We start from the raw sequence: 144,179 nt of genomic DNA, 5'->3' as shown, positions 1-144,179 counted from the left end.
TACCTGGCCAGCTCAGACTCTGTCCGTGAGTATGTCTTTGAAGATTAACTTGAAATAGCTGGAAAGTCATTGTTCTTGTTCCCAGCAAGTGAAGGAGAAACATAGCTTCTCAGAGACAGTTAAAGGTTCTGTGGCTTTCTCGAAAATGGTGGCAAATGAGAAACAAGAGGGGAGATCCAGGAGCCTGCAACGTGAAGGACGCCAGGGCCACCGGATGGATTTGCAGGCTAAAGCTCCAGATGAAAGGCCAGTAGGTGTTACCTGACTTTCTGGGGCCACTACCCTCATGCTAGTGAACCCAGCCAGGGGTGGATTCAGGGTGGGTCCATAGTCCAAGGACACACTAAGCCAAAGTATGATTTTAATCACCTAACATAAGGCCCGGAAAAGACAGGGACAGGTGACTATAGGTATTGATTCATGGAGTCCAGAGCCCAGTGAGAAGAGATTCTAGGGATGAATTCTAGATTCCATCCTACTGCATCCTCATTCATTCATTCGTTCATTCATCAAAGCAATTTTTAAACAGCTGATGCTCATATCGAATGCCCTGTACTAAGTAGTAAGTGTAGTATATAAACACACAAGTCCTAGGGTCACGTTCTCTAGTTTCAAAGCCCGATTAGTTGTGTTCCAAGGGCAAGTTGCTGTGACTCAGTTGTCTCCCTTTGTAAAACAGGGCTTGGAATCTCCTAGGTTTTTTTGTGAGGAGAAAATGAGGCGATCAATGTTCAGCATAACGTTTGGCATCTCCTAAATACTCTGTAAATGAGCTGATACCGTTATTTCAACAGAAGACACAGAGAACTTAAAGTCTTGGTCCTTGACCTTGAGATGTTCGTGTGAATGTGCACAGCTGGCAGCCTGGCATGGACCATGAGCCTGGTTGTCTTGTTCTGGAATAACTGAGCTTTCCCTGCAACTTTGGCTCTAAACTCCCAGCGATGGCCATCAGTAATGATGAATACCCACCATGTACTTCGACGTGGATGGAACTGGAGGGGATTATGCTAAGTGAAGTAAGTCAATCCGAGAAGGACAATCACTATATGTCACTCATACGGGGAATATAAAAAATAGTGAAAGGGAATAAAGGGGAAAGGAGAGAAAAGGAGTGGGAAATATCAGAGAGGGAGACAGAACATGAGAGACTCCTAACTCTGGGGAATGAATAACGGGTGGTGGAAGGGGAGGTGTGTGGGGGACGGGGTGACTGGGTGACGGGCACTGAGGGGGGCACTTGATAGGATGAGCCCTGGGTGTTATGCTATATGTTGGCAAATCCAACTCCAATAAAAAATATACAAAAAAATAAATAAATAAACTCCCAGGGATGGTAGGTGGGCCACGAGCTAGATCTGGTGGTTTGCCTCAGTCCCAGTGGCGCTCCCTGCCCGCACCCCCTTCATGTTTGCTCTCTGCCACTTCCTGTGCTACTTTCTAGCACTTCCTTCTCTGTCAGCCTGAGACAAAATAACGCATCACCTGAAGCTGCCGTTGAAAAACTGCCCATTCTGTCGTTGGAAAACAGATTCCCCTGGTGAATGATTCCCTACACTGTGGGGCCTTCCTAGAGCAGAGACGAATGAGCCAATTTGGCTTCCAGAGTTCATCTTCTGTCTGGGCCAAATTACTGCAGGAAATCCAGAATTATAATTTGTTTGTGTGATCATTAATTCATCTAATGGCAAATTCCCCACAAACCACGGCATTGGAGAGAAATTTTTAACAAAGCTATTATGTTTAATGTGCATCTCTTGGAAAAAGGACAGCTAATAATCCATCTGAGGTGCCCGAGCAAGTGCTCAAAGTACTAATTGCTGACTTTTATTGAGCACCGTCTCCGTGCCAGTCACCATTCTCAACATTATACATACGTGGACTCATTTCACCCTCACATCCATTCTAGGAGACAAGTGCTATTATCCTTTCTTAAAGATGAAGAAATTGAGACACAGAGAAGTTAGGAAACTTGCCCAAGGTCACATAGTCAATACATAGTAGGATCAAGATTCAAATCCAGGCAGCTTGATTCCAGAGTTGAGGCTCTTAGCTTCCTAGTTACTCAGTCACTAGGTGTTTATTGAGGATCCCCCCTGTGCCAGGCACTGTGCTCGCTACAGGGGATTCAAAGAAGAATGGAATGTAGTCAGTTCCTTCTAAGGGCTTGGAGTTCGGCTGGGGAGTCAGACACATAAAGAAAATGGAGCTTAGGTTTGAACTGGACCACTCTGGCTCCAGGGGGGAATGCTGAATGACAGTAGGAGTTCGCCTATCAGAAAAAGGGAACAGAAGCAAAGAGTGTTTCAGAAAAACTCTGAGAGAAGCCAAGCCATGCAGGGGTGCCTCCAGGTTAATTAGCACGGGTCTCCTTTCCCCGACAAAATACTACCAAGGCTGCCCATTCCTACACATTCAACCCACTCAGTGTTAAGTCCACGAACCACCCAGAAAAGAAATATCAAACCAATTTTTTTGAGCGGATCCTTTCCCCAAACTGAGAAAAACGGTTTCCTTGAGTCTCAAATGTTGTTCGATCCCCTTAACATCCTCTTCCCTTTAGAGGGATTTGGGGTTTAATCTGTTTGGTTTCTCCTTTTCCCATAAGATTAAAATCCTCTCCCTCTTGTTCTTGAAATCTCAGTTTACTCAGAGATGTGCTCAGGGCACATCTTACAACTTACAACATTTCAACCGCAGAAGGGGAGAAGGTAGGGTGTTGCCTGGTGTCTGAAGGCATCTGGACAGCACTTCCCTCTTGCATAAGAGGGAATGACATGAGATCAAGGCACAGTCACGGACATCCATCTTATTTTGGGTCTTCTCAGGAAGTTGGCTTTGCCCTGCCTTCATTTACTGGGCCACATAGGTAGACTGCATCAAGAAGAATCCCCTTTTTAATGCTGGGAGGCCCAAAAGAAGCATCTCCCTCTGCCAGGGCTTCTCCCTTAAGCAAGCATGTTGATCCTAAGTAACACACACCCAACTTCTCCAAATGGCTTTCAAGGTCCATCCGTGTGGCCCCCTGATGTCTGCTCTGGGCTTGAGAAGAGTGGATTCACCAGACTGCCTCCCAGTCATTACTTCCCCAAGGAGTGCCTTGTTGCCGAGATATTCAGGGCTGATTACTTTCAGAAAATGAAGTGGATAAGCTGGAAAATCCCTGGAGACAGCAGGAAGGGCATGCAGGGCACTGCTGTTCTTCGGGGCCTGTCTCCTCACCTTGCCTGTTCAGATTACTCCCAGGCAGTGTGTTGCAAATGGAGCTGAAACCCTATCCCGTTTATCCTTGTTCATATTAGCACAATGTTTGGTGAGTTCTTTATCAAGGACTGACAGGTTGGTTCTGACCAAAGGAGGCTGAGCTTATTCATCACAGCTGCGGGGATGTGCCCCAGCCTGGAAAGACTGGGCCTACCACTTGTCATTTCCTGGTGGCCCCAACCTTGCAGTTGGCCTGCTCATAATTGAAAACCTCCCACTTCTGTGACCTTCAAGAGTTGGATGAAAAGCAATTGACTGGCCAAGTCCAGGTTCACATGGCAACCGAGTTTTGAACTGTGTTGTCAGAGCCAGGCTGTGATGGCTGAGCCAGAAGAGGTCTGGGGCAGAGCTGAAATCAGAGTCCCGAGGCATCATCACGGTGCTGACTCTCGAAGCCAGTAGAGTGAGGCTGGAGGTGGTAGGGAAGGCACCAGATCTAGAACTTCTATGGAGGAGCTAAGGGTGACACTTTGATTGGAAGAAGGGGCTAGCAGACTGTTTTAATGACGAAACTGCACAGAAAGAATTTTTTAAAAAATTAGATTGTTCATCAGGATGGCTTGTTGGGGCTGGTGGAGATTATGAGGTGGACAAGCAACTCCCCTGTACTAGTTGTTGAGACTTGTCTTTCAAGGCCCTTCCCCTGCTCTGCTCTGTCGAACAGGGGCTAACCCCTGAAAATGACATCTCCCAGGCTTTCTCATCCTCCGGCTTCTGAATGAATGAGAGGCACTGGCAGGAGACTGGAGGCCAAGAGAATCTGGAAGGCCAAGAGCTTCTCCCTGGTTGCCGTTCTGAGCAGCACCTCAAGAAGACTGTGTATCTCTTCTGTGACCCCAGCCTCCAACGGCAGCTCCTGCCTTAGTTCCTGCCCCTGTGAGAGGTGACATCATGGCTTTTCTCTGTCTCCAGCCTTGGGTTGAAAAGAACTTCCTGTAGTTGCTAACTGGGGCTGCTACACGATCCTGTTTGCTCTTTTAACTCTCCTACAACCTGTTAATACTGACTCACTTTTTAATGTTCCTTCTATAGAACTTTGGGGCATGGATGCACTTTCCTGACTAGACCTTTCCTCCGAAACTAGATGTGCCTTGGCACATCACTAAGCAGAGACAGACTTGAAGGCAGCCATCCAGTAAGGGTGTGGCTTAGAACCACTGCCCTGTTTTCCACCCTGCTATAGAGCCTTCTGGAAGAGAGGCATGTGGGTCAGGAATAGGAGGGGCTCCTGTTACCCCGAGGATCCTGTTAATTAAGTACCATGTTAAATAGCACAGGCTTCCCACCTCTCCCCCACCCCAAACAATGCATGGCTTATTAATGTGCTGCCTGGGTGTTGGTGAGGGACTGAGAGGAAGGAGGAGAAAGAGATGCTGCTCATTTGGGGAACTCCCATTCAGAAGAGGGACCTGAAATCAGACAAAGGATGAAGGGCATGTAGAACTGATGTTCCCCCCAACCCCCGTCCCTGGCTCCCATGCCCCGCCTCACAACCCAGTCCCACGCCTCTGTGGCCTCTGCCAACTGAGCTGATGAGAAAGTAGTCAGGAAGTGGACACTTACCCAAACATCAGCCTCAGAAAAACAAGAGGGAAGCTCCCAGACACCCCTCCCACCCCAACACAGCCATGCCTCAACCACAGCCTTCTTTTGACTACATGAATACCTGGTGTATGCCCTGAGTTCCTGGTGTATGCCCTGACAGGGATTGTGAAGACCACCATGAATTGTGGCCCCTACCTTCAAAAGGTCTCTGTTCCAGCTGCAGAGATGAGGCGGACTCTAGTGAAACATCTTAAAATCCACATGGACAGACTGTCCTCAGTCAGGAGAACCTGGGGAGCACAGGTAACTGGAAGGGCTTACACTGTGTGGCTTAAGAAGCACTGTGCACTAAATACTTTACATATATTAGGTAACCCAATCATTCCCCCAATCTTGGGATTATATATCATAATTCCCATTTACCAGACAATTTAGACTCCAAGACGTTAAGTACAGTTGACTCTTTTTTTATTTTTAAGATTTTATTTATTTATTCATGAGACACACACACACACACACACACAGAGAGAGAGAGAGAGAGAGAGAGAGAGAGACACAGGCAGAGGGAGAAGCATGCTCCAAGCAGGGAGCCTGACGTGGGACTCGATCCCGGGTCTCCAGGATCACTCCTCCGGCTGAAGGCGGTGCTAAACTGCTGAGCCACCCGGGCTGCCAGTACAGTTGCCTCTTGAATAACATGGGGGTGAGGGGCACTGACCCCGCCCCGACCCCCCCCCCCCCCCGTGCGATAGAGAATCCATGTATAACTTTTGAGTCCAACACATAACATTCATAGCCTACTGTTGACCCAAAGCCTTACTAGTAACACAGCCAATTAACACATATGTTGTATGTTATATGTATTCTGTACTGTATTCTTAAAATAAAGCAAGCTAGAGAAAAGAAAATATTCATAAGAAAATTATAAGGAAGAGAAAATACATTCATAGTACTGTGCTGTATCTGAAAAAATCCATATCAATCCAAAGTTGAGCCATGCAGTTTAAACCCCTGTTGTTCAAGGGTCAACTGTATAAACTTCATTTTATTGATTAAATGTGTCAAAATGGATTGAGCTACGTACTGGGATGTGTATTGTGACTTGAGATTTGCTCCCACTGTTGGGTGGTGGTTTTTATTCTGAATTGCTGAATGAGTGAAAACTTGCCCAAGACCCAAGATAAAAGGTTGCTGTCTTAGATCCTTAGAATGGGGCTTGAGGCTGAGGCTTTGGGAGGGAGTCAGCCTAGAAGATGCAGGTTTAGGGGTTGCCAGCTAGGGACTGAAGAGGGTGGGGATTAAGAAAGTAGGCAAGGGGCATGCGGGTGGCTCATCAGTTGAGTGTCTGCCTTTGGCTCACAGGTCATGGTCCCAGGGTCCTGGAATTGAGTCCCACATTGGGCTCCCTGCGGGGAGCCTGCTTCTCTCTCTGCCTATGTCTCTGCCTCTCTCTCTCTCTCTCTGTCTCTCATTATTAAATAAATAAAATCCTAAAAAAAAATGAAAAGAAAGAAAGTGGGCAAGAACTGATGGTTAAGGCCTGAGTCTTGAGGGAAACCTATAGCCAGGAGCAAAAGAGAGAAGACACACTACAAAAATGCATTTACAGAAAGGGGAGAACAAGAAGAGGTCAGTGCAATGGAAGTCAAAGGAGAGGATTTTGCAATATAACCTTTAAAAGTGAAGTTTTAATAAAGTGACAGGGATGGAAAGACAATCAAACAGGGTGTGTAGGTGTGTTCTCCTGAATACTGAACACTCATGTCTGAATTCTTCCGTCCTCACTAGGAAGTGATGGTGCTGAGGTGAGGGGGAGGTTGGCACAGCCGACAGGTCCTGTTGGACAGAGGTGGAAGGAGGGCTCTTCTTCTCTGACACTGAAGGAAATACTTAAAGCTGGAACCAGGAGTCAAGCAGGGAACTGGCTCCCCAGGAAGGGATGTTAGACTGAGCCCCAAACCTGAATGGCCAGAAAAAACGGCTGAAAACTGAAGGTGAAGAGCCAGAGACTGAGAACCAGGATATGCTCAAGGAAGAGGGAAGGCCCAGGAACAAGGAAGGCACGGTCTGGGACAGATGGACTCAGGTAGTTGTCCAGGGCTGGCTTTGTGTATCTGCCACAGCATGACCACTGGGAGCGGGCTGGCTTCATGGGCTCACAGCCTGCCCGGTCACATAGGGCTGTGGTCAGAGGGCCTGTGCTTGGTAGAATGCTCTGTTGCCATCTTGAAATTCTTAATAATCCTATCTTCCAACTTGTGGTTTGTATATAAAGGCTGATGGACAACGGGGCATGTGTGAGAGCTGATATGTGTGCAACAGGAGTGTGTCTGCCTCTTCTCATCTACCCATTCATGTTTATCATTTGTGGTGTCCCACAAGCACAGAATTCCCATGGAACCACAATATGTGGGAGCTCCAAGGGACTCACAGAGAGTAGAAGTGAGCATGTGGCATATGTGACTGAGTAATTGAGCCAGAACTTGCTTCCAATGCAGAAAGACAGAAGCAGTGTTCTAAGAAATGCAAATGGCCAAGGAAGCCTATCCTATCTTTTCTTACTCATGCTGCTTCCCTGTATTAGCCAACCACTGGAAATGACGATGTAGGAGATGTAAGGACAGGACAACCCATAGTTTCTTATTCCCTTTTTGCTCCTCCGTGAGCTGAAGGCAGAGCACTGAGAGTAAGTGCAAGTTATCAAGAAGTAAAATGAAACCATTAACTTGCATTTTGTGCAGTTTTCCTACTGTTCTGGTAGTAACATGTATAGTAACATATGTATAATGAAATACATATGCATGAAGAGCTAGGAGAGACAAATGGTATCATTTCAAGATTCCACATATGAATTAAACGCTTTTACAGTTTCATTTGAAACTGACATTATACAATACAAAGAATGGAAAATCCATACTAAGAGTTAAGAATATAAAATTTTCTTAGAATGATGTTAAATGTCAAATAGAGAATACCATGACAAGTCCAAAGCGGGAAAATGGAAGAAAGGAAAAAATTGTAGTGACCTTGATTTAAAAAAAATTTTTTTAAAGATTTTATTTGTTTATTTGACAGAGAGAGAGCGCAAGAGAGCACAAGCACAGGGACCAGCAGAAGGAGAGGGAGAAGCAAGCTCCCCACTGAGCAGGGAGCCTGACACAGGATGTGATCCCAGGACCCCGGTATCATGACCTGAGCTGAAGGTAGACACTTAACTGACTGAGCCACCCAGGTTCCCCTGTAGTGACCTTTAATAGCACTTTTTGTCCCCTGGGTATTGAATAAGGGGCCCACATTGTCATTGTGTGCAGGGGCCTGCATAGTATGGAGCTGGCCCCAGGTGGGAGGGCTGGCTGTGTTTGTATGGCCAGTGACCAAAGATAGTGTTGCAGCCACAAAGAGTGGAGAGGAGTCACCAATAGTTTGACAAACATGAATCTTAGTCACCAGTCCCCACACACTCACCAACCCTTCCACGACACTGATGACGATGATCATAGGTGGAGTTAAGAAAATAACTCTCATGAAACTTTGGTTTTTCTTCTCACAGCTCTTAAAGCACCCCACTACATCCAATGTTTCTGCTTCTGTTAACAAACCATAAACTGTTCCATATTTTAATACATTTTCCTCATGCTCTTCCTTCTGGCTGGAATGTTCTTTATGTCACGTGCCAGGCTCCGAGTCCTGTCCCTTAAGAGGCCAGGCCCTCAGGAAGTGCAGACCTTCTGCACGGACCCCACACAGCCGCTTGCTGCCTGTACCCACGCTGCTTCCTGCTCGTCCTGCCCATTCTCTATCAGTAGTCAGCAACGGACACCCAGAGTGTCTTCTCTCTGACACTGGTTCCTGTGTTCCCTCCTCAGCCCAGGAACCCCTAGTTCCCAGTCAGCGTGCTACACCACTCTGCTTGCACCTACATGCAACTGGCTCAGGAGGTCTACCCACTGCCTTGGCCCAGGGCCCTATCCAGGCTGTGGCTGCCCTTTGGTTTCACTTTTTTTTTTTTTTAATATTCATGAGAGACAGAGAGAGAGAGACAGACAGATAGACAGAAACACAGACAGAGGGAGAAGCAGGCTCCCTGTGGGGAGCCTGATAGGGGACTTGATCCCAGGACCCTGGGATCACACCTTGATCCGAAGGTAGATGCTCAACCACTGAGCCACCCAAGTGCCCCCTTTGGCTTCACTCCTATGCTGTCCACATAATATTTGCAAAGGACTTTGCCTCTCCTTGAGGCTTACATTATGGTTCTTCTCCCATCTTCACACTTCTTCAAGGCTGGCCCACATGGGACTTTCTGCTCTGCTTTAGAAGCCCTATTGTGCTCATGCCTGCCTCATGAAGTACTTATCAAAGTCAATTTTATATAGCATAAAGAGGACAGAGTGAGACATTTGGGTTTAAATTCTGTTTTATTGACGGTGGTTTGGAGCCAGTCAATAAAAAAACAAAAACAAACATACACCTCTGCATGTCTCAGTTTCCCCATCTGCAAACACAGAATTAAGATGCCTACCTGTTAGGGCAGTTGTGAAGATTATAGGAAGTAGCACTGGCAAAGCAGCCAGCATGCTGCCTGGCGTGTCCTAGCACTTGATAAAAGCTTCCCCACAATATCTTTCTCCTGCTGCTGGGGTTGGACCCCCTGCCTCGTTCCCACTTTTATTTCCATGGGCACCAACAGCAGTATCTTGTGCTTGGCAGGTGATCCATGCCTGTGGATTGCATTAAACTGGAATTTCCCTGTGTCATTGTTCTGTTCCTGTTGCTAACCATATAGGAAAAATGGGGTCTTTACCTGCTTATTATGTATGACAATGATCTCTCCTCAGCATACCATAGGTTCTTTATTTGAGCGAGTGTTTTATGAAGGGCCTCTTCTGTGCCAGACATCAGACCAGGTGCTGGTGACAAGAGCACAGTCATGTCCTCACTGGGTTTTCAGTGCTGGGGACACACAGAGATAAGTGGCGGCAATGCCACGTGACAAATACCACGAGGAGGGAGCCATGGGGATGCTGAGGAGCATTCAAGAGGGACTCAGACCCAACTGTGGATTCCCGAAAAGATTGAATCTATCTATGCTGCCTGTAGAAGGACAGGAAGTAGTTTCCCAGACCTAGAAATAAGGGTGAGAGGGAAAAAATCACTCCTGGAAGAGAGAAGAACACGTGCAGGGCCTGGGAGGAGAGAGAGTGAGAGAGAGAGAGAGCGTGAGAGAGAGAGAGAGAGTGCCCATGTGCCCATGTGCAGCATACTTGGGGCACAGCAAGAGCACTGACCCCAGGGGTGAAGTGCAGGAAGGAGAATAGGAAGCGCCTCCAGGACTTTATCCTGCTGGCTTTGAAGGGTCATTGAATTATTTGAAGAAAGGGAGTGTGCTGATTAGATTTGCAATTTAGAAAGATGGTTCTGGAAGCACTGTGGAGAACAGATTGTGAGATGGTAAAGTGGAGGCAGGGGCTGATAAATTTGGGCAGATAAATGGGAGGAGCGGCCTTCAGCGGGGCTGGATCACAGGAAAGAAGGGGAGAGAGGGGAGGAAGCCTGCGGGCCCTGATGCGGGTCAGGCCCAGGGAGTGTGTAACCCCGCCCAGACCTCTGGCTGGGGAAGGGGCTCGTGGTTCTGTTCTCTGGAGTCAGAACAGGAAAGCAAAAGGGGGAGTGGGAGAAAATGATGCTGAGTTTGAGGGACCTGAGAGGCTTCCAGGGAGCACCTGGGTCCCGGAGACAGAAGTGAGCTGGAGCATAGAGCAGAGATACAGAGGTGATCCTCGGAGAAATCGACGTGAGGACAAGCCAGGAAACACAGCCACATACCAGGCACCGAAGAAGAAGCTGCCGGGAGGGCCGGTGGAGACATGGGGGGAAAGCCCAGGCACCTGATGTTCCCATGACAGGGAAAGAGAGCTAAGTACTCCAGGAAGGAATCACCAGCTGAAAGGAAAAAAAAAAGGCCAAATCAGATAATAACTAATGTATTAAAGTCTTAATCCAATTAAAATGTATTCACTGGATTTAGCAACAGAGTCAGTGGTGGTCCTAGTGAGAACAGTCTTAGGGGAGTGATGCTCGGAAGCCAGATAGTCGGGTGCTAAGGGGGTGCGGGTGGGAGGTGAGGAAACCAAGCTAGATTTAGACAACAATTTCATCACATTTGACTTCAAAGGGGAGGAAAACAAATAGTTGGTAGCTAAAGTGGGGCCTGTGGTTAGAGGAGGACTTTGTTTAAATGAAAGTTGCTTAAGGAGGTTTAAATGCTGATGGAAAAGAGACAGTATACAGAAGATAATTCTCCAAAATGCTTTCAGATTTGTTCATTTGCTTAGCCTAGCCATTTCTCGGAGGCTATTAGTCTTTTTAAATTTTTCTTCTTCTCCATTTCTAGGTGGAGAAACAACATGAAACCCAGAAAGGTAAAGTGAATTCCCTAAGCTTCTATGTCAGGAAAATGAGAGAGACAAACTAGCCTAGACTCTGGGGCTGCACCAGACAGTAAAGCTTTAGGAAGAAACATGCATTTCCATGCACAGAGTCCCTTGAGCTCAGAGCAGATCTGAGGAACTGCAATTATCGTGCCCCCCACTCTCCACCCTCAACTGGCAGAAGACCCAATCTCATAGCTCTTATCAGACTCTATTGAGCGGGAGCTTTAATGAGCAGCAGCAATCTGTTATTTCCCTCCTGTTTGCCTGGCAAGTTGCTCTTTTAATTCACATCAAGAGAGGGAGAAGGAGATGAATATTAAAAGCCTGTATCAAGGGACCCAGGGAAGCAGGGAGACCAGCTCCTCAGTACGCAGGGACAGAGCAGGGTTTGACATGAGGCAGGATCCACTGCCTGAGTTGGCTGTGGTCTCCGACAAGCCTGCCCTTGGGGAATGTTGCTCACTAGACTGCTCTGCTGTCCGGAGATCGGGTGTTTTGTAAATTGTCTGATTTGTGGGTTTGGCTCACTCTAAAATAACAGTAGAAAGAAAACCATATTACGGAGACCCTGAAAGAATAATATGGTCTCAATTAAAGGAGTGTGTGTGGGGGGGTTGGGGGATGGGGACAGTTTTTGTAATGGGACATAGCTCATTAAAAAAAAACATTAAGTCCCACTGGTCTGGGATCATTTGGGGTAAAGGGAAGATGGATGGACAAGATCATAATATCCAACATACCAACATGGTGCTTGCTTTGGCAGTACATATACCAAAGTACCAACATTTTCTTTTGTGTCTATCCAGTAGTGAGGTTCAGATTCACCAAGTTAACTTCCTAAACTGGTGAAAATCTGGGACAGAGGCCAGAAAATGTTTGGGACTTGTTTGTCACAGCTGGTCCAGATGACCCAGTCCAGATGGGACTTTTCTGTTCTGTGAGTCTGAGAACTGGGAAGAAGAGTTTAATGGGGGAGCATAGAAGGTTAGCTTTATCCCCCAGGTGCTACAAAGGATGTTCACCATTAGAGACACACAGAGCTTGTATTTGCTGATTCAGCCAAGGTCAGTGCTTCTGGAAGACCTGAGTATTGTTGGCTGATTGTAATGCATGAAGGCCATTCATGTAATGCATGAAGGATCGGTTGGTTGATTGCTAAGGGTAATAATTCTGCACCAAGCTCAGAATGCCACGAGGCTGCCATCTTCAAGGTCTAGCACAGTACATGGAATGTGGTAAATGCTTCATAAATTGTTGTTTAGTAACTAGGTGAACGCTCTTGGTTCTTTATCCCTTTATACAAATGACTTGAGCTAATTCAATCCAACAAACATTTATTAAGCACCTACTATGAAATAGGAACCTGGAAAGCCCTAGGAAGAAAGAGGTGTCTTCCCAGTTGCAGCAAAGACTATCAGTGCCTATGTCCACATCCCCTTGAGATGCCCACTTCTTGACCAAGCCACTGGCTCTTTACTGGCAGCACATGTGACTCTCTGGCTTCGGGCTTTCTCTGGTCTCAAGAGCAGACTCAGCCTGTGCTCAAGGCAGGCTTGAAGTGTGGTGAGCCAGTGCTTCTGGGGGAGTATTCCTCAACTACTGCCGGATGGAAGTCAGGGCATAGATACCTCAACTCCCTCACCCCTTAGGTGGGACAATTCTGTGATTCCAGAGGAAGTGAGTCCCAGTTGCCCACAGCTTCCTGATTAATAGCAAGCTCTGTGTTGACTTCCTGTCCTTCCTGTTCCCCATTCCCATACAGCTACTTCCTGGGATGGCTTTCCAAATAAACTACTCGTAGTCAAATCTTTGTTTCAGGGTCTGCTTTTGGAGGAACGTAACTTCCAAGATGCAATCTGTAGTAAGTATATTTGTGTAAGACCTGCAAGAATGTGGAGGAAGTTTCTACCACTGAGCAGTTGGAGGCAAAGGTGGTGGAGAGAAGGTGAATGAGTGAGGACAGTCTAAGGATCACAGCCGAATACCTGCTTAAAAGGGGATAATTAAAGACAAGTTCTCTGGGAGTAGTACCATAATGTAATGTTGTAGAGTCCCCCCAAAATATTTGTCCATCTAGAACTTCAGAATGTGACCTTATTTGGAAATAGGGTCTTTGTAGATGTAACTGGTTAAGATGAGGTCCTACCAGATTGGGGCAGGCCCTAAATCCAACAGCTGGTGATTTTATAAGAAAAAAAACAGAGAGATACACCTGGGGGAGAAGGCCATGTGATGACAGAGTGCGAGACAGAAGCAGTGAAGCTGAGGAATGCCAAGGGCTGCCAGCAGCCATCAGAAACCAGGAGCAAGCAATGAAGGGTTCTACCCAGAGACTCAGAGGGAGCCTGGCCCTGCTGACACCTCCATCTCACATTTCTAGCCTTCAGAACTGAGAGAGAAATGCATTTCTGCTGTATCAAGCCACCCAGTTTGTGGTGCTTTGTTATGGCAGTCCTCACAAACAGGAAAGCAAACTAGGTAAGAAATGTGCAGAATAGGAAAATGCTATTTAAATACAAGACAGTGATTTTTTTTCCTGTTGTTATTCTTCTTTCAACACCCCACAGGTCTCCAGCCTATACACAGTGTTCATCAATTAGGTAGGAAACCCTAAAAGGAACCTAGCAGGCTCCTCCTTCTCTGCCTTGCCGCCCTGCAGGCCTGAGTTTGCAGAAGGCCAGGTCTGTGTTGGCTGCAGGCAGATGCTTATTTTCTGAGCTCAGGCATGAGGGGATGGATGAGAGCACTGAACGCACAGAGAAATGTCAGCATGATGCTCCCTTGGTAGGCAGAGAGAAGGATTTACTGCCTAATGAGAGTTGAAAAATATTTACAAAGTAACTTCAAAGCCACTGGTTAGAAAAGATAAGAAATACAGGAAAGGGGGATATACCAGAGTAAGAGAGGAAAAGTTAAGTGCGAATATGAGGAGGGAGTCAGCCTTATTTCCCCAATCCTCCTCCAGGGTCGTCTCACTATTCCTCACTTCCTCACCTTTATAACCTTTAATGAGGCCATAGAGGTGCTGCTCCTGATTTGGGGTATCTGGGTCTACCTTCTTTTGGTCTCAGGTCCTATAAACCCTATGGCCTGCAGCGTGTGATTCAGTGAGGGAATGCTCCTTGCCTTCAAATACTTCCCCACTTATTCTTCCCAGCTTACAATTTCCCTACTTTATGTTTCTTTAACAATTGACCGACTCTTGGGGCACCTGGGTGGCTCAGTGGTAGAGCGTCTGACTTTGGCTCAGGTCCTAGGATGGAGTCCTGCATCGGGCTCCCCGAAGGGAGCCTGCTTCTCCCTCTGCCTGTATCTCTGCCTCTCTCTTTGTGTCTCTCATGAATAAATCAATCAATCAATCAATCAATCAATCAATAAAATCTTTATAAAAAAAATTTGACCGATGCTTTATTTCAAATCAATCAATCAATCAATCAATCACCAAGGAGGTTCACATGCAAGGGGCTCTGGGGGGCATAACACACTAGCTTCAGTTTTGACTTACATGTAAATAACTGTCATTGAAGCCGGTTTTACTGGGGATTGGGAAAGCAAGCAAGGTCTCAGACCTCTCTTGAGTTTTATCAGTGTGACAGTTCAGAGCACTGCCTCCCCCAGGGGCGAAGACCTCAAGACTAGCTCCTCCTGTCTTCCCAGCAAACCTCCCAGTGCCCTCCAGTGCAGGGCTCTCTACCTCACTGCCCTGTCTACATACTGTATATGGTATCAGATCTAGAACAGGCTTAATGTCTCCGGTAAAAACACCAAATACTCGCTGCAAGCACTATTTTAAGTATACTATCTCAGCTAACCCTCAAGGCATTCTGTAAGATAGCTCCGCCATTTCACAGATGCAGAATGGGAAGCTTGCTTCATCCAATTCCTGGGTGGCACGGCTAGGATTTGACCCCACATCTCTCTAACTTCAGAGCCCGAATCACTAACAAGACTGTACTTCACAGAGTTCTTCCAATTTTTCCTCCAGGCATTCTCTTGGCACCTCCTGCCTCTTTCTCCTCTTTCCAGACTGACCCATAAATGCAGGGTGGGAGCTATCGTTCCTTCATCTTCCCAGGATTTTGAAATAACTTGCTGAAGGTTGAAGGGACAGGTTGGGGTAGGGAGAGATGGTTAATTTTACTTCGGTCTCCATGCTCACCTCAAGCAGTTCTTCCCAAATGTTTTATCTGCTGCATCGCCCCCTACAGTGAGACCCTTCATAGTATCTCCGGCCTTTTGGGGTAGCTTCAACTTCTGTGCTGAAAACAGCCTCTCTTTGAAAGGAAATGAAGACAAAGCCTCAAAATAGTTCTCTGTGGATCTTTATATAAATGTGCTTGAGGGCTTTCAAATGAAGAGTTATGACTCCCAGCAAGAATTTTAGCCCTTCCCTTCCATTTTCCTCCCAAGGCAGATACATCCCAGTTAGCTTAGCTGAGGCTCAGAAGCTCCTCTGGGGCCAGAAAGACTGTTCAGAAGTGCGAAATCTACCCTCCATGCCCTGCTCCTGCTCCCTTTGCTTGCCTTGTGCTCCCCTTTTGGGAGCATCACTGCTAGGCATGGGTGGTTGGATGGGGAGGAACAGGAACAGGACTGGTCATTGGTCCCTGGATCTCCCGGGTTCGGTATCAGTCTGTCCAATCCCAGAGTCCCAGGGAGAATCAGGGACATTGAGAGAGGACTGGCTCAGGCTTAAAGGGCTGCCAGGGAGGGGCTGGGATTGGTAGAGCAGTAGCCTTGAGGGATGTTCCTATGGGAGGCCACCACCCTGCAGGCCAAGGGTCAGTCAGTTCTGAAATCAAGGCTAGGATCCTACCACATTCCCTTTCTCGAACTGTGCTTACCTCATTTCCCTAAGCCCCTCTCTTATTTCTCCATCTTAGGATGCATCAAAATATAATAAAAAGATAGTGGGCTTTGGAGTGAAGCTGTATTCAAATTTAAGATCAGCTGTGGGATTTGGGGCAAGTTCCTTACTTTGCAGAGCTTCAGCATCCTTGGTGTTTTAACTGTTGGGGTTGCTGTGAGGATTAGTAATAGCCCTAAGTGAATGACTGCCCTTACTATTATTTATTTTTTAAGGTTTTATTTATTTATTCATGAGATACACAGCGAGAAAGGCAGAGACACAGGCAGAGGGAAAAGTAGGCTCCCTGTGGGGGGCTCAATGTAAGACTTGATCCCAGGACCCTGGGATCACAATCTTAGCCCAAGGCAGACACTCAACTACTGAGCCACCCAGGTGTCCCTGTTCTTACTAGTATTTACCTATCAACCACTTGTGGCTCTGCAAACACTCCTTGCTTCCCACCTTTTGAATGAGTCAAGGGTCAAGCTGGCAAGAGAGGGTGAGGCTCCTGGAATAAATACATTCAACCATCCTATTCTTTGAGGGAGATTAAATGCCAAAGAAACCACTGGGGAAAAGCAAAGATGGAACCCCAGGACTAAAGAAGTGTCTCTTTCTTAAGGATTTGCTGTAGGCTGGGTACTGAGATATGTTTTCTGTGCCTCCTTGTTTAACTCAGAACAATACTACAGAGTAGTTGTTATTCTTCCCATTGTTCAGATAAAATCCCTGGAGAGGGTAATTAACATTCCCAGAATCAAATAGAGAATGCATGCACGGGCGCCTGGGTGGCTCAGTTGGTTGAGTGTTTGGCTCCAGTCATGATCTCAGGGTCCTGGGATCAAGCCCTGCATCTGGGGCACTGGGCGGGAGAGTCTGTTTGCAGTTCTCTCTCCCTCTCCCTCTGTCCCTCCCCTTGCTCATGCTCTCTGTCTAAAATAAAGAAAGAAATCTTAAAAAAAAAAAAAAAAAGAATAAGTGCAAAGTCAGCTCTTTAACTCAGTACCCCCCTGACTCCCCCCCACCCCCCGTCTGCAAATCAGGGGCAAGAGATGCTTGGAGTTGAGAAGAGAGGTGCTCCACTCTCCCCTACAGCCCTCATTGTGGCTGGCTTTTACCTCCTGTTCCATTGGGATCTCAGCGGCCTGTCGGGTTCCTCAGAAACTGTGGCATCCCCAAAGCCAGGCCCCAGGCCCCACCCAAGGCTCTTAACAGAAAGGTCTAAAGGGTGTAGAGAGGAAAGGAGGGCCTGTGGGAATAGTCAGTGAAAGAATATGGGACATAAAAAGGCCAAATGGCAAATATTTTCAGGCACACCACATAGTCTCTGTTGTAACTATTCAACCCAGCTATGATACTTACTGCAAAACCAGCCCTAGTCATCATTAACCAATGGGTGTGATTGTGTCCCAATAAAACTTTATTGACTAAAATGGGTAGTTAATGACAAAAATGGCAGGATTTTATCCACTCCCTGTGTTAGGTGATGTGGCCCATGGACTGTGCTTTGGGTGGTGAGGCCCTGAGAATGTACAGGCAGGCTGAAGGCTTTTTGGCTTCTGTAAAAGGATGCTGGAAGAGCCATTTCCCTGAAAAGGACACTACAGGCATTTGCAGAGAAGTGGGCTCCTCTGGATGAGGGGGAACTAGTTTTACTTATTTTTACCACAAAGGGTCTAAGGGGGACACAATGCAGATGGAAAGTTTAACTTACAAATTTTCAGTAACAGGACACCTAGGTGGCTCAGTGGTTGAGCATCTGCCTTTGGCTCAGGTCATGATCTTGGGGTCTTGGGATCAAGTCCCACATTGGGCTCCCTGCGAGGAGCCTGCTTCTCCTTCTGCCTGTCTTCTCCCTCTATGTCTGCCTCTCTCTCTCTGTGTGTCTCATGAATAAATAAATAAAATTAAAAAAATTTTAGTCACATTTGTATTTTCTCTTCAGTTGGGGAAAGCTCTTCCTTGAAGTTGATGTGTTATATTAAATGACCCAAAGGACCCTGACCTGCTTTCATTAAATTTTTTTCTTGGGTCTTGGCTTGGGAGAATAGGAGAGAAGCAAGGATCACAGTGAGTCTCTAGAATCTGGATCATGAGCATCCCCTGAACTCAGACACCTGCCCACATTTTCAGCCGACTTCCAGACTGCTCTGTCCCCAAACCTGCTTGCCCTAAATTGATCAGAGTGGAGAGGAACTAGCCCTTAATTTCTTGTTCTTTTCAAGAGGAAGTTGACTCAACTCACACAAATGGTGCATATTTAATGCTGTTTATCAGTTTAACAACATGATTTTCAGAGTTCAAGATTTAGAGACAGTGAAACCAGCTTCCCTAAGTTTCAGTATGCCACTTAATAGCTGGGTGGGCAACTTATTTAAGCTGATTTTTTTTTCTGACTACGAAACAACACCCATTTAAAAAGGTAGCACCTATAAAACGAAAAAAAAAAAAAACCCAGAAATATTTAACACATAAAGTAAAAAATTCACTACCTAAAAGTTCTATCACCCCTGAATAACCACAAGTGAAGCCTTGATATATATTCCTCCAGAATTTTTAAAAAGATTTTATTTATTTATTCATGAGAGACACAGGGAGGCAGAGACAAACAAAGGCAGAGGGTGAAGCAGGCCCCTCGCAGGGAGCCCAATGTGGGACTCAATCCCAGACCCCAGGATCACGCCTTGAGCCTAAGGCAGACGCTCAACCACTGAGCCACCCAGGCATCCCTCTCCAGTATTTTTTAATGAGTATTATAATATACAAAAATTTTTCTCAAATGGCTTATCTTTTGCTATAACTACTATTCAGCTTATTTTTCCTGTTACTATTTCCTGCATGTCTTTCTATGTCAGTACATAAAAATATTTATTTCTTTTAACTGGTGCACACTGTACTGATATACCAGAATTTAATCAACTGAGGCCATTTGTTTAACCTCATTAAGTCTCAATTTCTTGTAATTTCAATGAGGATAATAAGAGTGCCTACCTCATAGAGATGTTGTGAGGATTAAATGAGTTTTTATTTGGAAAGGATTATGTTCAGTGGCCATGTTTTTTTAATTCAAATAACAATAATAGCAATTTATTTATATTTCATATCTACATCCCAAGGGCCTGCAAGTTGCACATAATACCAACAACTCATGGATACACGTGGAACACAAGCATAGAAGGAGTAGATGAACAGAAATGCTCCTATTACTGCAAGGTGGGCTAGCATCTTGAGTTTCCAGATGTATATACTATTTATCTAATATAGCCAATAGAGAAGATTAATTGGAAAAATTCAAAATCACTTTGGACCTGAATTATCTACCATGGCGCAAATCCAACAATTGTTTGCTTACATTTCTTACTTCGGCATTTGGGACACAGCCAAGGATCTGAAAGGGCTAGATTCTCATTTTGTACAGTGCCCAACTCAGTGCCACTATACGCTGGGGTTTATAAATAGGAATTTTGATGTGGTCACACAATATCAAAGTGTACTTGGCATGTGTTGAGCAAGTGACATCTGTTGCCTATTATCAGGAGTAGAGGTCTGAGCACTTTTCCCCACCGTGTGTTGGCATCAGAGTTGCCAAGAAAAACATAAACACAGTCAAGTACTGGATGGAACAATGTTTACTTACGTAGAGAAGCAAAACAGCAAGATCAGCTCCTGTAGTGAGAGTTGCTCTCCTGAGGTCAGTAAGGCCCCCCAGGACAACTGGCTTACATTCCCCCTCTTGTGTTACAGACCCTTTCCCTTTCTTGCAGAAGACAGATATAGTAGTGGGGTTAGCGAGGTGCCTTATGACACATGCTTCAGCAGAATAAGAGTGTACTGAACATTGAGTCCTGAAACAGAGAAAGAGCTTCCTACATTAGATGACAAGTCCAGCACACATTGTGAGGACTGTTTCTTTGGTAAGAAAGTGTCTCAGGCCCAGGTCCCATTCTCATAGGGCCAAAAAGAGGTTGAAGGCAGTGTAGATAAGACTGCCCTATCTAATAGCTTAAATACAAAAGATACTCATGAACCAGAGCTCTGTCCCCAGCAGACTTGTGACAAACAATATCCTTGATTCTCTCATCTGTGAAGTAGGATGAAAAACTACTATACCATCCAGACTATCTGTGAGGATTAGGTAAGCTAATAAAAGCACCTAAAAAAAGGCTTTATTGAGATGAGTAAATGTTGAATACATGAATTGGTCATGATGTATAATTGATCACATGTACTCTTAAACAGAAAGTGAACGCACCTGTGAAAAAGAGAAGTTGGGGTTAGAGACATGTCTGCTGTGACAGTTAACATGATTTCATCTCACATTCATAGAACTGTGATAGGATGCAACTGTTCCATGCTATTTTGTACAGATCATAGCTCTGGGCTTGTGTACAGTCTGGGTGGAGGAAATTGAGGGTCTTTGGGTTTGGGATAGAGAGCAGATGGAACATGTGTCTACCTTCACACCCTTGAAATATCTGAAGGCCTTCTGTTGTAGCTCATGACTCCTTGGGGCAGAATTTGGGAGATTTCAGTTCAACAACCGGCAGAGCTTCTTCACAGGCAGAATTGGTCATAGCAGGAAGAGACTCCAACATGTCCCCTGACATGTGGGTATGTGAGCAGAGCCTAGTGGCCATGCGTCTTGGATGTTATGTGGGAGATTTAAGCCATAAGTCCCAAGTTTTGGGTTGAATTGGGTCTTGCCATATAAGATATGCTGGAGTTCTAGCCCCCAGAAGCTCAAAATGCAATCTTATTTGGAAATAGGGTCTTTATAGAGGTAAACAAGTTAACATGAGGTGATGGTGGTGAATCCAAATTCAATACAACTGGTGTTCTTATAAAGAGGGAAAATTTGAACACAGAAACAGAAATGCACAAAGGGAAGATGATGTAAAGGTACAGGGAGGAGGCCATGTGCAGATGGAGGGTTGCAGCAATGTATCTACAAGCAAAGGAACACCTGAGGCTACTAGAAGCTAGTATAGAGGCCTGGAACTCATCCTTCCCTAGCACTGTCATAGGGAACACAGCCCTGCCAATAACTTGATTTGAGACTGCTGGCCTCTATAACAGAAAGACAATAAATTTCTGTTGGCATGAACCATCTAGTTTGTGGTACATTTTTCTGGCATCCCTAGGAAACTAATATGATGTAGTCATAACTAAGCATTTTTGTGCTGGGTGTTGTGGCTAAGAGAAAAGAAACATATTTATGATGTACATGTGGAAAAAAAAGACTAAACCAACTCTTGGCAGCATGGAATTGGTAGGACAGTCTGAGGAAGACAAGGCAATTTGAAATACGGTGCACACTTGATGATAATAGAGTGACCAAATACACAGATGGATAAGCTTATGCATAATGAAGAAATAAAACCAAACCACCACAAATAAACACATTGAGAGTTTTCTCCCAGAGGACATTTGAAAGTTCTTTAGCCTTAAATTAGCTTATAGTTATAATTCTGAATTTCTCTTTGGAAGGCAGATCTGGTTTTAAGATAAGAAATAGGAGGTCATGGTTGTTGTTGTCAAAATGTTCCCGTAGGTGATGTACTTGGTTGGAGATGGAGCCCTGCCCTGTTTCTGTCTGGGTTTGGGGGCAGAGACAGGATGTGGGTTGGGCCCCAGCCTCACCCACTTTGTTCTCAAGTTCATGTGCCCTTTGGGCAGCACCAAAATAGCTCTGCAGAAGTTCAAGCTCCTTTCACACCTCCCACAGTCAGGGAGGGTGTTGCAATGCTAGGCTGCTACACGGCATAGGTATAAAGCAAGGAGTATTTTGGAAGAGGAAGAAACAACTATCCTCTCCTCTCACTTGGTCCCAAGGCTTATTATCTCTTATGCAATTATAATTCTTGAATCCTAGCGTAGGAAGAAGCCCTGGGTATCAAGGAGAACTCTTACCTTTGGAAAGAGAAACTGAGGCCTGTTAGAGGTAGGAATGGGGTTTTGATGGTGTTGTGGGCAGGGGTTCAGGACTTGATGAATTCTTCAATCATCTTTCCTCTTAACAGTGTGGAGGGAGAAACACTCAAGAAATAGTAGCCATGTGGAATACAGAGTGTCACAAGATAGCGAGACTCACTGTAAATCTTTCCCACAAATTTAAACTGGGGAATGTGGCTTTTGCCTCAAATGAACCTCCAATATCCTGTTAAAGTCTAAATGTAAAGCCTTAGGATATTCTAACCCTCTGGCCAACTCTTTAAAGAAAAGAGCCTTAGAGGAAGGGAAGAAGAGGCCGGGGTGGGGGGGTGGAGAGGAGAACCTGGCTTGCCCAAAAGTGCCAAATCTGGCTGCAAAATATTGTCCCAGATGCATAGAAGAGAGGCAAGTAATAGATGAGTGAGTGATGCCTTTAAGCATAGAGTGATTCTGCCTATGGGGAAATGTGTTCCAATCAACATTTTAGACTCTCATCTTCAATCACATAGCTTTCCCTCCTTTTAGGTAAAAACACAGAGTAGGGGTGAGCTGAAAGGAGGATAGATTGACGATGAATGGGTAAAGAAGATGTCACACACACACACGCACGCACACAGTGGAGTAGGATCTTTCTATTTGCAAAAACATGAATGGATCTTGACAGCATTATGCTAAGTGAAATAAATCAGATAGAAAAAGACAAATAACATGATCTATTTTATATGTGGAATATAAAAACAAAAACAAACAAAAACAAAAAAGCCAAGCTCTTAGATGCAGAAAAGAAATTGGTGTTTGCCAGAGGTGGGGTGCGAGAAAGAGGGTGCCAGAGGGTGGAGAAGAAATGTGCAAAGGGGGTCAAAAGGTACAGACTTACAGTTTTAAAGTAATTAAGTCCTGGAGATATAATATACAGCATGGTGACTATAGTTAACAATACTGTTTTACATATTTGAAAGTTGCTAAGAGAGGAGTGCCTGGGTAGCTCAGTTGGTTAAGTGTCCAACTCTTGATTTTGGCTCAGGTCATAATCAGGGTTGTGAGATTGAGCCCCATGTTCTGCTCCCCAGTCAGTGGAGTCTCCTTGAGATTCGCCCCCTCTGCTCGTCCCCCTGTTCATGCTCTTTCTCTTTCTCTAAAATAAATAAATAAATCTTAATTAAAAAAAGAGAAAGTTGCCAGGAGAATAAATCTTAAAGTTCTAATAACAAGAAAAAAATTTTTGTGACTATCTGTGATGGGTGATGGGTATTAACTAGTCTTATTGTGATGATCACTTAGCAATACATACAAATATCGAATCATTATGTTGTACACCTGAAAATAATACAATGTATATGTCAATTATACCTTAATTTATTTTTTAAATATTTTATTTATTTATTAAGGAGAGACACAGAGAGAGAGAGAGGCAGAGACAGAGGCAGAGGGAGAAGCAGGCTCCATGCCGGGAGCCCGATGCAGGATTCGATTCTGGGTCTCCAGGATCACACCCTGGGCTGAAGGCAGATGCTGAACTGCTGAGACACTCAGGAGTCCCTCAATTGTCCCTCAATTTTTTTTTAAAAAAAGGGTTAAATAGAAAGAACAAATCACTGCCTTTAAAGAGATCTGGAAGACTTGCTAATTATCTGACAAACCAGTAAGTATAATACCAATTATGACCATGGGCTTTAAAGAAAAGAAAACAAAACATATTTGTCTCTAACGAAGTGTAAAAAATGTACTCCAGACTTAGAGACTTAAAACAATCATACCATAAGCATGTATTATCTTGAAAAAATAAAGAAAAGAAAGGAAGGCAGAGAGATGTGTGTGAGGGGGTGAAGGCCAAGACTTCTCGTCATAAGGACAGAAAAAGGGAAATGGCATAATAAATGTATTTGGTCATATCCCAGTTTCTGGCACAGAGCTCCTAAAACCCTCATAATTTTCTAAGTGATAGGAATATCTGTTGTTATTCATAACAAGCCCTTTCAACCACACTTAAGTTTATGCTATTGAGGTGACTTAGGATGAGTCCCTACATAGTCTTAGAGTAGGGCTGATCACTAGAGAGATACATTATCAGAGGACTGAAACTTTCAGCCTTACCCACTGAACTGCAGGCAGGGAAAGGGGTGGGGGGTGCAGGTTAAAGCCCTATAAATACTCTGTAACAACAAGATTTGAGGAACTTCCACTTTGGGAAACATGCCAGGAGGGTGCTGTACTCCAGTTCAACAGGGACAGAAGTGCCTGTACTTGAGGTTCTTTCAGATCTTACCCTATGTACCTTTTCATCTGGCTGTTTATCTGTGTCCTTGATAATATCCTTTATAATAAACCAGTAAACCTAAGTGTTTCTCTGGGTCCTGTGAGTCTCTACAGCAAAGTAACTGAACCCAAGGAGGAGGCCTGATTTATAGCCAGTTGGCCAGAAGCACAGGTGACAACCTGGACTTGTGCTTGGCTTCTGAAGTCAGGACAGTCTTGTGGAGCTGAGCCCCAAACCTGTGGGACCTGACGTGATCTCCAAGAAGATAGTGTCAGAACTGAGTTAAGTTTATGGGACACTAAATCAGTGCCCGCTGAGAATTGGAGAATAGCTTGGTGGTGTTAGAAAACATATCAGGGAAAGTGATTTATCCATGTCTATAGCTGGTTAGTTGCACAGTGCTTAATTGTTTAAATTTCAATGGTGATCAATTCAACCCAGTATAATTCAATTCAACAATTGAGTACTCTGGTTAAGGCATTGTACTAAAATGAGAAAATGAGTGGACAGTCTCTGCCATCACTAACTTATGATTTAGTGTCGAAACTATAGGAGAATCAAAGCTGTAGGGGCAGCAATGTCTTCAACTCTTGCTGCATATTAGAATCACCTAGGAAGCTTTAGTACTATACTGACTCTACCACCAGAGATGCAGGTTTAATTGCTTTGGGGTGAGGTCTAGGCTTTGGTGCTTTTATAATATCCCCATGTGGTTTTAATGGGCAGTCAGAGTTGAGAATCACTATGTATGGAGAGCAGAGAAAAGCAGAGAGTTAAGGATCATGGTGAGAGCAAGGAATGTTCAAGGCTTTATTCAATGAGCTTAGAAGAATGCTTTGGGTTCCCATAGGTGGAACTTGGGATGGGGAAGCCTTCCATAGCTTTGGGGAACCACATGAGCAAAACATAAAAGCAAGAAAACATGAGACATGATCAGGGAACACCTGGCTGGTTTGTGTGGTTCTCAGAGCACTTAGGCAGTAATGGGAGATAAAGAGGAAATACGGAGTGAAGACTGCTTCATCCAAGGACACACAGAAAGCACTGGCAAAGGCGGAACGAGAATGTAAATCTCTTGGCTCCTAGATCACATCAGGGAGCAGGGTCAAGGAACAAGGCCCCTGATATGAGAGTAGCAGTTCTGGGACAGGATGAGGAAACCAAGCCACAGACTCTTCTCTGTCTGGTCAAGTCCCAGTGACCCAGGGCAGGAATAGACTGAAAACCAGAGAAAACTCTCCAGTTGTATTAGTTTGGAGGAAATGAAGCTCTCTGATTCCTCTGGGAATACAGTGAATCAGGAATGATTTGCCTTCTGTGACCCACCATCTTATATCTAATAAATATAAGTTGTAAGATCTTATATATATATATATATATATATATATATATATATATGATATAAGATAGTTATAAGATATAAGATACAAGATTATACATATATATATATATATATATATATATATATATATATATATATAAGTTATAACTTCTGGTGGAGACCAGAAGTTAATTAACTGTTTCCACGTCATGCTGGCTTATTAGACTGTGAGCTCCTTGGACATAGGGTCACATCTTATTCAAGTGAAATACAAATTATATGGGTCTCTTAGATACATATTACAACTATTTATTTTTACAATCACTTAATAAATGATTACCATGTGCCAGGTACTTGAAAAATGAGTAGTAAAAGTGTTTGGTCCCTGTCCTCAAGAACCTCATGGTCTTTTAAAGAAACCTCTCATGAAGAATGGTCACTGAGCCTGTGTCCTCTCTCATCTTACTCTGCTGACCTTACTGGTTAATCCTCACCTAGTCAGTCCACCTATAATCCAGGTATTTAATCTCTTTTTTGGCCTCAGGGTAAATTAAATTCTACTGTGTTGATAGGATTCATCTGGATTAGCCCCCAGGAAATGTGATTTGTAAAGTAGAACAGGAAAAATAAACCATGGCATGGAAAGGCAATTTTTGAGACAGGCAGATGGATTTTAAATAGTAGGCATAGGGCCAGGCATCTAGGCTGTAGGAGAACAAGAATGTCAATCCTAACATTGGCAATGGTCACTAGCACATAGTTCTTACATTTCAGGGTCCAGGTCAGTAAGCCACACAATATTAAAGTTATTCAGTGCTTTGGGTACATGACTATTGAGCTTAGTGACATAAGAACACCAATACAACAAATTTTAGATTAAACCGACCCATGCAATCTTTTATTTTTTTAATAAAATTTATTTTTTATTGGTGTTCAATTTGCCAACATACAGAATAACACCCAGTGCTCATCCCGTCAAGTGCCCCCCCTCAGTGCCGGTCACCCATTCACCCCCACTCCCCGCCCTCCTCCCCTTCCACCACCTCTAGTTTGTTTTCCAGAGTTAGGAGTCTTCATGTTCTGTCTCCCTTTCTGATATTTCCTACCCATTTCTTCTCCCTTCCCTTCTATTCCCTTTCACTATTATTTATCCATGCTATCTTTTAAATTCAGTCCCCAAATCACCATCGACTCGTGAAGCTGGAGAAGCCTGTGCACTGTGCTTCTGTCCTTGGTGCTGAAACAAACCCATAAATTGAGAGCCTTGTCCTTGAAGTGCTGGTTGTCCCTAAGACATGCTGGTGGATGAGGGAAGTAGGAAGGTGAGGGGAGAGTGACACATGGCTCTCCACACCACTTCCATTGCGAATAGGATGGTGTGGTCAATACTAAAATGTCACAGATATATGACTGGTTGACAGAGGTGTTGAGAATGCCTTGGAAAGTCAGACTTCTGCTCCTCCAGATTCCCTGATGCCTCTGACAAGGTATGTGCATATCTCAAGATTATCTCTTATTACATATACCGAAATTACAAAACTCAGGTCTGACTCTAAAGCCATCTGTTTTTCCTCTTCCTTGCACCTTGCAGCTGCCATTATGTTTTTGGCTGTAATTTACACTCAGAGGAATCAGTTTGACATGTTTATGGATCTTTCCTGTCATATAAGGAATCTTATTTGGGCTAATTCATCTTATCTCAATACTTGGTACATTATTGGCACTAGTGGATACCCAGTAAATTCCTTTAGAAATAAAAATGAACAGTTAACACTTGATTATCTCTGGAAAAGCTCTAGAGAGGACTATTACCTGGGGAGGATTCCATTTTCCTCTACATTGTCTCCTCAGTAAGAAATAATTTACAATGTTATATCCAATTAAAACTTTACCAAATACTCAACCCCATCACTGCTTTATTGCCTAATTGAGGGCTGTGGGTGAGGGGTTGAGTAACCAAAGCCCAAGAAAGTTTAGCCAATGAGTCTGAAATAATGATGTTAATATTTCACATTTGTGTTTTTCTTTAAACTCTTCTTAAGTGCCATTACAACCAACTCCTGTTGATCATCACAATATGCATACAGGGTAGATGGCCTAAGCATCATAATTCCTATAAATATGTGAGACTGAGGTTCATGAACATTAAATGTCTTGGTCAGCGAAACAATGTAAGTTATAGCTGATCTTGAAAAGAAGTATGAAGTATCTTGACCTGTAACCAGAGTTCTTTCCATTGCTTGATAGAGGGACAAGGCAAAATTAAGACAAATGCCTCAGAATCCCAGGTGTTTCACTCCACACCCCCCATAGGGTCAGTGGAGATTTTGGGACATTTGCGGGAGTTCTCCTGATTGGAATCAACCCCTTTCAGTTGCAAAGATACTCCTCCTCTCATGGGTGATAACAGAAAGAGCAGAATTATTTTGTGTGCCTTTATTCTATCTGGCTTACTTAACTTCTTCTAGATAAATCTTGTCTCCTGCCTTATAGCCAGGCCATTTTATAATTTTTGAAGTACTAGTTATCTGCCTTGGTCATTCTTAAATTCAAGCCAACTGCTTGCTTTCAGTACTGGCCAAAAAATAAACAGATCTGATCTGTACTGATTACCTAACACTCATCTATTTGTTCAACATTTAATGATATCTTTCCCTGTTAAGTGCACTTGATTTCTTGTAGACAAGCTGTAAGGGGACCCAAAAATGATTAAGTCTTAAAGGGACCTATAGAATTGTTGGGAGACATGCTATAAAGCTGTGAAATGCTGAGTAATAATAAGAACAATTTAAGACCAGAATAGAAGAACTATCACAAGACAACACTTGATTGATTGCCAAATAAGTGGTGCAGACAAGAATGCTATGGTTTTGAGATGTTATACATTGATTTTAGGAGATTGAATTGGACTCGGTGTAGCTCAAGGGGTAAAATGTTATAGAGAAGGCACTAACAAAAATTTTCCACCAAAATGCAATAAAGGAGACTCCTTTGATAACCAGGCTTTGGAGAAAAGAGGGAAGAGAGAGGAAAAGATGCTAGTTTATCCTGAACCCACTGAAGTAACAGGAAAAATTTTATGATTATGGGACAGAAGTAAGCTATATTTGTAGTCTCTGCAGCTTTAAGTGTGAAAAGTTAAGATATACAGACATTTATTTATTTAAAAATGTTTGTTGAGTCTATTTTGTTCTCTTCTCCGGGGCCAGGGATACAATGGTAACCCTAATAGCCATGGTCCCTACTCTCCTGGAGCTCACAGAATAGAAGCAAGGATCCATAAAGTGCTATGGGAGCACAAAGGAGAGACTGCCCAGCTGGCTTGAATGCTGGCTTCCTAGAGGAAATGACATTTTAGTTAAGACCTAAAGTTCAGGCATCGAATAGCTAATTGAGGGAGCTTAGGAGCATAGGAAAGATTGTTACAAGCAGAGAAAGCAGCATGCATGATGACCCCAAAGTGAAAGAGCATATGGTCTATTTTGCAAGAAAAGAAACATGGTTTGCTGGGGCCCAGGGTTGAGGCAAGAAGTCCTAAGAACTGAGGCTGGAGAAATAAGTAAAAGCCAGTCTGTGAAGGATCTTGGGCTTTGAAGATAAAAGCCAGGCCTAGGGAAGAGAAGAGAAAAATGCATTCTTGAAGGCTTCTATCTGGAGAATGGCATGAGATTTGCACTTATGAAAGGTCTCTCCGGATTCGGTGAAGAGTATATTGTAAAGGAAAAGGAGCCCAATTAGGTGGCTGTGAGACAGTAATTCAGGCAAGAGATGATAGTGCTGCACTTGGAGCAGTAGCCATGGGAATGAAGAGAAGTGGTGGGCCTGATGGATATTTAGGAGTCAGACTGCAAGATGGATGACAGGTTGAATGTAGAGGGTAACAGGGAGGTACCAATGATGTCCTAGGAGTCTGGCTCTTACTGTGTTTTGCAATTGCCTTCTGCCTGTCACCGATCCGTTGAATGAACGAAGCTGGGCATGGACCCCCGATGGCTTTGTGTGGCAGGCTGGTCTCATCTCGGGGTGTTGTATCTCATTTCACTCATGAGATCCTACTTAGATCCCAGGAAAATTCAACCTGGGTGTGTCAGGTGGTAGAGGGAGAAGAATAACGGGAGGTATGAAGATGGTCATTTTCTTCAACTCGTGTTTTTGGCTTGTTTCCAAAGGACACATTTCTTTTTCCCTGGCTTTGGTCTGATCCACAGGATGAATTCCCTTTTCTAGATGTGTTTGCTGCTCGCAGTGACAAACCAGTGCTACTTGGAGAAATAAACAAGTAATCCTCTGCTTTGTGGATGAGGATGTGGCAGGGTGGAGCTGACCTTCATTCAACAGCTAATAAAACACTGTCTCTCCCCTTTCTAGGTGCATCCAGGATCATTTTCCAAACAGACTGGAGGAGGGAGCCATGGAACACTAGGGCTGGCTCCGGGCGGGGGAATCCCATCCTTGCTACTTAGCTGAAAAACCTGTCAGAGGCAAAGCAAATATCACAGCAACAGCGTCAGTCCCCAAGCTAATAGTGTTGTGTACGTGAGAGGGAAGCCAGGGGAAGCTGGAGAGAGGTATCTGACAGATGGATCGGCTTCCAAGGGGCAGAGAGGGCGCCTGGATCCCAGCACGGGGGCCAGGGGAATTATGGAGGTAATTAGACAGTGCTCAGCTCCGGCTCAGGTGGGTACGGTGGGAGGAGCTCTGACAGTGGGTTTCTGCATTAGAAACCAGAGGATACAGCTTGAAGTGGGCAGTGAAGACAGCAGTGCTACTAGAGACATCAGTTTTGTGTGTCTCTGAGACCGACTAACATCCATTCCAAGCGAGCTTTCCCCGCTCACTGCGGTGAGGTGTGTGTGACAGAAGCGTGACACACCCTGGTTTCCATCAGCTTTTCCACATCTTCCTGAGAAGTCTGACCCCACTTGGCAGGAGCTCCTTGCCAGCTGTGGTGGTGGAAATAAGGAGGATTCCCCATTCGTGAGCGGCTTTTCATCTTGGTGGCACCATTTGAAGCATGACATTATCAGCCAGGTTGGAAATGGTTTGCAAGGAGTCCTTGGCTTGAGCAGGTGATGCACAGAAGCTGCCGTAGGTGAACAGAGGACAGCCCTTGGAGGCTTTGTGGCTTATGGGAAGGGTTGGACCATCCTCTCGTGGCTGCAGGGTTCCCAGAATTGCCAAGGGGTGGGGGCAGAGGCCTTCAGTATCTCCCAGGTCACTTAGTATGTCACAAAAGTCATGGGGCCAGGGCATGTTACAGCCTAGACGCTGGGGTTCCAGAGGGCAGCAAAGCTTCAGGAAGAATAACAAAGATCATTCTGTCTTTCACTTTGGAGGCCTGTTGTGGGCCAGGAACTTGATAATGTTTAAGATTTTACCTTTTTTTGAAGCTCACATCAGAGTTACGGAGCCCGGGTCCATGTGAGGGGAAACCCGCTAAGTGGCTAGAGAGAGTCTAGAGGCTCTTGTTACAAAAATTTCCAAACCTTAACTCCAATATTCTCGAAGCTTTGGTTTAGACTCCAGTCATCTGGAACATTTGTTTTTATTTATTTATTTATTTTTAATCAATAATTAATTAAAAAATTAAATCCAATTAGCCAACACATAGTACATCATTAGTTTCAGATGTAGTTTTTGATAATTCATCAGTTGCTTTTTTTTTTTAAGATTTTATTTATTTATTCATGAGAGACACACAGAGAGGCAGAGACACAGGCAGAGTGAGAAGCAGGCTCCACACAGGGAGACCTACGTGGGACTCGATCCCGGACCACTCGATCCCAGGACCACGCCCTGGGCCAAAGGCAGGTGTTCAACTGCTGAGCCACCCCAACGTCCCTCATCAGTTGCTTATAACACCAGTGCTCGAACACCTACCATTTACATCAACGTGGATGGAACCCGAGGGCATTATGCTATGTGAAATAAGTCAGAGAAAGATAATTATCATATGGTTTCACTCACATGCAAAATATAAGAAATAGTGCAGAGGACCATAAGGAAAACTGAATGGAACATTTGTTTTTAAAAGGTAAATTTTCAGGGTTGGCTTCAGCATCTCTGAATCTGAATCTCCAGGTCGGAAACAGATCACCTGTACCTTGAACAAGCCCTTTGGGGGCCTGAAACACACAGAGACATTGGAGAACCATTGTCTTCAACAGCTGTTCTTGGGAATTCTGAATTCCTCCCGCATGGCCGAGGCCTCCAGGGCAGGTGAGCCAGCACAGAGGCGTCTGAGGGCTCCCGCAGAGGCCGGCGCTCCCAGGTCTGTGCTGGGGATGCACACAGGGCATTGTCGGGCCATTTCAGCCAGCCAGGAGTGCAGGCTCTGTTTCTGAAATGTCAGAGCTGCTCAGGAAGCCTCTCTGGAGAACTGCTTGCTCCCAAAGAATGAGATAATAGTTGCATTGAAAATTCCAGGGAAGCAGAGCCTTGTAGAACACACTGGAAATTTTAATCACCTTCTCAGAATGGCTTTGATTACCATTCTCTCTAGCCCTTCCTAGCTGCGTCCCTCATTCCCGCTGATAGGTAATTAGTGCCCTGGCGAGAGGTGGAGGCACGGGCTGCTCAGATCAATGAGCAAGGGAAGACACCACCAAGACTGCAAACAGAAGGGGCTGCTCCTATTCCCCACGCGGTTCATATTCTTGGTACCCAGGACCATGCAGAGGCCTGAGCATGCCACAGCACTCACACCCATGCTCCTGCTCTCCTCCCCCTGCCCAGAATGTCCTTCTGTGCCTTCCCCACCTGTGAAGCTCCCACCCTCTTTCCCCAAGGCTGAGTGCAAATGAAACTGCTCTGGTCTCTCTGTTCCCCGTGGCAGAACTGAGTGCCTTGGGCCCATCTCTATCAAGGCCATTTGAACAAGGCTGCCTCATCCCCAGCAGGTGGTAGCTGCTTGATAACTATTCTCTCTGTCTTTATCTCATTAATAAAAAAAAGATACTATTTATTTATTCATGAGAGACACAGAGAGAGAGAGAGAGACGCAGAGACACAGGCCGAGGGAGAAGCAGGCTCCATGCACGGAGCCCCACATGGGACTTGATCCCTGGTCTCCAGGATCAGGCCCTGGGCCAAAGGCGGCGCTAAACCACTGAGCCACCCAAGCATCCCTCTTTATCTCATTTTTTAAAAGATTTATTTATTTATTTGTGATAGACATAGAGAGAGAGAGAGAGAGAGAGAGAGAGAGAGAGAGAGAGGCAGAGACACAGGAGGAGGGAGAAGCAGGCTCCATCTCGGGAGCCGGACATGGGACTCGATCCCTGGTCTCCAGGATCGCGCCCTGGGCCAAAGGCAGGTGCTAAACGGCTGAGCCACCCAGGGATCCCCTTTATCTCATTTTTTAATGTGTGTGTCTGTCTCCACTTCAGAATAAGGAATGAGCTTGTTCTTCTTGGTATTTTCAATAACTGGGCAAAGCCTGGATCAGCAGGTGCTTCATAAATGCTTGTGAACTGAAAACAGTAAGTATCAGTCAGAGACTAGAAGATATGAAGTGGAAAGATATGACTTGCCATGTCATCCAGAACATTCCTAGATGGCTCGATTTATCTCAGATTTAATCTAAGAACCATCTGGAAGGAGCTGTTCCAATTTCAACACATAAACCACTATGAAAATCCTAGCCACCATACCTAGTTCTAACGTCTTGTGATCTTAGTGGTGAATGGTAGTGCTTCAGATGGTACTAGTTCATAGCTCAGATGATTTGCCTCTTCAAGCCTCAGTTTTTCCATCTGCAATGTGGGACAGATCATGACTATAATGAGTAAGCTGCCTCCCCTCCTTCTCTGCTACATCTTTAGAAGGAGACAGCTGTCTCTGGGGGCGGGTGTGTATAACTCTTAGAAAACAGAGCCATTTGTTACATGTAGCAAGATGCATGAAGAGCAGGTTTTGAGATGCAGGAAATGAGAGCTAGAGAGAATCAGAATCCCTTTTTTCTCTCTCATCCTTCTCTGACACCACTCTCTGCATTAACTTACCCTACCCTGCAAATAGGAGAGAACAGGATCCATTGCACTGCTTATGGACAGCCTTCTACTTAAAACAGGATCCTCAGAAAAACGCACCCGCACCACCTGGGATTTTCTTAAAAATGCAGACTCTCAGGCAGCCCCGGTGGCTCAGAGTTTTAGCGCCGCCTTCAGCCCAGGGCACAATCCTGGAGTCCCAGGACCAAGTCCCATGTCAGGCTCCCTGCATGGGGCCTGCTTCTCCCTCTGCCTCTCTCTCTCTGTGTCTCTCATGAATAAATAAATAAAATCTTTTTAAAAATGCAGACTCTCTTAAATTCCACATATTAATGAAATCATATGGGTGGGTGAGGGTATGGGGGAACTGGGTGATGGGCACTAAGGAGGGCACTTGATGAAATGAGCACTGGGTGCTATATGTAACTGATCACTAAATTCTACCCCTGAAACGAATAATACACTATGTGTCAATTAAATGAAATTTAAACAAAAATAAAAATATAAAATAACACCCCCACAATGCAGACTCTGGGGCCCCACCCAGATCTACTGACTCAGAATTGGAATTTTAATAAGATCCATAGGTGACTCATATGCATTTCAATTTGAGAAGCACAGGAGTAGAATAGGTTTAAAAAACATCTGTGAACGTGAAAAATGAGAAGCAGGGGAGAACAGATGCAGAGGACATTTAAAAAGATACTTTTCCTGTCAAGATACAGTGAAATGGAATAAATTTTCTCATGAAATTAACTAGAAGACCACAGTGATGATGAGAGAAAAGGAGGAAGGCTTTTATTTGGCTGCAGCATCACTCAGGGAGTTGACAGAGAAGAGGAACATACCAGTGTGTGAGCCCAGACCAAAGCAGTGCACCTGGCCTAGACCACAGGGGAGGAGCCCTAACAGACCCTGGAGGGTTGCTGACAGCTCTGCTAGTCCTGCCCTGTCAGGGCTCCTGCTCAGTCACTCACCCGCCAGAGTGAGACCCCCGTGAGCCAGGAGTGATGGCAGGGGCGGGTGTGGGGTGGGGTGGTGGATCGGGGCAGTGTAGCTCTGTTTGACAATGAATTCTCTTGTTTTCATTTAGCTAAAGTATTAGATTGAATCCTCTTCCCCAGCTCCGAGGGTTGAAACTGGGTTGGGGAATCCCTCTGGGATACGAAGTGCGTGCCTGTGTGTATGTGTGTGTGTTTCCGTGTGCTCTTGTGTGTCCGGCACAGCACTATTTGCATATAACCCAATGCACAGATCTTAAGTGTTCAGTTTGATGAGTTCCGACAACTGTTTACACACACCTATGTATCTACCAAACCAGATACATGTTTCCATTACTCCAGAGAGTCACCACAGGCCCCCTTCCCCTCAGTCCCCATTCTCTCCATTCATCAGGGGCAGTTTTTGATCATTATGCCCACAGATAAGTTGTGCCTGTTCTTGAACTTCATAAATGAAATCATACACTATAATCATGAAGTATTACTCTCTTGTGCCTCAGTTCTTTCACGTAGCGTGTCTTTGAGAGCTGCCCATGCTACTGCACTCACCAGGACTACATTCCTTTTTACTGTTAAATAGTAGTCCATTGGATGAAGATAATTCAATTTGCTTATCCATTCCCCTGTCACATTATGACTGCTTATAATTTTTGGCTCTTATAAGTCAGACTGCTCTGAACATTCTTGTAGAAGCCATTTGTGGGCATTTTTTGTTTTTTTTTTTTTTTGAAGGGGGCATAAATTCCTAGGAGTGGAATATTTGGGTCACAGATAGATGCTTAAATTTATAAGGACAGCCAGTTATCCAAAGTGGTTGTAATATTTTAGCTTCTCTTATAAACAATGCATGACAATTCTAACTGCTTCATGTCTTATCTCTTCGGCTGGTGTTATTCATCTTTTTGATTTTTAGCTATTCTAGTAGATGTGAAATGGTACTTCATTGTGGTTTTAATTTCTATTTCTCTGATGATTCATTAAGAACTTTTTCATGTGCTTTTTGGACTTTTACATATCTCTTGTGAAGTGTCTGCTCAAATCTGTTGCTTGTTTAAAAAAAACTGTTATCTTTTATTGTCGATTTGTAGGAATTCTTTACATATTTTGGATATTAGGCATTTGTCACATGTATGTATTGCAAATATTTTTTTCCAGTCTGTGGACTGTGTGTTCATTTTCTTAGTAGTGATTTTGATGAGTAAAAATTTTAATATTTATTAAGAACAATGGTTTTTTAATATTAATGAAATATTTTTTCTTATACTCCTAGTGTATTTTGGGTCCACAGTAATCTATGCCTTCCTTAAGGTATGGAAAAATACAAAGGTATTCTCCTATGATTTCTTCTTGAAGTTTTATGGTTTAGATTTTATGTTTAGGACTATGATCTATCCCAAATTATGTTTGTATCCAGTGTGAAACAGAGATTCAGCTTTGTTTTATTCCATGTAGACATCATTGTTCCACTATTTGCTGAAAATAATTATCTTGCCCATAGAATCAACTTTGGGCTTTGGTCAAAAGTCAATTGACTGTTTGTGTGGAACTATTTTTGGACTCTCTATTCTGTTCCTTTGGGTCTATTTGTCTATCCTTACTCCAGCATCACATAACTTGCTTACTACATTTTTATTGTAGTTCTCAAAATCAAGTAGCATGAGTTTTCCAAGTTTCCTCCACTTTTTAAAAAAGATTTTATTTATTTATTCATTTGAGAGAAAGAGAGACCAAGAGCACGAGCAGGAGGGAGGGGCAAAAAGAAAGGGAGAAGCTGACTCCCTGGCTGAGCAGGGAGCCCAATGTGGGGCTCGATTACAAAACACTGAAATCATGACTGGAGCCAAAGGCTGTAACTGAACCACCCAGGCTCCCCTTCTCCACTTTTTAAAGATTGTTTTAACTATTCTAGATACTACATATTTCCATAAAACTCTTAGAATCAGCCCAGTACGTTGCTTTTAAAAAGCCTGAAAATAAATTTTTAAAAAGTCTGTGACATTTTGATTGGTATTTCATTGCATCCATAGATTAATTTGTAAGAAAGTCTATGTTAATACTGAGTCTTGCAGTCATGGATATGGCAAATATCTCCATTCATTTGAGTCTTTTTCAGTTTCTCTTGACAATGTTTTGCAGTATTCATGGAATACATCCTGCACATTTCTCATGAGATTTATTCCTAGTTTATCTTTTTGATATTATTGTGAATGGTATCTATATCAGTTGATATAGGAATAGCTACTATATGCATTGGTTTTTATCTATTGAACTTAATTTATATTTGATTATTGAACCAAGTTTGTGTTTCTAGGATAAACTCACTTAAGTAGTGTGCTTTTTTCATAGATGGGTGAATATTGTTTGCTAACATTTTGTTCATAATATTTGCATCTAGACTGATGAAGGACTGATGTCTGAAGTTTGGGTTTTTTTTTTATAACATCTTTGTCTTTGAAATCAAGACTATGCTGGCCTCCTAAGGTGAGTTAGAATGTATTCCCATTTAGCTTCTGTATTTTCGGAGTTATGTAAATATTAGTATTATTTCTTCCTTAAATATTTAATTGAATTTATTGTTGAACTGTGGGACTGGAGTTGTCTTTATGGGGAGACTTTTGTTTCTTTTTTTTAAATAATAAATTTATTTTTTATTGGTGTTCAATTTGCCAACATACAAAATAACACCCAGTGCTCATCCCGTCAAGTGCCCCCATCAGTGCCCGTCACCCATTCACCCCCACCCCCACCCTCCTCCCCTTCCACCACCCAAAGTTTGTTAGACAGAGTTAGGAGTCTTTATATGGGGAGACTTTTGAATATGCATTTAATTTCTTTCAATTATCATATAGACATGTGGCTTTAGATTTCTGTCTTGTATCAGTTTTGGTAATCTGTGTCATTCAAGAAATACGTATTCATATAATCTAAATTGCCAAATATATTGGCATGGAGTTTTTCATAATGTTGCTATAATTTCCTTTTAATGTGTGTAATATCTTTAGTGCTGTCCTCTCCATAATTCCTGATATTGGAAATTTATATTTTCTCTTTTTGGTTCTTAATCTGTATGTGGTTTACTACTGCTGCATAACAACTTGTCCCTAACATTAGCAGCTTAAAAACACCACTTTAATGTTGTGGGTCAGAAATTCAAGAAGACCTCAGCCGAACAGTTCTTGATGGTGTCTTCAATGTAGTTGAATTGAGTTGTTAGCTGGGTCTTCAGTCATTGAGACTCCAATAGGCTGGATGTCCAAGATCCTCCAGGCTGGCATTCGGTGCTGGCTATTGGCTGGGGTGCAGCTGTTGATGGAGTGCTTCCATGTGGTCCTTCCAGCCTAGCAGCCTTCCTTCAGAGTAATCACATCAAGAGAATCAGGTGGAAGTTGTTCAACATCTTTTTGACATACCTTAGAAGTAAAGCAATGCTATTTCTATCAACTTCTACTGGTTACAATCAAAGTCACCAAGGCCAACTCAGATGAAGGGGAGGAAACAGAAATTATAACTCTTGATGGGAAGGGTATAAAATTTCAACCATATTTTATAACCTTCAACAATCAGTGTAGGTGGATGCACAGTGTTGTCTACATCCTGCAGCTTTTAATATGTTGTGAAATTATCATCATCAGTTAGAAATATTTTATCTCCCTTGTGATTACTTCATTGGCCCTTGGTTATAATTGCTTAATTTCTAAATATTTGCAGCTTTTCTAGATTGTCCATGATTAAATTAAATTTAGCCATGGATAAAGAACATACTCTATATAATTTTGATCCTTTGAAATTTATTTTTAAAAAATATGGTCTATATTAATAAATATTCCAGGTACACTTCAAAATGATGTATATTATGTAGTTTTTGGATATAGTATAACATTCTATAAATGTCAGATTCAGTTGATTGGATAGTGATCAAGCCTCGTATCTTTATTAATTTTGTCTACTTGCTTCTATCAATTACTGTGTGATGAATATTAAGATATCCAACTTGGATTGTGGATTTGTCTATTTTTCCCTTTAAGTCTCTCAATTTTTGCTTCATTTATTTTGAGGTTTTGATATTGGGAGCACTTATGTGTTTTTCAAGGAATTGGAAGGTGTCAGCAGGATGATGGAGGATTGCTTGTAATAAGATATGTTTGCCTACGATCCTAAATAGCCTTTGTCATCACTTCAGCAAGGAAAAGAAAGAATGCTATGTGCAAAAGCTAGCTGCACTTCAGTGAAGGGACTGGTTGATTTTTGTATCTGTTTGCTTTTTTTTTTTAAGATTTTATTTATTTATTCATGAGAACACAGAGAGAGGCAGAGACACAGGCAGAGGGAGAAGCAGGCTCCATGCAGGGAGCCCGACGTGGGACTCGATCCCGGGTCTCCAGGATCACGCCCTGGGCTGAAGGCGGCGCTAAACCACTGAGCCACCCAGGATGCCCTGTATCTGTTTGCTTTAATTAGGCCTTTGTCTTCCAAAGATATAAACTCTAAAGCCTCAACAAGGAACTAAGACAATATCCAGACCATGAACATGCTTCTAGGAAGCTAATGGACAGCAACTAATTCTTTCCCACTGCATGTTAATTATACTTGAAATAAATAAATTAATTGGTTAAATAAAGTTTACTATAGACTTCAGTGTCCTATACTGCTCTTAACTACTCTGAGTAGTAGGTAGTACAGGTATTGTTACTCCAGGTGTGCAAAAAAGGCTTAAGGTGAGAACATGGCCCCACCCTGGCTCCATCAGGAGCGTTACAAATCTGTACTCTGTTGTCCGTTATATAGCCTCTACCCTATAGCCAAGGAGAGAGCCATTTCTAAGTCCTCTGCACCAACCAGCTGTGGGATCTTGGCAAATTACTTAGGTTTTCTGTGCTTCCATTACCTTTCAAATAACAGATTAATCGGTTAGTGACAGACTGAAATCAAATCTATGGAATTATCCATGATGATGATCTTTATCTCAAAGATTTTTCTGAGGGTGAGTACAGGTTTGTAAAGTGCTTAGAATAGAATTTTAAAAATACATTTTCCAATATCCTTGTTATATTAAAATACAAAGGCAAATGGGAAGCACATGCAGTCTTTCAAATGATTATTTATTTTGTGAGTTTTTTTGAGTCAGGTAACCGTATCAGGCATTGGTTTTTACTGTCTAAAGCTCTAGCATCACTTGCTTTAAAAATTGTAGTAGTACCTTGTGTGTTCTACAAAATTTATAGTTACCTCCTTAGTTCCTGCAACTATGTATTAAATGCTTACTATGTCTCAAAGACGGACAAAGTCCCTGACATACAGGGTATTATTTAACCTTCACAACATATCTTCAAAGACTCCAACTTTGATGGAGTCTAAGAGTGACCTAACCACCACTATCCCTGTTTCTGGGTCCCCTCAAAACAAGGACTGCTCCCTCTACTCCCAATCTAGCTTCTTGGCCAGACTAACTTAGTCAGCTTGCCAATTGGTGCCTGTGGAAACATTGGATTCTCTGATCTTGCAAGTGTCTGGATTGAAAAGGAAGGTTCGGGATCGCTGGGTGGCTCAGGGGTTTGGTGCTTCCCTTCAGTCCAGGGCATGGTCCTGCAGTCCCGGGATTGAGTCCTGCATCGGGCTTCCTGCATGGAGCCTGCTTCTCCCTCTGTCTGTGTCTCTGCCTCTCTCTCTCTCTCTCTCTCTCTGTGTGTGTGTGTGTTTCTCATGAATAAATAAATAAAATCTAAAAAAAAAAAGAAAAGAAAAGGAAGTTTCAAGCCATGTGTGGATAATAGGGTATAGGAAATAGAGATTTGCAATCAAACAGACCTGAGTTGAAGTCCTGACTCTACCTTTACCATCTATGTGACATTGAGAAAATTCTTTACCATTTAGTCATCCATCCTTTCATTCATTCAATAAGTATTTATGAACATCTGTGCAATTCCAGGCTCTGTTCTAGGTGCTGGGGACACAGGGATAAAACAAACAAACACACAAACACAAACCACATATGCCTACATGGGCCTCACACTCTGGTGGCTTTGTGACTCTTTTTTTTTTTCATTTAAAATGAAGAAAGACAGGACTCCTGGGTGGCTCAGCAGTTTGGTACCTTCTTTTGGCCCAGGGCATGATCCTGGAGTCCCAGGATCGAGTCCCACATCAGGGTCCCTCATGGAGCCTGCTTCTCCTCTGCCTGTATCTCTGCCTCTCTCTGTGTGTCTCTCATGAATAAATAAATAAAATATTTTTAAAAAATGGATAAAAGACAGTGAAGCTTTCTTTATAGCATTGTTGTGAGATTAACTGGGATAATGTAGGGAAAGTGCTTAGCATAGCATCCTGGAATGTATATAGAAAATAGCTATGTTAGGAAAAATGTGAAAACCCTCCTGAATTTTATATTTTTCAGATGTCTCAGATGTCTCTTGGTTGACCTGACAGTGTAGGAGAGGTGTCTGTCAGAATAGTAGTGATTTCTAGAATATCTGGCCTGAAGCTTCCTCTTCCTTGGTCTCTCTCTCTCTCTCTCTCTCTCTCTCTCTTTTTTTTTTTTTTTTGGTCTCTTTTCCAAAGACAACTACCTGGCCAAAAGATGAAAATACAGCTAAGAGCATTTTTTTTCTAGCCAAGACCTTTTATCATAGCAATTTAAAAATATTTATGATAGTGTACAGAATAAATTGAGAAGAAATTTCATTTACATATTTAATCAATGAAGCAGCATAATTGGCTGTTTGTCTTTCATTCTTGTCTTAATTCTTCAGATAGATAGTCTAGACATTCTAGACTGAAGGCCAACATTTCTCCTTTAAGCTTATTCTAAACCTAAATATTATTGCCCTGAATCTGATCCTACACATAGTAGTAGTAGAGGGATTAAGTGGATAAAGAAGATTAAGATGGAATGAAACTCTCATCAATTCAGAATAGAAACTATATTAAAAAGAGAATAGAAATGATCTATATTTGTAAATGTGTGCTCTGCCTTCCCTCCTGATACAGTAGGTAGACAATGCCTCCATCCTATTACGGAAAAGCCCTCAGATCCGGTTCCATTGCTTCTCTCTGACTGGAACCATTTCCTTAGTCATCTGTCTCTCCCCATTAGACTATACACTTCTTAGAAGCAGGGACTTCATTTTACAATTTTCTTTTTTTATGTCATGAAGCCTGGCACACAGTTGGTTTTCATTATGTGTTTGTTGAATTGAATTGAAAGAGCATTGGTTTCCTCTCAAATCATAGGTAACAGATTATTAACAGGCTAAAATACATTTTGTCTAGTTCTGTCCTCTTGTGGTTTTTTTTTTTTTTTTAAATTTAATTCTTTTTTTAAATTTTTTTAAATTTTATTTATTTATGATAGGCACACAGTGAGAGAGAGAGAAGCAGAGACATAGGCAGAGGGAGAAGCAGGCTCCATGCACCGGGAGCCCGACGTGGGATTCGATCCCGGGTCTCCAGGATCGCGCCCCGGGCCAAAGCAGGCGCCAAACCGCTGCACCACCCAGGGATTCCTCTCTTGTGGTTTTATAAAGAGTTTTAAAACATCAAATAATGATGATAAAGCCATTTAAAAACACTATTTTTAAAAATATTTTATTTATTTATTTCTTCATGAGAGACACAGAGAGAAAGAGAGGCAGAGACACAGGCAGAGGGAGAAGCAGGCTCCCTGCAAGGAGCCCAATGCAGGACTCGATCCCAGGACTCTGGGATCATACCCTGAGCTGAAGGCAGATGCTCAACTGCTGAGCCACCCAGGCATCCCTAAAAGCACTTTGAATGGAATTCAGCTAAAGCCATTTGAAGACTTAGGTTTAAATCTTTTTACAAACTACATTCCATCTCAAAACAATAAATTTATCATAGCTTCCAGTGAAGAAAAATTACTACTAAACTCAGAAGTAGGGACTGCCTAACATACCCTCTTATTACCTCAACGTCTTTTTAGCTTACTTATTTAAATAACTTGGCATATATGTTAGATAAAATGGTTGCACATTTTCTGGTAAACAAATAAGACAAATATTATCTTCTATTTGAGGATGTGACTTTGTCATTTTCAATTGAGAGTGAATGTATAATGAGGCTGTAGAAGCTGCTTAAATTTTTTGGTTAATAATGTCACGGATATGAGTGAACAGAGTTAATAAAAAAAGGAAGAGTAAAAGTTTAGTCTGGGGGTGCCTGGGTGGCTCAATCTGTTAAGCATCCAACTCTTGATTTTGGCTCAGATCATGATCTTAGGGCCATGGGATTGAGCCCTGTATCAAGCCTTGCACTAGGCATGGAGCCTGCTTAAGATTCTCTCTCTTTCTACAGCCCCCTCAAAAAGAAAAAGTTTAGTTTGGAAAACTTGGAAGTGGGGGTATGGGGTAAAGAACTGAGGTAAGAGTCATTCAATAATTTTTATTGAGCACCTACTAGTGCCAGCCACCATTTAGGTTCTGTGGACATAGAGTGAACCTTGCTCTTGTGAAACTAACATTTAAGTTAGGGGAGCATTCATTCAAAGAAGTTCTAGTGCTGAACCTCAAAAAGAAGGGGCTTTATCCCTTAGCTTCCTGGATGTTCACAGTCCCTTTCTACCTATAAGCTCCACAAATTTGGAGAGACTAGGAGGGAAAAACAGAGTTAATCGCAAAACCAGTGCTGTTATATAACCTTCCCTGGGACATGGAATGCCTACTTTTCCTTATATTTACACAAGCAAGAGAGACTACTCAAGTAACCCTTCCATAGATAGAGAGATATGTCCAGGGATCCCTGGGTGGCTCAGCGGTTTAGTGCCGCCTTCAACCCAGGACATGCTCCTGGAGTCCTGGGATTGAGTCCCACATCGGGCTCCCTGCATGGGGCCTGCTTCTTCCTCTGCCGGTGTCTCTGCCTCTCTCTCTCTCTGTGTTTCTCTCATGAATAAATAAATAAAATCTTTTTTTTTAAAATAAAGATATGTCCTAAGGTGACCGTGTCTACTTATACTAAGAATTGGCTGGCAGTTTCCCTGCTACAACTGTAAAAGAATAATCAAAATAATAATAGAAGAAAATAAATACTTCTTCCTGTGTCACTAGATATCACCATAACACATCTATCTCAAAAGGATTAGAGTGAAAATTTAAGAAGATAATGGGTTTAGCATGGTGCCTGACATGAAGTCAGTATTACACACACACACACACACACACACACACACACACACTTCCATCCTCAGCCACTAAGAGAAGTATACTGCCTCTGCCTCTGAGAGAGAATATAAATCAGGCTCCTAATCATTCAGCACAGGCCATTGGCTGCACCTCCTGCACATCTGGTATATACAGCATGAGAATCCCTCTTTAATCAACAGCTCAGAATAATGGCATTTCCGACCCTCATCAGAGAATTCAACCAGGAATTGATTGCAATGCAGCTCTTGCCAAAGGCTTCCAGAGAGCAGCAGATATTTGAGAGAAACTGGGTAACAGATACATTTTCTACATGCATTGTCCTAAGCTTTTTCTTTGAATTAGGAAATCATCAGAACACTTATCTGGATGAAATTATTGCAGTTCTTCACAAAACCCTTTGAATTAAAATGTGCTGCTCCTTTTTGAATCCACTTTTTATTTATTTTTGTTAAAACACTTATTTGAGAGAGAGAGAGAGAAAGACAGAAGAGAGAGAAAGAGAGCACAAGAAGGGGAGGGACAGAGACAAATGGAGAGAGCAAGGCAGACTCCCGACCAAACAAGGAGCCCAATGCGGGGCTTGATCCCAGGATCTCAGGACCACAATCTGAGCTGAAGACAGATGCCTAACCAGCTGAGCCACCCGGGCGCCCCATTGAATCCACTTTTTAGATAATTTATATTAAAAATATCTGCCTAGCATGGGACTTGGACCACAGTAGGTCCTTCACAAGCATTTGAATACCAAAAGGATGAATCTGAACAAGAACTATGGTCCCCCCCTACCCTTCACTAGAGCCCAAAGTGAAAGTAACATCAGTTAAGATTTCCTCTTTATGCTTTTTCTTTCTAGGGACCTGTTCTCCATCCTTCACATCTTGGCTGGAGATAACCTTCTTTCTGGTGCCTGCCCCCTTCCCAGGCAGGGCTCTAAGTTCTTTCTGTCCTGCTCCGCCTCTCTTATAGCTCTGTCTTATGTTTTGCAATTGTTTGCAAGACTGTCTCCTCACTGGACTGTGAGCCTATTCAGGACACAGCTGTGCCTTTTTCATCTCTGTTACCACACTGTACGGCACAGGGCTTGGTCCACAGCAGGTTAATGCGTGTTTGGATGTCAAAAGAATAAATCAAGCAATTCAGTGTCCCTATATAAATGTCACTGAACATTTCTTCTTTGAATTCAGTAACAGAAAAACTTGATGTTTTCAAAACATTTTTACTGAGTTCCTGCTTTATGCAAAACACTTTCCTAACGTAACAGAGATCTCTGTTGTCCCTACTAAGGAGTTCTACATCAGGTGAGGGACACAGGACACATCTACAGGCATATCTGGATTCAGTGTTCCAGTTGCAGTACAGAGGAAATGCACAGGGGAGCCTGGGGGTAGAAGAGATTAATTCCAAAATGAAGATAAAGGAAGTTTGTTGCTTGAGGTAGACTTTGAATGGGCAGAATTTTAATAGATATAGGGATGGGAAACAGCCTTTACTTGTCTGTGACTCTGATGTTTCTGAGTGCACGAATTGTATTTATATCTTTGTATCCACAAATGCCTAGTATGGACCTGGCATATGGTAACTTTTCAATAGATGCTTTTTGGAAAATAAAGTTTATGAGTCTAGGGGTAAATGAAAGACTAGAAAGGATGATTGAAACCTAACTGGGAAGGACACAGTTCTGTCTGTTGTGAGTAGCCATAAAATGTTCTTGAGTTGGGGAGGGATGCGATCAGATCAGATTATCTGTGAAGGATGAATTAGGGGGGAAAGAAACTGGAGACCAGGAAAGCAGCTAGAGGATATTTATTTATTTATTTTAATTTTTTATTTATTTATGATAGTCACAGAGAGAGAGAGAGAGGCAGAGACACAGGCAGAGGGAGAAGCAGGCTCCATGCACCGGGAGCCTGACGTGGGATTCGATCCCGGGTCTCCAGGATCGCGCCCTGGGCCAAAGGCAGGCGCCAAACCGCTGCGCCACCCAGGGATCCCAGCTAGAGGATATTTAAAAGGTACAGGTGAGAATCCATGAGGATGTGAATTAAGCAGTGGAAGTGGAAGGGGCAAGGAAGGGATGAAGATCTTTTTTTTTTTTTTTGTAAAATTTGTCTATTTAATGTTTTTTTGGGGGGGTTTGTTTTGTTTTGCTTTTTCAAATAGAATAAATAGTTCTCTCAATGATTGCAGACACGTAAAACTGCTGGGTAGTATTCAGAAACATCACAATAATGGCAGTTTTCCTGATTGGTGTGTAGTCTCCAATAATCATACAATTTCATACAAAGTTTCCTTTTCTGTCAAACAGTAAGACTTCATTTTTCAGGACTGTTGGTGACCTGGGCATATTTTCCCTAAGTAATCTTGCCTCCTTGTGTCACATCACCCAGCTCACTCACATTCACTCAGATAACCAGATCTTTAGTAATAACACCCAAAACGGTACATAGTGTAATGGGAATGAAGAATTCTTCTTTACACCAACTATTGGCAGGCAAAGGTGGCTTCCAGTTCCGGATGTGTTGTAGGCCTTTTTTGACACCAAGTCCACTGGCCTAATGAATCTTTTGTATTTAGGTAGTTTTTTAGTTAAGCCATTTCCAATAAAGCCGACTTAGTAACCTCCCTCTTCCATGCTTTCTTCTTTGTCTTTCTGTTCAAATAACTTTTCACATTTCTGTGTCTCCCTGGGCATGAACTCTTGACAGGAGGAATTCCCATTTTCCCACTATCTCTTTTCATTTTTGTTAATCATGTTGGAAATCACGTTAGCGTGGACTATCCCTCTCTCTCCAGCAGATAGGCAGGTACTGCTCCTTGTGGAATCTTTTCATCATTCTTTTGTTTGAGGTGCCTCTCTTCATGCATCTTGATCATCTTTTTTTCATTTGTGTTTTCTCAGCATGGTGCTGTTTATGGTAGAGCTTAGCTTTTTGACCATTTTATTGGCCTTCTTTGAACATTCATGAGCCTCTCTGACCTTCTTTCTTTACCTTTTTCTCATAGTAATCCAAACATCATCCATAGCATTTATGGTATAGTTCACAATATTCATTTTGTGGCATGGTGATGGCTGCCAGGTACAGCTGCCAGGACATGAAGAAGCTTTCAATTTTGGGGTGTCATAGGCCCAGGAGCTAACTCCATGCAACCTGACACAGGAAATGGCAGGATCTTCTGGTTTCAAATAGACATTTCTGTTTACTTTCTTTAGAAAAACCACTGAAGTACCAAGAAGGACTAGAATAAAATATGCATTCCATCACTGGTGAAACTAGGAAAACATATATAATCCCAAACCACAATATATAAATTAGACAAAGACTATGTGGGATGTTGGGAATTGATTTAGCAGAACAGAGAAAGCTTAAAACAAATAAACCTAAGTGTCTGGGATAGGTACATTAGTGAGAAGCAATTCTATTCTCTCTGAAGAACCCAGAAGAGATGAAAATCCCAGGGGTACCAGGTGCAAGGAAGGTGGAAGTGTGCTACAATTGAACAGGGGAATATGTAGAAAGTCTGTAAAAGGATCAATTAGATTTCTATAACCCAACCCTGCCTAGCCAGGTGACTACCCCTCTCTAACTTCGGTGGGAGAGAAGAGATTTGTTGTTGAGAGCAATTGAACCAGAGGGCTTTTGAATTCAGAGACACCCAGGCTTGTCTTGGGTGAGGTGGCCTCTGAGAAGACAAGAAATACAGGAAAGGCGGCATCCTGAATAGTAAGGTGCTCAGTCCCCTCCCCTTAACCCAGAACACTAGCTGCCACACTTATACCCTTATGGATTGTCCTTCTCTAGAAAATCTCAATGGCCCAATCAGAGGAGACAGGGAAACAAACGTACACACACATATATTTCCCCAAGGTAAAAAACATCCAGTTCATATATTGAACTCCAGTAGTCATCACGTTGCCCAATCACAGACTTCCAATCAGTCTTCCAAATATTTCAGTCTTAAAAGTGAACAGAATGAGAGAGCCTTGGTGATTCAATGGGTTAAGCGTTTGCCCCAGGGTCCTGGGATCAAGCCTTGCATTTGGCTATCTGCTCAGCAGGGAGTCTGCTTCTCCCTCTCCCTCCCTGTGCACATGCGATCTCTCTCCCTCTCCCACTCTCTCTTAAGTAAATAAATATAATCCTAAAAAAAAAATGAACGGAAGATAAGGGTGCCTGGGTGGCTCAGTCTATTAAGTGTCCAACTCATGATTTTGGCTCAGGTCATGATCTCAAGGTTGTGAGATTGAGCCCCACTTTGGACTCTGTGCCCAGAGGGGAGTCTACTTGAGATTCATCCTCTCCCTCTGCCCCTCCCCCTGCTCTCTCTCTCTCAAATAAATAAATAAATCTTTTTAAAAAATGAACAGAAGGAAAACGGTCTAGAATTTTGAGAAAGGCCTACAACACAAAAAGCAGAGAGAAAAGAAAAAACTAGAAGAAGAAAACTAATTTTAAAGAAAGCAATAATTAGCATACTCAGAGAAACAAGGATGCTATAAAAAAGGAGCAATAAGAAAATAAGAAAAAGCTCTTGTAAATTAGCAATATAACTAAAATTGAAAATTCAAAAGAATTGGAAAATTAAGTTGGAGAAATCCCATTGAAAGTAGAACACAGACAAAGATATGAGTAATAATATGGAAAAGATAAAGAAATGGGAGGATTCTACCCCTGATAGCAAACTAATAGAGGCTGTAGAGATATGGAACAGAGAAAACAAATAAAACAGAGAAATAATTTGATGATATTTTGGAAAATCAAAGTACAAATGTATCTAAATTAAGTCCAAAAATTGTTTCTCCCAAAACAACCCCAAAAGGTTGCACCAAGACGCATCCTTATGAAATTTCAGTGCCCCAAGGATGAAGAGTTGATAGAAAAATATTCCACACACAAAAAACAGGTTACATACAAAAGTTTAGTAATTAGCAGCTAGCTACCCTGGAAGCTAGAAGAGAGGGAGAACTATATTCAGTATTATGAAGAAAAATTATTTCCATTCGAGGAATATACAGTTAGTTAAGCTATCATGATGTGTGATGATAGAATAAAGATATTCTAGAATTACAAAAATTTCAGCAAACCTAATTCCACTGTGTTCTGTCTAAAGAAGCTACTAGGCAATATGTTCTACCAAACAAGAAAATAAGAAGCATGGGGTCCAGGAAAGGAAAGAAGCAAAGGGAATGCCCAGGTTAGTGGTAAATGGAAGTCTCAGCATAAGAGCTGTGTAGCTGACCTAGACAGTAAACAGTTCATAGAACAGGAAGACTTAAGGCTCTAGGAGAGAACTCTCTGGAGGGTGGGGGAGGCAGGGAAGAGAGGTAGGGGACTATAAATGATAGCAAACTGCATTTAAGAAGTTGTTGGAGGAAACAGGGAGATTGAGCCAGTCATTGATACATAGAATACTAAGAAACTGGGGGGGGGGGGGGGGAGGGGAGAAGGAGGCAGCTATTGACCACATGAGAACTAAAGTTGAACAAAGAAATGGAAAAAAGAAGGCAACTATTAACCATGTGTAAAAACAAAGTTGAACAAGGAAGGAGCCATAGTAATAGTACACTACCTGACACAGCAGTAAACAGCTTTTATATGGTTTTAATAAGGTAGATACTGAATACTGACTGAAATGAAATTGTGATATTAACTATAGATAAGAAGATAAAAGAGGAGAAGTCACATAGAAAGATTGGAGGAGTCTGAGAGAGCTAAGTAATCATTCATTATCAGAGGACATCAATGCATAATAACTGATATTGGAGAATCAAGAAAAAACAATACAATCTTATTATTTAGAATCACAGGTTCTCACAACCCTGTACAAGAAATGGCTGAGAGAACTGACTGGTTACAACTTAACTAGGCTAGTATATATGGTCGTTGTGCATTTCACACCCCACAGAGTGTTTAAGTCGTAACCCCAAAGTTAAGTTTTGCACAACCTGCACAGCCTTATGCAGTAGTTCTGCCTCTGGGAAGCAGGACCGGCACTGGGGCAGGGGACTACTACTCTATCCAGTGACAAACATTTTAGCCCTATTTGCTTTTAAAATTCTGTGTTTAAATTTTAAAAACCTAAAATAAAAAAAAAAAGAGGACAGTACAGATTGGAGACATACTTTTGAAAATGCTCATTGGGACTGAGCAGCTTCTGAGGGATAAGCAGATGAACAGGAGACAGTAAAGACAGTGGAGAATAATCAGTTAAATAGGGAGAAATAAAAAGAAAGTAACTTGGTATCTAGACATCAAAGGAGCGTTACCAGTGGAAGTAGTGGCCAACAGCGCCACATGCTGGTGAGGGGGGATTTCAAGGGCTCTGGCATCAGAAGCCCTGGCCCTGAGTCTAACCCAGCTCTGACGCTTTCCACCTGGCTATCTCCTCACCTAAAAAAAGGTGAGAACAATATAAAGCTCACAGCACTCTTCTGCTGCTGCTTTTGTGAAATACAGTGATAAGCTTGCTGGAGAAGAAATCCTTCCCAGGACCCAGTTTTACATCTTGGTGATACCCTCCTCAAACTAACCAAAGTATTACCTGGGGGAAAGGGCTATGCTCTTGAAAATTAATTTTACTTTTAAAGATATATTATTTCCAAGGCCCCCAGGAATATGTTTTTCTTCCAAAGTTGACAGGTCAGACTTCACTTTCTTGAAGTTGGACTTCTGAGCTATGGAAGTGGAAACTTTCCAGCCCTGAGGACTAGCTATAGGGGACCAGGTAGGCAAAACAGTCTGCTTCCTGCTGCAGGACTCCAGCTACAAAATGAACTTCTGCTCCCCTGGAACTAGACACAGAACAGGGGCATGCAAGTGGTACTGTCTCAACTTGATTCAACTTGGCTTTCAGGGAAGACAGATTGAATCTTGATCCTGGGGGCATTGAGTTGAGAGCCTGAAACCAGGAAGGAGCAAGAAATATCTGAGAGTAGGAAAAAGGTGCAGTGGAGTGCTATTACAAAATCACCAAAATCTCTTTTTCTAGCTTCACAGAGGAGGCCCCCTCACCATGATTAGACCTTGTAAAACCACTCGGGGCTGTTGAGAAAGCCCTGACCTGACGTTCTTCTGGTATCTGTCAACCCCAAGGGAATGGCTCCTGTCTCACCTGCTGTTTGGCCTCATGGAATTCAAAAGCAGCATAAAAACAAACCAACCAGGGTTTTAGAGCATACCCTATGCCAGGTACTGTTTTCAGCACTTTACTTACACTAATTTTTGTACAGATAAGAAAAATGAGGCACAATGAGGTGAAACAACTAGGCTAATACTAGGGACAGGCCAAATATCAGAGGCAGGACCTCCTGAACACTAGACTCTCTAGCATAGCCTCACGATGCTCAGCAACCGTTGAGAAGCAGAGGTTCCTCCCTTTCTCAAAAATCTGCAATGACTCCCACTGACTTTTGGATAGAGTATCCAGGGTTCTCGGTATTCAAGGTTCTTCATAACACTTCCTTACCTTTATAATGTCATCTACACTGTATCCAGACACAAACCAGATGTGCCTGCTACACTGAGCTTTTCAGTCTTCTGAAGTGCCCTGCATTCTCATACCTTTGGGCTTCGTCTAATGCCATTCCTTCATCCCAAAGTGAAAGGTAGTAGAGTGAGGCTAAATAGATGTGATTTGGAATTAAACTCCTCTGTATCTGTTTAGTCTCTTTCCAGTTATGGCAGAGATTGCGAGTTGTCTTCTGGATATCCACTCTCCCTGTATCCAGAAATAAAAGAACCTAATTTGGGGATGGATACGTTATTATCTAAAAGACTGTTTTATCATGTGACTAACTTTTAGCCAATGATAGCTAGGTGAAAATGTTGAGAGTTTCTGGAGGTTTCGTATATTGGAATAGTTGTCATTTCTTCCTTCTTCATCCTGCTCCTTGGAGCATAGGTGTGATATCTGGAGGTCCAGCAGCCATCTTGTACCACAAAGATGAGGGCCACATACCAGGGATGATGGAGCAAAGTCCCTAAAAAATCCTGGGTCTATGGTGACCATACAATGGTTATGTCAGCCCTGACTACCTGCCTTTGGACTTCTATCTCATTTAAGCTTCTACTTTTCAGATATTTGTTATTGCTAGTTAATCCTACCCTTAAATGATATACCAGCTTGCAACACTTACCCTTCTGGGTCTGAAGCTCAGCAGTGAAATGGAGGGAATTATACAACTTGGTAATGGTGGAAAATAAATGATATAACATGAAAAAAATGTGATATCTCGATATCTGCTGGCAGGCTGGGAAGGGATATTTTTGGGAAGGGGAAGTCATACACCCACCTGTTCCTACCTACTTCCCTGAAGCCAAACCCTCTGAGTTCTACTTCACTCAGTCACTGAGTGGCTTAATGCTTGAGTAAGGAGTCAGTGGACCAGGTTTACCTGGTTTCCATGAGGCCAATTTAACAGAAAGCACAGAAGTCTCTCTATGGTTGCTCCTGTCCATGTCTATGGACAATCCTGGTGGAGTACAGCTCCCTTTCTTTAGATGCCACGTGAAGACTGTGACATTTCTCTCTAGGAACATTCCAGCCATCACAGATCTGTAATCCATAGTCTCATCATCTGTCTCTCTTTCTTTTCCTCTGCTTCTCTCTCTCTCTTTATCTTCTCTTTGTCCCTATCTCTGCCCCCTCCTCACTCTCTCTCTCTGTGAGACTGAGTGATGTAAGAGACAGTAAAGGAATGAAGCAGAGTGAGGCTCTGAGGGATGGTGTGCTCAAGAACTTCTGAACAGGCTGAACCTGAACTGCTTAAACAGACTTCTTTTGGGGTTTAGCCACAGTAGATCACTTGCTTTTTTCTAGAGGGGGTACGGGGTGGTGAAAGGGCAGAGAGAAAACTCCAAGCAGGCTCCCCCACCAGCACGGAGACTGATGCGGGGCTCAAATGATCTTAAGACCATGACCTGAGCAGAAATCAAGTCAGAAGCCCAACCAACTGAGCCACCCGGGTGCCCCCATCTGCTCCTTTAGAGGGTTCCAAGCACTTTCAAGAGTCAATGTCTCATGTCAATGTCTTCCTTTGACTGAAGTGCCCCCTTTTCCTGGCGTGCTTGGCAAACTTCTGCTCTTTTCTTTAAGATTAAATGTCACCTTCTCTGAGAAGCATTTTCTGGCCCGGTTAGACAATCAACCATATGGAGGCAAGACTGGCATCTTGTCATGAGAGCGAGTAACCTTCCTAGATGTGCATCTGAAGAGAAGGTTGCTCTAAGTTAGCTAGAAGATGAGCCAAGGGAACATCTGTGGCGATGGTCATAACACCCCCTTGCTAACAAGAAACAATCTGGGGTTCCGAATGAGCCGCCAACAGAATGATCAAGGACTCAGCGCCATGGAGAACAGCCAATGATAAATTTAACAGAGCGGGGTTAAAAATTAAGCAAGTGTCACTCCAGCCCTAGCCTTAACAATTCTCAAGAATACATTCAGAGGGCCTTTAACTGCTCAGTGAACTTTTCTTGACACATCCTTCAAGATAAACTGATTACAGAGTCCCATCTTATCTGAGAAGCATAGGTCCCCCCTAGGGTGTGCCTGAAACGGCAGGTGGTACCGAACCCAACAAATACTATGCTTTTTCTTGTACATACGTACCTACGATAAGGTTTAATTTATGAATTAGACACAGTAAGAGGTTAACAACCATGACTAATAATAAAATAGAACAATTGTAACAATATTCTGTAATAGAAGTTATGTGAATGTGGTCTCTCTCTCTCTCAAAATATCTTATTCTGTACTCATCCTTCTTTTCGTGATGATGTGAAATGATCAGATGCCTGTGTGATGAGATGAAGTGAGGGGAATGACGTAGGTGTCATGATGTAGCGTTAGGTTACTCCTGACCTTCTGACTGTACGTCAGGGGGATCATCTGCTTCCTGACTACAATTGAGTACAAGTAACAGAAACTGTAGAAGGCAAGAGCACAGATAAGAGGGGACTCCTGTAAAGCCCACGTGTCTCAGGAACTGAAGAATTAACTTGGCACATGTGGTTAAGTAGTTGCAGTTAAATGCTAGAGGATTGCTGCCAAAACCAGTGACTTTTGTTGTAGCACAGGTGACCTTCTTTTAGTCTGTAATTAGATGTTAGAGGTAATCATCTATGAAGGGTACGCCTAATTCATAATATTAATGCCACTTAAAATGTTTTAATTGCGGTAAAATCTGCATAACATAAAATGGGCCTCCTTCCCCATTTTTAAGTGTTCATTTCAGTAGTATTAAGTACATTCATGCTGTTGTGCAAACATCGCAACTATGCATTTCCAGAACTCTTTTTATCTTGTGAAACTGAAATCTGTACCCATTAAGCAATAACTTCCCGTTCCCTGCTCACCAGCCCCTGGCAACCTCCATTCTACCCATCTCTGTGGATCTGATTACCCGGTACCTCATACAGGTGGTACTGCACAGTGTTTGTCCTTTCAAGACTGGCTTATGAAACTGAGGAAGGAGCCTCGGTGTCCATCGAAAGATGAATGGATAAAGAAGATGTGGTTTATGTATACAATGGAATATTACTCAGCAATTAGAAACGACAAATACCCACCATTTGCTTCAACGTGGATGGAACTGGAGGGTATTATGCTGAGTGCAGTAAGTCAATTGGAGAAGGACAAACAGTGTATGTTCTCATTCATTTAGGGAATATAAAAAATAGTGAAAGGGAATATAAAGGAAGGGAAAAGAAATGTTGGGAAATATCAGGAAGGGAGACAGAACATAAAGACTCCTAACTCGGGGAAACGAACTAGGGGTGGTGGAAGGGGAGGAGGGCGGGGGGTGGGGGGGGAATGGGTGACGGGCACTGAGGTGGACACTTGACGGGATGAGCACTGGGTGTTTCTCTGTATGTTGGTAAATTGAACACCAATAAAAATTAATTTAAAAAAAATCCAAAAAAAAAAAAAAAAAAAGACTGGCTTATGTCACTTGGCGTGAGGGCCTCAAGATTCATCCATATTGTAGCATGTGTCAGAATTTCCTTCCTTTTTAAGACTGAATAAGATTTCCTCATCTGTACATACCGCATTTTGTTTCTCCACTCATCCTCTGATGGACACTTGGGTTGCTTCCATATTATAGCTTATTGTGAATAACGCCATTATGAACATGGTGTGCCAGTAACTCTTTGAGATCCTGCTTTCAATTTGTCTGGATATACACCCAGAAGTGGAATTTCTAGATCATATAATAATTCTAATTTTAGGTTTTTGAAGAACCATAATACTGTTTTCTATAATGTCTGCACCATTTTTATATTCCCACCAACATGGCACAAGGCTCCAGTTCCTTCAAATCATCCCAACACTGGTTATTCTCCTGCCCACCTTTCTTTCCTGCCTTCCTCTGTCCTCCCTCCCTCCCAGCCTTCCCTCCCTTCTTTCATTTTGGTAGCAGTCATCCTAATGAGTATGAGTTGATATCATTTTGATTTGAATTTCCCTAAGAACTAGTGATGTTGAATATCTTTTTCTCATTTTAACTTTACATTCTTTTTTTGTAATAGGGATGTGTGAGTAATCACACCAGTGTCATCAAATCACTGGTATGCAATTTTTTTCAAAGACCAAAACACATCCCTCTTTATCTCACTCCATTTGGATGATGCTATTAGATCTATCGAAATCACATTCCAAATCCTCCAGCCCTAAGAGCAGTAAAAGGCTTGTTTTGCACAAGCATCAGTAGACAGGGGTCAATGTCAAGATCATGTAACTTTACTCATAACCAATTCCTGTTCATGGAGGATATAAGAAGCACACTTAGATGCTCTTCTGTGGCTTTGAGGTTTTTTTAGGCAATGAGAAGTCTCAGATAAATTCACTTGAAAAATTCCTGGATAGCCTTTGCTGATTTCTGCTTTACATGTTTTTTTCCCTGTCAAGCAAGACACCAAGAAGGTAAGTCCTATATTTGCTAGAACAGAGTGTGAATAAAATCATTTTTAGGTAACAGCAATCCATTCAGAGCAGAGGAGAGGAGAAACCTCTCCTCTGAGACATCCAAGGTTTAAAAGATTCTTTGATAGTAATAGCTGGTACATTATTGCCAGTTCCCTGGCCTCCCCAGCATAATCATAAGTACAAATGGGATCTAGGGAATCTATGGAGTATAAGTGAGGGGTAACATGTGTATTTCTTACTCAGACCACAGCAAAAAAAAAAATGCTAATCACAACATATAAGATACACTATAGATAGAAATACAAATTCCCTAAGATTTATTCCATGAACTACCATTTAGTGCCACCATTTTTCAAGGAAAGTCAGTTTGGCAAGGCTTTTTTAAAATTTAGATTAATAAACCTATCCCTGAAAGAATTGCCTGTGGGAATCTGTCTATTCTCTAAAGGGTTGAAACAAGGTCTCACCGGAATCACTGCCAATCCTGGTGTTTCGATCTCTAGAGATGCTATTTATGCCTGGAGAATAAATACATATTATCATCAAGGGAAAGCTGTTTGAAGAGACAGGGCAGTATAGACAGGAAGCCAGAGTGTCTTCCTCTTCTCAGGGAAATGAATCAAGGCCAGATGAAAGGAATTCTGTTCACCACGCTGCAGAGCAAAGGTTGACTGAGATAAGGGTAGCCCATTATAACTGCTATCAACCCCCCCCCCCCCCACTTTTTCTTGACAGTCACAAAAATAAATGGCCTACACTCAGGGAAAAAGAGTGTTCTAAAATGAAAGGTGTCTATAGGCATGTTAGTTTGTGGGACAAAAAGGGTTGACCTTTTTTTTTTTTAAGATTTATTTATTTATTTGAAAGAGAGAAAGAGTGGGTGTGGGGCAATGTGGAGCAGAGGGAGACAGAGACAGAGAATCTGGAGCAGACTCCCAGCTGAGCACAGAGCCTGACCCAGAGCTTGATCCCATGACCCTGAGATCATGACCCTGAGATCTACATGACCTGAGCTGAAATCAAGAGTTGGACACACGGGATCCCCGAGTGGCGCAGCGGTTTAGCGCCTGCCTTTGGCCTAGGGCGCGATCCTGAAGACCCGGGACCGAATCCCACGTCGGGCTCCCGGTGCATGGAGCCTGCTTCTCCCTCTGCCTGTGTCTCTGCCTCTCTCTCTCTCTCACTGTGTGCCTATCATAAAAAAAAAAAAAAAGAGTTGGACACTCAACTGACTGAGCCACCTGGGCACCCTCAAAGGGTTGGCCTTTTAAAGTGTCCTTTAGACTATACTCTGGATCCATTGGGGGGGGTCCATATACTAAAAATACAGCATCTGAATGCCTGAGTCATTCAAAAATCTCCAGCAAAGGACTTTAAACCCTTCAGAAAATCAAATATACCAGAGTCCTTCCCATAGGACCTCAAGTGGCCATGTTGCAAATAAGGACCTTTAGTTAATAAGGAGCAAGACAGACAGACAGACACACACACACCCTATCATCACCACCACCACCATCACGATCACTACCCCTAGCTTTCCCATAGAGTAGTACAGCACAGGGGAGGGAATGGGATCTATAGGGCAATTATTCAGGAGTCAGAGCTGGGGTTGGCTTCATGACTGCACTGCCTCTTAGCTGTGTCTCTAGCATGTTATTGAAACTCTAAACCTCAATTCTGTTGTCTGCAAAATGGCAATAGAAATAACATATATCGACTAGTGTACTTAGGACTATTGAATGTGATTATTTATACAAAGTGCTTAGAACCAAGGCTGGTACATGCTAAATATTTAATAATTGTTACCTGTCATTAAAAATTTTATTATTATATGATTTACCTTTTCCTCCCAGTAAACAATCATGGCCCACCTCTGCCTGGCCTTTCCTTTGGTCTAAGGTAGAGTACCTCCAACCAGTGCCTGGAAATGGTAAACTCGTCAGGGTGTCCAGATGAGGTCACCCGCCCCAAGGTACTTCCTGGGGACTCAGCCAAGGAAAAATTCGTCAGGTGCTCCTAGGATGAGAAGGTAATTCCACAGTTGGGAAGTGTCTCTCTCTGAAATTATGAGGGTGACCCGTCAGCCAGGTTGTGCGCAGTAATGGCCTCAGTCTAGAGGAGATTTACAATGAAGCTACGAAACTTAGCTCTGGGGTGGCTCACTTTCATGGGACCCTTCCAAGGCCCTGAGAAATATCTGCCAATTTTATATTAATAATTTTTTGTTATTTTTTTTCAAAGATGTCCCCCAAATTATATAATCTTTAGGCCCCACCAAACCTGAATCTACTCCTACATAGGACTAGTTAAGGAAGAGAACACATTTTTGGGGGTCATATAAATGGATTCAACACAACCTTTATAAAAGCCATTTATAAGAAGTTGGGGTATTGTCTTTTTGGCCTAGGCCTGTGGTTCTCCACTTTGTAGAGGTGCTGCAAAACTGTTAGAATGACTGGATTTGCTTTCTCAAATGACACACATCTGGTGGGTAGGGCTTCTTAAATTTTCTCTCCAGATAATATATTTTTTAAAGATTTTATTTACTCATGAGAGACACACAGAGAGAGGCAGAGACACAGGCAGAGGGAGAAGCAGGCCTCTTGTGGGGACCCCAAAGTGGGACTCGATCCCAGGACTCCAGGATCACAACCTGAGCCAAAGACAGATGCTCACCTGCTGAGCCACCCAGGCATCCGTCTCCAGATAATCTTAATACACTGACAAATCTCTTGATTTAGACTGGATTATGGGGCCCTTGGATTTGATATGTTTTCTCTTAAGAACCTGAGTGGATGCTGTAGTGCACACTCAGATCTGAGCCTCAGATCAGCCCAGCATTTCCCCTGAGAGAAGGAACTCCCCACCCAATATTACTCCTCTGGGCACATGCAGGGTTCTAGTCTCCAAGATCAACTTCATCCCAGTTCAACTTCTCTCTCTCTTTTTCCCTTGTCCTGCTTCCTTCACTTCTTAACAAATACTGTTCCTGAGTGCCCTCCCCCGTAAACCTTCTGAATACAAATCTCTGCCTCAGAGTCTGTTTCCTGGGGAACCTGACCCATATCATATCTCAACCACACTTGCCTCCCCTGCATCCTTCCCAACACTGCTCATGCAGCATCCTAGAAAAGAAGCATATACAGCTATCAGAAATATAATCAAGTTGTGACAATACAGCATAGACATATGAAGTTAGCCATATGAACCCCTAGGCAAAACAGATTAAATTAGAGACATAAAAAGGATTATACAGAAATAGTTTTAAACTAAACTAAAGCAAAAATCATACAAATTAGAGAAACACATGTAAACTGGATGAAATATACAAGGTTCAAAATAAAAGGTAAAAGACTAGAAACTGAGATTCTTAAAAAGTAAAAAGAAATAAGAGCTTAAGATTTCAAATGAGAAGCTAAAATCTCAGGTGTGAGAAGCTCAAAACACAAGCAGAGGAGACCTGACGTTTAGGAATAAAATTCAAGAGCTAAAAGGTAAAAAGAAAGAGAATTTAGGATGGTTTAAAAATAAAAGCAGCTCCTCAAAAGGTTAAACATAGAAGTACCATATGATCCAGCAATTCCACTTCCAGGCATAGACTCAAAATAACTGAAGGCAGGGTCGCAAACAGATACTGGTACAACTATGTTCACAACAGCAGTATTCACAAGAGTCCCCAAATGGAAACAACACAACTGTGGATAAACAAAATATGGTATGTGCGTACAATGGAATACTATTCAGTCTTAAAAAGAAAGGAAATTCTGACATGTGCTACAACATAGACAAGCCTTTAAGACACTAGACTGAGTGAAATAAGTCAATCACAAAACTACATACTGTATGACTCCAGTTATATGAGGCACCGAGGGTAGTCTTTTCTATTTTTTATTTGAGAGAAAGAGAGACAGACAGAGAGAGCATGAGCTGGGCAGAGGAGCAGAGGGAGAGGGAGAAGCAGGCTGCTGATCAGAAAGCCTGATGCAATGCGGGGCTCCATCCCAGAATCCTGGGATCACACCTGAGCTGAAGGCAGATGCTTAACCAGCTGAGCTACCCAGGCGTCCCATGGTAAGTCGTATATATTTTGCCACAACAAAAAATTTCTCCCCCCAAAATAAAAACAAGAAGTTTATAAATCAGAGAAACATGTAGTTAGCTAAAAGGAAGGGAGAGAGAGAGAGAGAGAGAGAGAGAGAGAGAGAATGAAGAGAATGATCCCGGCCAATGGGGCAAGTGCTGGCTCAGAGCAGAGCTCTGTGAGAGCAGCGCCCCTTCATGGAGGAGTGCCCTTGCTCTCACCCCACATCACACTCATGACAGGAGTCTGGGTCTTCCAGCAACAAAGAACATGCAACCCCCTAGAAACTGTGTGAACACTCTCCATAATCCACATTCAGAAGAGGAAGTGTGCCTGAGAACAGGGAGAAACAGTTCAGAACAGAAATAGGGAGAGGAGAGTCAAAGCCAAGATGAATACTTGGGACTCGCCCACTTATTTTGACCAGCACTTTTGGGGGCAGTGGCTATTTTAGACTGTGTCTGAAGGAAGTCTTTCCCATGGGTTGGAAGGGAAGTCTTGGCAGCTATCCCTGGGGTTTCCCGACAATTGTCCCCTCTTTCCTGACATTCTTCTAAGCCCATAGTTCCAACACAGAGACTGCATCTCACCAGGAGACTTAGGCTATGAAAATACTTCCAAGGAGGAAGCTGCATTTCCAGGTATGGAGGAAATGGAAAAGCAAATGTGACCTGGATTGTAACTGGTTCTGCTCCCATGTGAACAGCTGCCAAGACTTGCCACCCAGCTGCAGCCAGTGTCAGTGTTTCTCTTCATCCCTTAAAACTCCAGATTTTCCAGGAAATGTATCCGAAAGTAGTTCCATTTATGATGTTCTCTTAAGATTTAGTAATTTATTTGTTCCCTTAGCTATTCTTTCATTCTACAAATATCTATTCCAGAAATATTTATTAAGTGCCTAATATGTGACACTATGCTAGGGTTGTGGTAGGAATCTTTGCAGGATTGATTCTAGCACAAATACTACCATTTTAAGGTGAGGATATAAGCCTAGACTTGTGTTATCTGATATGATAGCCACTAGCTACATGTGGCTATTTTAATTTAAATTAATTAAGACAAAAAAGTCCGTTTCTGAGTTGTATGGGTTATATTTCAATTTATCAACAGACTCATGACTATTGAATACCATATTGGACAGTGCAGAAATAGAACATTTTCAAAGATTCTGTTGGACCACCACAGTCAAAAGAGAGGGTTGGGTCAATTGCCACAGCTCACACAGCCATTCGATAGTTCAAATGAAACTCTGTGAACAGACATAATTTTCCACTTACATTTTTGCCAAAATAAAAATGAGACAGAATTATTCTAGTTCTAAACAACAAAATGTTTGGAAGAAAACAGAACAAAAACAGAGATGGCCATATAAACCTATTTTTTAAAGGTATCCAGTAGTTGACTTCAGTCAGAGTAACATAACCAGCTGTCTGACTAAATGTTTTTATTCAGACATCAAGTCCCTAAAAACATTGAAAGCATGGTTTCAGTGATTACTGGGGCCTACTGAAGGCTTTGCCCCTGTTTTGATTATAGAAGCACTACTCTGACCAGGATAGAAGCAAACCATGCAGACCCATTCTGGATGGAGCCAGGCAGATCCATAGGCTGCTAGGTCACTGAGGAGAACTTCCGTGGAGGGCAGTGGTTCGGAACAGAGGTTTGAATCTTGCCTCCAGCAGTTGGAAAAGTTTCTTAATTTCTCTGAGAATTAGAATCCTTATCTCTGAAATGAATGTAATACTATTAACCTGGCAAGGCCATTTTGAAGATCGAATGGGATGATTTATGTGAAAGTGCCTCGAACACTTTAAAGCATTCATCAGATATTCTTGTTAAAAGCCATTACTGTCATCTTGGGGCTGGACACACCCGCCTCCCTTCTTCTGCTGCATAATTAAACCCTACCATACCATTTCTCAGACTTTATGGGTGATGTTTCCAGCTGTGCAGAGAGTTTGATGCATGGCCCTGACAACAGAAACAGAAACACCTGATTTTTTATTATTATTGGTGTTGTTATTTTTGAGTATTGAAAGCAATGGTATTGGCAAACAAAATAGCCAGTCAGCTGAAATTACTTCAAAAGGCCAGAAGACTTTAGCTTATCACTGTCTCTGATAAACCATCTGAGCCAGTTGGGGAAAGATTGAATTGTCTTTTTTCTTATATGGCCACTGATTTGTTCCTATAAGCCCTTGTGATATCATCTAGGGGTCTGTGTTCACTGGGCCAGGGACCACTGAGACCCTAAAAGGATGACTGATCGATCAGGATTCAATATCAGAATCCCCTTGTGTCATCATGAAAGGCTACAGAACACTTAAAAATGTAAAAACTGTTAAAACACTCTTTCCAAGTTGGAAGTAAATCTGTTAAACCTTCAGACAAAATTGTATATTAGACAACACTTATTTTTCCCTCTTGAATGTTAGCTAGAGCTTCTTGAAGGCAAGTATTGGCATCAACAAGAGCAGGGCTCTGTCTTGGGTTCTGTCCTCTGCTCTGTTTACCCTGAGTAATTCCAGGACATCTCAGGTTTTGAAATCCATCTATTGGCTGATGACTTCCAAATACACCTCGCTCTCCAGGCCTGACATTTTCCCCAAGCTCTAGGTGGCTTGGAATCTACCTAGCAGGTATCTCAATGAGTCCAAACAGAGCCCTTGATTTGCCCTGGCCCCACATCTGCTCCTCTGTCATCTTCCCTACTTCCAGCCAATGACTTCAAAAGATGGTGGCACCCTTGAACAAGAAACTCAGGTCAACCACCTCATCATGCCTGAGTCTACTCTTTCTCTGTCACCTCCAATCCTGTCACCTCTTCTTCCAAAATACATCCCACAAATCTGTCCCCTCATCCAGCTACCCTCCTCCTGCTCCAAACTGGGCCAGTGTCATCTCCCTGGACTGCCCCAAGAGCTTCCTATTGTCTATGCTTTCACTCCAGGGCACTTCAAATCAATGGACAACAGCTACTTGGTCTTTGCCTTCAAATTAAAAATGAGAGGAAGCAAACAGAAATCAGAAGGAAGGGTCTAAAGTAGATTTAAATATAAAAATAATTTCTTGTCAAAATAGTGAATTCTTGTGTGTGTTGGAGGGGTGGTATTGACTGGGAAGAAGCATGAGGGAAACTTCTGGACTGCTAGAAATGTTCTATATCTTGATCTGGATGATGGTTATGTGGGTGCACACATACACACATATGTTATACCTCAGTTTTTAAAAGTTAGAAAAAAAAAGAAAGAAAGAAAAAGGAAAGAACTTCTTGCCAAGATTTTAAAGACAGTTTGGCAGCATATAAAGGGATGTTGTGGAATCTACTTTCCTGGCTCTCTTTCAGAATGAGATGGAGTCCTAGCTGCCTGGGGGTGTTCAGTGTCTAGAATTAAAGAGATGTAATCAGAAATCACATTTGTTCTGCTTAATTCTACCCTTGGCCCTGTGCTAGGTGCATCATGATGAATATTTAATGTGTCACTAAGCATTTCGTCACAGAAGAGTATTTAAGGACATGATGAATAATTAATATGCTGAGTGAAGAGTTGAGAATATTGAGCCTGGGCCATCCTCACTGTGGAACCAAGTTACCATGGGGTCAAAAGCCATCTGCTTCTCAGGCCCTTCCTGGGTATGCCCAAACACTACCAATCTCTCAGCCTCAGAAATGAGCCAGCCCAAAGCAAACCAGACTCTGGTGATAAAAGAATGTCTCAGAAATGTGCATTTATAGAGGAACCCAGAAACATGGTCTGTGCCACTCCCAAAGAAGCCAGATTGACTGATGGTTTTCCCTCTCTGTACCTATTGACCAGCCATGGGACAAACTGACCAACCATCTGGCATGCAGCTGAGTAGACGTGATCGTGATTGAGGTACGTTGCCATTCCCGGGCGGGTCCTGTGCTTGCCAGATTGGGTGGGGCAGGTGTGCAGGAGATGGGAGTTCTCATGGCATGCGGCATTAGTACGCTAGTAACAGTGGGGACTCCCCATCTCAAGGCCCTTGCTGAAGCCCCTGGCTTCCCAGGTGTGTGACTTTGGACAAATTTCTGAATCTCTCTGTGTCTAAAATACCATAGGCAACAGAATCAATCTCATGGGACTATTCTAATGATTAGGTAGTTAAAACACTCCTGGCACATGACATGATTTTTATAGATATGGAAGCTATGAGACAGGTAAAATTAAATAATCTTCTTATAGGAATGGGTCACAATCGCAAGTCTACCTGACCCCAAACCTGTGTTCTTAACCACTACTCAATGCTCTCTCCATGAAGGCACTGAGTCCGATAGAGGCATGATGGGCAGCAGGAGGCAGAGCAGGCTGATGCTTTGTGTGTAAGGGAAGGGAGGGAGGCCTCCTGGCACTCATCTCGCACATAATGCGATTAAGGTTTGAGGGCATATGAATGCCATCTAGAGACCTGAATTCTTATCCTGGCCCCATTACCTCCCAGTGTATAACCTTGAGCAGATCACTCACTTCCTGGCCTCAGACTCCTCACCTGGGCAGTGGAAAGCTGCCCCCACTTGACAATCCCTTGACCTTGACATTCTAGGATCCAGACTCCCTACAACCAGCTCTGCCCATAGCAGGTACTCTGGTCCAGGAGGTGGCTCTGCTGGGGGTGCAAGAGGCTGAGGGCTACTACTGCTGTGTGGGTATGTTTGAAGGCACCTCAAATGACGAATGTGTCTAAGCAAGTTTCTCCTATCCTTGCCAACATTGATTTTTTCCAGTGTGGGATCGATGTGTTGCTGAGATGGTGGGGAAGAGTACACAGTGTTCTTCCCTGAGACCGCAGAGGGCAGGCCCTTGCAGAGATGTCTGCTTTAGTAGCCTGCCTTTGTGACTCTCCCTGGGGCATCTACAGGCATGGTGCTGATACGGTTATCTAGCAGACCGGTGAGGGGATGGGGTGGGGGTGTTGGCAGTATGGAGGGAAGAATTAGAAAGCACTGTTTTCTCTGGCTTGAAGTCCACAGATCTTTGCCACCTGACTACTAGTCACAGCTTCACTACTTCCTGCCTCTGGAACCCTGAGTCAGTCCCTCTCGGGGCCTCGGCTTCCTAATCTATCAAAGAAGACAATGGTATCTGAGGCTGGCTTGGAGTAGTAGAGGGTACCTGGAAGCTCTTTGCACACAGTCAACTTCAGGAGGTGGGTGCGGGCTTCCTTTCTGTGGGAAGGTCTCAGTGCTCAACAGAAACCATTTATAAATACCTCCAGCCTTTGGGATGGAGACCAAAAGCACTGGTTTCTCAGGAATATAGTTCTGCTATGGTGGCAGGAATACCTAAGAGCATAGCCATGACTTCGTATTTAACATCCAAAGCAGGGCCTGGGTGAGAAGCATGCAAATCTATATTAAAGACTGAACCCGGCAGGAGAGATGGTATGATGAAGACCAGAGCATGTGCTTGATATTGGCTGGGCAAAAATAAGCTGATGGTTCAGATGGAAGGTTAGAGAAGGTCAGTGTCTGATGGAGGGCATGTAGGTGCTATGGGCGCATGGAACAGGGACATCTGATCCAGGTGAGGGGGTGGTGTGGAGACAGCTGAGGGTTCTTCCTGGAGAAGGTGATGTCAAAGCTGAGACCTGAAGAGTCAGTAGGGATTAGAGGGAAAATAGATGTTTTAAGAAATGGATTTTGAAACAGAAAGCACTGCATATATCTAGGACACGAAAGAATGGCCGCATCAGGGGCACCTGGGTGGCTCAGTTGGTTAAGCACGTGACTCTTGATTTCATCTCAGGTCATGATCACAGGGTTGTAAGACTGAACAATGGGCTAGCCATGGAGCCTGCTTAAGATTCTTTCTCTCTCTTCTTCCCTCTGCGCCTTCCCACCCCCTCTATCCCTCTCTGAAAAAAAAAGAAAAAAAAGGCTGCATCAGGGAAGACAAGTAGTTGGGAATGGCTGGAGCATAGAATCATGCAGAGAAGCAAAGGAGCAGAAAAGAACTTTCTTCTGACTTCCAGTATAAAAATACTATAACCGCCATGGCAATCAGAGAGGGTAAGTGACTTGCCCAAGATCATATTGGGGGGAAAAAATGACCCAGAACCATGTCATGGGTGAAGTGGGCGTGAATATGGCTAAAACACTGCCCTCTGCAGACTATCTGCCAGACGTTCTGCCATGAGACATCGCGAAGGTGATTATCACAAGAGGAGCCCCACAGCAGGTGAATAATATGTTGAACATGAGGTATTCGCATAGCAGCCAAGAATATTCCAGATGTGCCACGTTTCCTGTGTCAGAAGAAACCACAGTCCCGAGATGGGAAGTGTGAGTGTGTGCGTGCGTGCGCCTGTGCGGCCAGAGAGCAAAATCAACTTGATGTGACGGTTCACCCTCTTGCGTGACCTTGCCAATCGAGATTCTTCATCCTTCACTCACGCCGTCCTTAGGCTTGAGCAGGAATCATTTAGAAGTGGGATAGACCAATGCCAGATTTAAAAAATGAGACAAAACCAAACACTGCCCATCAGTACTGCCCTTCAAGAGGAACTGTCATTTTCAAATGTGTGAAAGGAAAACTTAGTAAAAGGAAGCTAATTCCCCCCAAGAAAGCAGCGAGGCGAGGGGAAGCTGGGGCCCGACCGGCTCCCTGCTCCCTGTGCCTTCCTGCGGGGCCGCGGTGCCAGCGGGGACGGGAAACGGGCGCGGCGCCTGGGGGACCACCCGGGCCTTTAGTCCTAGAGAGAGCTCCAAGACCCTGGGCTACACCCCAGGGAAACCGCGGGGGAGGGGGGCGGGGATAGGGGCGGGGCGCGGGGAGCCCGCGGGGATGGAGGGACGGTGGGGAGGGGGCGGGGCGCAGGGAGCGGGAGGGGATGGAGGGACGGTGGGGGCGGGGAGGGGCGGGGCGCGGGGAGGGGGCGGGGATGGAGGGACGGGGATGGGGGCGGGGATGGAGGGACGGTGGGGGCGGGGAGGGGCGGGGCGCGGGGAGGGGGCGGGGATGGAGGGACGGTGGGGGCGGGGAGGGGCGGGGCGCGGGAGGGGGCGGGGATGGAGGGACGGTGGGGGCGGGGAGGGGACGGGGCTCGGGGAGGGGGCGGGGATGGGGGGACGGGGAGGGGAGGCGGGGATGGAGGGACGATGAGGGGCGGGGAGGGAGGCGGGGATGGAGGGACGATGAGGGGCGGGGAGGGAGGCGGGGATGGAGGGACGATGAGGGGCGGGGAGGGGAGGCGGGGATGGAGGGACGATGAGGGGCGGCGAGGGGGGCGGGGGCGCGGGGCGAGGGGAGGGGGCGGGGATGGAGGGAGGATGAGGGGCGGGGATGGAGGGACGGTGGGGGGCGGGGCGGGGCGCGGGGGGGCGGGGCCGTTGCGGACCGCAGACTTCCTGCGGTGGAGCTCTGCCCTCCAGTGCTGGATCTGTGGAAGTGACCGTGTCTCAGCAGCCGCACCCCCAGAGCGTCTGACTTGAGTCCCAGACCTGAGCTGGGTTCTCTCAGCCTCCAGAACGGGGCCCTCTTCCCACTGGCTTCCTGCAGACAGGCCAAGACAGGAGGCGCATGCGGGCGACAGTGCGGAAAGCTGCAGTGGGCGCCTGGTCGTACAGCGCTGCTCCTGTAGAAACAGCGGCAGGCTTTCTGTAAAGTAGGCCCCCTAAGCCCTGTGGTGCCACAGAGGCGCAGTGAATGTTCCTAGCTCACGGTGTTAATATGGCTTTTTTCTACCTCCCCCTCATCCGTATGGTCCTCTAGGTTTCTCCTGTCTCTTAGGACCAGGACTTGCCAAGACAGTCAGTGTCAGAGAAAACTATTCGTAGTTTGGAAGGACATGATCATCAGCCACACTTTGGGGAAGAATGCTCCAGGTTGCTCAGGGAGATTCCATGCTATGTTGATCCTCTTTATAGTGAATACAAACCATAACAGCAAATTCTTCCACAGTGCCTACTTACTCTGTGCCAGGCAGTTTTTTTTTTTTTTTTTTTAAGGCTATTGTCCTATGTTTACACGTTTAGTACTCACAATACCTTATGAGGTAGGTGAGGCTCTACTCCCAAGTTACAGAAGAGGTCATAGTCTCCGGGAGGTTAAATAAATTGTAAGGTTGAAGCAGAAGTCTGATCTGGGGTTCAAACTTAGATCATCTCTTAATTCCCCTGCTATCCTATTTCCATAACTTATCATGACTCAAAGAGGGAGGTCAGCAGAGGCTGAGAGCCTGGATGCACACAAGTAATTAGAGCTAGAGGCTAGGAACAGCCTGACCAAACAGGAGGATTCCTGGATCCCACCAAGGGAAAAAGTCAAGGCTGGGTTGTCTCTCTGAAGCAGATGCTGCAATGAAGTGTCATCCGAGCTGGACCTCCCTGAGGGCCTGTCTCCAAATAAGACCAGCTTCCACAAGAAGAAGGAAGGGTTGACAAATTTTAACTTAGAAGCTATTAAGTTCCTTGGGGATAGGAATTGTTTTAATAGTGAACAGTGTCTAGCAGTGCTTTGCACTTGGCAGGTGCATCATACATATTCGTGGGACTAGCATTTAATAAACACAATAGAAGCACTGGGTGGCTCAGTGGATTGAGAGTCCAACTCTTGAATTTGGCTCAGGTCATGATCTTAGGGTCATGTGATGGGGCCCTGCTCAGCAGGGAGTCTGCTTGAGATTCTCTCCCCTTCCCTCTGCCCCTCCTCCCACACACTGTCTCTAATAAATAAATAAAATCTTAAGAAAAACCCACAATATGCCTAGTAGTCTTCTAGGGGCTTTACACGGATGATCTCATGTAACGTTCACTACATTCTTGTGCAGCACCATCATTATTATTACATTCTCATTTCACAGATAAGGAAACTGAGGCATTGAAGGTTACATAACTTTCCTGTGGTTGGTCACTCAGAGGATGAAGTAAGGCTTTTAACCCAGGCAATAGGTCTCCAGGGTCTAGTCTCCTAACCACCATGCTTGCTGTCCTTCTAGGTCAGAAGAACGAGAAGGATTAAGATAATAGGAATAAAATCCTCAGACTGTTCACTCTGGACCAGTTCTTCCCTAGAGAAATGGTGATGGGACTGAGGGATTCAAGGTATATCTTCTGGGGAGAAAGACAACAACAGCAGATAGCCTTTATATGGCTAACTGTTGACCTGAGTGCTTTTAAACCTCAGAGCTCCCTAATGAGGTAAGTACTACTATCATTGCCATTTGCAGAGGAAATTGAGGCATAGAGAGGTTAAGTATCTTGCCTAAGGTCACCCAGCCAGTAGGTGGTAGACCTGGAATTTGAATCCAGGTGGTCTGGCTCTCAGCTCTGGACTCCTAGCCACTGTGATGTACTACTGCTTAGAGCCTTGTTAGAGTCAAGGCCCGGGCGGGGGGCGGGCTGAATATCCTGCAACTGTGTAGACTTGTTACTCAAGAGAAATTAAGTCATTTCCACTTTTCTTGCCATATAAAACTTAGGTTTTGGGACACCTGGGTTCAGTGGTTGAGCATCTGCCTTTGGCTTAGGTTGTGACCTTGAGTCCTGGAATTGAGTCCTGCATTAGGATCCCTGCAGGGACTCTGCCTCTCCCTCTGTCTATGTCTCTGCCTCTCTCTCTCTCTGTCTCTCATGAATAAATAAATAAAATCTTAAAAAAAAAAACCTTAGGTTTTTCCTAAGTATACACAGAAGATGAGAAGAAGAAAACCCAAGGATACAGATTAAGGAGTTTGATCTAATAGCTAATTATTCCATTCTACAAAAAGTCCACCCATAGGAGGGAAAGGACAGGTTATTATTGCCTGGGAGGCCTCCTGACCATTCTGTCCCTTTTTGTCTGAGCATGACCCACGACTCCTAATACCCAAGGGATCTCATTGTCGATGCACAATGTCTCATAGAATCAGGTTCTCAAGAGCAAAACTAAATGTGAAGGTCAACTATTTCTATGTGTTCTTATTCTCCAAATAATTTAGGGTGGCTTAGCTATCATTCTAGATCCATCTGGTAAAGTGTTGCCTGTCTTCTCTTTCTCCAAACTTGTCCCTTCCTCCACCCTCTCCCGGGAACCTCTTCACTCATTGCTTCCAGACCTGACCCAACTGGTGAAGACAGAATATTATTTGCCACCCCCATCCCATCTCTTAAAAATCTCATTTTCTTCCTTTTATTTATTTTATTTTATTTATTTATTCATGAGAGACACGATGTGGGGGGGGGGGGAGGCAGAGACACAGGCAGAGGGAGAAGCAGGCTCCATGCAGGGAGCCCGCTATGGGACTGGATCCCTGGTCTCCAGGATCACGCTCTGACTGAAGGCAGCACTAAACCGCTGAGTCACCAGGGCTGCCCTCTTCCATTTATTTGTCAGTTAGTTTTCCTTAAACTTGATCTCTTTCATCCAGGGCTAACAAACTTAATTCCTGGGCATAACTTTGAGAATACAGCCTATCTAATTAGCAGCTCCATGTGAAGGAAATTCTGAAACAACAGGAGGAAGGGAAGAGCTATTGATGCAGATGTAAAATCAAGTGGAATTCCAAACAGTAAAGCCATTTAAGAAAACATTGTTCTCTTTTCTTTCTTTTCTTTTTTCTTTCTCTTTTTCTTTCTCTTTTTCTTTCTTTCTTTCTTTCTTTCTTTCTTTCTTTCTTTCTTTCTTTCTTTCTTCTTTCTTCTTTTTCTTCCTTCCTTCTTCCTTCTTCCTTCCTTCCTTCCTTCCTTCCTGCCTGCCTTCCTGCCTTCCTGCCTTCCTTCTTTCCTTCCTCCCTTCCTTTCTATTTTATGGAGAGAGAGAGATCTTGGCCTGAGTCAAAATCAAGAGTTGGATGCTCAACTAACTGAGCCATCCAGGCACCCTAAGAAAAAAATCTTTAAATAAAAGTTGGGGACCAAAGACCTTAAAATAATATTGAACCCACCATTTTGTCCAATATGGGGACTTGTGTTAACATTTAAATTTGCAATCATTCTGTTACCTTTCCTGTTAGAAAACTAACTAGTGGGACACCTGGGTGGCTCAGCAGTTGAGCTCTGCTTTCCACTCAGGATGTGATCCTGGGATCTGTGATTAAGTTCCACATTGGGCTTCCTGCATGGAGCCCACTTCTCCCTCTGCCTGTGTCTCTGCCCCTTTCTGTGTCTCTCATGAATAAATAAATAAAATCCTAAAAAAAAAAAGAAAAGTAGTAACTAACAAATGAAAGGTGATCTTCCATTGTTCATAAACTAAAGGAGATATTTTTGTGATAGCCTATTTCAGAAATTAGTGCTATATGTCCTATAAAATATAACCTAAAATCTGATTTTACATGCTGTTCAATAATCAGTAGCCATTGGATAATATTCAAATGGGTATCTCTGATTTCTGAAAATACAAATTGTTTCCAATATTTTACAAGGAAAATTGTCAAACATACAGAAAAGTTGAAATAACTTCTACAGTGAACATCTGGATATCTACCACCTAGTTTCTATCTATCAATAACAATATTTGTTTTATCTTGTGTCTATTCATCTATTTATTTAGCAACTTTCTTATTCTTTATGCATTTCATGGTAAATTGCAGACAACTATAGATAGATATACAGAGAGAGAGAGAGAGAGATCTGATAGAGATATAATGTATATTGCCTCCTTTCAGAAAAGTGTCAAAAATTTCCCTATAACCAAGTGAAGACTCTTGTGGATACATTATCTTATTAATTATGTGTATGAATAATTACTGTTATTCAGTACACAAGATGTTCCTACTTTTCCTGTGAAATGGAAGTAAGCCTATCTGCCAAGAGATAGGAAATAGTCCTGATGTTTGGGGGCTAAGGAGAGAAGTAAATATTTTGAATAGCCACTGAAAATAAGAGTAAAAGCTGACTTCTGGTGGTTATGAGAATTGCCAAGCAGTGCAGTGGAGAACTGACACCATATTTTTGAAGTGACACCAATCTGCATGTTTGTGTTATGTTCTCTATGAGTCCAAATGGGAGTGGATGGGCCAGATGGTTAGACTAATCCATGCTGGGCAGATGTCACAGAAAGACTATGAGACAAGAGGGTTGAGGATGCTACAGAGAGAGGGTTCATTGTCACACAGCAGGTGTCTCAACTGGAGAGGGGCAAAGGTATAAATTGCAGGGCACTGTTAAACCTTGAGAACAAGTGGAAACAAAGGCACAGTGATCGGGATGTCATGATCAGCCCCTAGGTGAGATGGTAGTAAGAGGGAGAGGACTAGGCATTCTTTAGGCTTTCGTTATCAACATTTACCATTTTGGAGATGGATCATGATGAAGAGCAATATGTGGTCAGGGATGCAGTGGCCAAAGGAAAATGGAGGTCAAGAAATTAGGATGTTTTGATGTTGAAGTTTTCATAAAATGATAAAAGTTCACTGGGTGTTATACTATATATTGGCAAATCAAATTCCAATTAAAGAATATACAAAAAAAATGATAAAATTACGTTGATGAGTCATGTGCCAAAGCTGTGTATGTGGGATAGACCTACTTGCAGCTGAGACAGTAGGAGGGGGTCTCCTGGAGGAATTCTAGGAAGATTTTTCTCCCTGATGAGGAATGTGGCTAGACCTTCCGTCTCCATTTCTGCTTTTGTGTATATACTTGTTCAAGGGATTCTTTTTTTTAACGTATGGAGCTACTACGGCAATCTTACAACCAATAAGAAAGATCCAAAGACTCGCTGAGAAGGCATCTCAGAGCTCTGACACCCCTGAACTGCTGAAGAAACCCCACAACTACTTATCTCTACCCTAAGGGGATAATGTCATAATCATCCAGAACATCCTTACCTTATGCTTATGGAACAGAAAGGGAAGGTTGTACAAACAGTGAAGATTGTCGGGGGGTGGGGATCTTTTCCAAGTATTTATGCCTCCCAACCTGGAATACCTTGGCCTAAGAAGAGAGCAGGGTTGATAGCTTTTAACAACTGATTATCTCAAAACACACTGGTAAACTGGAGAGGGTTGGAATTAGATAATTAATTTAATGAGTTCTGTGAGTCATTTTTTAAAAGTTTCATGCTTTTCTCTTTATTTTATTTTTTTAATATATTAATTTTTTATTGGTGTTCAATTTACCAACATACAGAATAACACCCAGTGCTCATCCCATCAAGTGTCCCCCTCAGTGCCTGTCACCCATTTTCACACCCACCCCCTGCCCTCCTCCCCTTCCACCACCCATAGTTCATTTCCCAGAGTTAGAAGTCTGTATGTTCTGTCTCCCTTTCTGATATTTCCCACACATTTCTCCTCCCTTCCCTTCTATTCCCTTTCACTATTATTTATATTCCCCAAATGAATGAGAACATACACTGTTTGTCCTTCTCCAATTGACTTACTGCACTCAGCATAATACCCTCCAGTTCCATCCACGTTGAAGCAAATGGTGGGTACTTGTCGTTTCTAATGGCTGAGTAATATTCCATTGTATACATAAACCACATCTTCCTTATCCATTCATCTTTCGATGGACACCGAGGTTCCTTCCACAGTTTGGCTATTGTGGACATTGCTGCTAGAAACATCGGGGTGCAGGTGTCCCGGCGTTTCATTGCATCTGAATCTTTGGGGTAAATCCCCAACAGTGCAATTGCTGGGTCGTAGGGCAGGTCTATTTTTAACTCTTTGAGGAACCTCCACACAGTTTTCCAGAGTGGCTGCACCAGTTCACATTCCCACCAACAGTGTAAGAGGGTTCCGTTTTCTCTGCATCCTCTCCAACATTTGTTTCCTGCCTTGTTAATTTTCCCCATTCTCACTGGTGTGAGGTGGTATCTCATTGTGGTTTTGATTTGTATTTCCCTGATGGCAAGTGATGCAGAGCATTTTCTCATGTGCATGTTGGCCATGTCCATGTCTTCCTCTGTGAGATTTCTCTTCATGTCTTTTGCCCATTTCATGATTGGATTGTTTGTTTCTTTAGTGTTGAGTTTAATAAGCTCTTTATAGATTTTGGAAACTAGCCCTTTATCTGTTATGTCATTTGCAAATATCTTCTCCCATTCTGTAGGTTGTCTTTCAGTTTTGTTGACTGTATCCTTTGCTGTGCAAAAGCTTCTTATTTTGAATGAAGTCCCAATACTTCATTTTTGCTTTTGTTTCTTTTGCCTTCGTGGATGTATCTTGCAAGAAGTTACTGTGGCCAAGTTCAAAAAGGGTGTTGCCTTGTTCTCCTCTAGGATTTTGATGGATTCTTGTCTCACATTTAGATCTTTCTTCCATTTTGAGTTTATCTTTGTGTATGGTGCAAGGGAGTGGTCTAGTTTCATTCTTCTGCATGTGGATGTCCAATTTTACCAGCACCATTTATTGAAGAGACTGTCTTTCTTCCAATGGATAGTCTTTCCTCCCTTATCGAATATTAGTTGGCCATAAAGTTCAGGGTCCACTTCTGGGTTCTCTATTCTGTTCCATTGATCTATGTGTCTGTTTTTGTGCCAGTACCACACTGTTTTGATGACCGCAGCTTTGTAGTACAACCTGAAATCTGGCATTGTGATGCCCCCAGCTATGGTTTTCTTTTTTAAAATTCCCCTGGCTATTCGGGGTCTTTTCTGACTCCACACAAATCTTAAAATAATTTGTTCTAACTCTCTGAAGAAAGTCCATGGTGTTTTGATAGGGATTGCATTAAACATGTAAATTGCCCTGGGTAACATTGACATTTTCACAATATTAATTCTGCCAATCCATGAGCATGGAATATTTTTCCATCTCTTTGTGTCTTCCTCAATTTCTTTCAGAAGTGTTCTATAGTTTTTAGGGTATAGATCCTTTACCTCTTTGGTTAGGTTTATTCCTAGGTATCTTATGCTTTGGGGGGCAATTGTAAATGGGATTGACTCCTTAATTTCTTTCTTCAGTCTCATTGTTAGTGTATAGAAATGCCATTGATTTCTGGGCATTGATTTTGTATCCTGCCACGCTACCAAATTGCTGTATGAGTTCTAGCAATCTTGGGGTGGAGGCTTTGGGTTTTCTATGTAGAGTATCATGTCCTCAGGGAAGAGGGAGAGTTTGACTTCTTCTTGGCCAATTTGAATGCCTTTAATGTCTTTTTGTTGTCTGATTGCTGAGGCTAGGACTTCCAGTACTATGTTGAATAGCAGTGGTGAGAGTGGACATCCCTGTCTTGTTCCTGATCTTAGGGGAAAGGCTCCCAGTGCTTCCCCATTGAGAATAATATTTGCTGTGGGCTTTTCGTAGATGGCTTTTAAGATGTCGAGGAAAGTTCCCTCTATCCCTACACTCTGAAGAGTTCTGATGAGGAATGGATGCTGTATTTTGTCAAATGCTTTCTCTGCATCTAATGAGAGTATCATATGGTTCTTGGTTTTTCTCTTGCTGATATGATGAATCACATTGATTTACGAGTGTTGAACCAGCCTTGCATCCCGGGAATAAATCCTACTTGGTCATGGTGAATAATCTTCTTAATGTATTGTTGTATCCTGTTGGCTAGTATCTTGCTGAGAATTTTTGCATCCATGTTCATCAGGGATATTGGTCTATAATTCTCCTTTTTGGTGGGGTCTATGTCTGGTTTTGGAATTAAGGTGATGCTGGCCTCATAAAACGAGTTTGGAAGAATTCCATGTCTTTCTATCTTTCTGAACAGCTTTAGTAGAATATGTATGGTATCTTTTTTAAACGTTTGATAGAATTCCCCTGGGAAGTCATCTGGCCCTGGACTCTTGTGTCTTGGGAGGTTTTTGATGACTGCTTCAATTTCCTCCCTGCTCTTTGGCCTGTTCAGGTTTTCTATTTCTTCCTGTTCCAGTTTTGGTAGTTTGTGGCTTTCCAGGAATGCGTCCATTTCTTCTAGATTGACTGATTTATTGGCGTATAGCTGTTCATAATATGTTTTCAAAATCGTTTGTATTTCCTTGGTGTTGGTAGTGATCTCTCCTTTCTCATTCATGATTTTATTAATTTGAGTCTTCTCTCTCTTCTTTTTGATAAGGCTGGCTAATGGTTTATCTATCTTATTAATTCTTTCAAAGAACCAACTCCTGGTTCTGTTGATCTGTTCCACAGTTCTTCTGGTCTCGATTTCGTTGAGGTCTGCTTGAATCTTTATTAACTCTCTTCTTCGTCTGGGTGTAGGATCTATTTGCTGCTTTTTCTCTAGCTCCTTTATGTGTAAGGTTAGCTTTTGTATTTGAGTTCTTTCCAGTTTTTGAATGGATGCTTGTATTGCGATGTATTTCCCCTTCAGGACTGCTTTTGCTGCATCCCAAAGATTTTGAATGGTTGCATCTTCATTCTCATTAGTTTCCATGAATCTTTTTAATTCTTCCTTAATTTCCTGGTTGACCCTTTCATCTTTTAGCAAGATGGTCCTTAACCTCGACGTGTTTGAGGTCCTTCCAAACTTCTTGTTGTGATTTAGTTCTAATTTCAAGGCATTATGGTCTGAGAATATGCAGGGGACGATCCCAATCCTTTGGTATTGGTTCAGACCCGATTTGTGACCCAGTATGTGGTCTATTCTGGAGAAAGTTCCATGTGCACTTGAGAAGAATGTGTATTCAGTTGAGTTTGGATGTAAAGTTCTGTAGATATCTGTGAAATCCATCTGGTCCAGTGTATCATTTAAAGCTCTTGTTTCTTTGGAGATGTTGTGCTTAGAAGACCTATCGAGGGTAGAAAGAGCTAGATTGAAGTCACCAAGTATAAGTGTATTATTATCTAAGTATTTCTTCACTTTGGTTATTAATTGGTTTAAATATTTGGCAGCTCCCACATTCGGGGCATATATATTGAGGATTGTTAAGTCCTCTTGTTGGATAGATCCTTTAAGTATGAGATACTGTCCCTCTTCATTTCTCACTACAGTCTTCAGGGTAAATTTTAGTTTATCTGATATAAGGATGGCTACCCCTGCTTTCTTTTGAGGGCCATTTGAATGGTAAATGGTTCTCCAACCTTTTATTTTCAGGTTGTAGGTGTCCTTCTGTCTAAAATGAGTCTCTTGTAGACAGCAAATAGATGGGTCCTGTTTTTTTTTATCCAGTCTGAAACCCTGCGCCTTTTGACGGGGTCATTAAGCCCATTCACGTTCAGCGTTACTATTGACAGATATGAGTTTAGAGTCATCATGATATCTATTCAGTCCTTGTTTTTGTGGATTGTTCTACTGAACTTCTTCTTAAAGGGGAATTTTAAGAGTCCCCCTTAAAATTTCTTGCAGAGCTGATTTGGAGGTCACATATTCTTTCAGTTCCTGCCTGTCTTGGAAGCTCTTTATCTCTCCTTCCATTTTGAATGAGAGCCTTGCTGGATAAAGTATTCTTGGTTGCATGTTCTTTGCATTTAGGACCCTGAATATATCCTGCCAGCCCTTTCTGGCCTGCCAGGTCTCTGTGGAGAGGTCTGCTATTACCCTAATATTCCTCCCCATAAAAGTCATGGATTTCTTGTCTCTTGCTACTTTAAGGATCTTCTCTTTATCTTTAGAATTTGCAAGCTTAACTATTAAATGTCGAGGTGTTGAACGGTTTTTATTGATTTTAGGGGGGGATCTCCCTATTTCCTGGATCTGAATGCCTGTTTCCCTTCCCAGATTAGGAAAGTTTTCAGCTAGGATTTGTTCAAATACATATTCTGGCCCTCTGGCCCTTTCGGCGCCCTCGGGAACCCCAATTAAATGTAGGTTTTTCTTCCTCCGGCTGTCGTTCATTTCCCTTAATCTGTCTTCATGGTCTTTTAATTGTCTGTCTCTTTTTTCCTCAGTTTCCCTCTTTGCCATCAACTTGTCTTCTATGTCACTCACTCGTTCTTCCACCTCGTTAACCCTCGTCGTTCGGACTTCTAGTTTGGATTGCATCCCATTCAATTGATTTTTAATTTCTGCCTGATTGGATCTAAATTCTTCAGTCATGAAGTCTCCTGAGTCCTTTATGCTTTTTTCTAGAGCCACCAGTAGCTGTATAATAGTGCTTCTGATTTGGCTTTCTGACATTGAATTGTAATCCAGATTTTGTAACTCTGTGGGAGAGAGGACTGTTTCTGATTCTTTCTTTTGAGGTGAGGTTTTCCTTCTACTCATTTTGCTCAGTGCAGAGTGGCCAAAACAAGTTGTATTGAGAAAAGGAGAAAAAGAGAGAGAGAGAAGGAAAGAAAAGAGAAAAAAAAAGAAAAAAGGAAGAAAAAAAGGAAAAAAGAGAATAAAAAGAAAGAAAGGTAAAAAAAAAAAAAGGTGGGGGAAGCAATCAGAAATCAAAAAGAAAAAACAATAACAAAAACAAAAACCACGGGGGAGTATCTTCTGATTCTGTATACTTTAAGTCCCTTGACTTCCCCTGGAACTTGTCCGTCTATCTGGTCTTCTTGGGGAGGGGCCTGCTGTGCTGATTTTCAGGGGTTAGCACTTGGGGGAGCTGCTCTGCCCCCTGCCTGGTGCAGAGTTCAGTGGGTTTTTTTTTTTTACTGGTGAGGCCCCAGGAGGAACAACCCCATGGCGGGGCCAGCTCTGGAAACCTGGATTCAGCCCCCGCAGTAACTCTGGAGCTCTCCGTCTGCAGGGTCTGGAGGCTCCAGGGCAGGGCCGCTGATCTGCTCAGCTCTGGGCAGGAGCGTCCTTGCTGTCCTGGGCCCTCCCGGCCTCTGCCTGTCCCGGGGGGAGGCCGGATCCTGGGCTGTGTCCCGGCACCCTTTGCTCCAGGTCTGCGCTGTTGGATTTGTGCTCCCGCCCCGCAGCCCCCTCCGCAGAGCCACCCGAGCCCCTCCGAGCTGCTCCGGGTCCCGCCCTGCGCGCTGCAGCCCTTAGGGAGCTCGGCGCGCTCTCCTGGGCGCGCAGGTGCCTGTTAGTGTCCCAGGGAGCCCGAGGGCATCCCCGCCCTCCTGGGGTCCTGCTTTAACTCCCTGCTGGCCCCTTTCCGCTGGGAAGATTGGTGCAGCTCCTGCTTCTCCGGACGGGGCTCTCCTGTCCTGGGGACACTCGCCCTGGCCTTAGCCCGGCTCCTCATGGGGCCCCTCCCCCTTGGACGCCTTTTGTTTCTTTATTTCTTTTTCCCCGTCTTCCTACCTTGATAGAAGCACGAACTCTTCTCACTGTAGCGTTTCAGCTGTTCTCTCTTTAAATCTCAGGCCAAATTCGTAGATTTTCAGGATGATTTGAAGGTTATCTAGGTAATTTGGTGGGGACAGGTGATTTGGGGATCCTACTCTTCCGCCGTCTTGCCCCTCCTCCTTTTCTCTTTGTTTAAATTGACCTGAAAGCCTGAGGGACTCCATCAGGCACGTTACTTTTATCTGTTTCACTTAGATCTCTGTCCATAGCCTTATCTTATTTTTCCATTTGGGAAAAATTCCTCCATCTTTGCATTTTTTAAAAATTTATTTATGATAGTCACAGAGCGAGAGAGAGAGGCAGAGACACAGGCAGAGGGAGAAGCAGGCTCCATGCACTGGGAGCCCGATGTGGGATTCGATCCCGGGTCTCCAGGATCGCGCCCTGGGCCAAAGGCAGGCGCCAAACCGCTGCGCCACCCAGGGATCCCCATCTTTGCATTTTGCCTAAGTCTCTGTCTTCTCTGTGTTAGAAAAGCTTATTATGTTTCTTGCTCCTGAGAGTAATTGCTTTGGGACAAAGAAGTCATGTAGTGTCTAGGGCCTGGTGCTTCGGGGAATGTCTCATGTGTGCTGCATGCACTCTGCTGCTGTATTTTGTCTGCTTTGTCCTTTTGTCATCTGCAGAGGCTCTCTTTGCCTGCTGTGGCAGTGTTAGGCCCCTGGCATATTTGTGGCCAGTTTTAACTAGGTATGCTCTGGTCTGCTTATGAAATGAGAGCTGACACCCTTTCCACCAGAACTGAGGCCGTGCATAACTCTCTGGTTGGGAGATGTGGCATGGGCAAGGGTTTGTACTGTCTTCTTGGTGAGAAGCCTACCACTCCAAGACTGAGGCAAGCCTGACAGAGAAGGGCAGTCCCACCAGAGTGCACAGGGGTAGAGCTTAGTGTAAGAGAGTTAGGCAGCCAGTGTTAGCACTGTGCTGCTTCTCTCTAGTGGCTCTGCTTATGCTGAGAGTTAGGGGAGGGAAATGGTGCCCACCAGCTCCTTTGTTCCCAGGGAGGTTCTCTGTGAATGCTGTCTCCCAAAGACCAGCTTCAAGAAGAGCAAATAATCTCCTCTGTGTGCCCCAGGTGGTCTTCAGATCACTATTTTCATGCTATCTATTCCTGGGTTGTTTGCCTGCTTTCTCCTTAGGAGAAGTGCAGTGCCCTCCAGGTTCTATCCCAGCCAAGCCTATTGACCTTTATTTTTTATTTATTTATTTATTTTTGCCTATTGACCTTTAAAACCCTAGGCTTTAAGCCCAGTTGTTTGCAAGATTCATAAAATCAAGCCACTCTCATATCCAAGCCAATGGCTTTGAGGAAATGTTCTCCTATGCATTCCTCTGTGATCCTCTTTCTCTTTCCCTTCTTGGTGACCATGGCTCCCTCCCCTCCACAGCACTCACAATCTGTTTCTCCCCTAAAACACATCTCCACACTTCTTACTTTCTTTGATATGGTCTCTTCTCTCCCTTTAGTTGTGGAGTTTGTTCTGTCAGTCTTCAGATCAATTTCTGGGGTATTTAGGATGTTTTGATAGTTACCTAGTTGTGTTCATGGGATGAGATGAGCCTAGGGTGAACACTTGAACTCTTCTCTATGTTCCTTTTCTTTATTTTTTTTAAATAGTTTTATCCATCCACTTGACAGAGAGAGAGAGAGTTCATGAGCAAGGGGAGTGGCAGGCAGAGGGAGAGGGAGAAACAGGCTCCTCCAGACCAGGGAGCTCAATGCTGGTTTGCAAATTCCAGCACCCTGGGATCATGACTGAGCCAAAAGCAGCGCTTAACCGACTGAGCCACCCAGGTGTCCCTTGCATGCTATCGTATGCTCTTAAGAGGAAAATATTTAGCTGTGAGTTTGAGAAACCTTTTAAAATGCTTAAAAGTTCTAGGTTTACTTCTTCTAATACTGAAATCTTCAGGGTATCCCTGGGTGGTGCAGCAGTTTAGCGCCTGCCTTTGGCCCAGGGCGCGATCCTGGAGACCTGGGATCGAATCCCACATCGGGCTCCCGGTGCATGGAGCCTGCTTCTCCCTCTGCCTGTGTCTCTGCCTCTCTCTCTCTCTCTGTGACTATCATTAATTAATTAATTAAAAAATTTTTTTAAGAAAACAGTGAAATCTTCAGAAGTAAGCAATCCAGAGATAATATCATGTATCATAGACAGCACAAGGACCCAGGCTTGTTTGTATCTCTTCAATCCACTGAACTTATCATAAGGGTGTTCTCATTGCAACATGGCTTGGAGGGATGTGTAGACCTTTGTAGTTTTTTTTTTTAATTTCCTGGGAGAATTTGGATTTTTCTCTTGTTAATTATGATTAGCCAACTTACTTTACAAAAAGAAACTATTTAAATATCCCTCTGGTTCCCAAAAGACTCTTAATCTTTTAAAACACTAGTTAATGTAAAACTCTATTCTTGTTTACCTTGGCCCCATTTAGTGTGATTGAAACAAAACATCATCATTAGGGCAGTTCTTGTCCAAGACCACTAAAAGTTCGGCCTCCTCTGCTTTATCAGTATTTTTCTGATAGTGCCCTCAGAGAATGGAAAATAACTATAAAAGAAAAAAGAAAGGAATGAAATGAAGGGAGGAAGAAAGAAAACAATTTTAACAAGGTTGCTATTGAAGTCTGAATAACATCCTAAGATCACATATAACTAGCTAATGACATCTAGAATAGTCTCTAACTAAAAATGTCAATCTGAATGCTGCTCTTGGGCAAAGGCAAGTAGATAAAATCCTGCAAAAATGTCCCTACTCTCCAAGATGCTGGTTGATATTTACCGACATCTTCCTTTTGTTTAATCCCCTTGCCTCTGACCTCTAGTCTACAAAATTGACCCCTGTTTCAAAGAAAGCCTGAAATTATGAAGTTGATTCCATAGCTCCAAGGGGGAAATATAGCAAGAAAAAAAATGCCACATCTCCCAAAAATGGCAAGAATTCTCCTATAATGTTATAATTAGATATATCCAACTACACAAATCTCACATTTTTAGGATAAAACTGTTTTCACACTGTCAAAACAAGCTGCAACTCCAGTAAGGTGTCCCAGGTACTGAACTTTCTCTACCTTTAATTCTCTTTGATTCAGTAAAGCAGAATCTTCTGTCATTGTGCCTGTCCTAGTTATGAATACAGTATTGAATTCTATTAAAAAATAAAACTCTTAAAACTCTTAAAATAAAATTCTAGCCCCTTACAGAAAATTTTTAAAAAGAGATTAAATTTTTTAGAGTGTATATTTAGAAACAAAAACAAGTCTATCATTATTCATAGATGATATCATTTTCTATGTAGAAATTTCAAAAGATCTATAGTTAAATTATGAGAACTAAAACATGAGCTCAGCCAAATTTCTGGATATAGTAAATACATAAAATCAACTTTGTATCTGTATATCAGGGCAAAGAAAATAATAATATATTATACTTAAAATAGCTTAAACATATAGCACCTAGGGACAAATCTCCAAAAATGCACAAGACCTCTATGAAGATAACTATAAAACACTAGTGAGGTAAATTAATAAAAATCTAAATAAATGGAAAGAAATAATATTCATTATTCATAAAACTCAATTAAAAATCCCATTCTTTGTGTATGTGTATGTGCACACACATTTGTGGACCATAACAATTTGATTATAGAATTTCTACAAAAATGAAATGATAAAGAATAGCACTTCTCAGCTAGAAAGAGTTCTTCTCACCAGGAAAGCAATACTGAATGGGGCGACTGGGTGACGAGCACTGAGGGGAGCACTTGATGAGCCCTGGGTGTTATACTATATGTTGGCAAATCAGACTCCAATAAAAAAATATACAAAAACCCCAATTAATATCTCTGGGAGACCTCCAAAGTCCACTTAAGAAGTTTAAGCAACAGAATGGAACAAAAAATCTTGAAAAGAGAAAGAAGGCAGCTTCATTCTGTCTTCATCATCCTATTGCACAAGCCACCATTATTCAGCACCAAGAACTACCTTCTCAGCTAGAAAAAATTCTTCTCACCAGGAAAGCAATACTGAAGTGAGGGACCAGCTTCTCTTCTCTCACGGCACTGTGCAAAGGTCTCCCTTTGTTTTCACCCCACCCAGACTGGCAAAGCTGAGATACAGACAGCTGGTTAGGAAGAAGGAAGATAAGCAGAGGCTATTACTAACAAGTCACAGTGAGAATAATGGCAGTTCCGACAGACCTACTTTGCAGACAAACTCAGTACATTTTGCTACCAACAAAGCCAATAGCCAGTGCAACCACCACAGACCCCCTGCAGATTTTGCCAGCTTTCTGTCCCACAGGTATCCATGTTCACTAAAACCAGCCACCTGAGTCCTCTTGCTCCCTCCCCACTTTTTCACTCTACCTCAGGAACCACGTCAGAAGTCATCCTCTATGGCTACATGAGTAGAAGATGCCACGTGAGATTCCCCCCATAAATCCTCACTGCCAAGCTCATGCTTACAGCCCCTCTGGCTGTGCATGTCCACCTACTGGTATAACCCACCTCTACAACAGCACATATGCCCCAGGGAGAAGTGTACATACAGCCATTGGTGAGTACACCAGCACAGGCCCTCACAGTTGCTTGTGGGCCCAAATTAGTCCTGCCTTCTGTCACTGGCCAGCCTCATTGTGCCCACCTGTCACTAGTCCCTTCAGTTGTGCATCTGCATGACCCCAGACCAGCCCCTCATCATCAACATCTGCTACAGTATGCACACCCAGGGGAGCCACAAGAGGGCATGTGAGCATCCAGGGCCTCTGCAGCTACCAATAAGTCCATAGTTGACCTTGGCCTTTGCCACCTGCTTTGGCCTCCATCACTATGTGTGTGCAGCCTTTCCAGACTGCGTTCTGCTCTCAGTCCCCCCGCCCGTTCTGCCTGCCTTGGAAGCCAATGACCTGGTTGATAAAGACAGTCCCTTATACTATGACTGGGAAAGCCTGCAGCTGGGTGGGATGATTTTTGGAGGACTCCTGTGCATCGCTGGAATCTTGATAGCCCTGACTGGAAAATGCAAATGCAAATACCCTTACCGGAGAAAGTCACTCCAGGCTCTGTCAGTACCTGCTGAGCACAGGCACTCCTGATACCATCTCCCATGCTGTTCCCTCCCACTTGGTGACCTTAGCTTCCATAATGGCCTTTCACCCCAAGAAAGGCTCCCTTCTGATCAGGAGGCTGTCCAAAGCTTATTTCTCAATTAAACTGTCTCATCCCTCCCTCCCCCCAAAAGAAAACTATCCCCTGCCACTACATGGATACCTGAAGCTGGCCCCTCCAGCCAAGTGTGTGCACACCACTGGCCCTGGCCACCATTGCTGCTTGCTCTGGTCCCTAGCTACTGGACTGGAGGTGCTGCTGAGGACCCCAAGCAAACCTCCTGCAAACCTCCTGCAGTGCTAGCCAAGGACCACACAGTTGTCAATGCTGTGAAGGCCATTGGCCTGAGCCAAAGAGATCATATCCTCCAGAACCCAGTGCCACCATATGACCACACACTTGGCACCCTGTACCACCAGATTCATGATCCAGCATGCTCCCACACATGGGTGAAAAGTTTCCTTTAAAGTCTGAAAGAGATGACTGCTTTTGCAAATGTGCAAACACATGCAAGATTATAGGGATCATGAAGAATCTGGGAAACATGACTCCATCAAAGGAATTACAGTAAATCTCCAGTACTGGGGCCCAAAGAAATGGAGATCCAGAAATTATCCTACAAAAATTCAAGATAATTGTTCTAAATATGGGCAGAGAGCTAGAAGAGCACAGATAAATAATTTAATAATACCAGGAAAACAATATAAGAACAAAATTAGAAGTTCAACAGAGATAGAAAACATAAAAAAGAACCAAACAGAAATTTTGGAACTGAAGAATATAATGACCTAACTGGAGAATTTAATAGAGTTTCAATGGCTGACTGCATGAAACAGAAAAAAAGTATACATAAACTAGAAGACAGATCAACTGAGAATAATGAAAAAGAATGAATAGAGCCTATGGAACACCATCAAAATAAATAATATATTCATTACTGGAATCCCAGAAAGAGAGAGAGAGAGAGAGAGAGAGAGAGAGAAGGGTAGAAAACTTATACAAAGATTAATGGCTGGCAACTTTCTAAACCTGGGAGAGATTTGGACATTCAAAGTCATGAAGCTAATAGGTAACATCACACTTTCAACCCAAAATGATATTCAAGGTGATTTCTCCATGAATCTCTTCTGAGAAAGAAATCTAGAGAACAAAGTGAAAGAAGAAGAAATGGCCAGTTCTCAGGGACTGCTGACATTCAGGGATGTGGCCATAGAATTCTCTCAGGAGGAGTGGGGATGCCACACTCAGCGGGAACTGTACAGGGATGTGATGTTAGAGAACTACGGACACCTCCTCTTCTTAGGTCTTGTTGTATGGAAGCCAGATCTGGTCATCTTTTTGGAACAAGAGAAGGAGCTCTGGGATGTGAAGAGAAAGGAGACCGTAGACTTCCACCCAGGGAACAAACATGGGATAGTGCTGAGTAGATGTTCCAGTTTAGGAAGAAAACAACATTCTTTTGGGAGACATGATGCAGTCCAAGGAATGTGAACAGAAGTGTACTTGGGGTGATCCCAGGAAGCTCAAGGAAGCTATTAAGAGAAGGGAGACGGAAGAGAAGGAAGCCAAGATAGACTCTGTTAGAGTCCAATTCATTTATGAATAAAGAAAATGTGTGTTGTAAAAAAATGATATTCAAGACAAATAATAAAGCTGTCTAAAATCAAAGACAAAGAGGACATTCTAAAAGCAGCAAAAGAAAAATATTCTGTCATACAGAGGAACCCTCATAAAGCTACTAGTGGATTCTCAACAGAAACCTTGTGAAGAGAAAACCAAATACGTATTTGAAGTGCTGAAAGAAACTGCCAACCAAGAATACTTACCCAAAAAGCCATCCGTCAGAAATGAGGTGGAAAAAAGACTCCTTAATAGGAGTTCCTGGCTGGCTTAGTTGGTAGAGCATGTAACTCTTGATCATAGGATCATGAGTGAAGTTCCATACAGAGTATGGAGTTTACTTAAAAAGTAAAAAATTAAGTAAATAAAACTGCATAGAAAGACTCCTTAATAAACAAAAGCTGAGGGAATTCAATGCCAATAAACCTGCCTTATAAGAAATGCTGAGTGGAAGTCTTCTTCAAACTAAAACAGAAAGACGCTACTTAGTAACTTGAAAAAATATGGAAAGTTACAACACACTGGTAAAGGTAAGTATATAGTCAGGTTCAGAGTACCCTAATACAGTATTGTTATGATGTTAGGTATTAACTACATAATCCTAATATCAAGGTTAAAGGACAAAATTATTAAAAATAGCTATAGCTTCAACAATTTAATGGATACACGACATGAGATGTAAATGGTGACATCAAAAACATAAAAGTTATATCCTTAAGATGGTTGTGGAGAAGAAAGACTAGGTTTGTCTTATCCCTTGTGTATTTAGTTAACAAATCATTCTAAATACACCAGAAATCAACCTGAAGACTGACAGAAAAACTCCACAACTAAAGAGAGAGAAGAAGGCACATTGAGGAAGGTAGGAAGTGCAGATGGTTTGGAAGAGAAATGGATCATGGGAGCTGTGGAGAGGAGGAAGCAGTGGTCATGGAGAAGAGTGAACGAGAGAGGAGCACACTAGGAGAACATTTTCCCAAAGCTATTGGCTTATTATCATGAGTCCTTGCAACTACTGGAGCTTAAAGACTGGAATTTTAAAGGTTGGTGGGCTTGGCTAGGATAGAGCCCTGAGGGTGCTGCCCTATTCCTGTAAAGAAGGCATGCAAACAACCCAAGGGCAGACAGCATGGGAAAAGTGATCTGAAAAATGCTTAGGATACATTATTCACTCTTCTTGGCAAGCATCCCTGAGAGACAGAATTCAGGGAGATGCGTTTCTGGGACAGAGAAGCCAGCCAGTGCCATTTCCCTGCCCCATAACATAAACACAGAACCACCTGTGGAAAATCGGCTCAGCCCTGACAATGGCTACCTAACTTGTTTAAACCAAGTCACATGCCCCTGTGCTCTCATGCAACTGCCTTTTGTGTTCAAGCTTGCTTCAGTTTGGCCTGGTGGGGCCTTCCCCCAGAAGACTGGCACAGGTCCCTGCCCACACAATAATCTCAGAGGTTGTAGTTTCAAAAGTCAGCAGGATTGGCTGGGATGCAGCCCCACGTGTGCTGCACTGCTCCTGGAGAGAAGGCAGGCAAACAACTGGGAGACAGATAATGTGGAAACAGCAATCTGAAAAACACCTGGGACACACACTGGGGAAATTATTTACTCTTCTCAGAGTGCTTCCCTAAGCAGCATCATGCACGAAAGTGCCTCTCCAGTGACAAGGCTGCTGGCTGGCTTCCTTGCCCCTCAGCTCAGCATAAACAGAACCACCTGTGCTAAGCAGCACAGTGCCAACACTAGCTGCCTAGCCTGCTTACATCAAGTCTCACAACCTTGACTCAGGTGGTCCCAACCTTTGTGCTCCAGTTGGCCTCAGTCCCAGCATGCAGAGCCCCTTCCACAGATGACCAACAAAAACCACTGCCTACACCACATCTCCTGAACAGAGAGTTCTGCAGAGCTTCAGTTCTAGTGGTAGTATCAGATCTCATTTCACAAGTAAACCAGAACACACCCCTAGATAAAACTCACCACATTCTGGCCAGGGACCAAACACTGCCCGTTGCAGACAAGGAGAGCCTCTGCAGACAACTATCTGAAGGATAGTGCAGCCAAAACACAACAGCAGAGCACCTGAAGCACACACCATAGATACTCCCTGAAGCACCAGGCCTAGGACACAATATGACCTCTTTTCCATAAAGTCATTATTCTCAGAAACAGGAAGCATAATGGGCTTTCCTAACACACTGAAGAAGGCAGAGACAGACAAAATTCCAAGAAGAATTTATTTCAAGTGAAAGAACAAGATAAGGCCACGGATAGAGATCTAAGAGAAGGAGAGATACAAATAACATGGCTGATGGAGAATTTAAAGCAACAACCATGAGAATACTCACTGGGCTTGAGAAAAGAAAGGAAGGCCCTTATGCAAAGATAGAAGTGTTAAAAAAAGAATCACTCAAATGAAAAAATGAAATAACTGAGATTGGACACAGACATGATGCAATGAACACAAGGCTGGAAGAAGCGGAGGAATGAATAAGTCATATAGAGGAAAAATTAATGGAAAATAATGAAGCTGAGTAAAAGAAAGAATTATGGAACATGAGAATAGATTTAGGGAAGTCAAACACTATCAAACATAATAACATTGTATTATATGAGTCCCAGAAGAAGAAGAGAGACAAAGGGGCAGAAAATTTATTTGAGGAAATAACAGCTGAAAACTTCCCTAAACTGGAGAAGGAAATAGACATCCAGATCCAGGAAGATAAGAACTCTCATCAAAGTCAACAAAGGCCAAGGCACACCAAGACATATTGTAATTAAATTTGCCAAATATATTCATAAAGAAAAAAATCCTAAAAGCAGCAAGACAAAAGGAGTCCTTAACTTACAAGGGAAGACCTATAAGGCCAGCTGCAGATCTTTCAACAGAAACTTGGCAGCCAAAGGAGAGTGGCAAGATGTATTCAATGTGCTGAATGGGAAAAATCTGTAGCCAAGAATACTCTATCCAATAAGGCTGTCATTCACATTAGAAGAGGAAATAATTTCCCAACAAACAAAACCTAAAGGAGTTCATGACCACGAAGCCAGCTCTGCAAGAAATACTAAAGGGGACTATTTGAGTGGAAAGAGAAGATGAAAAGTGACAAAGATAAGAAAGGATCAGAGAAAATCTCCAGAAACGACAACAAAACAAGTAATTAAATTGCACTAAATACATACCTATCAATCATTACTTTAAGTGTAAATGGAATAAATGCTCCAATCAAAAGACATAAGGTGTCAGAATAGATAAAAAAATAAGACCCATCTACATGCTGCCTACAAGAGACTCATGTTAAACCTAAGGAAACCTCCAGATTGAAAGTGAAGAGATGGAGAAATATTTATCATGCAAATGGATGTCAAAAGAAAGCCAAAGTAACAATGCTTACACTGGATAAACTAGACTTTAAATCAAAGATTGTAACAAGAGATGAAGAATGGCACTATATCATAATAAAGGGGACTACCCAACAAGATCTAATAATTGTGAATATTTAAATATATAGACAGTTAACAATAAAAATAAAAGAAATACTGATAATAATACAATAATAGTATTAACACCTCATTCACATGGATGGACATAACTAAAGCCAAAAATCAATAAGGAAACTTTGAATGACATACTGGACCAGATGGACTTAACAGATATATTCAGAACATTCCATCCTAAAGCAGAATACACACTCTTTTTAAAAAAGATTTATTTATTTATTTATTCATTCATGAGACACACACACAGTCGGGGGGAGAGTGGACAGAGACACAGGCAGAGGGAGAAGCAGGCTCCATGCAGGGAGCCCGATGTCGGACTCGATCCCGGGACTCCAGGATCGCGCCCTGGGCCAAAGGCAGGTGCCAAACTACTGAGCCACCCAGGGATCCCCAATACACATTCTTTTTAAGTGCACATGAGAAATATATGTTTATAGCAGCACATCTACAATTGCCAAATTATGGAAAGATACCAAATGTCCATCAACTGATGAAAGGGTAAAGATGTGGCATACACACATGCACACGTGCACACGCATGCACGCATGCACACACACACACAAACACTGGAATATTAGTCAGCCATAAAAGAATGAAATCTTGTCATTTGCAATGATGTGGATGGAGGCAGACATATTATGCTAAGCAAAATAAATCAAAGAAAGAAATACTATTAAGATTTTACACATATGTAGAATTTAAGAAACAAAACAAATAATCATAGGGGAGAAAAAGAAGAAGGCAAACCAAGAAACAGACTCTTATTTATAGAGAAGAAACTAATGGTTACCAGAGAGGAGGTGGGTAGGGGGATGGGTTAAATAAGTGGTGGGGATTAAGAAGGGCACTTGTGATGAGCACCAAGTGTCATATGTAAGTGTTGAATCACTATTTTGTACACCTGATACTAATATTGTATGTAACAACTAAGTGGAATTTAAATAAAGACTTTTAAATGTAAAAATAAAAAATAACAAAGTAGGGAAGAATAAGGAGTAAAAATATTGAGTTTACACACACAAAATATATAAATTGCACTTCTAGAAAATATTTTACTTTATTATTAATTTTTTAGGATATATATATCACATCTTCTTTATCCATTCATCAATCAATGGACATTTTGGGCTCTTTCCATTATTTGGCTATTGTAGAGAATGCTGCTATGCTGCTATAAACATTGGGGAGCATGTCACCCTTTGAATCAGTATTTTTGTAACCTTTGGTGTAAACACCTAGAAGAGCAATTGCTAGATTGTAGGGTAGTGCTATTTTTTTTATTTATTTTATTTTATTTTTTAAAATTTTTTTTAATCTATTTATGATAGTCACACAGAGAGAGAGAGAGAAGCAGAGACACAGGCAGAGGGAGAAGCAGGCTCCATGCACCGGGAGCCCGACATGGGATTCGATCCCGGGTCTCCAGGACCGCGCCCCGGGCCAAAGGCAGGCGCCAAACCGCTGCGCCACCCAGGGATCCCGGGTAGTGCTATTTTTAACTTTTTGAGAAATCTCCATAGTGTTTTCCAGTGTGGATGCACTAGTTTGCATTCCCACTAGCAGTGTAGTAGGGTTCTCCTTTCTCCACATCCTCACCAACATCTGTTGTTTCCTGTTCACGTTAGCCATCCTGACAGGTGTGAGGTGGAGTCTTGTCGTGGTTTTGAGTTGTATTTCCATGATGATGAGTGATGTTGAGCATCTTTTCATGTGCTTGTTAGCCATCTGGAAGTCTTCTTTGAAAAAATGTCTATTCATATCTTCTGCCCATTTCTTAACTGGATTATTTGTTTTCTCATTGTTGAGTTTGATAATACTAACCTTTTATCAGATACCCTTTCCCATTTGCAAATATCTGTTCCCATTCCAAAGGCTGCCTTTTAGTTTTGTTAACTGTTTCCTTTGCTGTGTAGAAGCTTTCTATCTTGATGAAGTTCATTTTTGCTTTTATTTCCCTTGCCTCCAGAGACATATCCAGTAAGAAGTTGCTACAGCTGATGTCAAAGAGGTTGCTGCCTGTGTTAGCCTCTAGAATTTTGATGGTTTCCTATCTCACATTGGGATCTTTCATCCATTTTCAATTTATTTTTGTGTGTGGTGTAAGAAAGTGGTCCAGTTTATTCTTTTTCATGTTGCTGTGCAGTTTTACGATATTATTTGTTGAAGAGATTGACTTTTTTCCATTAGATAGTCTTTCCTGCTTTGTTGAAGATTAGTTGACCATACAATTGTGGCTGCATTTCTGGGTTTCTTATTCTGTTCCATTGATCTATGTGTCTGTTTTTGTGCCGGTACGATACAACATTGTAGTATAATTTGATGTCCAGAATTGTGATATCTCTAGCTATGTTTTTCCTTTGCAAGACTGCTTTGGCTATTTGGGGTCTTTTCTGATTTCATACAAATTTCAGGATTGATTGTTCTAGCTCTGTAAAAAATACTGGTAGTATTTTGGTAGGGATTGTATTAAATATATGAATTGCTTTGGGTATTTTACCCAAAATTTGTTCTTTTAATCCATGAGCATCAGATGTTTTTCCATTTCTTTCTGTCATCTTTAATTTCCTTCATAAGTGTTCTACAGTTTTCAGAGTCCAGATGTTTTGTATCTTTGGTAAGGTTTATTCCTAGGTATCTTATGGGTTTTGGTGCAACTGCAAATGGGATCTATTCACTGATTTCTTTTTCTGGTGCTTAATTATTGGTGTATAGAAATGTAACAGATTTCTCTACACTGATTTTATATCTGTGACTTTGCTGAATTCTTCTATCAGTTCTAGAAAGTTTTTGGTGGAGTCTTTTGGACTTTCTACAGAGTATCATGTCATCTGCAAACTGAAAAAGTTTGACTTGTTCCCTGATAATCTGAATGCCTTTTATTTCTTTTTGTTGTTGATTGCTGAGGCTAAGACTTCCATTAGTACATTTAATAGCAATGGTGAGAGTGGACATCCCTGTCTTGTTCCTGACCATAGTGGAAAAGTTCTTTTTCCCCATTGAGGATGATGTTAGCTGTGGGTCATTTGTATACGGTTTTTATGATGTTAAGGTATGTTCTCTCTGTATCCACTTGTTGAGGGTTTTTATCAAAAATGGATGCTGTATTTTCTCAAATGTTTTCTATGCATCTATTTACAGGATCATATGGTCCTTATCCCTTCTTTTATTTATTTTTAAAGATTTTTTTATCTATTTATTTGACAGAAAGAGAATAATCCTGGGGAGGGGTAGAGGGAGAGGGACAAGCAGGCTCCTCACTGAGCAGGGAGCCTGATGCAGGGCTCCATTCCAGGACCCAGGAATCATGACCTGAGCTGAAGGCAGATGCTTAACCCACGAAGCCACCCAGATATCTCTTACCCTTTCTTTTATTAATGTGGTGTATCGGGGGGAGGCAGGGCAAGATAGTGGAGGAGTAGGGTCCTCAACTCACCGGGTCCCCCCAACTTACCTAGATAACTTTCAAACCATCCTGAAAACCTACGAATTCGACCTGAGATTTAAAGAGAGAACAGCCATAACGATACAGAGAGAAGAGTTTTCACTTCTAACAAGGTAGGAAGGTGGAAAAAAGTAAAATAAAAAAGAATCAAGTGGGGGAGGGGCCCTGTGAGGAGCTGGGCTAAGGGGGGCAGCGAGAGCCTCAGGGACAGGAAAGCCCAGCCCCGGAGAAGCGGGGACTTTAAAAAATCTGCAACAGATTCTTCCCGGACTGAAAGGCGCTTAGCAGGGAAATCGAGCGGAATCGCAGGAGGGGCAGTGGAGCCTCCAGTCTCCACGAGTCACTAATAGAGGAGGTGCGCTGGGGGAAAGCACCCCGCACCCTGCAGCTGGATCTCGGTAATGGGCAGGCGCACCCCGGGGCCTCGGGAGCAGCTCAGGAGGGGGCTCCGGGCGGAGGCGCTGCGCCCTGCGGCTTTCAGGAGCCGCGGCCGGGAACGCGATCCCAGGGTGCGGGGACACAGCCCAGGATCCTGCGCTCCCCACCCCGGGACAGGCGGAGGCGGGAGGGCACAGGACAGCGAGGAAGCTCCAGCTGCCGGGTGCCCCCGAGCTGTGCAGGTCAGCGCCCCCCAACCCCCGCCCCGGGAGCACCTAGGCCGGTGTGGACCGGGAGACTGCGGGAGTTACTGGGGGAGCTGACTCCAGGGCTGGAGACCTGGCCGCCGCCAGTGTTGCTCCTCCTGGTGTCACCTCCTGTCTGGGAGGGGCGGGGCTGCCAGGGAACAGAGGCCTCAGGGCGACAGCAGCTCCCACTGAGCCCAGCACGCGGCGATAATCAGCCCAGCAGCCCCTCCCCCAGAGACCAGCTGGAAGGACAGGGGGAGAGCAAGTTCTGAATCAGGCGGTGCTGGAAAGCTCCAGGGGAGGTCGAGGGATTTACAGTATATAGAACTAGAGGGTACCCCTCCTATTTTTTTCTTCCTTTTTTCCAGTACAACTTATGTTTATATCAGACTATAAATTTCCATTTTTTTTCTTTTTTCCTACCTTAACTACAATATTTTACCACCTCTTCATTTTAAAGATTCTTCCTTTTTGACTTTTGTATTTCTACAATTACAGGTTTTAGATACTTTTTCCACTTCTACATTCCTTTCAACATACTGAACTTAATTTTGGGAGATATACAGGATGTGTTTTTTTTTTTTGTTTTGTTTTGTGTTTTTTGTTTTCTCTGCCTCATTTTGTTCTACAATGGTGGAAGTTAATACTTTCTATAACATGACCAGCATGCACCCAGAACCAAGTGAAATACCATGCTGGTTCATTCTGTGAGATTCCTCATTCCTATTCTGGCCCCCTCTTTTATCTCATTTATCCTTTGGTGGTCAATGGTGGGGCCTTCTACAAGTATTTCTGGTTTATATAAATTCGGGACTGACCATCTTCTAACATACAGAACTTAATATACTCAGAAACAAGAGAATAACCCTCTGAGACCCCTCAGCTAGACTACATTCTCCCTCCACTACAACTTCATCACCACCACCATCTCCCAGTACCCTCCATTTTTTCGTTTTTCTTTTTTTTTTTTCTCTTTATTTTGCTTTTCTCTCTCTCTCTCTTTTTTCTTTTCTTTTCTTTTTATTTTTTCTTCTTTGGGATTCTTGACCTTTTATTTTTTACTACTTTGTTTTAAAATTTGTTTTTCATGGGGATCCCTGGGTGGCTCAGCGGTTTGGCGCCTGCCTTTGGCCCAGGGCGCGATCCTGGAGTCCCGGGATCGAGTCCCACGTCGGGCTCCCGGCATGGAGCCTGCTTCTCCCTCCTCCTGTATCTCTGTCTGTCATAAATAAATAAATAAATAAATAAATCTTAAAAAAAATAAATAAAATTTGTTTTTCACTGTAGTGGTCCTTTCAGTTTTTTCGTTCTGATCTTTTTTTTTTTTTTTCAATTTCTGGTCTCTGACTTTGTCAGAATCATCTAGGATGAAATTTACTTAGGTCGTAGTTGATATTCTTGACTCAACTTGCTCATACAGCCACTCTGTACTGAGAAAACTGACTAGAAGGAAGAACTCACCACAAAAGAAAAATCAGAAACAGTACACTCTGCCATAGAGTTAGAGAATTTGGATTACAATTTGATGTCAGAAAACCAACTCAGAAGCACAATTATAAAGCTACTGGTGGCTCTGGAGAAAAGCATAAAGGAATCAAGAGACTTCATGACTGCAGAATTTAGATCTAATCAGGCCAAAGTTAAAAATCAATTAAATGAGATGCAATCTAAACTGGAGGTCCTGGGATCCCTGGGTGGCGCAGCGGTTTGGCGCCTGCCTTTGGCCCAGGGCGCGATCCTGGAGACCCGGGATCGAATCCCACATCGGGCTCCCGGTGCATGGAGCCTGCTTCTCCCTCTGCCTGTGTCTCTGCCTCTCTCTCTCTCTGTGACTATCATAAATAAATAAAAATTAAAAATTAAAAAAAAATAAACTGGAGGTCCTAACGATGAGGGTTAATGAGGTGGAAGAAAGAGTGAGTGACATAGAAGACAAGTTGATGGCAAGGAAGGAAGCTGAGGAAAAAAGAGAAAATTAAAGGATCACGAGGAAAGGGTAAGGGAAATAAATGATAGCATCAGATGGAAGAATCTACATAAAATTGGGGGTCCAGAAAGCGCCAAGAGGGCCAGATGGCCAGAAAACATATTTGAATAAGAACTCCCCTAATTTGGGAAGGGAAACAGGCATTCAGATCCAGGAGATAGAGAGGTCCCTCCCCCCCAAATCAATAAAAACCTTTCAACACCTCAACATTTAATAGTGAAACTTGCAAATTCCAAAGATAAAGACCAATCCTTAAAGCAGCAAGAGACAAGAGATCCTTAACTTATATGGGGAGAAGTATTAGGGTAACAGCAGACCTCTCCACAGAGACCTGGCAGCCAGAAAAGGCTGGCAGGATACATTCAGAAACTAAATGAGAAGAACATGCAGTCAAGAATACTCTATCCAGCAAGGCTCTCATTCAGATTAGAAGGAGAGATAAAGAGCTTCCAATATAGGCAGAAACTGAAAGAATACGTGATCACCAAACCAGCTTTCCAAGAAATATTAAGGAGGACTCTGTAAAAGAAAGAGGATGCCCAAAGAAATAATACACAAAAACAGGGATTGAATGGGTATTACAATGACACTAAATTCATATCTTTCACTGAAAGATACTGAATGTGTATCTGAATGTGAATGGGCTAAATGATCCCATCAAAAGATGCAGGGTTTTGGACTGGATAAAAAAGCAAGACCCATCTATTTACTGTATAAAGAGACTCATTTTAGACCTAAGGACACCTTCAGCCTGAAAATAAAAGGGTGGAGAACCATTTAACATTCAAATGGTCCTCAAAAGAAAGCAGGGATAGCCATCCTCATATCAGATAAATTAAAGTTTATCCCAAAGACTGTAGTAAGAAATGAAGAGGGACACTATATCATACTTAAAGGGTCTATCCAACAAGAAGACCTAACAATTGTGAATATTTGTGCCTTTAATGTGGGAGCTGCCAGGTATATCAATCAATTAACAACCAAAGTTAAGACATACTTAGATAATAATACATTAATGGTAGGAGGCTTCAGCCATGGCACTTTCTGCAAATTACAAATCTTCTAAACACTACATCACCAAACAAACAAGAGCTTTAAATCACACACTGGACCAGATGCATTTCACAGATATATACAGAACTTTGCATCTGAACGCTACTGAATACACATTCTTATCAAGTGCATATGGAACTTTCTCCAGAATAGTCCACATACTGGGTCAATAATCAGGTCTCAATCCATACCAAAAGATTGGGATTGTCCCCTGCATATTTTCAGACCACAATGCTTTGAAACTAGAACTCAATCACAAGAAGAAATTTGGAAGAAACTAAAACACGTGAAGGTTAAAGAGTATCCTGCTAAAAGATGAATGAGTCAAATAGGATATTAGAAAAGAATTAAAAAGATCAATGGAAGCTAATAAAAATGAAGATACAACCATTCAAAATCTTTGGGATACAGCATAAGCAGTCACAAGAGGGAAATACATCAGCATACAAGTCTCCCTCAAAAAATTGGAGAAAACTCAAATACACAAGCTATCCTTGCACCTAAAGGAACTGGAGAAAGAACAGCAAATAAAACCAACACCAAGCAGAAGAGAGTTAACAAAAATTAGAGCAGAACTCAATAAAATAGAGACCAGAATTGTGAACAGATCAACAAAACCAGGAGTTTGTTCTTTGAAAGAATTAATAAGATAGATAAACCATTAGCCAGCCTTATTAAAAACAAAAAAGACTCAAATTAATAAAATCACTAATGAAAAAGGAGAGATCACCACCAATACCAAGGAAATACAAACGATTTTAAAAACATATTATGAGCAGTTATATCCCAATAAATTAGACAATCTAGAATAAATGGATGCATTTCTGGAAAACCACAAACTACCAAAACTGAAACAGGAAGAAAGAGAAAACCTGAACAGGCCAAAGAGCAGGGAGGAAATTGAAGCAGACATCAAAAACCTCCCAAGACACAAAAGCCCAAGGCCAGATGGCTTCCCAGGGGAATTCTATCAAACGTTTAAGGAAAAAACAATACCAATTCTACTAAAGCTGTTCTGAAAGATAGAAATGGACAGAATACTTCCAAACTCGTTTTATGAGGCCAGCATCACCTTAATTCCAAAACCAAAGACCCCACCAAAAAGGAGAATTATAGACCAATATCCTCCATGAACACAGATGCAAAAATTCTCAACAAGATACTAGCCAATAGGATACAACAGTACATTAACCACCATGACCAAGTGGGATTTATCCCTGGGATGCAAGGTTGGTTCAACACTCATAAAGCAATCAACATGATAGATCATATCAATAAGAGAAAAAACAAGAACCATATGATCCTCTCATTATATGCAGAGAAAGCATTTGACAAAATACAGCATCCATTCCTGATCAAAAGTCTTCAGAGTGTAGGGATAGAGGGAACATTCCTCAACGTCTTAAAAGCCATCTATGAAAAGCCCACAGCAAATATCATTCTCAATGGAGAAACACTGCAAGCCTTTCCCCTAAGATCAGAAACATGACAGGGATGTCCACTCTCACCACTGCTATTCAGCGTAGTACTAGAAGTCCTAGCCTCAGCAATCAGGCAACAAAAAGAAAGAAAAGGCATTCAAATTGGCAAAGAAGAAGTCAAACTCTCCCTCTTTGAAGATGACATGACACTGTACATAGAAAATTCAAAGACTCCACTCCAAGATTGCTAGAACTCATACAGCAATTTGGCAGTGTGGAAGGATACAAAATCGATGCCCAGGAATCAGTGGCATTTCTATACACTAACAATGAGACTGAAGAAAAAGAAATTAAGGAGTCCATCCCATTTACAATTGCACCCAAAAGCATAAGATACCTAGGAATAAGCCTAACGAAAGAGGTAAAGGATCTATACCCTAAAAACTACAGAACACTTCTGAAAGAAATTGAGGAAGACACACAGAGATGGAAAATATCCATGCTCATGGATTGGAAGAATTAATATTGTGAAAATGTCAATGCTACCCAGGGCAATTTACACATTCAATGCAATCCCTATCAAAATACCATGGACTTTCTTCAGAGAGTTGGAACAAATCATCTTAAGATTTGTGTGGAATCAGAAAAGACCCTGAATAGCCAGGGAAATACTGAAATAGAAAACCAGATCCGGGGCATGACAATGCTGGATTTCAAGTTGTACTACAAAGCTGTGATCATCACAAACAGTGTGGTACTGGCACAGAAACAGACAGATCAATGGAACAGAATAGAGAATCCAGAAATGGACCCTTATCTCTATGGTCAACTAATATTCAACAAAGCAGGAAAGACTATCCAGGAAAAGGACAGTCTCTTCAATAAATGGTGCTGGGGAAATTGGACATCCACATGCAGAAGAATGAAACTAGACCATTCTCTTACACCAGACACAAAGATACACTCAAAATGTATGAGAGATCTAAATGTGAGACAAGAACCCATCCAAATCCTAGAGGAGAACACAGGCAACACCCTTTTTGAACTTGGCCACAGAAACTTCATCCATGATGGCATGAAGATTCATCCATGAATCCAAGGGAAACAAAAGCAAAATGAATTATTGGGACTTCATCAAGATAAAAAGCTTCTGCACAGCAAAGAAACAGTCAACAAAGCTAAAAGACAACCTACAGAATGGGAGAAGATATTTGCAAATGACCTATCAGATAAAGGGCTAGTATCCAAGATCTATAAAAAACTTATTAAACTCAACTGCCAAGAAACAAACAATCAAATCATGAAATGATGAAGATGATGTCTTTTGACATGAACAGAAATCTCACAGAGGAAGACATAGACATGGCCAAAAAGCACATGAGAAAATGCTCCGCATCACTGGCCATCAGGGAAATACACATCAAAACCGCAATGAGATACCACCTCACACCAGTGAGAATGGGGAAAATTAACAAGACAGGAAACAACGAATGTTGAAAAGGAGGTGGAGAAAGGGGAACCCTCTTGCACTGTTGGTGGGAATGTGAACTGGTACAGCCACTCTGGAAAACTGTGTGGAGGTTCCTAAAGAGTTAAAAATAGAGCTACCCTACAACCTAGCAATTGCACTGCTAGATATTTACCCCAAAGATACAGATGCAGGGAAAGACCAAGACACCTGCACCCCAATGTTTATAGCAAGCAATGTCCACAATAGCCAAACTGTGGAAGGAGCCCCGGTGTCCATTGGAAGATGAATGGATAAAGAAGATGTGGTCTCTGTACACAATGGACTATTACTGAGCCATTAGAAATGACAAATACCCACCATTTGCTTCAACATGGATGGAACTCGAGGGTATTATGCTGAGTGAAGTAAGTCAATCAGAGAAGGACAATCATTATATGGTTTCACTCATACAGGGAATGAGGTTGACAGAACATGAGAGACTCCTAACTCTGGGAAAGGAACAAGGGTTAGTGGAAGGGGAAGTGGGCAGGGTGATGGGCACTGATGGGGCACTTGACTGGATGAGAACTGGGTGTCATACTATACATTGGCAAATCGAACTTCAATAAAAAATATACACAAGAAATTAAGAATTTGGAAAATCTGACATAAAAAACGTAATCATGCGGTGCATGATGTTGATTTATTTGGAAATATTGCACCATGCCTGCAGCCTGGTGAATAATTGTTTTAATGTAGTGTTGGGTTTGACTTGCTAGTATCTTGTTGAGATTTTTGCACTCATGTCCATCAGGGATATTGGCTTGTAATTCTCCTTTTTGGTGGGGTCTTTGGTTTTGGAATCAAAGTAATGCTGGCCTTGTACAATGAGTTTGGAAATTTTCCTTCCTTTTTTTTCTTTGGAGCAGTTTGAGAAAAATAGGTACTAACTCTTCTTTAAGTGTCTGGTAGAGTTCTCCTTGAAAGCCATCTGGCCCTGAGGTTTTGTTTGTTGGGAGATTTTTTTTTTTTAATAATAAATTTATTTTGGGGCAGCCCCGGTGGCGCAGCGGTTTGGCGCCGCCTGCAGCCTGGTGTGTGATCCTGGAGACCTGGGATAGAGTCCCACGTCGGGCTCCCTGCGTGGAGCCTGCTTCTCCCTCTGCCTCTGTCTCTGCCTCTCTCTCTGTGTGTCTATGAATAAATAAATAAAATCTTTTAAAAAATAATAAATTTATTTTTATTGGTGTTCAATTTGCCAACATACAGAGTAACACCCAGTGCTCATCCTGTCAGGCGCCCCCCTCAGTGCCCGTCACCCATTCACCCCCACCCCCCTCCCTCCTCCCCTCCACCACCCCTAGTTCGTTTACCAGAGTTAGGAGACTTTATATTCTGTCTCCCCTTCCGATATTTCCTACCAATTTCTTCTCCCCTTCTATTCCCTTTCACTATTATTTATATTCCCCAAATGAATGAGAACATAAAATGTTTGTCCTTCTCCGATTGACTTACTTCACTCAGCATAATACCTTCCAGTTCCATCCACGTTGAAGCAAATGGTGGGTATTTGTCGTTTCTAATGGCTGAGTAATATTCCATTGTATACATAAACCACATCTTCTTTATCCATTCATCTTTCTTTTTTTTTTTTTTCTTTCCATTCATCTTTCGATGGACACCGAGGCTCCTTCCACAGTTTGGCTATTGTGGACATTGCTCCTATAAACGTTGGGAGATTTTTGATTATCATTCAATGTCTTTGATGATTGAGCCTATTCAAATTTTCTGTTTCTTCTTGTTTCAGTTTTGGTAATTTGTATGTTTCTAGGAATTTATCCATTTCCTCCAGGTTGCCCAGATTTTTGACACATAATTTTTCATTATATTCTCTTATAGTTGTTTGTATTTCTATAGTGCTGTGATCTCTTCCCTTCACTTCTGATTTTATTTGTTTCATAAAACAAATCGTTTTATTGTTAGAAAACTCTTCTGTTACTCTGGCTAGGGACTTATCACCTTTATTAGTTATTTCAAAGAATCAGCTCCTAGTTACACTGCATTTTTCTACTGTTTTTTGTTTGTTTGTTTCCATATCATTTATTTCTTCTCCAATCTTTATTATCTCTCTTCTTCTGCTGGCTTTAGGCTTTATTTACTGTTCCTTCTCTAGGTCCTTTAGGTGTAAAGTTAGGTTGTGTATCTGAGATTTTTCTTCCCTCTTGAGGAAGGCCTATATTGCTATATTTTTCCCTCTTAGGACCACTTTTGCTGCATTGCTAAAGTTTTGGACTGTCAGTTTTTCATTTTAATTTGTTTCCATGTATTTCTCTATTGCTTCTTTAATTTCCTTCTTGATTCATTCATTCTTTAGAAAGAAATTTAACTTCCATGTATTTATGACCTTTTCAAATTTATTTTTGTGGTTGGTTTCAAGTTTCATAATATTGTGGTCTGAATATATGCATGGTATGGTCTCAATCCTTCTGTATTGGTTGAAGCCTGATTTGTGACCTAGTCTATGATCTGTTCGGGAGAATGTTCAATGTGCACTTGAAAAGAATGTGTATTCTGCTGCTTTAGCATAAAATTTTCCGAATAGGGCAGCCTGGGTGGCTCAGTGGTTGAGCGTCTGTCTGTCTGTGATTCTGGGGTCCTGGGATCAAGTCCCACATTGGGGTCTCTGCATGGTATCTGCTTCCCCCTCTGCATATGTTTCTGCCTTTCTGTGTCTCTCATGAATAAATAAATAAAATCTTTAAAAATATTCCATTTTTAATTCTTTGAGGAACCTCTACACAGTTTTCCAGAGTGGCTGCACCAATTCATATTCCCACCAACAGTGCAAGAGGGTTCCCCTTTCTCCACATCCTCTCCAACATTTGTTGTTTCCTGTCTTGTCCTTTTCACCATTCTGACTGGTGTGAGGTCGTATCTCATTGTGGTTTTGATTTGTATTTCCCTGATTGCAAGTGATCGTAGTACTACAGGATCACACCCTGAGCTGAAGGCAGAGGCCTTAACCGCTGGGCCACCAAGGTGCCCCTGCTTTTAATATTTTATATGTTTTAACCTCTTATATTTTTACTTCTGTATTGCCAAAATAATCATTTTTTCCCAAAAATAAACAAAGCTAGATTGAAAAATTACACAAATACCTGACTAACAAAATAAGCATTTGAACTTTCATCCATTTTGTCACTTTCTCTCCCATACAATCTTTAGTAAATATTTCTAAGTAGGCAGAGGATATAAAAAACAATCTTCAGGGGCACCTAGGTGGCTCAGTTGGTTAAGTGTCTGCCTTTGGTTTGGGTTGTAATCCCAGAATCCTGAGATTGACCCTCGTATAAAAAATATATATACAATAAAAAGAATGTTCCGAATATATCTGTAAAGTCCACATGGTCCAGTATATCACTCAAAGCCATTATTTCCTTATTGATTTTCAGCTTAATAAATTGTCCACTGCTGATAGTGGGGTGTTAAAGTCCCCTACTATTATGTACTATCATCAATGAGTTTTTTTAATAAATTTATTTTTTATTGGTGTTCAATTTGCCAACATACAAAATAACACCCAGTGCTCATTCCGTCATGTGCCCAACACCCAGTCACCCCCACCCCCCCACCCACCTCCCCTTCCACCACTAGTTCCTTTCCCAGAGTTAGGAGTCTCTCATGTTATGTTTCCTTTTCTGATATTTCCCACTCATTTTTTCTCCTTCCCCCTTTATTCCCTTTCACTATTTTTTATATTCCCCAAATGAATGAGACCATATAATGTTTGTCCTTTTCCAATTGACTTACTTCACTCAGCAAAATACCCTCCAGTTCCATCCACGTCGAAGCAAATGGTGGGTATTTGTCATTTCTAATGGCTGAGTAATATTCCATTGTATACATAGGCCACATCTTCTTTATCCATTCATCTTTCGATGGACACCGAGGTTCCTTCCACAGTTGGGCTATTGTGGACATTGCTGCTAGAAACATCTGGGTGCAGGTTCCTGGTGTTTCATTGCATCTCTATCTTTGGGGTAAATCCCCAGCAGTGCAATTGCTGGGTCATAGGGCAGATCTATTTTTAACTCTGAGGAACCACCACACAGTTTTCCGGAGTGGCTGCACCAGTTCACATTCCCACCAACAGTGCAAAAGGGTTCCCTTTTTCTCTGCACCCTCTCCAACATTTGTGGTTTCCTGCCTTGTTAATTTTCCCCATTCTCACTGATGTGAGGTGGTATCTCATTGTGGTTTTGATGTGTATTTCCCTGATGGCAAGTGATGCAGAGCATTTTTTCATGTGCTTTCTGGCCATGTCGATGTCTTCCTCTGTGAGATTTCTGTTCGTGTCTTTTGCCCATTTCATGATTGGATTGTTTGTTTCTTGGCAGTTGAGCTTAATAAGATCTTTATAGATCTTGGAAACTAGCCCTTTATCTGATACGTCATTTGCAAATATCTTCTGCCATTCTGTAGGTTGTCTTTTAGTTTTGTTGACTGTATCCTTTGCTGTGCCAAAGCTTCTTATCTTGATGAAGTCCCAATAGTTCATTTTTGCTTTTGTTTCTTTTGCCTTCGTGAAAGTGTCTTCCAAGAAGTTACTGTGGCTGAGTTCAAAAAGGGTGTTGCCTGTTTTCTCCTATAGTATTTTGATGGATTCTTGTCTCACATTTAGATCTTTCATCCATTTTGAGTTTATCTTTGTGTATGGTGCAACAGAGTGGTCTACTTTCATTCTTCTGTATGTGGCTGTCCAATTTTCCCAGCACCATTTATTGAAGAGACTGTCTTTCTTCAAGTGGATAGTCTTTCCTCCTGTGTCGAATATTAGTTGGCCATAAAGTTGAGGGTCCACTTCTGGATTCTCTATTCTGTTCCATTGATCTATGTGTCTGTTTTTGTGCCAGTACCACACTGTTTTTGATGACCACAGCTTTGTAGTACAACCTGAAATCTGACATTGTGATGCCCCCAGCCATGGTTTTCTTTTTAAAAATTCCCCTGGCTATTCAGGTTCTCTTCTGATTCCACACAAATCTTAAAATAATTTGTTCTAACTCTCTGAAGAAAGTTCATGGTATTTTGATAGGGATTGCATTAAACGTGTAAATTGCCCTGAACCTTGACATTTTCACAATATTAATTCTGCCAATCCATGAGCATGGAATATTTTTCCATCTCTTTGTGTCTTCCTCAATTTCTTTCAGAAGTGTTCTATAGTTTTTAGGGTATAGATTCTTTACCTCTTTAGTTAAGTTTATTCCTAGGTATCTTATGCTTTTGGGTGCAATTGTAAATGGAATGGACTCCTTAATTTCTCTTTTCAGTCTCATTGTTAGTGTATAGAAATGCCACTGACTTCTGGCATTGACTTTGTATCCTCCCATGCTGCCAAATTGCTATATGAGTTCTAGCAATCTTGGGGTGGAGGCTTTGGGTTTTCTATGTAGAGTATCATGTCCTCAGGGAAGAGGGAGAGTTTGACTTCTTCTTGGCCAATTTGAATGCCTTTAATGTCTTTTTGTTGTCTGATTGCTGAGGCGAGGACTTCCAGTACTATGTTGAATAGCAGTGGTGAGAGTGGACATCCCTGTCTTGTTTCTGATCTTAGGGGAAAGGCTCCCAGTGCTTCCCCATTGAGAAGGATATTTGCTGTGGGCTTTTGGTAGATGGCTTTTAAGATGTTGAGGAATATTCCCTCTATCCCTACACTCTGAAGAGTTCTGATGAGGAATGGATGCTGTATTTTGTCAAATGCTTTCTCTGCATCTAATGAGAGGAACATATGGTTCTTGGTTTTTCTCTTGCTGATATGATGAATCACATTGATTGTTTTACGAGTGTTGAACCAGCCTTGGGTCTCGGGAATAAATCCTACTTGGTCATGGTGAGTAATTTTCTTAATGTACTGTTGTATCCTATTGGCTAGTATCTTGTTGAGATTTTTTTGCATCCATGTTCATCAGGGGTATTGGTCTATAATTCTCCTTTTTGGTAGGATCTTTGTCTGGTTTTGGAATTAAGGTGATACTGGCCTCATGGAATGAATTTGGAAGTACTCCATCTCTTTCTATCTTTCCAAACAGCTTTAGTAGAATAGGTGATTTCTTCTTTAAACGTTTGATAGAATTCCCCAGGGAAGCCATCTGGCCCTGGACTCTTGTGTCTTGGGAGGTTTTTGATGACTGCTTCAATTTCCTCCCTGCTCTTTGGCCTGTTCAGGTTTTCTATTTCTTCCTGTTCCAGTTTTGGTAGTTTGTGGCTTTCCAGAAATGCGTCCATTTCTTCTAGATTGCCTCATTTATTGATGCATAGCTGTTCATAATATGTTTTTAAAATCATTTGTATTTCCTTGGTGTTGGTAGTGATCTCTCCTTTCTCATTCATGATTTTATTAATTTGAGTCTTCTCTCTCTTCTTTTTGATAAGGCTGGCTAATGGTTTATCTATCTTATTAATTCTTTCAAAGAACCAACTCCTGGTTCTGTTGATCTGTTCCACAGTTCTTCTGGTATCGATTTCGTTGAGTTCTGCTCGAATCTTTATTAACTCTCTTCTTCTGCTTGGTGTAAGATCTATATGCTCTTTTTTCTCTAGCTCCTTTATGTGTAAGGTGAGCTTTTGTATTTGAGTTCTTTCCAGTTTTTGAATGGATGCTTGTATTGCGATGTATTTCCCCCTAAGGACTGCTTTTGCTGCATCCCAAAGATTTTGAATGGTTGTATCTGCATTCTCATTAGTTTCCATGAATCTTTTTAATTCCTCCTAAATTTCGTGGTTGACTCTTTCATCTTTTAGCAGGATGGTCCTTAACCTCCAGGTGTTTGATATCCTTCCAAACTTCCTCTTGTGATTTGGTTCTAATTTCAAGGCATTATGGTCTGAGAATATGCAGGGGATGATCCCAATCCTTTGGTATTGGTTCAGACCCGATTTGTGACCCAGTATGTGGTCTATTCTGGAGAAAGTTCCATGTGCACTTGAGAAGAATGTGTATTCAGTTGAGTTTGGATGTAAAGTTCTGTAGATATCTGTGAAATCCATCTGGTCCAGTGTATCATTTAAAGCTCTCATTTCTTTGGAGATGTTGTGTTTAGAAGACCTATCTAGTGTAGAAAGCACTACATTGAAGTCACCAAGTATAAGTGCATTTTTATCTAAGTATGTCTTAACTTTGGTTATTAATTGATATATTTGGCAGCTCCCACATTCGGGGCATATATATTGATGATTGTTAAGTCCTCTTGTTGGATAGATCTTTTAGGTATGATATAGTGTCCCTTTTCATCTCTCACTACAGTCTTTGGAGTAAATTTTAGTTTATCTGATATAAGGATGTCTACCTCTGCTTTCTATTGAGAATCACTTGAATGGTAAATGGTTCTCCAACCTTTTATTTTCAGGCTGTGGGTGTCCTTATGTCTAAAATGAGTCTCTTGTAGACAGCAAATAGATGCGTCCTGCTTTTTTATCCAGTCTGAAACCCTGCGCCTTTTGATGGGGTTATTAAGCCCGTTCACGTTCAGAGTTACTATTGAAAGATATGAGTTTAGTGTCATCAAGATATCTATTCAGTCCTTGTTTTTGTGGATTGTTCCACTGGACTTCTTCTTTTTTTTTATTTTTTTAATTAATTAATTTATTTATGATAGTCACACACACAGAGAGAGAGAGAGAGAGAGGCAAAGACACAGGCAGAGGGAGAAGCAGGCTCCATGCACCGGGAGCCCGACGTGGGACTCGATCCCGGGTCTCCAGGATTGTGCCCTGGGCCAAAGGCAGGCGCTAAACCGCTGCGCCACCCAGGGATCCCCCACTGGACTTCTTCTTAAAGGAGAATTTTAAGGTTCCCCTTAAAATTTCTTGCAGAGCTGGTTTGGTGGTCACATATTCTTTCAGTTCCTGCCTATCTTGGAACCTCTTTATCTCTCCTTCTATTCTGAATGAGAGCCTTGCTGGATAAATCATTCTTGGTTCCATGTTCTTCTCATTTAGGACCCTGAATATACCCTGCCAGCCCTTTCTGGCTTGCCAGGTCTCTGTGGAGACGTCTGCTGTTACCCTAATACTCCTCCACATAAAAGTCAGGGATTTCTTGTCTTTTGATGCTTTAAGGATCTTCTCTTTATCTTTGGAATTTGCAAGCTTAACTATTAAATGTTGAGGTGTTGAACGGTTTTTATTGATTTTAGGGGGGGGATTTCTCTATTTCCTGGATCTGAATGCCTGTTTCCCTTCCCAGATTAGGAAAGTTTTCAGCTAGGATTTGTTCAAATACATATTCTGGCCCTCTGTCCCTTTCGGCGCCCTCGGGAACCCCAATTAAATGTAGGTTTTTCTTCCTCAGGCTGTCATTTATTTCCCTTAGTCTATCTTCATGGTCTTTTAATTGTTTGTCTTTTTCCTCAGTTTCCCTCTTTGCCATCAACTTGTCTTCTATGTCACTCACTCATTCTTCCACCTCGTTAACCCTCGTCGTTAGGACTTCTAGTTTGGATTGCATCCCATTCAATTGATTTTTAATTTCTGCCTGATTGGATCTAAATTCTTCAGTCATGAAGTCTCTTGAGTCCTTTATGGTTTTTTCTAGAGCCACCAGTAGCTGTATAATAGTGCTTCTGAATTGGCTTTCTGACATTGAATTGTAATCCAAATTTTGTAACTCTGTGGGAGAGTGGACTGTTTCTGATTCTTTCTCTTGAGGTGAGGTTTTCCCTCTAGTCTTTTTGCTCAGTGCAGAGTGGCCAAAAACAAGTTGTATTGGGAAAAGGAGAAAAAGAGAGGACAGAAAGAAGGAAAGAAAAGAAAAAAAAGAAAAAAGGAAGATAAAAAGAAAAAAGAGCAGAAAAAGAGAAAGAAAAAGAAAGAAAGAAAAGTGTGGTGGAAGCAAACAGAAATTAAAAAAAAAAAAAACAACATGGGGGAGTGTCTTTTGATTCTGTATACTTTAAGTCCCTTGACTTCCCCTGGAACTTGTCCATCTAGCTGGTCTTCTGGGGGATAGGCCTGTTGTGCTGATTTTCAGGTGTTAGCACTTGGGGGAGCTGCTCTCCCCGCTGCCTGGTGCAGGGCTCGGTGGGGTTTGTTTATTCCTTGAGGCCCCAGTAGGAACAACCACAGTGGCGGCTGCCAGCTCTAGAGCCCTGGATTCAGCTCCCACAATAACTACGGAGCTGTCAGTCTGTAGGGGCCTGGATGCTCCGCGGGCAGGGCCGCTGATCTGCCCAGCTCGGGGCAGGAGCGTCCTTGTTGTCCTGAGCCCTCCTGGCCTCTGCCTGTCCCGGGGGGAGATTGGATCCTGGTCTGTGTCCCCCCGCCGCCCTGGGCTCCTGGGCCTGCGCTGTTGGAGTCGCGCTCCTGGCCGCGCAGCCCCCTGCGCGGAGCTGCAGCCCGAGCCCCTCCCGGGTCCATCCATGTGCGCTGCAGCCCTTTAGGGAGCTCGGCGCACTCTCCCCGGGGTGCAGGTGTCTGTTAGCGACCCCGGGAGTTTGAGGGCATCCCGTCCCTCCTGGGGTCCTGCTCTAACTCCCTGCCAGCCCCTTTCTGTCCGAGAAGATTGGTGAAGCTCCTGCTTCTCCAGGCGGTGCTCTCCTGTCCTGGGGGCACTCGCCCCGGCCTTAGCCCGGGTCCTCGCGGGGCCCCTCCCTCTTGGATGCCTTTTGTTTCTTTATTTCTTTTTTTCCCATCTTCCTACCCTGATAGAAGCGTGAACTCTTCTCACTGTAGCATTCCAGCTGTTCTCTCTTTAAATCTCAGGCTGAATTCGTAGATTTTCAGGGTGATTTGATGGTTATCTAGGTAATTTGGTGGGGACAGGTGACTTGGGGACCCTACTCTTTGGCATCTTGCCCCTCCCTCTGAAAATGAATTTTGTACGGTAGAGGTGCAATTGATTCCATGCTCCTCCCCAAGCCTCTGTGGAAGAGATGATTTTAAATCGTTTAAATGTTACATTACATTTAATTTTATTGCCCTGTGGATATTGATCAGTTCTACACCTATTATTAAATTATATCTATTAGTGTTTAAACATTATCCATTGCCTAAATAGATGTCTGTTCTTGGGATTTTGTTTTGGATCTACTTTAACATCCTAATGGTTCCCTTATTAATCAATGAATTAAGTGAAATCATAAATACGGGTTCATTTAATTTTTGCATAAGAGCCATAGTTTCACCTTTTCAATTGTCCTTTAGCAGTTCAAAATTCCATTGTTGTTGTTTTTTTTTTTTATCAACGTTCTATCGGGATATCTGATGCCAATACAATTTTTTTTTCCAATACAATTTTTTTTAATGCTTGCTCATTCGTAGGTGACTGTATGATGGACTCCAATGATCCCCACCTCCTAATATTCACATTCATGTGTAATCAACTCCTTTTGAGTATAGGCTGGCCTAATGACTTTCTTCTAACCAAGAGAATTCATCAAGCGTGATGGGATATCACTTCTATGTTTAGGCTAAGTAAGATTATAACCTTCATCTTGCTACTTGACTCTTTCTTATTGACTTTGGTAAAGCAAGCTGCCAGTTTGGGAGGCTTTGAGTGCGGATGAGCTTTCAGAACATAAAGACTCCATCCAAATCTCTGCACTAGGAGACAGCCAAACCCTAGTATGACTTTAACAACATGACCAAAGCTGTGTCCTTAGGAAGACTCTAACTACCCCTTAAAATGCCTGCCTGAGAAAACGCTATACTACCAGAAGAATTTACTCTCTGTTCTAACCAATATCTAATGAAGGTTCCTGGCGTCCCTCTTATAGCATTTTCTAAAAAGGGCTTACAATTTCGAATCATTCCTCTGTCTCTTTGAGATATATATGTATCTTCTACAACTCAGATGTGTGTTTTTCAGGACCTGAAAGTCACTGCTTTGAGATATAATCATCAGGAAGTATAGGGCCCCTGTCTCCCAGTCTCTGTGGGGGCATAGAATTCTATCTTTGGTCATTCCCAGCTAGCAGACCGGCTAGCCTAATTGCATTTACTCTGACCCACCTTTTGTAATTTTTCACTTCATTGACCCCCCTTGAGCCTTCACTCACCCCTCCCCCACACTCTCTTAAAATAACCAATCACTTCTGCACAAATTGGAGTGGGTTTCAGATCTTTCTCCTACTATCAGTAGTTACTGGATAAAATCTTTTTGGTAGTCCACATAGCAAAGAACTGAGAGAAACCTCTGGCAAAACAATCATCAAGAAAGTGAGGTCCTTAGTTCAACAGTCACAACGAACTGAATTCTGCCAACCACCTTAGGAGCTTGAATTTGGATTTTTGACTAATTGAGCCTTCACGTGAGACCCCAGTCCTGGCCCATACCTTGATTGCAGCTCTGTGAGAGACCTGAAGACAGGTAAGTCAGCTGAGCTGTGCCTGGACTTCTGGCCCACAAGAATTGTGAGATAATAATTGTGTGGGAGTTTTTGAGCTGCTTAATTTATGGTAATTTGTTATGCGGCATTATATAACTAACATATTCTTCCTCTCTGGAAGCTTTACAAAATTCTCTTTATTTTTAATATTCTTAGTATTCACTACTTTTAGGGGCACCTATGTGGCTCACTTGATTAAGTGTCCAGCTCTCGGTTTTGGTTTTGATCTCATGGGTAGTGGGATCAGGCCCACCTCAGGCTTGTGCTCCATGGGTAGTCTGCTTGAAGATCCTCTCCCTCTGCACACCACCTCAAAAAAATAAAAAAATTAAGACATATATATTTTTAAAATATTCACTATTTTTATTCATTTTTTTCTTATCTCCCTTACTCATTTCCTTTTAAGCTTTTATTTATTCATTCATGAGACACACAGAGAGAGGCAGAGACACAGGCAGAGGGAGAATCAGGCTCCCTACGGGGAGCCTGATGTGGGACAGATCCCAGGACCTCAGGATCACAACCTGAGTGAAAGGCAAACGCTCAACCACTGAGCCACCCAGGTGTCCCTCCCTTACTCATTTCTTGGTGGCTCTTTTCATCTACAGCTTTCTACTTTCTTTAATACTGGAAAATTAGTTTTTAGAGCTTAAAAATTGTTTTTTTCTCCTTCTGCAACTCATATTATCTAGATATTGGCACTTCTACTTTCATCTTTTATTTTAAACATTTTCTTTTCCCACGTTATCTCTACACCCAACATGGGGCTCGAACCCACAACCCCAAGATTAAGAGTCGGCTGACTGAGCCAGCCGATTGCTCCACTTGTACTTTTATCTTACACAGATATTAACTTTTCCTTTTATATTTGCTTTCTTTTATCCTTCCCTACTGCCCTTCAACATTTCCATTCCTCTGTTTCCTAAGTTTTTCTTTACCTGTATGCAATCTACCATTAATCTCATGTATTTTATTTTTTAACTCGTATGTCTTATACCCTGTATTGTTCATTTTGTTCTTTTTCTGTATTTTACTTGGGGCAGTTTCCTATTGCTTTAATTTTCCTTATAATCTTAACTTGATTGATAATGCATATTATAAATTTTGGTATGGTTTAGTAACTCTTCTTCAGGTGGTATTGTGTTTCAATCATTCCAACCTCTTTCTTCTGAGGGGCTTGTACTCCTTCAGTTTTTAGTTACTTTGGTGTGTGATGTCCTAGTTTCCTGTTGATTTTGGCTTTTTTACCTGGTAATGTGTTTTTGGCAAGGGCCAATGGCCTGACCCTTATCTATGCCATTTTCTAGTGAAATGGGGGAGGTGAGTTTGAGCTCTAGGACACAGAATTCTAGGTATCTCCAAATCAGTTAATAATTCCCACTTGCTGCCTACCCCCAAACCAACTCCTCCAGTCAAGGTATTGCTGGACTTAAAGACGGAAATTTGAAACAGGCTGTGTCCCTGTGATCTGTCTTAGGATTTTGAGGAAGAGAGATATAGAAAAATGAATGCCTGAGTCTCTCGGTAAAATTAATTTATTTCATTCAATGCTTCACCTCAGTTTCTTTTGCTGACTTTCCCAGAGGTCTGGATTATTTCCTTAAATTTCTTCTGAGGAGACATTGATTGTCCCAAGACAATGTGAGCAGCCTTTCTCTAGGCTGTTCTTTCACTGTGTCCTCTGTTCTCCACCCCAGACTGCAGCTACCTTCTTCCCTTGCCGTATACACTCATTTCTTTAAAACAGCCTTCAGCTCCCTCAGTTTTCAAAATTTCTCTTAGTTCTTAAAATGTTTCCCTTTTATAAGCTAGATAAAGGAACCAGCAGCTAATGGTAGTTAATCATTGTAGCAGGATTCAGCAAGTGGTGTGTTATAACTGCTGTTCATAATACTTGCAAAAAAATCTGTTGTATTTATAGTATTTATAGCTATTTTCCCTTTTTATTCTGGATTTTGCTTACTTGTATCTTCTTTTTTTTTCTTGCTCTATCAATCTTGCTAGCAGTTTATCTTTTTTTTTTTTACAGATTTTATTTATTTATTTATTTATTTATTTTGGGGGGCGGTGACAGAGGGAAAAGGAGAGAATCTCAAGCAGACTCTGCACCAAGCACAGGGCCTGATGCAGAACTCGAGCTCATGACCCTGACGTCATAACCTCAGCTGAAAGAATTACTTAATAAATTTTAAAAACAATAGTGAACTATCTACCTTGGAGTTACTTACACATCTACTGGCTTGATCTCGTTTTTTGTTTAGAAATTTGATACTTATGCCATTTTTTTTGTCTGCTTCAACTATTAATTTCTCAGAGATCTATGTAAAATCATCCTCTACATGTGCTGACTTATGAATCTGCTCATTTCTGTCAGTTGTTCCTTAAATTTGTCACTATCTTTTGCTATCAAGATACATACTTTAACACACTCTAACTTCTCTCAATTGGCACGTAGTATTACATAAGTGTTTAGTCAGTATAGCAATGCGTAGAAGTGGTGATTGAAGCTTTGAGCATGCCTGAAATCACGTGAGACACAACAGTTCGAGAAAATAAGGGGATCAATGATCAAGACTTAAGAAACTCTTTTATTTAATGGCTGATAAGGAAGGGATAAACCTCCAAACAAGAATGAGGAGTAAGTAGACAAAAAAGGAGGAGGAAAACCAAAGAAGCATATTCCCAAATGCACCCAGAGTGAAGGAATAATTAATAGTGCTTCTGAGTACAGATCCGAATGAATGTGAGATAAATGGAATTAATTACAACAGTTGAATGAGGGATTTAATGACTACTGCGGATGCTGTGATGTATTTCTGGGGCCTCCCTCGAGGACTAAAGGTCTTATTTCACCGGTTGCTGGGAGTGCTGCCAGCAGACACGTCTCAGCTACCAGCCTCCTTGAGTAATTGCCTTGGCTGAAGAGAACCTCCTTGCCTAAGGTCACACAGCTTTCCTTGGCAAGGCCTGCATTCCTACTGGGGAAACCGTTGAAAGTCCATCGTATTCTAGAGGTCTCTGTGGGATAGGCTAAGGCCTTTGTTGAGAGGAGGCACCACAACCGAACTTCTCCGTCTTCCCAGCTTCACTTCCTTTCTCTCCCCTCCCCAATACTGATCCCTCATAAACTTCCCTCACGCCAAAATACACCGGACAAAGTTCGTTTCCCAGGGAAACCAACCTGTGACAGTGAGTTTTCGTACATAGGAAGAGATGATGGGTAGGAGGAGAATTGAGTGTGGAAGGTAAGAAATAAATGATGAAGCAGGGAAGAAGCCAAGAATGGGCAACTTATTCAGATCGGAGAATGACGGAAACCCAGCCCCTATGAAGGGCTGAGCACCTCGCCCCCCTTTAGTACGGGAGATACTCGACTGAAAGACAGACGCCAGCTACACACGCAGGATTCTGTGCCACCGAAACTACCACAGAGCACCGCGCTCAGGAAGTCGTGCTTTCTCTTAACCTGTTGGAACACTGTCGTTTCACTGCGCTCACCACGGAGCTAGGGGATGAGGGGCCAGGCGACTCGGCCCCCAAGGCCGGACAGTCAGTATGCGCCAGTTCACACTTCCACCGCCTGTCCCTCCTAAGACGCCCTCGTCGGCCGCTCCTGCTGCCGCCTCCCTGCAGCCCCGGCTGGACGGCACCGCCCGCCCTTCCACCAGGGGCTTGGCCGGTCTCTCGGATGCAGGATTCAACACCGGGAGCCGGGAGACTTCTGAAAAGAATTTCTCTGGAGAGCCAAGTGAAGAGGAAAAAAGATGTCTATGGAGGGCGAACTCTCTGACGATAAAAGACTTTGACCGAGGCATGAGATGAACGCGCGGTGGAGGGAAAGGTCAGGTTAAGAAGAGAGGCAAAACTTCAAGAAAGAGGAAATGAACGAGAAAGCGCAGGAAGCGGCAATAAACAGAGCGCTGCCCACGGGCAGGCGTCTAAGAGGCGCGCACAGCGCCAGGCACGAGTCCAGAACCGCCGCCGACGTCTCCTCTGGCGCTGGCGGGAAAGAGAAACGTGCAGGAGCGGCGAGCGCATTGGCAGAAAATTTACCAATGACCCCGGAAACGTTTTATTTTGCGTAGGCATCTTGAGCATATCCTCTCGTGATTCGTTCGTTGATCCGGAAGAAGAGATACCAAACGTCCTCTGTGATTGGATCGTAGCATCGGGGCGGTGCTTTAGCGAGCCAGTCACCTCGGCGACCGGATGTGACGATGCCGGAAGCCGCTGACTGAGCTGGGCCCGGCTGGCGGCTGCGGTGGGCGGGGTCGGCCGAGCCCGTCCGGCGCGGCCTTCCTCACCGACCAGGAGCTGCTGGGGGCGGCGCCATCAAGGCCCCGCCTCCCGTGTCGACTCTGATTGGCTCTGGCGCGACCCCGTCGGCTCGCGGGGGGCGGAGACTCGGGCCGCTCCTCCCAGAGGCCGGGGCCGGGTCGCGTCGTCAGCCGCTGCGGTCCTTCCGGTTTTTGGTGGCCGCGTCGCCTCCTTCCGAAGGCTAGGGTCCTCCTTTCGCAGCGATCCCGTGTGGGTCGCGCCGGGGCGCCGTCCAGCCCAACACCGGGTCGCTCCGGGTCTCGCCCCTCGGGAGGCCCTCGGCCCCTCGTTGCCCACTTCCCTGGAGGTGCCGGCCCCTCCTGCCCCTCTAAAATGTCCAATCACCTCCAGAGGGTCTTCCTGAAACCCGCAGAGGAAAGCTCGGGCAACGCCTCGCAGTGGTAAGTACTGGTTGCGACTCCCCCTCAACACGTCTGCCCCGGCCCGCCTCTTAGCAGGGTGCCCAGGCGGCCTTCGTCTCCGGGCGCCCTGGCCCCGTAGTGGGCACGCCTGGGGGGCGAGCGCCGGCCGGCGGGGCGTTCACGGCCCTGGAGCCCTCCGAGCGCTCGAGCGCGCCCTTCCTGGAAACGTGCAGCCTCGGCCCGCCCCGGCCCCGCACGACTCCTGCGACGGAGCAGCTCTCCACGGGAGAGGAAGACCAACATGGCCGGCGCGCCCCCGTGGACGGAAGCCTTCTGGAAGGTTCTCGCGCACTCGCCGGAAAACACGCAGCGCGGACCAGCAGGTGCCGCCCAGGTGGTGTGGCCCAGGTGGCGCAGGACCTCCCGTGCGGACGGCTGTTCCTTCAGAGGAGTGAGAAGGAAAGGAAGAATGTGTGCAGGGGATGCTTAGGGTATGAAACCAGAACCTGAAAAATTGATCTCGACTGAGGGAATGGATCTTTTCCTTTTTAAAAAGGATTTTGCTGGGATCCCTGGGTGGCGCAGCGGTTTGGCGCCTGCCTTTGGCCCAGGGCACGATCCTGGAGACCCGGGATCGAATCCCACATCAGGCTCCCGGTGCATGGAGCCTGCTTCTCCCTCTGCCTGTGTCTCTGCCTCTCTCTCTCTCTCTCTGTGACTATCATAAATAAAAAAAAAAAATTAAAAAAAAAAAAGGATTTTGCTTATTCATGAGAGACACAGACAGAGAGTTAGAGACGCAGGCAGAGGGGGAAGCAGGCTCCTCGTGGGGAGCCCCATGCGGACCTCGATCCCGAGACCGGGCTCTCGCCCTGAGCCGAAGGCAGGCGCTCCACCACCGAGCCACTCAGGCGGCCCTGGATTTTGTTTCTAAATTTTAAATAGGTGGGGGGAATGGGTGATGGGCACTGAGGGGGACACTTGACGGGATGAGCACTGGGTGTTATTCTGCATGTTGGTAAATTGAACACCAAGAAAAATTAATTTATTAAAAAAATAATAAATTTTAAATAGTTTTATATGGAAAGGAAGAAAAGTAGAATGATTGCCATGTTAGATCGGTGGTTGGGAACAGCGTCTTTGAAGCAGCTGTAATGAGAACGCCCTCTCTCGTTGGATATCTCCCTATTTGACATAGGGAGATTCCAGGATTTCTTTTAAAAAGACGTACGTGGTTGCACATTTACAAAACAGTTTATCACTAAGTCAATTTTTTTTTAAAGTTATGTTAGTCAACATGAAATAAAAGGGGAACAGAACTGTTAGGGAAGATCGACTATTTTAAGTTGTAGACTCCATGGTTAGTGGATATAGTAAGTGGTGAGAAAAAACTTAATGGGTCTCTGCGGAAGGAAAATGTGAAGAACGATGGAAATTGAGAGGTAGAATTCATCTCTGGAAAACTGTGTTGAGATTCCTCAAGAAGTTAAAAATAGACCTACCCTTGGACCCAGCAATCGCACTACTGGGAATTTACCCCAAAGATACAGAGGTAGTGAAATGACAGAACACCTGTATCATAATGTGAATAGCAGCATTGTCGACAATAGCCACTGCAGAGGGAGCCAAGATGTCAATCATCATATGAATGGATAAAGAATATGTGGCATATACACATGCGCGCACACATGCACACATATATATACACACACACAATGGAATATTAGTCATCAGAAAGGATGGATACCTACCATTTATATCGACATGGATGGAACTGGAGGGTACTATGCTGAGTGAAATAACTCAATTAGACAAAGACAATTATCATATTATCTCACTCATATGTGGAATATAAGAAGGGAAAAGAAAGGAAGGAGGGAAACTAAGTTTCCTAAACTAAAGGGGAAATCAGAGAAGGCAACGAACCATGAGAGACTCCTAACTCTGGGAAACAAAGGGTTGTAGAAGTGGGGGCAGGTTGGTGAAATGAAGCGATGGGTGTTATACTGGCAAATTGAATTTAAATAAAATTTAATAAATAAAACTTGAAATTATAATAAATAAATAGATCTGCCAAAAATTCACCATAAGGATGTCCATACCAAGACACATTGTTATTAAAATGGCAAAAGAAGTGATTAAAAGGGATTTTGAAAGTTGTAAGAGAAAAGAAGATACCTACATACAAAGGAAACTCCATAAGACTGTCAACTGATTTTTCAGCAGAAAATTGCAAACGAGAATGGAGTGATGTATTCAAAATGCTGAAAGGGAAATATCTGCAGTCACAAATACTTTATCTAGCAAGGCTGTGATTCAGAATAGGAGAAGAGATGAAGAATATTTCAGACAAACAAAAACTAGAAGAGTTCATGACCACTAAACCAGCCCTATAAGATATATTAAAGGGAAGTCTTTGAGTGTAAAGATCATTGGGGAGAATATAAAAAGTAAAAAACACACAAGCAGTAAATTAAGAATTTCTGTGAAAATCATTTAAAGGATTCATAAAATTTTTATTTTTTACATCCTTTTTAGGATGTAAAATATGATGCCAAATATCTGAAACATGGAAGGGGGACATGTAAATAATGAGTTCAAAATTAAGTGACCATCAAAAAAAATTAAGTGATCATCAACTTAATACAGGCCATGATATGCAGAAGATCTTTTATATAAAATAAATGAAATTATAAATCAAAAATTAAATATATGCAAAAAATAAAGAGCAAGGAATCTAAGCATATCACTAAAGAAAACCAAGAACAATGAGAGAAAAACTACAAAACAATCGTAAAACATATAACAAAATAGCAATAAAAGCACATCTACTAATAATTACTTTGAATGTAAATGGAATAAATGCTCCCATCAAAAGATACAGCATGACAGAGTGAATTAGAAAATAAGACCCATCCATATGCTGCCGAAAAGAGACTCATTGCCAGCCTAAAGAAGTTATCTACGTATTGAAAGTAAGAGTAAGGCATTAAGATGGTGGAGGATTTGGGGGATCCTAAGTTTGTCTCCTTCCTCAAATACAACTAAATAGTTATTAAATCATTCTGAACACCCAAGAAAGCAATCGGAGGTCTGAGAGAACAAACACTGCAAGCCTATGAGTCAAAAAGCAACCATTTTTTGGAGGGTAAGAGGTGCAGAGACTTGAATCTGGTGTGATATAGCTGTAGATACAGCGTTGGGAAGGGAGCTTGATTAAGGAGGCTACTGCAAAGTATTCCGAATGGAGCACAAAATCGGAATTTTTAGAAGTCTGTTACAATGGGAGTCATGCTGGTTTAAGGGTGTTCAGGTGATGAAACAGGGTGAAATCCCAGGTGTGACATCATGCTCTGAGGATCCCCTGAGTTACAAGAATTGGTGGTGGCTAAGTGCTGCACTGTACCAGGTATAGGAGCATGGAAGCCAGCTGAGAAACCTTAGTCTAGGTGCCAGCTTTTTGCTCTGTGTTGCCATAAACTTCAAACCACTGTGTGGTCCTGTGACTGCTTTCCTGGGACAGGTTCAGCAAAGGCAGAAGTGTGGCAAGACCCTCCCTGGGAGGAAGAGAGTGGATTGCTACCATGGGAGTCCCTACAATTTGTAGTTTTGAAACTCAGTCATGTGCCTGAGATAAAAAAGCTCAGACACAGGCAGACTTCTGATGGAAACAGGAGGGACAAGACTGATTGATTGCTTTTCTGTGAGAAATCACGGAAGAGTGAGGGGTGTGAATTTTCAGGCCCAGCTATCAGTGCTGAAAGCCTTCAGGGAGCAAAGCAGTGCCATCTAGTGGAGTCTGGAGCCACTTACACCAAGCCCTGCCTCCCTGTGCCCTGGAAGCACAGCCCTGCAAGGGCAAGTCCACCTGCAAATCAGCACAACAGGGCTCTCTCCCAGAAGATCACAACTTGTTCACATCAAGTTTACTGATCAGAGAGGGCTGCAAAGCTTCAGCTCTAAGGGAAATAGGATCTAGCATCCTTTATACTTTTATCCTTTATTTTTAAAATTATTGTCAGTAATTTTCTCTTTTCAATTCTTTTTCTACTTCTAATTTTTATATATGCTTTTTATATATTTTTATTTCCTTTCACTGTGTTTTATCATATATATGTGTGTATATACATATATATATGAAATAAAAAATATAAAGGAAATATATACACATATATATGCATGCATTCTTTCTTATTTTAGGATATAGTTCCTTTTAACAAGCAGACCAAAACACACCCAGGATCTAGGTTTTTGTTGTTCCTGTTTCTCCTGTTGTTGTTGTTATTGTTGTTGTTTTTCTTTCTTCTTTTCTGGACAAAATGACAAGATAGAATTCACCCCAAGAAAGAATAGGAGGTAGTATTCATGACCAGGAATTTAATCAATATAGAGATAAGTAAGATGTCTGAACTAGAATTTAAAACAATGTATATAAAGATACTAGCTGGGTTTGAAAAAAGCATAGAAGACACTAGAGAATCCCTTACTGTAGAGATATAAGAACTAAAATCTAGTCAGGCTGAACTAAAAAATGCTATACCCAAGATGCATCCCAAGTGGAGGCCATAAAAACACGGATGACCAAAGCAGAAGAGTGAAACAATGATAAAGAAGATAAAATATTGAAAATAATGAAGGTGAAAATAAGAAGGAAAGAAAACTATTAGATTACGAAGGCAGACTTTGGGAACTCTGCAATTCCATAAAGTGAAACAATATCCGTAACACTGGAGTTCTAGAAGAAGAGTGGGAAAATGGAACAGAAGGTTTATTTGAACAAATTATGGCTAAAAACATCCCTAATATAGGAAAGGGAACAGGCCTTCAAGTCCAAAGGCACAGAGAACTCCCTTCAAAATTAACAAAGAAACAAAGGGCGACCAAGACATATCATAGTGAAACTTGCAATTTACAAAAATAAAGAGAAAATCCTGAGAGCTCTTTGGGGATGAGGTCCTTAACCTAAAGGGTAGACATATAAGGCTGGCAGAAGACCTTCCACAGAGACCTGGCATGCCAGAAAGGACTGGCATGATATATTCAATGTGCTAAATGAGAAAAATATGTAGTTAAGAATACACTATCCAGCAAAACTGTCATTCAGAATAGGAGAGATAAAGAGTTTCCAAGACAAAAACTAAAGGTATTTGTGAACACTAAATCAGCCCTGCAAGAAATATTAAAGGAGACTTTTGAGTGGAAAGAGAGCTCCAAAATAACAAATACTAGAAAGGAACAGTTACATTATAGGTAATACAAGGACACCACATACATATCATTCAGTAATTACTCTGAATGTAAAGGGACTACATGATGCAATCAAAATACACAGGTTATCAGAATGGATTAGAAAACAAGATGCATTAATATGTGGCTTAGAAGAGACTCATTTTACCACCAAAGGTACCTCCAGATTGCAAGTGAGGGGGTGAATAATCATTTATCATGCTAATGGACATCAAAAAGAAGCTGGAGTAGTCATACTTCTATCATACAAAATAAATTTTAAACCAATAACTAATAAGAAATTAAGGACACTATTTCATATTTCCTTGGTCTATTCAACAAGAAGACCTAACAATTGTAATATTCATGCCCCTAACTTGGGGGAAGAGCCAAATACATAAATCAATTAATAACACTTAGAGAAACTCATTGATGATAATAAATACAATAATAGTAGGGAACTTTAACACCCAACTCACAGCAATGGACAGGTCATGTAAGCAGATCAATAAGGAAATGAGAACTTTGAATGACACACTAGATAAGATAAACTTAACATGTATTCAGGACATTTTATCCTAAAGCAGCAGAATACACATTCTTTTCAAGTGCATATGTAATATTCTCCAGAATAGATCTCATACTAGACACAAATGAGAATTCAACTGGTACAAAAAGATTGAGATCATACTATGCATATTTTTAGGATACAATGCTATAAAACTTGAAGTCAATCACAAGAAAAAAGCTGAAGAGACCACAAAGGTTAAAGAACACCCGACTACAGAGTGAATGAATCAACAAGGAAATTAAAGAAGAAATAAAAAATACATGGAAGCAGATAAAAAAACATGACAGTTCACAATCTTTGAGATGCAACAAAGGTGGTCCTAAGAAGGAAGTATATAGCAATACAGGCCTTAAGAAGAAAGAAAAATCTCAAATACACAACCTAACCTTACACCTAAAGAGGCTGGAAAAAGAACACCAAATAAGGCCTAAATCCAGCAGGAGAAAAGAAATAATAAATATGAGAACAGAAATCAATGATATAGAAATTTAAAAAAACAGATCAAGAATCAACAAATTAGTTCTTTCAAAGAACAGATTCTAGTTCTTTGAAAGAATTAACAAAATTGATAGATCCTTAGCCAGAAATATCAAAAAGAAAAGAGAAAGGACCCAAATAAATAAAATCGAGTGAAAGAGGAGAGATCACAAGCAACACCGTAGAAAAATAATTTTAAGAGAATATTATCAGCAATTATATGCCAACAAATTAGGCAATCTGGAAGAAATGGATCAATTCCCAGAAACATGTAAACTACTAACTGAAACAGGAAGAAATAGAAAAACTGAGCAGACCCATAACCAGCAATGAAATTGAATCAATAATAAAAAGTCTCCCAACAAGTGAGTCAAGGGCCAGATGGCTTCCGAAGGGGATTCTATCAAGCTTTTAAAGAAGAAATCATACTTATTCTTCTGAAACTGTTCCCAAAAGTAGAACTGGCAGGAATACTTCCAAACTCATTCCATGGTGCCAGTATTACTTGATTCCAAAATCAGACAACTGCATTAAATAGAATTAAAGACCAGTATCTCTAATGAATACAGATGCAAAAATTCTCAGTAAGATACTAGCTAATCAGATCCAACAGTATATTAAAAGAATTATTTACCACTATTAAGTGGGTTTTATTCCTGGGCTGTTAGGCTGGTTCAACATTTGCAAATCAATCAGTGTGATACACCATATTAATAAAGGAAGGGATAAAAACCATATGATCCTCTCAATAGATACATAAAAAGCATCTGACAAAATTCAGCACCCATTCTTTATAGAAATTTTCTACAATGTAGGGGAAAAGGGATCATATCTCAACATCAAAGAGGCCTTATATAAAAGACACACAGCTAACATCATCCTCAATGGAGGAAAACAGAGCTTTTCCTCTAAGGTCAGGAACATGACAGTGATGTTCACTGTACCATCATTGTTCAACATACTATTGGAAGTCCTATCTTCAGAAATCAGACAACAAAAATAATTAAAAGGCATCCAAATCATCAAATAAGAAGTCAAACTTTCACTCTTGGCAATATGATACTCTATGTAGAAAGCCCAAAAGACTCCACCAAAATTTGCTAGAACTGATACAGGAATTCAGCAAAATTACAGGATATAAAATTACAGAAGTCTGTGGCATTTGTATTCACTAACAATAAAGTAGCAGAAAGAGAAATCAAGGAGTTGATCTTGTTTACAATTGCACCAAAAAATAAGATACCTAGAAATAAACCTAACCAAAGAGATAAAAGATCTATAGTATGAATACTATAGAACACTTATTTAAAAATTGAGGAAAACACAAATAGGAAAACATTCCATGTTCATGCATTAGAAGAACAAATATTGTTAAAATGTCTATACTACCCAAAGCCATCTACACATTTAATGCAATCCCTATCAAAATGCCAAGAGCATTTTTCACAGAGCTGGAAGAAACCATTCTAAAATTTGTATGGAACCAGAAAGACACTGAATAGACGAGGTAAGTTGAAAAAGAAAAGCAATGCTGGAGGCATCACAATACCAGACTTCAATCTGTATTACAAAGCTGTAGTCATCAATACAGTATGCTGCTGGCACAAAAACAGACACATAGATCGATGGAACCCAGAAATAGACCCTTAACTCTATGGTCAACTAATCTTTGACAAAGCAGGCAAGAATAACCAATGGAAAAGCAAATGGTGTTGGAAAATCTGGACGGCCACATGCAGAAGAATGAAACTGGACCACTTTCTTATACCATACACAAAAATAAATTCAAAATGGATGAAACACCTAAATATGAGATAGAATCCATCAAAATCCTAGAGGAGAACACAAGCACCAGCCTCTTTGACCTGGGCCACAGCAACTTCTTGCTATACATGTCTCCAGAGGCAAGGGAAACAAAAGGAAAAAACTATTGGGACCTCATCAGGATAAAAAGCCTTTGCACAGACAAAGGAAACAATCAGGAAAACTAAAAAGCTAACTAAATAATGGGAGAAGATATTTGCAAATGACATATCATATGAAGGGCTAGTATCCAAAATCTCTAAGAAGAGCTTATCAATCTCAACACTCCAAAACAAGAAATGCAGTCAAGAAGTCGGCAGAAGACATGAACAGACATTTCCTCAAAAAAAGATAGAAATGGCTAACAGACACTTGAAAAAATGCTCAATATCACTTGGCATCAGGGAAATACAAACCAAAGACACGATGAGATACCACATTACACCAGTCAGAATGGCTAACATTAACAAGTCAGGAAACAACAGGTATTGGTGAGGATGCAGAGAAAGGAGGATTCTCACACTGCTGATGGGAATGCAAACTGGTGCAACCACTCTGGGAAACAGTAAGGAGTTTCCTCAAAAAGTTAAATAGAACCCAGCAATTGCACTACTAGGTATTTATCCAAAGGATACAATTTGAAGGGGCACATACACCCCAATGTTTATAGCAGCAATGTCCATAACAGCCAAAATATGGAAGGACCCAGATGTCCATCAACTGATGAATGGATAATGATGTGGAATATATATATATAATGGAGTATTACTCAGCCATCAAAAAGAATTAAACCTTGCCACAGAACTGGAGGATATTATGCTAAGTGAAATAAGTCAGTGAAAGGAAGATGAATATCATATGATTTCACTCATATGTGGAACTCAAGAAACAAAACAGATGAACATAGGGGAAGAGAAGGAAAAATTAAAAATAAAATAAGATGAAAACAGAGAGGGAGGGACGCCTGGGTGGCTCAGCGGTTAAGCGTCTGCCTTTGGCTCAGGGCATGATCCTGGAGTTCCAGGATTGAGTCCTACATTGGGCTCCCTGCATGGAGCCTGATTCTCCTTCTGCCTATGTTTCTGGCTCTCTCTCTCTCTCTCTCTCTCTCTGTGTGTGTCTAATGAATAAATAAATGAATCTTAAAAAAAAAAGAAAACAGGGAGGCAAACCATAAAAGACTCAACTACAGGGAACATACTACTGAGGGTTGCTGGAGGAGGGATAGGGTAATTGGAGTGATGGGCATTAAGGAGGGCACTTGACAGAATGAGCATCAGTTATATACAACTGATGAATCACTAAATTCTACCCCTTGAACTAATAATATACTATACTTTAACTAAACTGAATATTTATTTATTTGTTTATTTTTTACTAAATTGAATTTAAATAAATTTAAAATAAAATACGGGCATGAAAAGTAAATAAATAAGATTAAATTTACAAGGGCACCGAGAAACATTTATCATATAAATGGACATCAAAAGAAAGCCAGAGTAGCAATACTTACATTGGATAATTAGACTTTAAATCAAAGATTGTAACAAGATATGAAGAAGGGCTCTGTATCATTATAAAGGAGATGATCCAACCAGAGATTTAACAACTATAAATACTTATGCACCTAAGATAGGAGTACCTACATATGCAAAACAATAACAATCATAAAGAAACTAATCCAATAATAATACAATAATAGTAGGATACTTTAATACTCTACTTACATCAATGGAAAGACCATCCAAACAGAACATCAACAAGAGACAGTGGCTTTAATTGATGCACTGGACCAGTTGGATTTAACAAATATAATTCAGAACATTACTTCCTAAAACAGCAGAATACATATTCTTTTCAAGTACCCATGGAGCATTCTACAAAAGAGATCACATATTAGGACATAAACAAGACTCACAAATTCAAAAAGATCAAAGTCATACCATACATCCTTTCTGACCACAATGCTATGAAACTAGAAATCAGTCACAAGAAAAAAACTGTGAATACCGAGAGGGGGGGGGGGAGAAGGAAGGAAGGAAGAAAGAAATAAGGAAAACAGAGACAAGTATAGAAAATCAGGAGAATGAAGTCTTATGCATACAAAATATCAATAAAAAGGGATTCTAAAAAGAAAATGAACAGAAATTTTTGTGGTAAAATGTTTAATAACTGTGATTGAAAGTTTACTAGAGGGCTGAACAGCAGCAGAAGCAGATTTGAGCAGGCAGCAGAAAGAATCAGAGAACTTGAAGGTAAGCCAATTAAGATTACGTAGTCTGGGGAAGAAAAAGTAAAGAAATTAATAAAAATGAACAGAGTTTAAGAGACCTGTGGGACACTGGGAAGTGTACCAACATACATGCTAGGATAAACTCAAACAGCCACACCAGACAATTATAATAAAACTGTTGAAAACCAAAGACAGGAATCCTGAAAGCAGAGAAGTGATTCATCACAAATAAGCAATGTTCACTAAGATTAACAGCTTACTCCTCACTAGAAACCACTGAGGCTGTAAAATAGTGGGATAATGTATTAACTTTATTTTCTGTATTCTTGATGCTCCATGGTCTTGGGTCTTACGAATTTTGGGAGAAACTTCCCCTTCCAGTGTTAGCTAATTCCTAGATATGGCAAATGACTTGCCTATGAATAGTTCTGATAAACAAACCAATCCAAAGCCCCCATATCCCCCCACAACTTCTTTACTGATTTCTTATACTACAAACCTCTATTTCCCCTTCCCTAATCACTCTAAGGTACTAGACAACCAGAAACAGTCTCTACATCCTAGAACCCATTGAAATTATTCAGCTAGCCAATCTTAAGCCAGCTTATCCCATGTACCCTTGCCTTGTCCATTCCTTCCCATAAAACCATGATCAATGCTCGTTTTCCTTGTGTGGTCTTGCATGGCATGCCATGTGTCCTGATTCTAGGGAGTAAAGATTCCTTCCTTCCTTCATGATAGTTACTTCTGTGGCTATGTTCTTGCTAACCTGATTAAAACAAGCCCAGGTACATTTTAAAAACAGATTGCATGCTCAAAATACTGAAAGAAAAAAGTTTTTAAACAATAATTCCATATCTGGCAAAATTATGCTCCAAAAATTGAGAAATTAAGACATCCCCTAATAGGCAAAAACTGAGAAATATGTGACTGGTAGCCTCCCCTACAAGAAATGCTAAAGGGAATTACTTCAGGCTGAAATGAAAAGACAATAGACAATTAGACAATAAAGAACAACAAAGGTAATTACGTAGATAAATATAAAAATCAGTACCAATGTGTTTTTAGTTTGTAATTTCGCTTTTTTTCTACGAGATTTAAGAAGAACTACATAAAACGATTTTATGAACTTAAGTTAGTAGGCATACAATAACAAAAATGAAAGAGGGGAGGGTAAGTATATAAGAGCAAAGTATTTGTGTACTATTGAAACTAAGTTGGTACTCTTTGTTTTTTTTTTTTAATTTTATTTTATTTATTTATGATAGGCACACAGTGAGAGAGAGAGGCAGAGACACAGGCAGAGGGAGAAGCAGGCTCCATGCACCAGGAGCCTGACGTGGGACTCGATCCCGGGTCTCCAGGATCGCGCCCTGGGCCAAAGGCAGGCGCCAAACCGCTGCGCCACCCAGGGATCCCGTGTTGGTACTCTTTGAACTACATTGTTATGCACAATAAGTTAATTGTAGTCCACAAGGCAACCACCAAGAAAATAACTTGAAATTTTATACCCAAAGAAATAAGAGGGGAATCCAAAATAGTACGTTAGAGAATATCCAAAATAAAAGACAGTAATGGAGGAACTGAGGAATAAAAAGTATTTAAGGCATATAGAAAACAAATTGTAAAATGGTAGAAGTCTGATATTATCAGTAATCACTAGAAATGTAAATAGATTAAACTAACTAAAGGGCATAGATGAGAAGAATAGTTTTGAGAAATGATCCAAATATATGCTGTCTATAAGAGATCCACATTAGATATCAAGATACAGACAGATTAAGAGTGAAAGGATAGAAATATATATTCCATGTAAACAATAACTAAAAGAGAGTTGAAGTAGTTATATTAATATCAGACAAAATGACTTCTAAGGCAAAAACTCTTGAAATACACAGAAGGACATTTTATAACAATAAAAGGATTCATCCATGAAGATGTAATACATATGCACCTAAAAATAGAGCCCCCAAATATCTGAAATAAAAACTGACAGATTGAAGGGAGAAACACATACTTAATTATAATAGGCTTTGACTTCAACACCTCACTTTCAATAATGACTGGAAGAAGTCCACAACCAGAGATCTAAGCCAAAGAGATATATAAGTAACATGCCTGATGGAGAATTTAAAGCAGTCACCATAAGGATACTCACGGGACTTGCGGGAAAAAATGGAAGGCACCAGTGAGACTCTTACCATAGAGATAAAAGAATTAAAAAAGAATCAGAGATGAAGAATATAATAAATGAGATTAGAAATAAATTTGATGCAATGAACACAGGCTGAAAGAAGCAAAGGAACAAATTAATGACCTACAAGACAAAGTAATGCAAAGCAATGAAGCTGAACAAAAGAGAGAAAGAAGAATGCAACATGAGAATATACTTAGGGAACTCAATGACTCCACAAAACATATTAACATTTATATTATAGGAGTCCCAGAAGAAGAAAGAGTAAAGAAAGCAGAAAATTTATTTGAAGAAATACTCACTGAAAAGTTATCTAATCTGGGGAAAGAAACAGACATCCAGATCTAGGAGGCATATAGAGGTCTTATCAAAATCAACAAAAGCAGGCTTAGACCAGACATATTGTAATTAAATTTGCAAAATATAGCCATAAAGAAAAAAATCATTTTTTATTTTTATTTTTTTATTTTTTTAAGAGATATTATTTATCTATTCATGAGAAACACAGAGACAGAGAGAGAGGCAGAGACACAGGCAGATGGAGAAGCAGGCTCCATGCAGGGAGCCTGATGTGGGACTCGATCCCGGGACTCCAGGATCACGCCCTGGGCCGAAGGCAGGCGCTAAACTGCTGAGTCACCCAGGGATCCCCAGAAAAAAATCTTAAAAGCAACAAGACAAAAAAAATCCTTAACTTATAAGAGAAAACCTATAAAGCTAGCAGGATATCTTTCAACAAAATCTTGGTAAGCCAGAAAGGAGTGCCATGATATATGCCAAGTGCTGAATGGGAAAATCTGCAGCCAAGAATAATCCATCCAGCAATGCTATCATTCTGAATGAAAGAAGAGATAGTTTCCCCAACAGAGAAAAACTAAAGGAGTTTGTAATCACTAAACCAGCCTTGCAAGAATTATGAAAGGAGACTCTGAGTAGAAAGTAGAGACCAAAAGTGACAGTATAAAGACAGGAAATATAAAGCAGTAAAAATGAATATTTCTGTAAAAAAATTGGCCAAGAAACTTACAAAAGGCATATAAAATATAACAATATATACCTAAAACATGAAGGAAGAGAGGAAAAACGAATGAGTTCAAACTTGAACGACCATCAACTTAATACAGACTGTCATACACAGAAGAGGTTATATACAAACATAAAGATAACCATATAGCAAAACCCACCAATAAACAAGCAAAAAGTAAAGAGAAAGAAACCCAAATATATCACTAAAGAAAATCAGCAAAACATGAGAAAGCCAAGAAAGGATCAGAGAAAATCTCCAGAAACAACTACAAAACGACAAAATAGCAATAAATACACACTTACCAATAATTACTTTGAAGGTAACTAGACTGAACATTCCAATCAAAAGTCATAAGAAGACAAAGTAAATTAAAAAAGACAAGACCCACACACATGCTGCCAACAAGACTCACTTAAGACCTAGAGACACCTGCAGATTGAAAATGATGGGATGGAGAAACATTTATCATGCAAATGAATGTCAAAATAAAGCTGGAGTAGCAATACTTATATTGGAAAGCCTAGACTTCAAAACAAGCGCTGTAACAAGAGATGAAGAAGGGCACTATATAACAATAAAGGGGACAATCCAACAAGAAGATATAGCAATTGTAGCTATTTATGCACCCAATATAGGAGAACCAAAATATATAAAGTCATTTATAACAAACATAAAGGAACTCATTGTTAATAAAATAATAATAGTATAAAGCTTTAATACCCCAATTTTATGGATGGACAGATCATCTACACAGAAAATCAACAAAGAAACAATGGCTTTAAATGATGCACTTGACAAGATGGACTTAACAAATATATTCAGAATATTTCAGCCCCAAACAGAGAATTATACATTCTTGTCAAGTGCACGTGGAATGTTCTCCAGAAGACATCACATATAAGGTCACAAAATAGTCCTTGACAAATACAAGATTAAAGTCATACCATGCACCTTTTCTAATCACAACACTATGAAACTAGAAGTCAACGACAAAAAAAAAAAAATTGGAAAGCAAATACTAAACAAAGAAAAAAAGGGGGTCAACCAGGAAATCAAAGAACAAATTTAAAAAAATACACGTAATGAAATGAAAAGGAAAATACAATGGTGCAAAACCTTTAGGATGGAATCTGTAATCAAAAATCTCCCAAAGAAATTCTATCAGACGTTTAAAGAAGAAACCATACCATTCTACTAAAGCTGTTAGGAAAAATAGAAAGAGGTGGATACTTCCAAACTCCTTCTATGAGGCCAGCATCACCTTAATTCCAAAACCAAAGACCCCACCAAAAAGAATTATAGACCAATATCCCTGATGAACATGGATGCAAAAACTCTCAACAAGATACTAGCCAATAGGATCCAACAATACATTAAGAAGATTATTCACCATGACCAAGTGGGATTTATCCCCAGAATGCAAGGCTGGTTCAACACTCATAAAGCAATCAATGTGATTGATCATATCAGCAAGAGAAAAAACAAGAACCATATAATCCTCTCAATAGATGCAGAGAAAGCATTTGACAAAATACAGCATCCATTCCTGATCAAAACTCTTCAGGGTGTAGGGATAGGGAGGGAACATTCCTCAACATGTTTAAAAGCCATCTACAAAGAGCCCACAGCAAATATCATTCTCAATGGGGAAACACTGGGAGCCTTTCCCCTAAGATCAGAAACACAACAGGGATGTCCATTCTCACCACTGCTATTCAACATAGTACTAGAAGTCCTAGCCTCAGCAATCAGGCAACAAAAAGACATAAAAGGCATTCAAATTGGCAAAGAAGAACTCAAACTCTCCCTCTTCGCTGATGACACGATACTCTCCATAGAAAACCCAAAAGACTCCACCCCAAGATTGCTAGAACTCATACAGCAATTCAGCAGTGTGGCAGGATACAAAATCAATGTCCAGAAGTCAGTGGCATTTCTATACACTAACAATGAGACTGAAGAAAGAGAAATTAAGGAGTCAATCCCATTTATAATTGCACCCAAAAGCATAAGACTAAACCTAACCAAAGAGGTAAAGGATCTATACCCTAAAAACTGGAGAACATTTCTGAAAGAAATTGAGGAAGACACAAAGAGATGGAAAAATATTCCATGCTCATGGATTGGCAGAATTAATATTGTGAAAATGTCTATGCTACCCAGGACAATTTACACATTTAATGCAATCCCTATCAAAATACCATGGACTTTCTTCAGAAAGTTGGAACAAATTATTTTAAGATTTGTGTGGAATCAGAAAAGACCCCGAATATCCAGGGGAATTTTAAAAAAGAAAACCATACCCGGGGGCATAACAACGCCAGATTTCAGGTTGTACTACAAAGCTGTGGTCATCAAGACTGTGGTACTAGCACAAAAACAGACACATAGATCAATGGAACAAAATAGAGAATCCAGAAGTGGACCCTCAACTTTATGGCCAACTAATATTCGACAAAGCAGGAAAGACTATCCACTGGAAAAAAGACAGTCTCTTCAATAAATGGTGCTGGGAAAATTGGACATATACACGCAGAAGAATGAAACTAGACCATTCTCTTACACCATACACAAAGGTAAACACAAAATGGATGAAAGATCTAAATGTGAGACAAGATTTCATCAAAATCCTAGAGGAGAACACAGGCAACACCCTTTTTGAACTTGGCCACAGTAACTTCTTGCAAGATACATCCACGAAGGCAAGAGAAACAAAAGCAAAAATGAGTTATTGGGACTTCATTCAAAATAAGAAGCTTTTGCACAGCAAAGGATACAGTCAACAAAACTGAAAGACAACCTACAGAATGGGAGAAGATATTTGCAAATGACGTATCAGATAAAGGGCTAGTTTCCAAGATCTATAAAGAACTTATTAAACTCAACTGCCAAGAAACAAACAATCCAATCATGAAATGGGCAAAGGGTATGAACAAAAATTTCACAGAGGAAGACATAGACGTGGCCAACAAGCACATGAGAAAATGCTGCACATCACTGGCCATCAGGGAAATACACATCAAAACCACAATGAGATACCACCTCATACCAGTGAGAATGGGGAAAATTAACAAGGCAGGAAACCACAAATGCTGGAGAGGATGTGGAGAAAGGGGAACCCTCTTGCACTGTTGGTGGGAATGTGAACTGGTACAGTCACTCTGGAAAACTGTGTGGAGGTTCCTCAGAGTTAAAAATAGAGCTACCCTATGACCAGCAATTGCTCTGCTGGGGATTTACCCCAAAGATCCAGATGCAGTGAAACACCGGGACACCTGCACCCTGATGTTTGTAGCAGTGATGTCCACAATAGCCAAACTGTGGAAGGAGCCTCTGTGTCCATCGAAAGATGAATGGATAAAGAAGATGTGGTCTGTGTATACAATGGAATATTACTCAGCCATTAGAAATGACTAATACCCACAATTTTCTTTGACGTGGAGGGACCTGGAGGGTACTCTGCTGAGTGAAATAAGTCAATCAGAGAAGGACAAAAATTATATGGTCTCATTCATTTGGGGAATATAAAAAATAGTGAAAGGGAATAAAGGGGAAAGGAGAAAAAATGAGTGGAAAATATCAGAGAGGGTACAGAACATGAGAGACTCCTAACTCTGGGAAATGAACAAGGGGTGGTGGAAAGACAGGTGGGTGGCGGGTTGGGGTGACTGAGTGACGGGCACTGAGGGGGGCACTTGATGGGATGAGCTCTGGGTGTTATGCTATATGTTGGCAAACTGAATTCCAATAAAAAGAAATTTAAAAAAATGTCTGAAGAAACAAAAGTCCATGACCAGATGGCTTCACAGGCAAATTCTACCAAACATTTACAGAAAAGTTAAGAGCTATCTTCTCAAACTATTACAAAAAATAGAAAAGGAAAGTTCCACATTCTATGAGGTCAGTATTACCCTGATACCAAAGCCATATAATTACATGACAAAAAAAAAAAAAAAAAAGAAGTACAGGCCAGTACTGCTGTTGGACATAAATGCTGTTGGACACAACAAAATACTAACAACCTGAATTCAATAATACATTAAAAAGAATCGTTCCTCATGATTAAGTGGGATTTATTCCTGGATTGCAAGGGTGTTTCAATATTCACAAATCAATCAATGTGATATATCACATTAATAAAAGGAGAAGAACCACATGATCATTTCAATAAGATGCAGAAAAAGCATTTGGCAAAGTACAACATCCATTCATAATAAAAACTTTCATAACAAAGTAGGTTTAGAGAAAACATACCTCAACATAAATAAAGGGTATATTTGAAAACCCCACAGCTAAAATTACTTTCAATGGGGAAAAACTGAGTGCTTCTCTATGGTCAGGAATAAGACAGGGATGCCCCCCCCCCAACCCTGTTACTTAACATAGTACTAGAAGTCTTAGCCAAGCAATCGGACAACAAAAAGAAATAAAAGAATCCAAGTCAGCAAGGAAGAAGTAAAACTTTCATTATTTGCAGATGACATGACACTATATAGAAAACCCAAAAGGCTCCACCAAACAAACTATAAGAACTGATAAGTGAATTCACTAAAGTCACAGGATACAAAATCAAAACACAGAAATCTGTTGTGTTTCTATACACCAATAATGAAATGGCAGGAAGAGAAATTAAGGAATCAATCCCATTTACAATTGCACCAAAAACTATAAGATACCTAGGAATAAATCTAACCAGAGAGGTGAAAGACCTGTACTTTGAAAACTACAAAACACTGATGAAAGAAGATGATACAAATAATTGGAAAGACATCCCATGTTCATGGACTAGACGAAGGAATATTGTTAAAATTTCTATACTACCCAAAGCCATCTACATATTTAATGCAATTCCTATCAAAATGCCAAAAGTATTTTTTACAGAACTAGGACAAACAATCCTAAAATTTGTATGGAAACATAGAAGTCCCCAAATAGTCAAAGCAATTTTGGAAAAGAAAAGCAAACCTGGAGGCATCACAATTCTGGACTTCAAGTTTATCACCAAGCTGTGGCAATCAACACAGTATAGTACTGGCACAAAAACAGATACACAGATCAATGATACAGAATAGAAAATCCAGAAATGAAAGTATAACTGTACAGCCAATTAATCTTTAACAAAGCAGAGAAGAATATCCAATGCAGAAAAGACTATCTGTTCAACATATGGTATTGAGAAAACTGGACACTAACACATGAAAGAATTAAACTGGGTACAGACCTAAATGTGAGACATAAAATGTAAAAATCCTAGAATACAACGCAGATAGTAACTTCTTAAACATCAGCTACAGCAACTTCTTCCTAGATGTGTGTATGGGAGGGAGGGGAAACAAAAGCAACAATAAATTATTGGAAATACATCAAGATAAAAAGCTCCTGCACAGTGAAAAACAATAAACAAAACTAAAAGGTAGGTTACAGAATGGGAGGAGATATTTTCAAATAATTTATCTGATAAAATGTTAGTATACAAATTATATTAAGAATTTATAATACTCGGAGGGGGGCAAGATGGCAGAAGAGTAGGGTCCCCAAGTCTGTCCCCACCAAATTACCTAGATAACCTTCAAATCATCGTGAAAATTACGAATTCCACCTGAGATTTAAAGAGAGAACAGCTGGAATGCTACAGTGAGAGAGTTCACGCTTCTATAAATGTAGGAAGGGGAGGGGGAGAAATAAACAAAAGGCATCCAGGGGGGAGGGGCCCCCGAGGAGGCGGGCTAAAGCCACTGGCGAGTGCCCCCAGGACAGGAAAGCCCATCCGGAAGAAGCAGGAGCTTCACCAATCTTCTCTGACGGAAAGGCTAAAGAGGGAGATGGAGCAGGATCCCAGGAAAGCGGGGATGCCCTCAGGCTCCTGGGGGCACTAACAGACCACCTGCGCCCGGAGCAGAGTGCGCCACACCCCGCGGCCGAGCTCCCTAAAGGGGTGCAGCTCCCGCCGCGAGGCCCCGATAACAGCTCGGAGGGGCTGCGGCCAGGAGCACGATTCCAGCAGTGCAGGCCCGGGAGCACAGGGCGCCGGGGACACAGCCCAGGATCCGGCCTCCCCCCGGGACAGGCAGAGGCCAGGAGGGCACAGGACAGCAAGGACGCTCCTGCCCCAAGCTGAGCAGATCAGCAGCCCCTCCCCCGAGCATCCAGGCCCTGCAGATAGAGAGCTCCATAGTTACTGCTGGAGCTGAATCCAGGTTTCCAGAGCTGCCATAGCCACTGTTGTTGTTCCTCCTGGGGCCTCACAGGGTAAACAACCCCCACTGAGTCTCACAGTGGCCTCTCCGCATAAACAGCTTAAACATCTTTCACTGAGCCCTGCACCAGGCAAGGGGCTGACTGAGCAGGTCCTCCAAGTGCTAACACCTGAAAATCAGCACAGCAGGCCCCTCCCCCAGAAGACCAGCTAGACTAGACCAACAGGGGAAAAGAAATTATTGACCAAGCAGCACTGGAAATTTCCAGGGGAGGTCGAGGGATTTACAATATACAGAATCAGAGGATACTCCCCCTTGGTTTTTTAATTTTTTCTGGTTTTTGTTTTTCCTGTTTGCTCCCACCCCGTTTTCTTCTTTTTTTCTCTTTTATTTTCTTCTTTTTTTCTTTTTCTTTTCTTATTTCTCTTCTCTCTTTTTCTCCTTTTCCCAACACAACTTGTTTTTGGCCACTCTGCACTGATCAAAATGACTAGAAGGAAAACCTCACCTCAAAAGAAAGAATCAGAAACAGTCCTATCTCCCACAGAGTTACAAAATTTGGATTACCTTTCAATGTCAGAAAGCCAATTCAGAAGCACGATTATAAAGCTACTGGTAGCTCTAGAAAAAAGCATAAAGGACTCAAGAGACTTCATGACTGCAAAATTTAGATCTAATCAGGCAGAAATTAAAAATAAATGAGATGCAATCCAAACTAGAGGTCCTAACGACGAGGGTTAACGAGGTGGAAGAACGAATGAGTGACATATAAGACAAGTTGATGCCAAAGAGGGAAACTGAGGAAAAAAGAGACAAAAAACCATGAGGATAGATTACGGGAAATATATGACAGCCTGAGGAAGAAAAACCTACATTTAACTGGGGTTCCCGAGGGCGCCAAAAGGGAGAGAGGGCCAGAATATGTATTTGAACAAATCATAGCTGAAAACTTTCCTAATCTGGGAAGGGATACAGGCATTCAGATCCAGGAAATATAGAGATTCCCCCCCCCCTAAAATCAATAAAAACCATTCAACACCTCGACATTTAATTGTTAAGTTTGCAAATTCCAAAAATAAAGAGAAGATCCTTAAAGCAGCAAGAGAGAAGAAATCTCTAACTTTTATGGGGAGAAATATTAGATTAACAGCAGATCTCTCCACAGAGACCTGGCAGGCCAGAAAGGGCTGGCAGGATATATTCAGGGTCCTAAATGAGAAGAACATGCAGCCAAGAATACTTTATCCAGCAAGGCTCTCATTCAGAATAGAAGGAGAGATAAAGAGGTTCCAAGACAGGCAGGAACTGAAAGAATATGTGACCACCAAACCAGCTCTGCAAGAAATTTTAAGGGGGACTCTTAAAATTCCTCTTTAAGAAGAAGTCCGATGGAACAATCCACAAAACAGGGACTGAATAGGTATCATGATGACACGAAACTCATATCTTTCAATAGTAACTCTGAACGTGAATGGGCTTAATGACCCCATCAAAAGGCGCAGGGTTTCAGACTGGATAAAAAAGCAGGACCCACCTATTTGCTGTCTACAAGAGACTCATTTTAGACATAAAGACACCTACAGCCTGAAAATAAAAGGTTGGAGAACCAACTACCATTCAAATAGTCCTCAAAAGAAAGCAGGGGTAGCCATCCTCATATCAGATAAACTAAAATTTATCCTGAAGACTGTATGAGGAGGGACACTATATCATACTTAAAGGATCTATCCAAGAAGAGGAATTAACAATCATCAATATATATGCCCCGAATGTGGGAGCTGCCAAATATATCAATCAATTAATACCCAAAGTTAAGACATACTTAGATAATAATACACTTATACTTGGTGACTTCAATCTAGCACATTCTACACTCCTTCTAAGCACAACATCTCCAAAGAAAAAGAGCTTTAAATGATACACTGGACCAGATGGATTTCACAGATATCTACAGAACTTTACATCCAAATGCAACTGAATACACATTCTTCTCAAGTGCACATGGAACTTTCTCCAGAATAGACCACATACTGGGTCACAAATCGGGTCTGAACAGATACCAAAAGATTGGGATTGTCCCCTGCGTATTCTCAGACCATAATGCCTTGAAATTAGAACTAAATCACAAAAAGAAGTTTGGAAGGACTTCAAACACGTGGAGTTAAGGACCATCCTGCTAAAAGATGAAAGGGTCAATGAGGAAATTAAGGAAGAATTAAAAAGATTCATGGAGACTAATGAGAATGAAGATACAATCGTTCAAAATCTTTGGGATACAGCAAAAGCAGTCCTGAGGGGGAAATACATTGCAATACAAGCATCCCTCCAAAAACTGGAAAGAACTCAAATACAAAAGCTAACCTTACACCTAAAGGAGCTAGAGAAAAAACTGCAAATAGATCCTACACCCAGCAGAAGAAGAGATTTAATAAAGATTCGAGCAGAACTCAACGAAGTCGAGACCAGAAGAACTGTGGAACAGATCAACAAAACAAGGAGTTGGTTCTTTGAAAGAATTAATAAGATAGATAAACCATTAGCCAGCCTTATTAAAAAGAAGAGAGAGAAGACTCAAATTAATAAAATCATGAATGAGAAAGGAGAGATCACTACCAACACCAAGGAAATACAAATGATTTTAAAAACATATTATGAGCAGCTATACGCCAATAAATTAGGCAATCTAGAAGATATGGACGCATTCCTGGAAAGCCACAAACTACCAAAACTGGAACAGGAAGAAATAGAAAACCTGAACAGGCCAAAGAGCAGGGAGGAAATTGAAGCAGTCATCAAAAACCTCCCAAGACACAAAAGTCCAGGGCCAGATGGCTTCCCAGGGGAATTCTATCAAACATTTAAAGAAGAAACCATACGTATTCTACTAAAGCTGTTCGGAAAGATAGAAAGACATGGTGTACTTCCAAATTCGTTGTATGAGTTTCCAAGATCTTATAAAGAACTTAAACTCAACAGCCAAGAAACAAACAATCCAATCATGAAATGAGCAAAAGATATGAACAGAAATCTCACCGACGAAGACATAGACATGGCCAACTAGCGCAAGAGAAAATGCTCTGCATCACTTGCCATCAGGGAAGAAAATCAGAACCACAATGAGATACCACCTCACACCAGTGAGAATGGGGAAAATCAACAAGGCAGGAAACCACAAATGCTGGAGAGGATGTGGAGAAAGGGGAACCCTCTTGCACTGTTGTGGGAACGTGAACTGGTGCAGCCACTCTGGGAAACTGTGTGGAGGTTCCTCAAAAAGTTAAAAATAGATCTCCCACACGACCCAGCAATTGCACTGCTGGGGATTTACCCCAAAGATGCAGATGCAATGAAACACCAGGACACCTGCACCCCTATGTTTATAGTAGCAATGTCCACAATAGCCAAACTGTGGAAGGAGCCTCGGTGTCCATCGAAAGATGAATGGGTAAAGAAGATGTGGTTTATGTATACAATGGAATATTACCCAGCCATTAGAAATGACTAATACCCACCATTTGCTTCGATGTGGATGGAACTGGAGGGTACTATGCTGAGTGAAATAAGTCAATCGGAGAATGACAAAAATTATATGGTCTCATTCATTTGGGGAATATAACAGTGAAAGAGAATAAAGGGGAAAGGAGAAAAAATGAGTGGGAAATATCACAAAAGGAAACAGAACATGAAAGACTCCTAACTCTGGGAAACGAACTAGGGGTGGTGGAAGGGGAGGTAGACGGGGGTTGGGGGTGACTGGGTGGCGGGCACTGAGGTGGGCACTTGATGGGATGAGCACTGGGTGTTATTCTGTATGTTGACAAATTGAACACCAATAAAAAATAAATTTATTACAAAAAAGAATTTATAAAACTCAACACCCAAAAAATGAATATTCCAAGTTAATAATGGGCAGAAGATACAAATAGACATTTTTCCAAAGACTACAGATGGCCAACAGACACATGAAAAGATAGTTAACGTCAGTTATAATCAGAGAAATATGAATCAAAACTCAAATGAGATATCACCTCAGACCTGGCAAGATAGCTAAAATAACAACACAAAAAACAACCGGTGTTGGCAAGGATGTGGAGAAAGGGAAACAGTATAGTGCTGTTTTTGGGAATGCAAATTTGTGAAGCCACTGTGGAAAGCAGGAAGAAGATTCCTCAAAAAGTTAAAAATAGAACCACTCTGTGGTCCAGAAATCGCACTATTAAGTATTTACCCAAAGAACACAAAAATGCTAATTCAAAGGGATTGACATACCCAGATGTTTATAGGAGCATCGTCAGCAATCCAAATTATGGAAACAGCTCTAGTGTCCATCAGCTAATGAATGGATAAAGAAGTGGTGTATATATATGATGGAACATCACCTAGCCATAAAAAGAATGAAATCCCACCATGTCAGTCAGATAAAGACAAATACCATATGATTTCATTCATGGAATTTAAGAAACAAAACATAAAACAACAGGGGAAAAAGAGAGATAAGCAAATTAAGAAACAGACTCTTAACTATAGAGAACAAACTGATGATTAGTAGAGTGGAGGTGGTTGGGAGAATGGGTGAAATAGGTGATGGGGATTAATGAGTGCACATGTCATGATGAGCACCTGGTGTTGTATGGAAGTGTTGAATCACTATATTGTACACCTGAAACTACTATGATACTGTATTTTAACTAATGAATTTAAATAAGAACAAAAAAATGAAAATCAATGTAATGTAATATATCAATGGAATGAAGGAAAAACATCAAATGGTTGTCTTAAGTCATGTGGAAAAAAGCACTTGAAAAAACCTAACAACCCTTAATGATAAAGGAAACCCACAACAGACCAGGAATTGCAGGGAACTTTCTCAACATGATAAAGGCCATATATGAAAAATTAATTCCTATCATTATATTCAATGATGAAATCTGAAAAATTTCCTCAAAGATCAGTAACAAGAAAAGAATGTCCACCCTTGCCTCTTCAATTCAATATTGTACTCAAAGTTGTGGCCAGTACAATTAGGCAAGAGAAAGAAATAAAAGGCATCAATACTGGAAAGGAGGAACTAAAATTATTATATGCAAATGACGTCACATAGAGAAAATCCTAACATATCCATACACAAAATAACTGTTAAGAGTTAATGAAGAAACTTAGCAGGGTTCAGGATATGAAATTAACATACAAAAATCAATGTCTAAGCATAAGCAATGAAATCTGAAAATAAAATTAAGAAAAAATTCATTTACAATATGATCGAAAATAATAAACTTAGAAATAAATTTAACCACAAAAGTATAAGATTTGTGAATTGGAAACTATAAAACATGGCTGAAAGAATTAAAGACCTAAATAAGGGCAGCCCAGGTTGCTCAGTGGTTTAGGGCCACCTTCAGCCCAGGGCATGATCCTGGAGACCCAGGGTCGAGTCCCACATTGGGTTCCCTGCATGGAGCCTGCTTCTCCCTCTGCCTGTGTCTCTGCCTCTCTCTCTCTCTCTCTCTCTCTCTCTCTCTCTCTCTGTTTCTCATGAATAAATAAATACAATCTAAAAAAATAAAGACCTAAATAAATGAAAATTTATCTACATTCATGGGTTAGAAGACTATTTTTTTAAGGATTTTATTTATTCATGAAAGACACAGAGAAAGAGGCAGACACAGGCAGAGCTCCCCACCAAGAGTCTGATGCAGGATTCAACTCCAGACCCTGGGATCACGCCCTGAACTGAGGGCAGACGCTGAACTACAGAGATACCCAGGGGTCCCAGAAGACTTAATATTGTTAAGATATTGTTAAGACAACACTCCCCAAAGAGATATACAGATTCATAACAATCCCTATCAAATCTCTAATCGTGTTTTTGCAGAAATGGAAAGCTGATCCTAAAATTCATATAAAATCACAAGAGACTCAGAATACTCAAAACAATTTTTAAAAGAATAACAACATTGAAGGACACACAATTCCCAATTTCAAAAATTATTCCAAAGCAATAGGAAATCAAAATATTGTGGCACTAGCATAAGGACAAATGGGAAAGGAGTTAGTGGGGCCCTGGGCTTGCCTCCTCCCTTAAACACAACTAGATAAATAGCAAGTCATTCTGAACACACATGAAATTGATCTGAGGTCTGAGAGAACATACTGCACAACTAGAGATTAAAAATCAAATAAAAACCCTGCCACATTGTGGAAGGTAGGAGCTACAGAGTTGATTTGGGGGAGAGAAGAGCTACAAGTGCTGTGGAGGGAGGGAGCCCTCGAGAGAGAGAGGAGAGAGAAAACGTGCAGAGGAATGCATGAGAAAAACTCTTTTCTAAGACCATTCACTGGGAAAAGAAGAGGTTCTGAATACTGTAAGCTTTAATAAGCAATGGAGTGCAAAGTCTGAAGTTCCAGAGGTCCACACCATCACAAGAGTGTTACCTGGTGGGTTTAGCAGTGTGCCAGTGGAAAAGGAGGGCAGAGACCCAGGAACAGGCATCATGTTCTGAGGATCCCCTGCATCACAATGGGAGAAACATTTCCCTTTCTTGAAGTGCATTTGGGAAAGGTGGCACAGCCATTTTAGGGACAAAGGGCCTGGCAGGCACCATTGAGCTGCCCCATTCAGTAACAGGAAGGGGGACACCAGCTGAGGGTAGTGAACCTTGATGCAACTTGCTGCTGAGATTTACCTTCAATTCTGAGCTGCTGCATACTCACAAGACCGTTTTCTGTGACAAGCTGGCCACAGTGTGGCAAAACCCTCCCTCTGAGGATCCACCCTGGGCAGATCAATAGGATTTGGAGTTTTGAAAGCCACCCACATGTCTGAGATAAAACACAGGAAGGCTGTACTACCTGGCAGGTGGATGGCTCAGACAGAGGCAGGGTGTAGGTAGGGCCATGACAGAAGGTGGGGACACAGGAGGGGTGATTGCTTGCTCTTCTGTGAGGGCTTCCTAAGGAGTGGCAGCTGTGAGCTCCCCACTCCAGGGAGGTGTTTTCATTTTTCCCCATGCCCATCGACATTGACCAATTTTAGTGAGCAAAACAGTGCCACCAAGTGGAGGCCAGAACCTCTTACATAAAGCCCTTCTGGGCTGTGCCCTGCAAGTGTATCTCCATTAGAGCAAGTTGGCCTGAGAATCAGCATAGCAGGCCCCTACCCCAGAAGACCAGCACAAACGCCTCCCATGCCGCCAAATCTATTGATCACAGAATGCTGCCAAACTTCAGCTCTAGTGGAAATAGGATCTAACTTCTTTTGTTTATAAATTTTTTTTTTAATTTTCAAATTTTAGATCTAGTTTCTTTTAACAAGTAGACCAAAGCACACCTAGGCTCTAGCTTTCTTTCTCTTTTTTTTTGTATTATTTTTTAATTTCTTAGATCAAGCTTCTTTTAACAAGCAGATCAAAACACAGCTAGAATCTAGCGTCCTTTAAATTTTTTTTAATTTAAAATTTTTTCTTATTTTTTTGGATCTAGCTTTTTTTTTTTTAAGAGATAGAGAGCACACAAGTTGGAGGGGAGGGGCAGAGGAAGAGGGAGAGAGAGAGAATCTTAAGCAGGCTTGACACCCAGCTTGGAGCCTGGCCCTAAGATCATGATGTAAGCAGAAATCAAGAATTGGGCACTTAACCAAGCCACCCAGGCACCCCAGATCTAGCTTCTTTTCACAAACAGATCAAAACATACGTAGGACACCTGGGTTCTAGCTTCCTTTTTTTTAAAAAAATCTCTTCTTAGTATAGCAATTACTCTCAGGAGCAGGAATACAAAATGGTTTCTTAACTATAATACCAAAACAAAACAACCCATATAAAATGACAATATGGAGGAATTCATCCCACAAGAATGAATAGGAAGTCACTGCCAGGGATTTAATTAATACAGATACAAGTAAGATGACTGAACCAGAATTTAAAACAATATCATAAAAATACTAGCTGGGCTTGAGAAAAGCACAGAAGACACTAGAGAACCCCATACTGCAGAGATAAAGAACTGAAAGCTAGCCAAGAAAAAATGCTATAACTGAGATGCAAAACTGAATGGATGCAATGGCAATGAGTATAGAGATGAAGCAAAGGAATGAATCAGTGAAATAGAAGATAAATTATTAAAGATAATGAAGCTGAAGAGAAAAAGGTATTGGATCACAAACATAGACTTAGGGAACTCAGTGACTCCTTAAAGTATAATAACATTCATATCATAGGAGTTCCTCAAGAAGAAAAGAAAGGAAAATGGGAAGAAGTTTTATTTAAGCAAATTATAGCTGAAAACTTCCCTAATGTGGGGAAGGAAACAGACATTGAAATCCAATAACCAAAGAGAACTCCCATTAAATTCAACAGAAGCCAGCCTATCATAGTCAAATTCACAAAATGCACAGACAAGGAAAGAATCCTGAAAGCAACAAAGGGAAAAAAAAGTCCTTAACCTCACAGGGAAGATATCATATTCACCAAGATCCATCCACAGAAAATTGTCAGCGTAGAAGGCAGTGGGATGATATATTTAATGTGCTAAATAGGAAAAATATGCAGCCAAGAATACTTTATCCAGCAAAGATGCCATTCAGAATAGACAGATAAAGAGTTTCCTGAGAAACAAAAGTTAAAGGAGTGCATGACCTCTAAACCAGCCCTGCAAGAAGTCTTAAAGGGGAAGGGAAAAGAAATACCAAAAGCTATAAAGACTAGAATGGAACAGAGAACATCACCAGAAACACCACCCTTACAGGTAACACAATGGCACTAAATTCATAACTATCAACAATCACTCTAAAAGTAAATGGACTAAATGCTCCAGTCAAAAAATATAGGGTATCAGAATGGATTAAAAAATAAGACCTGTCTATATGCTGCCTACAAGAGACTCATTTTACACCTAAAGACATTTGCAGAATCAAAGTGAGGGGATGCTAAAGAAAGCAGGAGTAGCTATACTTGCATCACATCACTACACAAACTACATTTTAAACCAAACACTGTAATAAGAGATGCAGAAGAGCACTATACTATACTATTATTATAACACTATACTATAATAAAGGAGAAAATCCAATAGAAAGATCTAACAATTATAAATATTTATGCCCTCCATAATGGGAGCATCCAAATATATAAATCAACAAGCATAAAGAAACCCATTGATAAACATACAATAACAGTAGAGGACCTTAACACCCTACTTAAATCAATGGACAGATGATATAAACAGAAAATCAACAAAGAAGCAATGGGTTTGAAAAATACACTGGGCCAGATGGACTTAACAGATATATTCAGAATATTCATCCTAAAGCAGCCGAATACACATTCTTTTCAAGTGCGCATGGAACATTCTCCAGAACAGTTCACATACTGG

At 41.9% G+C, this 144,179-nt stretch overlaps 1 pseudogene; it reads right to left on the bottom strand.

The window, feature by feature from the left end:
* Positions 1 to 46,023: 46,023 nt before the first annotated feature.
* Positions 46,024 to 46,810, bottom strand: LOC112918371 (ribosome biogenesis protein NSA2 homolog; annotated as a pseudogene).
* Between the last annotated feature and the right edge of the window lie 97,369 nt (positions 46,811 to 144,179).

The sequence above is a fragment of the Vulpes vulpes genome, chromosome 3, assembly GCF_048418805.1.
Source record: "Vulpes vulpes isolate BD-2025 chromosome 3, VulVul3, whole genome shotgun sequence".
NCBI lineage: Eukaryota > Metazoa > Chordata > Mammalia > Carnivora > Canidae > Vulpes > Vulpes vulpes.
The sequence above is the reverse complement of the archived record's forward strand: the minus strand, read 5'-3'. Positions and strand labels throughout refer to the sequence as shown.